The following is a 101,613-nucleotide window of genomic DNA, read 5'->3' on the forward strand; positions in this document are numbered from 1 at the left end:
TATCTCATGTATGTCACTCATGTGACCCGGGGAAATCTCATATAACAGTTATTACGAATGTAATTAGATCTTCATGCTGGTGAGGAAAATGCAAATTTAAACACTGCGTATTGTTTACTTTCGTATCAGAAATGCGCAAGATTTATATTTTGGATTAGAAATCCAACGTTTTCCTACTTCTTATCTGTTTCACTTACAGCACTGTTTCTATTCTCTAGATCAGGGGTGGGCAAAGTCGATCGCGAACGACCGGTGGACCACCAAGGCATTTTGTTTTGACCACCTTTACTAAGAGACGCATACTAAAAAAATCATACTTTTGGAGAGTTTATATTATCTTTATCTTTTGAGGAAAATGAAGCCTTTTCCCTTCAAAATGACTTTGTTTTAAAAGCACGTAGTTTAGAATCTAAGAATAACTTTTGGACTCAAATGGAGGAAGTAAAGTATCCTCATTTAAAAAATGTTGCATATCATTTAACATCGTTCTTTGGCTCTAACTATCTGTGAGAATCTGCATTTTCAATGATGAATAAAATTAAGACAACATATCATTCCCGTCCCACAGACGACCACTTAGATTGCAATGAAAGATTGGCGGACAGTATGTAAGTCTTCTACTAACTATAACTACAAGAACTTACTTCAGATGAAAATTATTTATTTTTTAATGTATTTTGAATTATTTGATATTAAATGCATTGTTTGATATTATTGTATTTGTGACTATTATTATAATGTTTGTAGTTAAGTAAGTAAGTACATATTCGTATTATTAAGTTATAATAAATATTGTAGACTTACGCCACTGGGTGGACTGCAACACCTTAAAAAAATTAGAAGTAGCTCATACCCTGGAAAAGTCTGACCATCCCTGCTCTAGGTGTCGAGTGGAATTCCTCGTATTTTTTTCCAACTCCACCTTTTTTTTTCTATAGTTCATGCATTTGTTTCATGTTTTTTTCATCTATTTTTGTATTTTATATGAGCAAATTTTTTATTTTTATTCAGTTCAGATGTTTCATTCACCTGTAATATTTTATTTATTTATTTATTCATATAGAGGAGAATTATCCAATCAGATGTTATTGTATTATCATTTTTCTAATTTACAATAATAGAGATTTAATCTTAATACAAAAATTTATTAGAGGTTTTGTCACAATTCCTTTACTTTCAAAATAATATAATAAACACATTCTGAGATAATAATAAGATACTGATAATTAAATAAAAAATGCTGTTTTCTTATATGAAAATAACACTAATTCAGAAATCTAATTTTTCAAATTAGAACATCAATTTCTTTAAACATAATTACAAAGAAAGAATTTTTTAATTTTAAAATTCGGGTAAACACACAATGTATGAACCGAAGCACACAATGTATTATCTTCTTGTTTTTATAAGTGCAATTGCTTATCGAATTAGTGCGTCTTCTTGCTTTGTTTCCTTACAAGTAATACAAACCCAGATAGCCTTTGCTGCCTCCATTTTTGAATCAAAAGTTAAAGTTTATTAATTTTTTTTCATTGAATAGTTGTATTCTGATTTGTTCCAATTCCAATTTAAAAGAGCTAATGCTTATTATTTGCTTTATATTCTCTTCCTTATAGTTCGAACTAACAGTTCTTTACTTTCAATTCAGACAACTTTTTGTGTCACAATCTGGCTAAAGTTTGAGCAATATTATGGTTAAAAAATTTCATCTAATATTATATTTAAACTATTTCAATAAATTATTGGTGTTATATTATTATATGGCTACTTCCAAACGAGGTGAAGGTTATTAGTTTTTAAAAAATCATTAATTGTGTGTAAATGCTTGTTCCCTAACTGCAACCGAGCAGAATTTTCTCCTAAAAATCATTCCATAAACCATATGTTCATCTATCAATATAATTTATTTATCGTTCACTTCATATCTCTACTAATACTAAAGCCGAATGTTTATGTGTATATGTAAGTTGATGCTCGACAAGATGGATGCTTTGTCCTAAAGCTAACACATCTGTCACATATATTCTAACAGAAGGTGGAATGTGCATCTCGAGGTGACTTTTTAAAAAATTATTAAAAGTTATAAGAAATTTTTGCGTCTTTCCATGATAACGTACAAAAATATTAATGCGAAATAACTAATTTTCCCTCTATTCTAAAATTTTTTTTAAAAATTATCTTTTTACTGATTCTAATGTAGTTGTACAAACTTTCCTTGAATCTTGGTAATTTTTAAAAAGATATTTTTTTCCCAACAAGGAACTTTCATTTTTACATTAATTCATCTACTCAAGAAATTTTTTTCCCCATTTTTGAAATTGGAGAAAGAAATTTTGAAAATTATCTGCTCAGATTACGCAAAGAATAATCAAATGCAATTTCTTTACTACAAAAGAGCATGTGCGATATAAAATGGATTATTTAGACTTTAAATAACACTAGGGTATAACCATCCAATTCCATTCTGGACCCGATTCCATTAGAAAGACTCACTCACACAATAAACAGAGCAAGTGTAAGGCGCAAGTGTAATTGTGATAGATATTAACGCAGAGCAAGTTTAATATCTATCACAATTTGATGCAAGAAAATGCTTATTTTGTGAGAATAATGCATTCTCATTTATAAGAGAATTAATTGAAATTAAATGCAATGAAAATTTCTGACGCACCAACTAATCGCTAAAGACGGCTGGTTTTTAATAGAATCGAGATTACTTTATCATTCCAATCTAGGAAATGATACAATTCAGCAAATTTTCAAATAAATACTTCTGCTTTGTTTGGTTCTTCGGAAAAAAAGGTATTTGAAATATTTTTATTTATTTCTTATATTTTTTGTATATCATTTCCATCTTTCTTACTGTTTATACAAACCGTGCTAGCCTAGAGATAATGTCTTGCCTCTGGAATAGAGGCCTCAAGGCTGAAACTCCTATTCCATTGATTTGACATTGTGTATGTGGTCATGATACATATTACATTTAAAGATTAACGCACATAAGAATTACTGTGATACAGATGTTATTAGAGAGGGAGGACTGATTAACCCTAGTTGTAGTTTTCTCATTATGGCTCAGAATGCTGAGGTCCTTCCTCAAATAGATATAAGAATTGCTACATAACAAGATGTACTATTATTTATTAATGAATTGGATGAATGGAAGTATGAATGACAATATAATCTATATACTTATAATAAAGCTCAATGTGTGTGTGTGTGTGTGTGTTGGCGTTCTACAGGCCAGACCGTTTGACATACAGCTACCAAATTTGGTACATGTATACCTTGGAGGTTGGGAATGTGCACCTGGGGTTTCTTTTTTCGAATTTTTAATTAGAATTTTAATTATTAATTAAAAACTAACTTTCCCGCCAAAAAAAATCTTCCATTTTCCTCAACGCCAACTTTTCCGCCAAAAAAATCTTCCATTATCCCCAGCGCCAAACGGGAAAGGCTTCAGTTTTTTTTTCTCCCAACAGTAATGAGGCTAGGGTTAAAATTTTTCGGCAGATTATTTCAATCGGTTCTTTTTATTTTCTTAATGTTTGATGCATTTAAAACTAAACATTGTTAATGAATCAATCTTTCAGATTCATTCTGAAGTACTTTTGAATTAAAATGAAACAGAATAAAGGAAATTAAAAATTTCTAATCCGCATAGCGTTACCCCAACTGGCGTAGAAAAAATCACGTATTTGCGTTACGTAACCGGCGAAGAAAATTCACGCATGCGCATTTTGTTCTGATTGTTGCCATGGCAACGTTATCAATGGATGATTTAAATTATTTTTGGGTTAGTTGCATGCTTTTGTAAGTAAATTGTATTTATGTTAGTTATATTTTTTGTATATGCTTATAGTTTTAAGTACATCGTTTTTTAAGTAGTTTTTTTAAAACCTGTTTTCAACCGTTTATTTTAAACGATTCGTTTTATTTTCTTAGTGTTTGATGCATTTAAATTTAAACATTGTTAATTAATCGATCTGCTCATAATGAATCTAAGAAAATTTTGTTGACCAACTCTTAAGATATTACATAAATTTAAAAAGATATTCTTTAGTGCCCATAAAGTTTAAACGCTGAGTGACTCCATTTTCAGTAATCAGATTATAAAAAAATGCTTTGTTTCAGTATAAAATATTATTATATTAATTGAAGATAAATTCTTTCCACTTTAATTTAAAGCATAAATTCTACGGGTGCTAACAGAAAATGAGAGAGAGATATATTACGTTATGACTGAAGGCATTTATAATATTATGAATGAATTATATAATAATCAAAATTTGAAGTTTTAAAATATTTTGATGAAGAAGCTATTAAAGTAGAAATTGCATAAAATATTTCATTATTAAAATTTTAACGAACATTAAGATTGGCGAACAGGCTGGTCGCCAAAGGCGGCTAGTAATAAATATAAGAAACTTTTTAAAACGAAGCTTTTATCAACGTAGAAAAATTCGGTTCAGAACAATAATAATTCTTCAGTAGACAATACCTTGAACATAATGCGCCTTGGATCATTAAGTCCCATCTTGTTTTGTGCTGCCATATTATGGCACATAATTTAACTATCTGAAGCAATATTTATATTATGGCACTATTTAACTATCTGTTTACAAATTCAGACATAATCTGTGTTAGAATTGTAAACTATCGCCTAACTGTATCATCGAGAACAAGCAAATTTTGAACCCCTAACTGATCCAAGGTACATTATATTAATTTTGTGCTCTTTTTCCAGAATGAAATACCATTTATTAATTCACCTAGAATTTTAACTAAGTCCAACGGTATCATACCCCCTCGCCCCACATCCCTGTATAGCCAATCAGATACGAATTCTGACATTCTCCATCTCACCTCCTCTTGCATCCTGTCAGTGCTATATAAGCCACTCTACCAAGGCTCAGCTCAAACTCAGCGCCCATCGGATACGACAACGGCAACATAATGACTGTCAAGCAAACTGCAACCATTATCGGGGATAAGCCCCTGCCGGGACTAGGCGCTCCATCAAACTAACTCATTATCCAGAATAAAATACCATGGCATGGAGCAGGCAATATGGAGTGCGGAATCTTCTTCAACAGTTTTATTGAAGCTTGAGAGAGTTGTATATGTTCCAATGATTTCATTTTTAAAAAAGAAGTAAAAATTTTAACAGTTAACTTTTAGTGCGTTTACATCACTTTATGAAAACAAATATATTCGCAAGTACATATCTTTCAACTGATACTTCACTCATGGAATATCAGTTGAAAACATAAATTAAAAATGAATATTTTCAAAGTACTTCTTTCATTTAAACAATGAATTTCCTTTGCCATATTCTGGAGGGGGTGTTTCAGTGTCTTTCTTGACAGCCGGAAAAGCTGGCTGGGTTGGATTGACGAAATCGTTCAGTGCAACGGTAGCATAATCAGGTGGTCTCTCTGGCACCGCATTGGCGGTCTCTGTTCTTCCCTGTGAAGAACTTGCATAAGTGGAGTTGACAAAAGAGATAGTTGTACCTGTAAAATTAACTGCACCAAGATTGCTGTCCAGTTCATTAAATAAATCACGTGGTGGTCTGTGCACTTGCACGGGCAGGTTTGCTCGTCTACCAGGTGGTCGATGCACTGTTGTGAATATATCTGCAGACTGATGGGAATAAGATTCATCAGAACAGCAGTCACTCTCCTTTAACCTTTTTATGATGTACGTAAAGGCAATAGTGAATGCTAATGTCCCGAATATGAGGCCGACAACAAGCAGTATCTGAAATGAAGTATGATTGCTTGGTTCATAATCCTCGAAATCTCCTGGATCATCTGTGGTTACCGTCCAGTCCTCCCATATGTATCGTTTTCTGGTGGTAAAGCGAAAAAAATCGTTCCGGAAGATGTTTTCATCTGCATCGTTAATGGGTTCAACATCGCCATAGATGTCTCTGTCTTCATCATCTTCCAGATTTTGGGCTAGAGTGAAGAAGAGAAAAACACATTTTAAAAATTTTAATTCCAATAGAAGTAAATTTATTAACGACATGAAACTTATTTTAACTACAATTTAATACTTTATACTTTCTCGTAGACGAAGAGAAAAAATTGTAATCATAAAAAAAATCAATTTCGATATTTTGACACATTTCTTTTTTGTTTCAAACCTCTTTGAGACCGAAAATTACATTTTAAAAACACATCTATCACTATGTCAGCATCATAACTCAAGAACGGAATGAAGAGAATGGATGAAATTTGGCACATTGTCTTCAAATCAAATTAGTAGTTTTTTATCAAATGGAATTGAATGGAATCCATTCCTTTTAAAAAATGTCTGTTTTTTCGATGCGTGTGTTAATTAATACAGCAAAACTTACATATAACTTACATACCTGGATGGATAAAATTTGGTGCACAGGTTAAATATCTAAAGTATAGATTTTGAACCAAATATTTCGAGAGATTGATCGTTTGTCGATCTATAATTTTGCGTGCTTTTAAACGGAATACAGCAAAAAAACTACGACTTAGATAAACGAAATTTCGAAAATAAAAAAAAAAAAACTTCCAGTCTTTTAGATTCAGCTGTCTAGCTGATAATCGTAAAAAAAAGGAAAATATAAATCTGTATGCGTGTAAGAGCCAATATTGTACAGGTACTATTCGTAAAGAAAATGGAAAATAAAAATCACTCCAATTAGGCAGAATAAACTGTACAGACGATATTAATTTTTAAAAAAATGGAGAGCAAGCAAGTCTCCCAATTTATCACCCGACTAAGTTCTATAAGTCATAAATGATGACATATACGGTGAAATGAGAAAAATCTATTGACCTGGATAGCATACATCTTTTCATTCATAAGTTGCATAAGTGTTCATTGGCTATATAAGGTGACCATAAAATAACTTTCCCTGTTTGGTGGCTTCTACAGCTAAAACGAATGAAGGAGATGAAACCAGATTTCATATACAGAATGCAGAAAGTTAGGGAAGAAGATTTCCGAAATACCAGAACGAAATAGGCAAGAACGAACTGTTCTTCCGAATATAGGAAGAACAGTTCGTTCTTGACTATTGGTGTGTTCTTGACAGTTCGAGATTGATTGTTGATGTGTTCTTAATATGGAATGGTAACCTCAGCGTGCTTTACTGGTAAAACTGTTCTACACTTGGCAGTATAATGCCGTGGCTGTTCATAAGCAAACCTGCATGTCATATGTACAGAACATAAAAACAGTCATGTGTACAGAACATATTATGAGCATCAAAACTGACAGTTTAGATGCAGCAGTGGAGAACGTCATACACCATTATGCAATAATGCAATAAGTTGTACCCAGGGAAGGTCTAGGATACTGAAAATCTCGTACGGCATCCAGGGGACCCTAATATTGGTGAATAAAAGATCATTTTCTGTGAGTTTCATGAATTCCTTCATAATTGTACTTCACAGCGCCTGTATTTCTCCTATCGGCAACATTTGGTACTATTTTTTTCAACGGAATTCATCTTCCTATGCATTGCTACAGTCTGTATATGAAATCTGGTTTTATTTCTTTCATTCGATTTACCTGCAGATGCCGCCAAACAAAGAAAGTTATTTTATTTCCATCCTGTATATGGAAATCATATTTCTATTTTAAGCATTTATTAAAAACATTTCTGAAACACAGAATTACAACTGATGTGAAATAAATAATATCTAACTAAATAAAATTTAATTTATCTCTCTTCATGAAATTATCTATAAAGATATTTAAACTTTTTTAAAAATTTAATTTCTTGTAATTCATGTTCTTGTTTACTAGCATTCTGAAATTTTAGGTACTTATAGGCTTTCGATTACTATAGAATATTTTAATCAATTTAGACCTTTTAACTATCTAAATTTTCATTTAATATATTTATTTTGCGGAAAATAGGTTTTACACAGTTGGCACCATCTGGAATTTAATTTAAGAATCTTTAATTTTTGGAATCTATAGTTTTTTTTAATAATCATGAGCTATAATATATATTAAAAGCAAAAAAAAAAAAAAGAAAGAAAAAGAAAAGAAAGAAAGATAGGGGGAAAAAAAAGAAAATTACAAAAATAAAACGATTTTTACAAAATAAAAAATAAATATGTTTACCTAAACTCCAGCTTAAAAAAAAAAAAAAAAACTGAAATCCTATCCAATAAATTCTAGATATTCATTAAAACTTTAAATATGTTATAAATGCAATTAAGATTTCAGTTCATTTAGAGTATTTCTATCAGAAAGTTTACTATTTTAATATGATATCCACATATTGATATCCACATATTTCATAAAAAATAATTAAACATAAGAAATTAAAAAGATTTATTACGAAGATCAGAATTAAAATATTTATTCTTAGAATAAAAAAAAATATTAATATGAGCTAGAATACTTAATTGAAAATTCAGGGCATACATTATTTACGAAACAGAATATTTATTCTTAGAATTTAAGAATATTAGACAACAGTTTCCTTTAAGATAAGATTTAGGGAATTGCTTAAAATATGGATGTAAACTTTAAAAATGTTTCCGATTTTTGTACAACGGTTCGCGCAAGTTAAATCAGGGCGCCTGGGTTCGATTCCGGGTAATGGCAGTATGCTTATAAGAGTAAATATCCGTATTCTACTGCCAAATATTCAAGAAATGAAGGTATTTTCAATGGTTATTTTATGGAGAATAAATTAAAAGAATAAAAACTAGAATATTAATAGGTATAAAAAATTTTTGAAAGAAACCGACTTTATCTGTGTATTGTGAGGAAATAATAATCTAAAATTTGGAGGTCAAAACCAAAATCGTAAAAGGCTTGAAGTACACAGACATAAAAAGAGAAAATATATACACACATATTATATATGCAATGCATATCATTAAAAAAAGAAAATATCAAACCCTTGATTATGCAAAAATTGAAATACATTATAAATATCGCTAAGATTCAAGTTTACTTGCAAAGCTTTTCTATCGGCTCATCACATGTTTGAGATTATTGCTTAGCCTCAAGATTTTCGACTATAATTTAGGTAAAAAACAACATGCATAGGAAGTTATGCAAACTATTTTTCGATTAAAATGTAAATCATATTTTAAAACTATTAATCAATTAATTGTTTAAAAATATTTAGTATCTCTGCTAATAATAAAGTTGAATATGTGTTTTGGCGCTCAACAGCTCAGATCCTTCAGTCTAAAGCTAACAGACCTGGTATTTGATTATTTCGGAGGGGGAGCTTATGCATCTCGGAATGAATTTTTGAAATTTTATTTAAAATTTTAAATAATTTAAAATTAATAAAAGGTTGCGGGGTTTTTTATAGCAAATTTCTGAAAGTATTACAACACAATAATGACTTTTATTACATCTTAAAATTCAAAAACTCATGTTTTCAAATACCATTTTTTTGGTCGTATAATTTGTTTCTATTTTTAATTATTTTTTAAAAAAATATTTTATGCATATTTTAATAACAATATATATTATATCATTGAAATGAAACTCATATCATTTTGATTGTTGCTATTGATATTTTACCCGGTAATTTTTTATTGTTAATGCGTAATATTTTAACACAATTGAACCCATATTTTTAGCACAATTGCTATGCCTGTGATGTTATTGGATTGTAAAGAAATTGACATAAATTAAGAGAAATGCAAAACAAGATGGAAATTTTCTAGAATCTTCTAAAATAATGAGTTATGTATTTATTAAAATTTTAAGCTGATTAATCTTAAATCATTAAGACCAATTTGCATAAAATATTTAATTGAAATTTTCAACGGCATTTTGTCACGGCTGAATTACTGATCGCTAAAGTCGGTTAGTGTTTAATAACTTTCACATGTCAGATTGGTAATTATTAAAAGAAGACAAAAAGTTATCTTACCTGTTTCAATTGCTGCAGAAAGCACAGAATCTAAACACAAAAAGCTTAAAAAGACGTATTTCGTCAATTTTTGAAAATTTGCAGCATGAAACATTTTTGAATCAGGAAAATTATCCAAAGAGCATCTATTCTGAAATGAAACATAAAAACAAAGAGTTATATTATCTGTGCTATTTTTTCCTTTTTAATGAATACCGATAACACAAACCATTTTATCTTTCCTTTTTCTTTTATCTTTAAATTTATTACATTCGAACTGCGTTGATTCTTGCACGGCAAAGCTGAATGAAAATTTTGACATCACACTAATTTCTATCCATTATATAATTATCAATTTTATTGTTTTGTAATTTTATCTCAGATCATCTGCCTCGCAACTACATTTATTTATAATGTTGAAAAATATTACCGTACATGGCTGTATATTAGCCTCATACTTTCTAAATATTGCAAACAAAACAGTAAAACGATATCAAAGTACTGCCATTTCAAAAGAAAATCTTTATATTAATAATAAATTAGAAGGTGTGACAGTCTGCATGGCTCTTTGTAGGACAGATTGCAAGAGCTTCAGCTGCCAAATTTGTTATTTAACCTCCGTGGGGGGCACCTCGTAATTGAGGATGAGAAGCTTCCGGTATGGTGGTTGGTGGGCACAGAATGAGGTGGGGTCTGATTCCTCCCATCGATGACGAGACGTACTTCATAAGGGAAAGGTTGTGCTGTGGCCGGTGATGGCCCTTAGGACTAAACCACGGTTCCCACCAATTTTGCTGTTACTGTGTTATGGTCATTCAAATTTTTTAGTTTCCTTTTGGAGAATCGGAGTACCTAGTTTAAAGTTACCGAATTTGTCAATGGTATATCTCGGCAGGCGGAATACGCAGTTCAGAGTCATTTATTTTTGAAATTTTAATAAATTAAAATGGAGAGATATCTTTGTATTTTTTTCTTAATAACTGACGAAAATATTATTGAACAAAATTGATTCTTACATTATTTACATATTCTAGCATTAAAAATATAAACATATATTACATATTCTTACTTTAAATCGTGTGTCTTAAATTAATCAATTTGTGAAACAATTTGTGATCCATGAAAAACTTTCCTACATTTAAGTAATTAAAAAATTTGCGCAATTTTAAAAATAAATTTAATTGATGCTATGAAATTCAAATCCTTTTCAATGTATCTTCGAATATTTATTCGCGTAATTTCTTCCATTGTTGACAGCTAAAGAAGAATTTTATTTAATATCAGAGCAAATTTTTGTGGAATAAGTTATATTTCCACAAAAGTGAAAGAAAGTGGATAATTTGTTATAATTAACACTATGATGTCATGAGCCCAATTATTAGAACTGGTGTAATTTATTAAAATTACATGGTTACAGATTTTGCCATTATTTGACGTTTAAAAATGATCCCATTCTGAGCATTTTGTATTTATTACGGCCAGTAATAAATACCAAAAGTTTCAAAACGCTTTCAATAGTTTTTAACGAAGTAGTAAATATTTTAGAATAAATTTGTAATGAAAGCCGAATAAACATCTAAAAGTGTGAGGCATTCATTCAAACACTCTAATTCGGCATTTTGATTATTAAGTTTCTAACATTTGTTTAAATATTCTTTTAAAAAATTATAGAAGCTATTTTTTTTTTCTTTGCTATGATTTTCATTCTGATTTAATTTTTTTTACCATGCTTTCAGTGCATTCAGGCGGACAAGATTTAGCTTTAATTTTCTCATTTTTTTCATAAAAGATGAGTTTGACTTCTTCGTATATGAAGGGTGTCCCAAAATTAACGCAAGATTTGAATTTGCCACCATTCGCGCAGTAAAGTATTAGCAACTCTTTTAAAAATGCCATTTGACAGCTGATAGTTTAGGGTTATTAAAAAAAAATGGAACGTTACACCATAGAACAACATGTTTTCTTTATTGAACAATATTTTAAAAATAATGAAACTTTGCCAACCAAAAATTTGAGAATTGGTCTCTTAAATCGTGTGATTTAACACCAGTGGATTTCTTTTTATGAAGTTATTTGAAGTAAAAAGTGTATGCCAAGAAGCCCACAAGCACGCGTGCATTGAAGGAGGAAATTCAACGCTGCATCAACGAAATTCAGCCACATTTAGGCAAAATGATCATGGAGCATTTCGACAAAAGAGTGCGTATCTGCCAGCAAAGCATTGGAGGCTATTTGCGGTATGTATTATTTCATACATAACCCTATCCTGTGCACTTTACGATTCAATGACAAAAATAAAAATGTAAAGAAAAAAACTGTTTTTCTTTATTTAATTCAAATTTTGCTTTAAAACGTTGTTCCATCGTACAACTCTCCCTTTTTACTAAATAACTCTAAACCAGAGGTTCCCAAACTTTTTTTTCTTGTGAACCACTTTTAAAGTTTTACTATTTTTGGTAGACCCCCTGCTGCTACATTTCTACTGTATTCCCAAAACTCCTAAAAAATATCACCCTAAATTTGGGGTGTTAAGAAGAAAAAAAAAAAGTAGCGCATTTTCTTGTGTCCTATTTATAAAAATAATATTTGTGGTTATACAAAATTATAAACATTTATTATTACAAACAATCAACAATTGACAAAGAAAAAACAATGAACTCTGAAATGTAAATCAACAATAAAAAATAGTCATACTTTTAATGAGACGCATGTACCTGACGAATTGACAGCAAATTATCAATATTTGGCTTCAGTTTTGTAAGAAGTAATCTCAAATCTCCCCGTTCTGTGATGTTCAATCTGCTCCTTTTTTTTTTTTTTTTTTTGTTAACAGGTTGGTAACGGCACTAAAACTTCTTTCGACAAGATATGACGAGAGAAACGCTATCAAAAATTTTCTCGCAATTTCCCACAGCCCAGGATATTTTTCGGGGATTTCTGCCTGCAGCCAAAATGTTTGATAGCTTTTTTTAAAATTTCACCTTATGCTCCTCGTTGGTGCTGAGCTCAAGTAGCTCCTCTTGTAATACCACATTCGCTTCTTCCATTTCATCAAATGGGGTTATGATCCATGGTGGTATTTCCATCGTCAGAATATCTTCAAATCTATTTTTGAAGTCATCATGCAGGGTATTTAAATGTTGAGCGCATGTCTGAATATCCTCATCAAGACATTCTATCTGTGACAAGTGCGGAAACTGGGAGAATTCACGCCGACTAATATTTAGCTTCATCTGCTTAAGTCTGTCCCCTTGTAACTGCAAGTTAACGTCATTGAATTTTATGAAGAAATCTGTTAAGTACGCAATGTCCTCTTTATATTTGATCAGATTTTCTTTTGAATCTGGTGCTTTAGTTTCCAGACACTATCACTGATTCGAAAAGTGAGTAAAATCTCGATAAGCAAGCACCTTTCGACAACCAGCGTACTTTCAGTATGTAAGAGCAGTCGTTGCAAATCTCATCATTTTCATCGCACAATAGTGCCAAAAGTTTTGTTCTTTATTATGAAAACCAGAAAATTTTTCGTGGACCCCCACTTATAACTTGTGAACCCCTGTTTTCTTTTCACGTCTACGTGGACCCCCGTATGGTCTCCTATGAACCCCTGGGGGTCCACCTGGACCACTTTGGGAACCTATGCTCTAAACTATCAGTTGCCAAAGGTTTTTTTTAAAGGCTTACCAACACTTTACTGCACGAATGGGGGCAAATCAAATTGCTTTTGGGACACCCTTTATACAGTATGAAAGAAGAAAGTATTGTAATCATCGAACGATTCGAATTCGAAATTTGAAGAATCACCAAGTTACAAATTTCCTCGATTGCCAAAAATACACTTAGAAATTGGTACAACCCAAAAAGTGCATTATTTGGAATTATTATTTTGGAATTATTCGTTTATCTGTTTATGAAAATGATAAAAATGCTTTGAACTGAACGGATGAAATTTAGTATGACGTTTTTACTTCAAATTTGTGGATTTTTTAATCAAATTTTGAACTTTATCCATTCACCAGAAACTTGTCCATCTATCTTTCTCCAAGTGACTGCGATTACTGAAAAACGCAAATAATCTCGAGATTAACACACATTTAAATTGTAATTTGTAGATTCGCATCAAATTTGTGAACAGATCAAATAATGTGTCAAATAATGTTTGTATTTGGACGACAAAAACATGTCCAGCATGTATGCTTTTTTTTAAAACTCATTTATTTATTTATATATTTATTATTTAATTATATATTTATATATTTAAAATAAAAAGGAAAATCAATGCGTCAGGGCTTCCAACTCGACTATTGGTTCAATTTCGGCACTTCTCTCATATGAAAGCAAGATTAAGAGATCAATTGGTGCTCTACCCTTCAACATTGTCTATTTTTTAGATATATCGTAAAATAATATTTCGGCAAAGCTTCCAGGGCCAACAAATGGATTGATTTTGCTAATTTTATTCGCCAATATATTTAAAATAACTTAGAAAAGCAAAAAAATAAATCTTCCCTCCCCAGAAACTAATACGAATTCATTAATTTTCATTTCGAATTCGATGATCCCTGGAAACATCAATAATGGCCGCCTGTCCATTCCGCCAGTCCCACTCGATTCCAATTTCGAATATGTGACAAAATTAAAAAAAAATCTAAATGAGGTAAAGAAATATATTTTATATTTCTTCAGTCAGTTTAAATTTTTATACAGATAACCTGGCCTATATGTAACTACAAACAATATATTATAAGTAACCAAAGCAATATTTTTAAAACAATAATATAAAGTAAATCTTTTTAGAGTTAGAAACTTTAAAAAGAAAGGAACATTGTGTTTAGAGCTCGGCAATGCTGTTACGTCTAAAATCTCCAATGAAATTAACCAAATTAGCGAAATATAAAGTTAAAATTTTGAAAAATGAAATAAAAGTGAATTTGGCCTGAAGACTTTATCAAGGGTCACCTTCAAGCAGATAACCTGGCCTATATGTAACTACAAACAATATATTATAAGAAACCAAAGCAATATTTCTAAAACAATAATATAAAGTAAATCTTTTTAGAGTCAGAAACTTTAAAAAGAAAGGAACATTGTGTTTAGAGCTCGGCAATGCTGTTACGTCTAAAATCTCCAATGAAATTAACCAAATTAGCGAAATATAAAGTTAAAATTTTGAAAAATGAATTAAAAGTGAATTTGGCCTGAAGACTTTATCAAGGGTCACCTTCAAGCAGATAACCTGGCCTATATGTAACTACAAACAATATATTATAAGAAACCAAAGCAATATTTCTAAAACAATAATATAAAGTAAATCTTTTTAGAGTCAGAAACTTTAAAAAGAAAGGAACATTGTGTTTAGAGTTCGGCAATGCTGTTACGTCTACAATTTCCAATGAAATTAACCAAATTAGCGAAATATAAAGTTAAAATTTTGAAAAATGAAATAAAAGTGAATTTGGCCTGAAGACTTTATTATGGGTCACCTTCAAGCAGAGATTCAAACCAGGTATATTTTTTGTGAGAGTTCAAACCAGGGAATGAGTTAAAATTTTCTTTTAGAGAATGTTTTTCGTTGTTTTATATTTGATTTTATTCCTAAAGATGATTTTTGGATTTATTGTTTGACAATCATTTTTTTGTGTTATGATTTGATTTGATTTCGCTGTGGTTTTACTTGGTTGGAATTTTGAAATAATTATGTGTTTAGTATATATTTATTGTCTAGTTATAATGTATTTGCTTTTTGTACTTTAATTCTTCAAAAAGAAAATCAGTTGCATGGAATTTTCTGGTCACAAAGGGTCAATAACTGGACAAAAGTCAGACTTATCACATAAAAAATTCCTGATTTGAATCCCTGCTTGAAGTTGATCCCTGATAAAGTCTTCAGGCCGAATTTATTTTTTAAAAATTTAAACTTTATATTTCGCTAATTAGGTCTGGCCTCTAAGTCTTATTCAATAAAATATTCTTGAGCCACTAACTTTTTAAAACAAAAATTCCATTGTCTTGTGACTAAAACTGACTAGGTTATGAAAAATTGAAAACCATTTTTTTAATAAAATCTCGCGCCATGCAATGCCCGAAGTTCCCCCAAAGCTAATTATTCTAAAATAATGAAATCGTTGATTGTCTTAAAATAACGATATTCTTTATAACTAAGTCGTAGAAGATAAAAAAGTTATTGATTAAAAAATTAGAAGGATTTAGAAGAATATTTTAAGAAATGTGATTTATAAAACAAAAGAGTATAAAATTAAGAATTTTTTTCAGAAGCATATTTATTGACTGATGCAATATAAAATATTATTATTTGCATCATTTAAATACTTTTGAAAGTGGAATTCGAAACCGAGTTTTACGATGAATCACAGAAATTTCCGTTGAATCCTTGGTTTGATTCAGTTAATTAAAGGATGTGTCTTCTTCAAACAGTATTTGTCATCTGTAACCAACACAGATGGCGACAATTAACAAATCCTTGCACTATAGGCTCAGTAAAGGAATTCAAAGAAAAATCATCATCTCCTTATCAATCGCTAGAAGATCCCTCACGTACATTCCATATTAAACGCCATTGATGACTAGATGGGACACTAGAATTCTGGGAGTGCTTAGTTTTAATTAAATATTTTATGCCTAACTTGACGATCTCTCAAAAAAATAAATTTTTCTACAATCATCAAATTGTAACAAATATAAATAGATATATATTTGCTCTGTTTATGGTTTATGCGAATTTTGCTAATGGAATCAAATCCCATGACATCACAATGCCCTTAAATGTAAATGTCTGATTGCATTGAAACCATGCACTGCCATTTTTGATAATTAACTTTCTATATTTGTGGTGATAATTATTTTTGACACCATTATTCTGAAATTGATCTCATATACTAACACGTGCTTCAGTTTTGTTGTTTATTATGCAGAAAGATAGCTGAAAGAGTCCAGTATCTTTTCAGTAAATGTTTCCAGATGGTTTTGTTTTGTATCTCTCTATGCTCCTTGACACTCTCAGGAAGAACTAGTAGTTTACTTACACATATCTATCAAAGTTCTGTCCATGATTTATTATAACTGTGAAACAGATTAGAAATAGAGAACAAATAAAAAATAATTTTAAAGAAATTTATTTAATAAAATAAGCTCACAATTAAAATAAACTCAGAAAAAGAATTATTATTACAGTTATAAAAATAATGATATTAACACCTGCAAACCTTGCAAAGATTCGTACAAGAAACATCAGGTTGAAAATATAAATAGAAATATTTTTCAAAACAGCTCAGCATTTAAACAATGGATTCTCTTTCTATATTCTGTAGCTGTTGTTTCATTGTCTTTCTTGGTAACTGCAAAAGTGGACTCAGTTGCATTGCAAACCTTGCAAAGATTCGTACATGAACATCAGGTTGGAAATATAAATAGAAATATTTTTCAAAACAGTTCAGAATTCAAACAATGGATTCTCTTTCTATATTCTGGAGGTAATGTTTCATTGTCTTTCTTGGTAACTGCAAAAGTGGACTCAGTTGCATTGCAAACCTTGCAAAGATTCGTACATGAACATCAGGTTGGAAATATAAATAGAAATATTTTTCAAAACAACTCAGCATTTAAACAATGGATTCTCTATCTATATTCTGTAGCTGTTGTTTCATTGTCTTTCTTGGTAACTGCAAAAGTGGACTCAGTTGCATTGCAAACCTTGCAAAGATTCGTACATGAACATCAGGTTGGAAATATAAATAGAAATATTTTTCAAAACAGTTCAGAATTCAAACAATGGATTCTCTTTCTATATTCTGGAGGTAATGTTTCATTGTCTTTCTTGGTAACTGCAAAAGTGGACTCAGTTGCATTGCAAACCTTGCAAAGATTCGTACATGAACATCAGGTTGGAAATATAAATAGAAATATTTTTCAAAACAGCTCAGAATTCAAACAATGGATTCTCTTTCTATATTCTGGAGGTAATGTTTCATTGTCTTTCTTGGTAACTGCAAAAGTGGACTCAGTTGCATTGCAAACCTTGCAAAGATTCGTACATGAACATCAGGTTGGAAATATAAATAGAAATATTTTTTAAAACAGCTCAGAATTCAAAATATGGATTCTCTTTCTATATTCTGGAGGTAATGTTTCATTGTCTTTCTTGGTAACTGCAAAAGTGGACTCAGTTGCATTGCAAACCTTGCAAAGATTCGTACATGAACATCAGGTTGGAAATATAAATAGAAATATTTTTCAAAACAGCTCAGAATTCAAACAATGGATTCTCTTTCTATATTCTGGAGGTAATGTTTCATTGTCTTTCTTGGTAACTGCAAAAGTGGACTCAGTTGTATTGCAAACCTTGCAAAGATTCGTACACGAACATCAGGTTGGAAATATAAATAGAAATATTTTTCAAAACAACTCAGCATTTAAACAATGGATTCTCTATCTATATTCTGGAGGTAATGTTTCATTGTCTTTCTTGGTAACTGCAAAAGTGGACTCAGTTGCATTGCAAACCTTGCAAAGATTCGTACATGAACATCAGGTTGGAAATATAAATAGAAATATTTTTCAAAACAGCTCAGAATTCAAACAATGGATTCTCTTTCTATATTCTGGAGGTAATGTTTCATTGTCTTTCTTGGTAACTGCAAAAGTGGACTCAGTTGCATTGCAAACCTTGCAAAGATTCGTACATAAACATCAGGTTGGAAATATAAATAGAAATATTTTTCAAAACAGCTCAGAATTCAAACAATGGATTCTCTTTCTATATTCTGGAGGTAATGTTTCATTGTCTTTCTTGGTAACTGCAAAAGTGGACTCAGTTGCATTGCAAACCTTGCAAAGATTCGTACATGAACATCAGGTTGGAAATATAAATAGAAATATTTTTCAAAACAGCTCAGAATTCAAACAATGGATTCTCTTTCTATATTCTTGAGGTAATGTTTCATTGTCTTTCTTGGTAACTGCAAAAGTGGACTCAGTTGCATTGCAAACCTTGCAAAGATTCGTACATGAACATCAGGTTGGAAATATAAATAGAAATATTTTTCAAAACAGCTCAGAATTCAAACAATGGATTCTCTTTCTATATTCTGGAGGTAATGTTTCATTGTCTTTCTTGGTAACTGCAAAAGTGGACTCAGTTGCATTGCAAACCTTGCAAAGATTCGTACATGAACATCAGGTTGGAAATATAAATAGAAATATTTTTCAAAACAGCTCAGAATTCAAACAATGGATTCTCTTTCTATATTCTGGAGGTAATGTTTCATTGTCTTTCTTGGTAACTGCAAAAGTGGACTCAGTTGCATTGCAAACCTTGCAAAGATTCATACATGAACATCAGGTTGGAAATATAAATAGAAATATTTTTCAAAACAGCTCAGAATTCAAACAATGGATTCTCTTTCTATATTCTGGAGGTAATGTTTCATTGTCTTTCTTGGTAACTGCAAAAGTGGACTCAGTTGCATTGCAAACCTTGCAAAGATTCGTACATGAACCTCAGGTTGGAAATATAAATAGAAATATTTTTCAAAACAGCTCAGAATTCAAACAATGGATTCTCTTTCTATATTCTGGAGGTAATGTTTCATTGTCTTTCTTGGTAACTGCAAAAGTGGACTCAGTTGCATTGCAAACCTTGCAAAGATTCGTACATGAACATCAGGTTGGAAATATAAATAGAAATATTTTTCAAAACAGCTCAGAATTTAAACAATGGATTCTCTTTCTATATTCTGGAGGTAATGTTTCATTGTCTTTCTTGATAACTGCAAAAGTGGACTTAGTTGCATTGCAAACCTTGCAAAGATTCGTACAAGAAACATCAGGTTGAAAATAGAAATAGAAATATTTTTCAAAACAGCTCAGCATTTAAACAATGGATTCTCTTTCTATATTCTGTAGCTGTTGTTTCATTGTCTTTCTTGGTAACTGCAAAAGTGGACTCAGTTGCATTGCAAACCTTGCAAAGATTCGTACATGAACATCAGGTTGGAAATATAAATAGAAATATTTTTCAAAACAGTTCAGAATTCAAACAATGGATTCTCTTTCTATATTCTGGAGGTAATGTTTCATTGTCTTTCTTGGTAACTGCAAAAGTGGACTCAGTTGCATTGCAAACCTTGCAAAGATTCGTACATGAACATCAGGTTGGAAATATAAATAGAAATATTTTTCAAAACAACTCAGCATTTAAACAATGGATTCTCTATCTATATTCTGTAGCTGTTGTTTCATTGTCTTTCTTGGTAACTGCAAAAGTGGACTCAGTTGCATTGCAAACCTTGCAAAGATTCGTACATGAACATCAGGTTGGAAATATAAATAGAAATATTTTTCAAAACAGTTCAGAATTCAAACAATGGATTCTCTTTCTATATTCTGGAGGTAATGTTTCATTGTCTTTCTTGGTAACTGCAAAAGTGGACTCAGTTGCATTGCAAACCTTGCAAAGATTCGTACATGAACATCAGGTTGGAAATATAAATAGAAATATTTTTCAAAACAGCTCAGAATTCAAACAATGGATTCTCTTTCTATATTCTGGAGGTAATGTTTCATTGTCTTTCTTGGTAACTGCAAAAGTGGACTCAGTTGCATTGCAAACCTTGCAAAGATTCGTACATGAACATCAGGTTGGAAATATAAATAGAAATATTTTTCAAAACAGCTCAGAATTCAAAATATGGATTCTCTTTCTATATTCTGGAGGTAATGTTTCATTGTCTTTCTTGGTAACTGCAAAAGTGGACTCAGTTGCATTCCAAACCTTGCAAAGATTCGTACATGAACATCAGGTTGGAAATATAAATAGAAATATTTTTCAAAACAGCTCAGAATTCAAACAATGGATTCTCTTTCTATATTCTGGAGGTAATGTTTCATTGTCTTTCTTGGTAACTGCAAAAGTGGACTCAGTTGTATTGCAAACCTTGCAAAGATTCGTACACGAACATCAGGTTGGAAATATAAATAGAAATATTTTTCAAAACAACTCAGCATTTAAACAATGGATTCTCTATCTATATTCTGGAGGTAATGTTTCATTGTCTTTCTTGGTAACTGCAAAAGTGGACTCAGTTGCATTGCAAACCTTGCAAAGATTCGTACATGAACATCAGGTTGGAAATATAAATAGAAATATTTTTCAAAACAGCTCAGAATTCAAACAATGGATTCTCTTTCTATATTCTGGAGGTAATGTTTCATTGTCTTTCTTGGTAACTGCAAAAGTGGACTCAGTTGCATTGCAAACCTTGCAAAGATTCGTACATAAACATCAGGTTGGAAATATAAATATAAATATTTTTCAAAACAGCTCAGAATTCAAACAATGGATTCTCTTTCTATATTCTGGAGGTAATGTTTCATTGTCTTTCTTGGTAACTGCAAAAGTGGACTCAGTTGCATTGCAAACCTTGCAAAGATTCGTACATGAACATCAGGTTGGAAATATAAATAGAAATATTTTTCAAAACAGCTCAGAATTCAAACAATGGATTCTCTTTCTATATTCTTGAGGTAATGTTTCATTGTCTTTCTTGGTAACTGCAAAAGTGGACTCAGTTGCATTGCAAACTTTGCAAAGATTCGTACATGAACATCAGGTTGGAAATATAAATAGAAATATTTTTCAAAACAGCTCAGAATTCAAACAATGGATTCTCTTTCTATATTCTGGAGGTAATGTTTCATTGTCTTTCTTGGTAACTGCAAAAGTGGACTCAGTTGCATTGCAAACCTTGCAAAGATTCGTACATGAACATCAGGTTGGAAATATAAATAGAAATATTTTTCAAAACAGCTCAGAATTCAAACAATGGATTCTCTTTCTATATTCTGGAGGTAATGTTTCATTGTCTTTCTTGGTAACTGCAAAAGTGGACTCAGTTGCATTGCAAACCTTGCAAAGATTCATACATGAACATCAGGTTGGAAATATAAATAGAAATATTTTTCAAAACAGCTCAGAATTCAAACAATGGATTCTCTTTCTATATTCTGGAGGTAATGTTTCATTGTCTTTCTTGGTAACTGCAAAAGTGGACTCAGTTGCATTGCAAACCTTGCAAAGATTCGTACATGAACATCAGGTTGGAAATATAAATAGAAATATTTTTCAAAACAGCTCAGAATTCAAACAATGGATTCTCTTTCTATATTCTGGAGGTAATGTTTCATTGTCTTTCTTGGTAACTGCAAAAGTGGACTCAGTTGCATTGCAAACCTTGCAAAGATTCGTACATGAACATCAGGTTGGAAATATAAATAGAAATATTTTTCAAAACAGCTCAGAATTTAAACAATGGATTCTCTTTCTATATTCTGGAGGTAATGTTTCATTGTCTTTCTTGATAACTGCAAAAGTGGACTTAGTTGCATTGCAAACCTTGCAAAGATTCGTACAAGAAACATCAGGTTGAAAATAGAAATAGAAATATTTTTCAAAACAGCTCAGCATTTAAACAATGGATTCTCTTTCTTTATTCTGGAGGTGGTGTTTCATTGCCTTTCTTGGTAACTGCAAAAGTCAGTTGCATTAAGATAGTTCAGTGTTAAGGTGGAATAATCTGGTAGTTCCTGTGGTAGCACATTGTCAGACTCTCTTCTACTCTGGAAAGGACTTGAATGGATAGAGCTGAGGAAAGAGATGTTATCTATAATGGATAGAGCTGAGGAAAGAGATGTTATCTATACAGTGCTTTCATACATGAAGATTAAGATGAAAATATAATACAAATCCAAAATATTTTTAAGGCATTCATTTAAGCAATGGATTTTATTTGCCATATTCAGCAGGTGGTGGTTCATTGTCTTTCTGGATAACTGGAAATATTGTTTATGTTGGATTTTTCAAATTATTGTGTCTGATTGTGAAATAATCAGGTGGTTTATCTGTTACTACATTTTCAAGATTTCCACTACTTGCTTGGGTAGAGAGACGTGGGATGGTTACTTCATCTGATCCACGATTGCTGTCTATTTCATTGACCACATGGATTCTTGCTGGTTCACCAGATAGTTCTCGTCTCGAATCAAGGGAATGATATCTTCTGGCCGGTGGCCTATGTATTTCTATTATTCCAGACTTCCTAGATTCTTCTACTGATGTTGATGATCGTAAATTAAGTTTACCACAAACACATATGCAAAAGAACAAAATTAAAATAAAAGCTAACAGTGTTCCAAAAATTATTATAAGTTCTGAACTGTTATCATAGTCTCCAAAGCTATCAGCTTCCAGTTTCTGGGCTAAAAAAGGAAGAGAGAATTTCTGTAAATTTCAATTCAAAAATCATGCGCAAAGTAAAAACTATTTATGAAAGAAATTATTATGTGGGAGTCATTTCCCTGAAATATTCTGGCATAAGATATATAAAAGAATGTCGAATGTGCCCTTAGGACGTCTTTTTTTTTTTCTTTTTTTTTGACCGATTGAAACTAAAATTAAACACAAAGCTATGACTTTAGTAACAAGATCACACGCCAAATTTTATCTAGCTTCAAACATTTACTTTCTACATGCATGCGGACATATAGAGCAAAGGGATGGAGAACTCCTTGATGGATTAGTCTCAAATGTGACACGAATTTATTCTTTAGATTATGAAATCGCGAATCAAAATATATCAATCAAAGTCTCAACTTTTTGTAATTATCGTGTTGACTTGTACTCCGCCCGACAACTAACCAGACTACAGATGATTGAGTTTCGTCCAAATTTCTTAGAAATATACAAATTTGGATTTAAAATTACATACCAAATTAACTCTGTCTAGCTCAATGAGTTTTGATTTACCATGATCACATCCTATCAAAAATGAGTTGTCGATTACGGGGAGATATAAAAGGTGAAGATTCATTAAATTCTCGAGATCAGGACTTCTCACAATTACGACGCTCTCTTCATTTATTAAGAGAGGATTTATAGAGACGTCGCTGCACTGTAACCAATAAATGATATCATCTTATCATATTGGATATAACACAATTAATCTGCCTTTGAAAATGGCAAATTAAAAAATAATTGATTCAATAGCAAGATTTTACATTTTACAGCAAATTTAAGGGAAATTTGAATCTTTAATTTGACACATCACAGTATAGTATGGTTTTAGGCAAGACTCTTACGTCCTTATATTAATTTTAAAAATTAACTCTTATTAGTCCATTTTCTATTGTATCCTGTGTTTTTCGCAGTTTAGTGTGTTTATTTTTATGATTACAGATTTTTATTATATACTAACAATAACATGTACCATCAGTTCACTAATATATATATATATATATATATATATCAGTTCACTTTGTTCGAAAAATATTTGTATTTATTTGCAAATATCGGGTCTAAATAGCGATTTTTAAAAATTACGTACTCAGAGAGTTAATTTTAGCAATGATAATGCGTGTGAAAAATGTACTTAATATCGCCATAAGACGTGCGCTTATAAATATGGAAATGTGATGCCCACACATTGATGATGGATGATAAAATGATGGAAAATATTGTTAAGAAATGTATGAAAATTTATTAAAATAGGTTTTTTTATGTATAATTGAAAATATAATAATTAGAAAAATATATTCATAGAAAACCCACCCGGTGAGCCAGTAATAGATAACGGCTGTATATCGCACAAAATGCATAAAACACAGACAAAAAGCATACAAAACAACTCTTCCTGGAAACAGTAAACGCACGCAAGTGATTGGTAATAAACAATTGTAATGGCACAAAGCACCTACAGAGAACTCGTAAGAGATTGATATTCCAAAGACAAAATCAATTCGAACACTCATTCCTTCGTGTGTGGACCTCTGCTTTTATAATTAATGTGATAGGATATCGAAAGCTCAAGAATAAACACTAAGTTGAAATCCTAATAGAGCTGTCGCCAAAATTCTATAACATTACTGGTCATTCATTTTTTTTCTTGAGCTTTCGAAAAAATGAATATAGAATATAGAAAAAATAAATATGAGTATAGTCCTAATAGAGATATCGTTAAAATTGGCGACCATTTGGAACCAAATGATCGCCAATTTTGGCGACAAAAACAGAGGGTTATTGGTTCGCCATCCATTAGATTTATCTGCAAAATTCGCTTCCTTACCAGGAAACCAACTGCTCAAAGAAGTAAGTAACATTATAAATTCGTAACAATATTTATCTATAGTAATCTAAATATATTCATATAATATGCTCTGAACTTACCAGAGGAAATCCTAAATAATTTTGATTAAAAATTAAATGAAAATTTTGAAAAATCTTCACCAACCAAGAAGCAGCACAAGCAACCAAGACCCAAGAAGCAACTACGTCTCAAATAGGGTAGCTCCAGATTTAATGTATTGCTACCATGTTTAATTGATTTTTTTATCATGCGGGTCGTATATACAGAATACATTGTGTTAATTATATAAATTTAAGAAATTATTTTTCTAATAAAAAGTTTAGTATTATTATAAAACGAAAATTTCTATATTTAATCTATATGAGTTGAAAGAAGAAAATTTTAACTTTTCTTAAAGATACAGGAACGTATGAGGATAATTGCTTTTTTTTTAAGTTATTTATTTACGCCTACCCGCCTTTGGGGATGAATTGGATTGCCAGGTGTACGAGCTGTGTTTTCTTTTATTTTTATCTTTTATGTATAGCTTAGTATTTATAATTCAATCAAGGAAAAAAAATTAACATTAAGCAAACATTATTAAAGCAATATTTTAAAAATAATTTGGCTGCTTATGTGTTTTACTCATATGTGGATGATACTAACGGAACCACGGAATCTAACTTTCGGGATTCTATAAATTCATTTTTTATTTTTTATTTTTCATATAAACAAATAGATATTAAGCATAATTATTTTGCCTTAGCCTTCAACAGAGAAAGAAAATCATGCGAATGAATATTTGAAGAAAAAATAAAAACAATTCAACAATAAAAAAATCTATTGCTAAAATTTAAGCTAAAATTATTTAAAAAGTTACCAGAATTATGGAAAACTTTGCACAATAATTAAATTGTCATCATTGAAAGGAAAAGTTTTTAAATATTAAAAGCCATTTTTGTGCAATAATATTTTTAGAAGGTATGATGAATAATTACTAATATTCCGCTTAATTTTTTAAATCTTATTCTTAATAAGAACAAAAGCATCCGTTGAAAGAATTTGAAAGAACAAAGAAATGAACTTAAATCTGATGAATATCTGTTAATCTGTTATTCTAACTCGAATAATAATAAAAACTTTGTAACAGATTTCGTATCAAATTAAATTTATATATGTATTAAAATCAGAGAAAAGAAAGCACAGAAATGAAATTGTTATCATTTAAAAGGTGATTATTTTAGTTTTATGATAATGTAAAAATCATTTTTATGAGGTAAAAATTAAGAATAATAATAAAAAAAATGAAATCTACTGTTTCAAATTTCAGAGAACATTATTATTTTTTAAGTTATTATTTGACATAATTACTTTAAGTCAAAACAAAACTTCTTTATCGGTCTCTACCCTCCTCCCCATCTCTCTCTCTCTATATATATATATAATGATAATTTTTTTAAACTTTCATTTTAAATTTTTCTTGCTGACAAACAAAGTTTTGGAGCTCGGCAGATTTTAAGATGAAAAAAACCCATCATTTGTTTAAATATCGACGCATATGTAATATGATAGTCTCATGATTGTTTCAAACCGGTTTAAACTAGTTAATGGCTTAAATTAATTAAGACAATTCGTAAGAATTCAGAGAATGTATAATTTGGAAATTAAGTTGTAACTTTAGTTGGCGATAAGTAGCCAAATATGACAACCCTCTGCATTATTTTCTAATAACCTTATTTTAATTATTTAGAAATTATTAAATTATCCCTGAACCAACAATCTTTATCGACTAAACAAACAATATTTTAACTTGTTTGGTTTAATTTTGGAAAACGTTGCAGACGATAGATATTTCAAACAACAGTAGACGATATTACAACAGCAGACGACAAATATTTCAAAGGCTATACAGTGAAAGCCGACTACAAAATAAAACTATATTAGCAGTCGATAGATAATGGAAAAACTATACGGTGAAAGCCGACTCCAATATAAAACTACATTAGCAGACGATAGATATTTCATAAGCTATACTGTGAAAAAAAAGGAAAAGAAAAAAACGGGATAAATCGCCAATTTGTTGCCTACGCATTTTGAGGTTTCAGCAATTTGTTGCCTTTAAATCGCTTCAAAAACCTCAAACCAAAACAATATCATTTTTTCACATGATAAAAAACAATATCATGTTCTCACATGATAAAATCATAAATGAAAAACAAATTTTTGGTTAACATTTATTTAACTGATATTTAATATAGCATTCAGAAATTAAAAGTGATCTTCATTTTGCATTGAAAAGTAACTATTCTAAATATGATCAACAGTAAATAATTACAATCATGATAATCTAAAATAAGAATACTTATTATAAAATCACATGAAAAAGTGTTTAGCCATATAATAATTTTGCTGCTTAAAAGCTTTCAGGTTGGAAAACTTAATAAATAAATATTTAAAAATTTTAATAAAATATTTCTAATATATTTGGAAATAAATATTTATAATATATTTATTTCCAAATTACAAAATAGAATAATTTAATATATAAAACAGTATAAAAAATTCTATCATTTTAACTTACCTGTTGCACTTTCTATTAAAAACGTGGGATCAAACCATAGAAAGCATGCGAGGACGTACTTCGTAATTCTCTGAGAACCTTCAGCAGAAGTCATTTTTTTTTTCTATCTTGAAAATAAAAACCACACAGAAGCAATTGTTTAAATATTTTTTCCTTCTTATCGACCTCATTGACAGAGATATTAAGGAAAAAATATTATCACTACGCCTCTTCTTCGCCCCTCCTCCTCCTTTTTATCTAAACTCATTATGTAAACCGAATGTGTTCTTGCTATTCGTAGGTTAATATTCTTACTTCACAATAATTTCAACCAATAATGTTTCTAAATTGATAATTTTTCTGTAATTTTATCTAATTTCTATTGCCACAAGATTATGCAAACTTCTATTTTTGAAAAATTTTGCCATTTATAGCGATAATTTCGAATGTAAGGTTTCCCGTGTTTGGTAAACATTGCCGCTTAATGAGGCCATTTTAAATGGTATCTACATATTATAATACCGATACGGATTATGAATCCGTGCGTGTATTTGACGCTTTAAGGGATGGGCTGTTTCACTTAGAGCAACTAAATTTAGAGTAGATATACTTTAGAAAGAGCAAATGCATACCCTGATGAAATTTTCTGATATTTTAATTAATTAAGAATGACAAATTTTTACATTTTCAGCGATAATTTCCCTAAATTCTAAGGCACAAAAGATGTTTTTACATTATTTCAAAATTAGAACATTGTCTTTTTAAAGATACTAATTTAGATATTGTGCTATTTTTTTTTCTGAATTTTCATAATTTTCGAAAAATTTGCATGATTTTCAATAGTATTCCAGGTGAATTAGCTGGCCACTAAAGACGGTTTATAATAAATAATAGTTTTTAAAAGTATCTTCTTAATAGCATTATCAAAAGTTCATTTTTTTTCTGTCTGGAATATGATGGCCAAAACCAAATTGTAAATACATGATAGAAATATTCTAACTAATTTTTAATTTGTAACGTCTCATTAGGTGTTTTCTTTCTAGTGGGCTAATTTCCTTATTATACTGTTTTCAAATCCCTCCTCTTGCCCCACTAAACACATATTTCAAGGGTTTTGTTTTGACACCGCAGTTCTCATAAAATGTTATTATATACTTTTGAGTCAACTAATAAAAGCGCATTCGTAAAAACATTTTATTTTTATTTTCCCCTCTTAGCTCTGTAATATATTTCAATATTATAAATATTACTGAGTTTCCAATTATTTTTTTTCTCAAATTCTCTACCAAATGATGCCACTAACATGGAATCAAAATTTACATTATTTTATTTCTAGAAAATTAAGCTCTGAAAATATTAAGTATGTATTACAAAGACGTTTAAAATAATTACTTCACAATTCTTACGCAAAATCTAAAGTATTGTTTTTTTTAAAAATCTTTTTGGATCTGAAGGGCAATTATTAAGCCAATGTAATCAAATATGATATCTGGACTTTAAATGTGAATCAAATAAGAAATACGAATGTAATATGTGAATCAAAAGTAATAGAGAAGTTGTAAAATAAATATTATGAAATTTCCCATCCTCCTCCATCTTAAGTTCCCTAAAAGATAGCTCCACTGATATCGAATCAAAGGTTAATTATCATTTATCGACAAACCGAAAATCCTTTCAAAAATATTAAATATGTATTAGCAAGAAACATAAACGTATTCAACCTCGAGTACAGAACTAAAATAATGTGTAAATAAATTTTTTTTAAATGATTCTGAAGATCTGCCATTAATTATAAATAAATATTATGAATTAAATATAAAGTCAGAAATTAATTCGTAATTAATCTGGAATTTCGAATTATTTTTCTAAAATTCCTTACTAGATGGCGCCACTTATATGGAACCAAAATTTAATTATCATTAAAATTAAGATCTGAAATTATATTTTTTTTATTAGAAAGAAGCCTAAAATAAGCGTGTTCATACTTCGTGAGTAAAATTAAAATTCTATGCAAAATAATAATAATAATAATTACCTTGGAGCTTAGTCATTAAGTCAATGGGAACTAGATCTGATAACAAGACATGAAATGTAAATCAAATATGAAATCAGAACTTGAAACATGTATCAAGAAGAAAGTCAAGACTTGAAATGTGACTCGAATATGAAGTCTGAATTGGAAATGTGAATTAAAGGGAAATTCAGGACTTGAAATATGAGTCGAATATGAAGTCTGAATTGGAAATGTGAATTAAAGGGAAATTCAGGACTTGAAATATGAGTCGAATATGAAATCAGAACTTCAAATGAGAATCGAACATGTAGTCAGAGCTTGAAACGTGAAATAAAAAATGTAAATCAAATATGAAATTAGAACTTAAAAGAGTGAATCAATTATGAAGAAAGAATTTGAAATGTGTATATGAACGAATAGTTGAATGAATTTCATTTTGAAAGCGACAATAGTTTGCCCATCGAAAATAAATAGTTACTGCAGCCATTTATTAGCGTTAGTGTTAATACTTTCACCTTCTTCTTATACTGACACCTGGTTATGTGTATTTTTTAATTTTTATTTCATTATTAACAGAGAATTTTTATTTCATTATTATTTATTCATTAAACCTTTCATTCTTATTTTTAGAAAGACTTAAAAGATTTCGAAAACAAAAACAAAAAATCAAATTTATAATTCAAGTCTACATACGTGCACTTTACTTGAAAAAACTCAAAGATACAATTCAAGTCAATGCTGTACACATTCACTTTTCTTGAAAAAAAACGTCATTCAAGTCAATGCTGCACACATGCATTTCATTTGAAAAATCGTCATTCAAGTCAATGCTGCACACATGCACTTCATTTGAAAAAACATCATTCAAGTCAATGCTACACTAGTGCACGCATTCACTTTTCTTGAACGTCATTCAAGTCAATGCTGCACACAAGCACTTCATTTGAAAAAAAAACATTATTCAAGTCAATGCTGCACACAAGCACTTCATTTGAAAAAAAAAACATTATTCAAGTCAATGCTGCACACAAGCACTTCATTTGAAAAAAACATTATTCAAGTCAATGCTGCACTAGTGCGCTTTAATTGAAAACATTTCAAAGATACAATTCAAGTCAATGCTGCACACATGCACTTTACTTGAAAAAAAGTAATTCAAGTCAATGCTGCACTCATTCGCCTTACTTGAAAGTCAAATGACTTTCATCATACTGCGGAGGTGGAGATTCGAGAGTTTTCCTTGCTACAGAAGGAAAAGCCGAGTTCTGATTTGTAAGAATGCTCAACGCAACAACGTCATAATCAGGCGGATTCTCGGTGGCCGAACTATCCTGTTCTGCCTGTCTGTTTTGGAGGGCACCTTCGTACCCATCATTAACAAAAACAGCTAGCGGTTCTGTACTACCAGATGGTACACCGCTTCCGCTTTGCAGATTGCTGTTCAGACCTCTGAGATCGAGCCTGAGCGATGTCCTTGCCGAAGAAAATGATATCACATCTGGAAATGCGTCTAAAGTCAGTTTGCAGATGCAGAATAGCAGACACAGGAATATAAATGAGAGGATGGGGACGATGATGTACCAGATATTTCTCATGAAGGTGCCCTCGGTATTGTCTGTGGTAGGATCCCTAGTAGTAGAGTGGAAGAAGTCATCGTCATCGACTCTCCGTTGTTGAACTGAAATGAAATGAAAGAGAAATAGAGTCAAACCTCACTTAACGATCTCTTCACAAATTAAATGTTAAAATAAATAATTGTTCGCATAACATTTTGGACAGATACCGTTGTCGAACGCGACTCTCAGAGGTTTGCAAATACCTGCGGGTTTTAATCAATGAAAGTTTGCCTCTGGATGAGATTTCGCGGCTAGAAATGATTAGCAATGACATCGATGAGCTAGTGGATTCACTAGAAGAAGATCTGGTCAAGAGAAAAAGAGATAACAATATCATTAGAGTAAAAACCTTCCAGTAAAATAAGAAGGCTGCTGAAAACACGGGAAATTATTGCATCTTATGTTGAGAAGTATCGCCCTGATTAAGCTGTAGCTATGCGCTATTCAAATTCATTTAAAGATAATGCTGAGTCACATTTTCGCCAAATTTTGAAGTGTAGCCAAGTACAGATGTCTTTAAACAAGTTTTTTGAAAACTAGCCGGAGTGGTCCCCCCAAATTTTCATACATATTTTCTATTAAGGGCATCATACCAAAGAATATCCTGTATATAAAAGTCATGAAATATTAATCTTAGGCGGGAATTTAACATTTTTACTGAAACTATAGTAAGACCATTGGCGAGTTTTTTGGCTATTAATCCCTGGCATGCTATTAAAAGTATGAGGAAATCAAATATGATTTTTAGACACGTTTTTTCCAGCCGATTTTAATAAAATTGGAAGCAAAACTTCACTTGCAGTCATAAACTCTCATACCAAATTGAGTATATTTAAGTAGTGTTTTTCGAGTTATCGCGTTTACATGTTTCTAATAGTACTGACAGACAGGCGGCCAACCTCTTGTTGGATTTGGCTGGTAGCTGTGTACACTATAGATGTTAAATCCGTGTACCAAATCTTATTCATCTGATTCTTTTTTTTTTTGTATATATCATGATAACTTATATTCGAACAGCAGAACAAACTGACTCCCTTTAAATCGGATTTTGCTCAAAATTTGATACATTTGATGTCAAAACTGTATGCAAAATTTCATTAATCTATCTAAAAGCGTTTTTATCTCTGTCAAGACGGACAGACATTTTTCAAAACAAAAATTTTTTGAATTCTAGGTGGTATGAAAAGTAGAAATTCTTCAAACTCCCGAGTTCGAATCGAGTTGATAATTACAATACTTTCTCTAGACTTTTTTTATGAGTAAGTAAAATAGCAAGCATTATAAATGATATATTATTTTAAATTTGTTCGAGTGCTTCACACTACGAATAAGAGCCTAGAAAGAATTATGCTCGCTAAGTGAGGTTCCATTGTACTTTATTTTTAGCTTGAAGTTAGGCTTATATATGGATCACCAGAATAAACATTTTAAGAAATCGGATGAATATTTTTTTCCCTTGGTTATCTAATATATTAACAAATTATAGAATATTTTGGCGCACGTCTTTTTACTTGCTCGCATGTAAAATATACCGAGGCAAAATATTGTAATTGTAAAAAAAATAAATAAAAATGAATTCGAAATTTTGACAAATTTCCACTTTTTTACATCTTTTTAAGCTAGAAAAATACATTTTTGATGTCTCCAAAAATGTGACAATTCAAAATAGGATAGTTTAAAAATACTTTCAACTAGACGGAAAAAATTAGGGTTGTGATCTTTATAAAATTAAATTAACTACTCTGATCCATCAGAAGGCACACGGAAAAACTTGATTGACCGGACCGTCCCAACAGCAACACTGATGGAGCTGCAGTTGAGTCCTAAAGACCATTACCGGCCACGGTGGAATCTTTCCCTTGAGAAGTAAGTCCCGTCATAGATAGGAGGAACCAGACATTCTCCTTCCCCCTTTTCTGTACCCGCCAGGATGGCGAGAACCAACCACCATTGTAGTCTTTATAATAAATCTAAGACGTCTATCAAATTCTGAAGGAAATCCTTCCACAAAAAGTTTGTTTGGATTACTGAGAACACAAACGAATAATACATACGAACGAATACGAATACATACGAACGAATAATACATAAACGAACGAATACATCAGATCAAAACAGCTACAAAAAAAAAATGGATAAATAGAATTTAGTGATAATTTTTTTGATTTTTTTGGTGCTTTTTTGATTTGGTATGTTAAATTTAGAACTAAATTTATTCTTCAATTGACTCTTTGCTAGTCCATATATTTATATGCATGCACACGCGATAAATTCAGGAAATCAATCAATCAAAACAATTAAATTTGATCTGTGATCTTGTTCCCTGTCATATTTTGTTTTTAATTGATAAAAGAAGCATTCAAAACGCATGATTGAATTTATTTACTTTGATACAAAGTAAACAAAATTGGATTATTTTCAATTTTGAAATTTCTAAATTTGGTTTATTTCCAATTTTGGAAAATCTGAGTATAAGTGACGTTCGTGTCCTCATCTAAGATTCGAGTGTTTAGACGGTAGGTAGAGCGAATAGCAATTTTTTCGAATAACAAGAATGCAAAATAATTTTGGATTGACCAATAAAAACAATCAATAGTCAATAGGACTTTGAACTAGAGAAATATACTATAAAACGTTTATAATCGCTAATAATCCTGATAAATTAAAAATCGAACAAGCGAAAGCAGAAAAACAAAAGATGAAATATTGGTGAAAAAAGAGGTGAAATATTAGTTTGTAAAAAAGGACAAAAATGAAGACTACTTTATTTGGTAACATACGTGAGGAAGCAAAGTAAGAAGAAAAAATTAAATTCATAAGACGACACTCTTAGGTTTAAACGTTGTGTGCTGTTGCGACTTTGAAAGCCCAAAAATAATTTTACTTCATTGAACTTAAAACGGCTAGCGATCCAATTTTGAAAACGAGGTTTTCTAGTTGGAATTTTGGATTAATGACATAAATTTACTATTCCTTTTATTTCTGCTGTTTTATCCCTTTTTCCTTTAACGAAGATTACTTCTTTATCACTTTACATTAAAAATGTTTATGTAGATTATATTCAATGAATGCGATCGAAAGAGTTTGAAACAACAGCGATATTTAACAAAAACCATATAATAGAATTATGATTCTGGGATTAAGGAAGATGATAGACTTTCAAGAGCTGTTAAGACTGAATCATATTTATTAAGATTTCTCATATTGAAATAAAATTAAAAGAATTTCGTTTTGAAATAGATCACCAATTTTATGAAATGGTTTCTTTTTGTTGTTGAACTTCTTAGCGAGATGTATTCTACAAAATTTAAAATTGAACAAGAAAACGCTTATTTTATTTTATAGAGAAGAAAAGTTTTTCCTATTCCACGTAAGTTAGGGCTTTAAATTTCAAAGTCAACCAAAGTACCAGCTCGACGTTCAGTTAATTGTAATGCTATGTTGCGGTACAATTTCAGTACTTTACAAGTCAACTATAAGTTATCCCGTGGTTAGTAGATTTGTACAGACACAAACAACGAGTTATTTCGTTGAAGAGTATCTTTATTATTATTTCGTATCATTGAATGAAATTTATTGGTGGGACCAGTAATCTGAAATTCCCTTTTGTAATCATCTTGCTAACACGAATTTTTGAAGACATCTGGATTTTAACCAGAAAATAATTGGTATCGCTATTATAAATCATTGCGAAATAATTTTGATTTAGTCGCTAATTGAGAAATAACGCCTATAAGTTATAACTTCTACTTTTTAGCTCAATAGAATGAAATTAACATATTACAAAAAATCAATTTCCTAAATAGGAAATAATTTTAAAAACCAAGGTTTTATTAGTAAATAATTAAAAATATGAAAGTTCAAATGCAATCGAAAAAGTATGAGGCACTCGTATCACTATTCTGAAAGTGAAGCTTTATAACATTTATAGAAAAAAATATAATATATATTAGTATCATATATATTTTCAGTTTTGAGAAATGTTTATGAATTAACAATATTCATTGAAGTTTAATTTCTGAATATCATTTAAATGAGATATTAAAATTGCGTTTTTTAGAAAATTGGAGAGTTTTTTTTTAATCCATATTATTTTCTATGTTTTATTTCTTAATATATTTTATAACTCATTATGATGAAAAGTAGGGAATTTTAAAATCAAATTTCCTTACTTCGTTACCAGATGGAGCAATTCATAAATAATTCGCTGATAATTAAGTTTGAAATTATTAAAAATAAATTGAATTTTAATCAGAAATATATAACTTTACAACATTTCATAGCTCTAGAGCCTCAGGAAGAGAGATAAAAAAATATATATGAAATTCCATTTTCACAAACATGAAACACATCAAATAAGAATGTGCACAGTGACATCATCATGGTAACGTTTATTATAAGCTTATAATCTATAAATTAAGTGATGGGTCAAGATTCATCTGATAATTGCCGAAACCACTCTATAAAGCATACGCCGTTATATATATTGTTATCACATATTATTCCTTGAAGAAACGTGATGATGCTGTCATTCTTTCAAAGCAAGTTTTCAAATATTTTAATTACATTTTTTAGTTAAAAATTCATCTAAATGTTAAAACCCTTTCTTAACAACTGAGGAACATATTATTGCGCATAATTTTTTTTAAATATATTTAATTTATAATTTTAATATATTTAGTAATAGAATAAAAAAAATTTAAAAAAATTACCTTTATAATGATACCAATTTTATTTTTATATAATCATTTTTCTTATTTCAATAAAAAAAATTTAAATTTTGCCTTTTTTTAGCATAATAATATTTATAAGTTGGCACAGTGTCTGTGGATGTGCTTCATATGACATGGCAGATTAAAAAAAATTGACTCTTGGTTACTTCTTAAGTAATTCACAAAGTCTTCAAAGTTATTCACAAAGAAAGAACTTTTACAGGGGATAAGTAAAGGCTTTTTTATTACAATACTTTTTTTTAAATGAGTAGAAATTTTTATGTTTTCCTCAAGAATTTCAGAGTGTATTATCATAATCAAATCATTTTGATAACATTATGATATTCAAAAAAAAAAGTTCGCAGTGATACCATTTTTGCTCCCATTCAATTTTTTTCTCTACTTTTATCAAATTTTTAAATTTATTTTAAGCAAATAGTACTTTTTATGGTTTTTAATACTGGATATAAACTCATGCTCGTCGAGTTTATATTTAATACTTTTTTTTTTGCGTGCACGTTCTGATTACAAAATAGTTAAAAGTACATATTTTTAAAAACAATGCAGAAACCGAAGAAGCTACAATATTTCGCATTATATTTCGAATATCCGTTATTTTCATAGTGATAAATACTGAAAATCTTTTAAGATATATAAATTATTTGCTTCTTTTGGGGCATTTAAAAGCTTGCGAAAATAAAATCTATACAAAGGGCATTTTACCTGTTTGCGCAACCGTGAAACTGTGACTTGATCTAAGCAATATTTCGAAGGATGTATACTTTACAATCCAACGAATATTTTTAACAGGACTCATTTTCCATTCGTCAAATTCATTAAGATTCACTTATTCCTAACTGACAACAGCAAGAAATGCGAGAGTGTCTCTTTATCTTTTCCCTCTTTTCTCACCACTGATAACACAATCAAGTTATCACCTTTTTTTCTGATTAACATTTCCTCTTTCTTGACGATTTGTTTGAACTGAGTGGGTTAATATTGCACTCAGGTATGAAAATCTTCCGCAAGATTCTAACGCTTTAAATCGATATTATTGCAAGCAAAGTGATTTGGTTTTGAAATTTTACCTGAAGTAACTTCTTATTTTTATTAGACATCTTTTTACTTTGATTTACACTTTACATATGCAATAAAATGGCTTCTTTAAATGATTGGTTATTTGAATAGCATAAAGATATGACATTTCATAAAAATAGCTGCAGCAATAAAAGCAATCAGCTGTAGACCAAAACATACTCGCATACCCTTTAATTAAGGTACTATCTACTCCCTATATATATATATATATATATATATATATATATATATATATATATATACAGAGAGAGAGAATGCCACAAGAATGTCACATTTTTTGTTAATTGGTCTGCAAAAAGGCTTCCAAAAACACGTAGATAAAATAAAAATGGTAGATAATAGTAGATTCATGCTAAAGATCTGTTTACAACTGTTTATAGATTTATAACTGTCACCAGATATGTAATTTGTAACTACTTTTTATTGCACTAATAAACTCAGTTCAAGGTATTCGCGGTCTTATGGAAGGTCCAGAGTTTTATGCGGGGAGAGGGGAACAAATTAATTGGAAGTTATGCGAGAATGTTACGGGAAGACTACGACTACTCCCGTTGGTTTTTTCATCAAGAGTGAAAGGAATTTAAAAAGAGTAATTTAAATGAGAAGGAATCTATCTTTGCTTTCCAGCTTTCCAAGAGAAACGTTTATTATTTTCAAAGGTACTTTTTGGTTAACAGGCCGTAAGCGAAAAGTACTCCAAATAATTTAGACTTGCTCCCCCCCCCCCCGAATAAAACGTCACCAAAAAAGTTGTAGAGTTGGATTTGTACGCAAGTTGGCGTAGGTATTGGCGACTTTTCGCTTGAGCTCGGATAATCGAAAAGTAAAGAGCGTCCCAAAATTAATACAAGAATTGAATTTGCCACCATTCGGGCAATAAAGTGCTAGTAACCATTTGATACTAGTTGTTTAGGATCAGTAAAAATGGTGCGTTACAGGTTAGAACAACGCGTTTTCATTGTTGAGCAATATTTTGAAAAACAATGAAAGTCTGGCGGCAGCATTTCGAACATTTGAGAATTGGCCCACTAGATCGTGTGATTAATAGACCAATAGACTTCTTTTTATGAAGTTATTTTAAGTCAAAGGCCAATGCCAAAAATTCCAGAAGTACTCGTGCATTGAAGGACGAAACTCAACGCTACATCAACGAAATTTAGCCATATTTATGCAAAATATTCATGGAGCATTTCGACAAAAGAGTGCGTATGGGCCAGCAAAGGCATGAAAGCCATTTGCCCTATGTCTTATTCCATATATAACCTTATCCTGTGTACTTTAATATTCAATAAAAATATAACAATTTAATGGATGAAAAATTGATTTTTTAAAAATTTAATTCAAATCTTGCGTTAGCACTGTGCTCTATCATATTTTCATTTTTACTAACCCTAAACTTTCAGATGTCAAATGGGTTTTTTAATAGGAACGCCAACACTTTGCAGCACCAATGGTGGCAAATTCAAATCTTGCGTTAATTTTGGAACACTCTTTACTTTTTCAAACCTGCAGTGAAATTCAAAGGATTCAACTTATCTTGGATTGATGGATGTGAAATGTCCAAAAATCATATAATAACATTCAAATGTATATAGATTCGAGTTAAATTTTTTTAAAAAATGGACTGAGTGATCTTAACCAAACTTTCTCGCATAATAAAGATTTATCCCCTTATCCTGCCTCACATAAATCTATGCACCTTCGACAACTCCTTGATGATCAGGAAGCCCAGCGTTTTTCTTTCAGTTCCACTCGTGATTATTTTGTACTTCGTAGTATAATAAAGAAGACCATGTTTCCGTTTTTGGTGTTCTTTTATCGACATATTGAAACCAATTACTAACAGAGAACCAAATAAGGAAATAATATTGAAATCAACATGGATAACATACTAAATATCATTTTTTAAGGCGTTGCGTTTTTCAATTAGGATGGATATTGACTCCTATATATACATTAGCATTTATATGCGAGCATATATATAGGGTGACAAACAGTCAAGAATTTGACGATCAAATTTTACAAGAATCTAAATTTTAAATGCTAAAATTATATATTTAATTTTATATATCGGAGTTATTGACCAATTTCATACATTCAAATCGGTGAAGACTATTTTCTTTAAGAAAGAAGTTTTCATCTGTGAAAGCAGTTTTTTTTAAATAGAAAAATAAAAGAATGGTTAGTCTTTCATGGATTTGACAATTTGCAATGTAATTACTTTGAAAATGATTATAAGAAAATTTATTTTCAATACAAAACGATAAAAGAAAAAGAAAAATTTCTTAAAGTGTTTGACAAATAACAATGAAACATTTTTTTTTTTCAAATTAAACAATTTGCAGACACAGAAATCAATATCATTTGTGTTGTGATTTATAATTCTGAACTCATACTGGGTAAGGACTTCAATTAAACTATCTTTTCATACAGATAAACATTAAGATTTCATCTATTACTTCTGCCTGGTTTGAAATCCTGGATCTGTAGTAGTTGGGATTCAGCCTAAAATTTATTTCAGCATTTTAATGGTTATGAACTGATACTAAATCTAAGTAATTCTGAAGATAGAATCAGTTGCTGACAAAACTTCTGTCTAGATCTTGAAATTACTTTACTAGCTGTCATCCGTTTTAAAGCTTACCTTCAAAATAGGATGGTTGTAGACAGATAGTAAATATAAGAAGATAATTTTGCAGAATTGGCATTGATAATGATAACTGATGCAAATATAACAGGTTGGTTTAGACTAATAAATAAAATACTGACTCGCAGGTAATGAAACAGAGAATAAAGTCATACTCTGGTACAAAAACATTCACCCGAACATTGTGCAAACTTTTTCTTATTCTGAAAAAGAATTTCATTTCTCTTCCTTTTAAACTGGGGGGGGGGGCAACAATGCATTTCTCAGATCAACCTATGCATCTATGAAATAATGAGATGGTTTATTTCTTGGATGTTATTCAATCCCACTTTTATTTCTTAAAAAAATTCTTCGAACTTCGAGCTAAAAGAACTTTTTACTTCTTAATGAACAGTCATTGTTTCATTGTTGGCCATCATTGTCACCAGTGATGGCCAACACTGGTGTTGACGAATGAGGCTGTAGTTCCAGTATTTTCAGATGTTTCAGAATTGCACCTGATTCATATGTTTCCAAATTGCAGCTGATAGATCAGTCTGACTTTTTCTCATGGAAGATCCTTCGAAATTCAAGCAGAAATTAGAATTTGTTACTTCTGAATTAACAATTATAGTTTCTTGGGAGCATTTGCCATTAACGATGTCGATGAAAGAGATTGTAGTATTATTATCTTCACATTTTATAAGAATGGTTTTCCGTTTTATGACTTATTAATTGATCAACCTCTTTTTTTCGGGGGGGGGGGGGATTGATCTTTCGAAACTGGAACTGAAAGAAGAATTTAGTTGTTCTTCTGAATTAACAATTATTGCTTCTTGGAAGAGCTTGCCATTGAGGGTGTTAATAAAAGAATTTTAATTTTAATATCTTCAGGTGTTGTCGAATTGTTTCCCATGTTATCGCTTATTGATTGATCAAACTCATTTCTTTTATTAGAAGAGCCTTCAAAACTGGAACAAAAATACGAATTTGGTTCTTCTGAATTCATAATCATTGTTTCTTGGGAACACTTACCATTAACATTTTTACTTAGAGAATTTATAGTTTGAATATCTTCAGGTGTTTTCGAATTTCTTACAAGCTTTTCCATTGTTGATTGATCAACCTCACTTTTATCCTCGGTAGATTCTTCGGAACTGGAACTAAACGAAGAACTTGTCACTTCTGAATTAGCAATCATTGTTTCTTGGGAGCATTCACCATTTACGGTAACGATGAAGGAAGATGTCTTTTCAAGATCTTTAGCTGTTTTCGAATTGTTTTCCATGTTCTCGCTTATTGCTTGATCAACCCCACTTTCTTTATTAGTAGATACTTCGAAATTGGAACTAAAAGAAGAAATTGGTTCTTCTGAATTCATGATCATTGCTTTTTGGGAACACTTGCCATTTGCAGTATTACTGAAAGAATTTATAGTTTCAATATCTTCAGGTGTTTTCGAATTTCTTACAAGGTTTTCCATTGTTGATTGATCAACCTCACTTTTATCCTCGGTTGATTCTTCGAAGCTGGAACTAAACGAAAAATTTGTTACTTCTGAATTAGCAATCATTGTTTTTTGGGAACATTTACCGTTTACGGTAACGATGAAGGAAGTTGTAGTTTCAAGATCTTCAACTGTTTTCGAATTGTTTTCCATGTTCTCGCTTATTGCTTGATCAACCCCACTTTCTTTATTAGTAGATACTTCGAAATTGGAACTAAAAGAAGAAATTGGTTCTTCTGAATTCATGATCATTGCTTTTTGGGAACACTTGCCATTTGCAGTGTTACTGAAAGAATTTATAGTTTCAATATCTTCAGGTGTTTTCGAATTTCTTACAAGGTTTTCCATTGTTGATTGATCAACCTCACTTTTATCCTCGGTTGATTCTTCGAAGCTGGAACTAAACGAAAAATTTGTTACTTCTGAATTAGCAATCATTGTTTTTTGGGAACATTTACCGTTTACGGTAACGATGAAGGAAGTTGTCGTTTCAAGATCTTCAGCTGTTTTCGAATTGTTTTCCAGGTTCTCGCTTATTGCTTGAGCAACCCCACTTTCTTTATTAGTAGATACTTCGAAATTGGAACTAAAAGAAGAAATTGGTTTTTCTGAATTCATGATCATTGCTTTTTGGGAACACCTGCCATTTGCAGTGTTACTGAAAGAATTTATAATCTCAATATCTCCAGGTGTTTTTAAATTTCTTACAAGGTTTTCTCTTGTTGATCGATCAACCACACTTTTATCCTCGGTAGATCTTTTGAACTTATCATTAACAGTAGAATTTTTTACTTCTGAGTTATAACACATTGTTTCTTGAGTGAACTTGCCTTCAATGGCGTTTACAGCAGAGGTTGTAGTTTCAATATCCCCAGACGTTTCCGATTTACTTTCAATGTCTCTTGTAGCAAGTGTCTGATGCGTTTGAAGCCAGGCGAAGCAGGATACGCAGGAAATCCTCTTTGAAACTGTATAATATAAGAAGACCAAAAAGCGCAGAACTAAAAAAACTGGTATTATAAAAATTAGTGACCAAATATTGAATATGTATTTATCGTTTTCGTCTTCAAAATATGAAGGTTCAAAAGTTGATGGCTCATAATCTGAAGATTCAAAAGTAGTGACGGCAAAGTTTTCAAACTTATTGGGCAGATATTCTGTGAGGCTGTAATCTTCATCAGCAAAAACTGTAATTCTTTGCGCTAAAATGTAAGAAAAGAAAACACAGTTACATTCTTGTTATACTAAAGTTTAAAGATTGAAGTTAATTTTCTAAATTTAATCTTAATCTTTACATTTTTAATCTGAAACAGATTTAATTTCAACTTGGAACAAAAAAAAATTTGTCTAAATGTGATCTTCAGGATATAAAATCAATCTATCTAAAACTCTTCTATGTAATATTTCCAACTTTGTTGAATTTTGGTTTTATATTCTTTAATTTATTTAAATGAGAAATTTTTATTCTGAATAAAGTACAAATTTTAAAGTTTAGTTAACCGCTTGAGATAGAAAGATGCGCCACGTCCGTCCAGATTCTTTTGTCACAAAATCGTCAACGACGAGCTACATTCGTTCAGCTGTCAATTGTCAAAAAAGTAAGAATGACGTTCACTAATCTTCGCCAGAAACTGTTTTCCGAAACCCAGTTTACATAAAAAAAAGGTCTTAAGTTGAAAATTAATTCATTTAAAAGATATAAGTCTTCTGATTTTTATAAAGTATCGGATGTTATGTGTGAACTCGCTGCTAATTGGACTATCTTTGATTTTCTTGCCGCACGTGGTAATGTTATATTAAGTTCTGTTATAATATGATTCTATACTGAGACAAAGCTATCTATCCTAATTTTGAATTGTGGACAGATGACGGTGAAGACATAGTTGAGTTTATAACATTCATTTTAAATTTTTGCATTTTATCATTGGGAGGATATTTGGCATCGATAGATTTAATGTCCACTAGACACACTCATATGATAATTGTTCGGCGGAAAAATATTTCTAACTTGGAACCCGAACCGAGCTATCACAAAGCTTCCGAGGCTTTGGTTTAATCGTCGAAGGCGCAGGAAACCAAAATATCTTGAAATCCAATTCATAATCCCCAACTGATAAAAAATCCAATCAATGCTTACATATAATTCTTTTTATCTAAATTATAAAATGTCAGGAATATCTCCCTACTGTGCATTTTTTTCCCTAACGAATTCAATAAAATATTTATAAAAATTTGGTGGTATCTAGATATTAATTTTTAAATCCAAATATTTTTTTTTTGCAACATAATTTATATACTGGGGTGTTATAATAAAAGGCTATAGAGAAAGTTCCATGATCCCTAACGAAACGTGATTCCGTACATATGTTCAATGAACCCTCCATTATTTTCAATTACACATTCCATTCTGAGGACTGTCATTTCTACATCACAGAGTAAAACTGAGCAAACATGAATCAAATCAAAGCTATCCTTCAAATCAAAGAAATCTGATATATATCTAGAAACAGAATCTTTCAAAACTCTCTGCATTCAAAAACTGTAAGGTGCGATAAGATTTCGCATGGGATGCTGTTACAAAAATATAACAAGATCTATGTCAAATCGTGTTTCAATCGAGCAGCAAAAAGACGCCTAAAATTGCTTACTCTGGCTTCTTTACAGGAGATGCGGTGGCCTGATGGTAAGGCCTCGACTTCGAAACCGGAGGAGTTCGAGACCCGATTCGACCGAAGAGCCGTCGTGTAATCGGCCTTGGTGTACGTTAACCCTTTAAAGGGCCTTTTTTTTAGTCGTATTATGTTAAAATATTTTTAGGCTTGAAATTAGAATAAGAAAAAGGATTCATTTAGCTTATTAGATAAATATAATTTGATAAATTAATTAATTAGGTTAATTAATAATTAACTAACAAATCAAGACATATCCTTTTGTGTAAGATAAAGAACTGAAGCCTCGAAGTTTCTGTCTTTCTAAAAAAAATTGTCAGAATTGATGCCAACCTGCATAAATTCATACAAAGATTGATAATTTTGGTGGGAAGCATACTTCCCACGGCCCTAGAAAGGGTTAAATCCGTTGGGGCAAAATGTCCTTCCGCTGGCGTGGTGCGGAAGTTTCGTGAGGGAGGCTGTCAGTTCAGGTGTCGTCCTCGCCTTCTGACCACGTTTCAAAATTACAAGTTTATTCCCAAAATAATACTAGTCTTGCCTTAAAACAGGGCGTTAATATAACTAAACTAACTGGTTTCTTCACTATAATTCACAGTGCAAAATGCTCATGTAGGATAAAACAATTCTGACATAAAAGCTTTCCTCGTAGTCTAAAATTTTTATACGATTTGCATAAAAATTTTAACATCGCATAATTACGCTTTGTTGGTGTGTACTTTTGCATCCTGATATAAAACCACAAAATTTGAAAAAATTTCGAGTTTCAGATTTTTGATAATTATTATACTTTTTTTTTCGTAAGGAGAAAATAAAAAGAATCGCCAAAAATTACGCCAAAAATTGCTTTTTTGTATCGATTGTTCATCATTAGCATGCTATTAATACAGAAGCCAGAGTTAATACTTCACTATATTTCGAAGCACATAATTTTTCTGTACGGGACATTAGAATTAAAAATCTGACCATTCCGTGTCGATCGTGACCTTGTCGGAGATCCACAGATTTATGCAAGGGAGGGGAGGGGCGATAACACCTTTATTAGTGAGTATGCGAGAAAGTTTAGAGAAGACCGCTCCAGTTAGTTTTATTAATGTAATTTTTTTGATTAAGTACTTGTTACAAAAACTCTATTAAAACGTTGTTTTTACTTCAGAAAGTTTGAAAAAAAATTGTAGCATTTATATATTAAAAAATGTTTATAGCAAAAAAGATAAAATTATCAAGTGACAAATTAGATATTGAAAGTTAAAATGATAAATATATATTATACGCCAGGAAGTTAAAATGTATTTAAAATTAATACTCGGCAAAATCCCAAAGCATATATTTTTTTTTCTATAAAATTTTATATTAAAAAATTTTTTAATATTGTTTCGAACATTATTTATTGATAAAAAAAATTCTAATTCACCAAAAATAAATATTTTGCAGTTTCACGAAATATCACAGATAGTCATAAACAATTTTTAAAAATAGCCCTCCCCCAAATTTTTTCCTTAAAAAATTATTAACATTTTTAAAAAAAGATACAAATTTATTTAAACATTATGAGCGCAGCTTAACTTCGTATTTATAACGTAGAATATGAAGGCGTGTATTTTCAAAAGTAAATTTTATTATCGTTAAACTTTAAAAACAAATAATCATGTTTTTTAATAATTGGACACTCCAAAATACTTTCCAAATGAAAGAACCATCTTTTAATATTAATAAGATAAAATAACTTATATTTAAAATCAATCTCTTTCATATTTAGACAAATTTGAAGTCAATTTACAGCACGAATTGTAGCAGCCACCATTTGTTAGCTTTCACAATACTACACACAATAGCAATAAAGTTTTTATTCAATATAAATTATCTGTTGAAACTATACGATACCTTCTGAATGAATATCACTTCTTAACCTTCTTAAACATCTTCCTTATTTTTCATACAATTTATGAACAAAATATATAGTCTATAGCTTGCATTTATATAGAGAGAAAGGGGGGGATCAATTCAGCTTTATTTACAAGGTTTTTATAATTAAAATTCACCTTTCCATAAAGCTTTTGAGTCGATTCAATAGTTCTCAAATAATAAGAATTTCACCAGCATGTAATATGAGAGATATCCTCTGTGAAAACCGAAAATAGTTAAAAGTTTGGTTTGTAGATGGCGCTGCGCCAATATCTAAGGTGAATTTCCCAGATAGCTTTTATGTTGTCAAGTTTGTTTGTTTGTTTTTTCCCTTCCAGAATTGTATCAACGAGGCCAATTGCAAAATGTTCTTTTTTATTTTTTTTTATTATTTTTTTTATTGTTTTATTGCAATATGTCTTCTCGTTACTTAGTTCAAGCATTGTGAAACGCTTCGTACAAGATCATATAATGAGTCTTTATTTTCTCTCAAAATAGTCACCACAGACGTCTTTTTGGCAATTAGGGTGGAAAACTTTATTTAATTTTTAAATAAAGGACTTTATTTTATGATGGAAAATATTATTTAATTTTTAATTAAATGAAATTTTAAACACATAAACATACACTTTCATCTTTATTAATGAGAAAATATGTTTAGTTTCAGCTCAAAGACCTTTGCCTTAGTTCAACTTTAATCATTTCTGTTTCATTTAATGTTCAAATTTTAAGATGACAAAAAGTTATTAAGATGCATGGCACTATAACAAGCTCCTAAAGTATAACATCTTGCTTGCTTATCAAATTTAGCAACTATTAATCCCACCGAATTAGGTGACAACCAAAGAAGACTCATAAATAATAAAATTGCAGTTGAATTGAATATATTATAGTTTCTATAAACAGAGAAGATTTAAAACACATTTTATTAGCAAAATAAATCTTAGGTTAATATTTTAAAAAGATATATTTCTTAGATGATCAATAGCTGATTAGTGTCTCTGAAAATATTATTTTGGAAAACATTATTTTAAAAGTGGATCTTTCCTAAAAAGATATGTCCTTCTCTTATCTACCGTCACAAGAAATGAGCGCGACATCAATTACTGAATTCTATTTCTACAGACATGAAACAAATTAAACATAGCATTGAAAAAGAGAAATTAAACATAAAATGTCTATACACATGACAACTGTCGTGACTATACTTCATTTCAAATTTGAAACTAACGAGTTTTAAATAAAGAATTTTTAAATGAATATAGATTATTGTTTATCAGTTTAGAATTTAAAAGAATTCAAAACTCAATCACTTACGAAAAGGTGCCATGGATTACAGCTCCAGAAGTTTCCAATTTCAATAAATTATCCAGAATTTATTAGAATTATATTATTTCCTTTCAAGAGTTTCTGTTTTGGCGAAGAGAGACGTTCTATCTTCTAATGTGACATTGATTTCTCGATATATTTAATAAGGGGTCAAATTTTTAGGAATTGGCCCACCCGTTTCTGTAGTGCCTTTACCGAGGATACTGAGGCCCACCATGTAATCTTGTAATCCACATGTAAAAATGTAATCTTCCGATAAGACAGTGTAAATAACAATCACCTATCTTGCAGGATCTTTGGTAAACTATTTTATCTGCATTATTCAAGATAAAATAAAATTCTTAGAAATTTATTCTTCTATTTATTTATTCTATCTATAAATTCCTCAACTTGCACTCAATTCAAACGTATGAACTTCTATCTGTTCTTGTAGTTTATTGTTATACTAGTCGTCTTTAACGACCAACTGGTTCATCAGGAGTATTGAACCAACTAGAGAGTTAAGTAAATTTTAGTTAAATCGTTTAGTACAATTTCATGTCTATAATTCCATCACATGTCAGGCATTGAAGAGATGTTATTTTAATTGCCTTAAATATTCTCTGTTTATTATGTACATGAACCTTTCTAACGGAGACCAGTTCCATGACATCGTAAAGACATTAAAAACATAAATGTATGGTTCATATACTTTCTGAGTTTCGCGGCATTGTTTTATATATTATTTATATCGTATTTTTTATCATTTATAATAATATATTTTATATATTATTTACATTTATTTATTATTTATCGATCTTGTAAAATACAAAATTATTAAAAGGAATCTCTTTTTTTTTTCTTTTAGTAATAGAAGAAAATCACGTGATTAAATATTTGATGAAAAAAAAGGAAAACGACTTGATTTTCAGAACAGCAATGTAATCTTTTGTTGGAAATTAAATAAAAAACCGTGTAAAATAAATTTTTGAGCAAACTTCTTTAATCTAAAATAATCACGGAAAAGTCCAAAATTGAAGTAAATTTTTATAACATTTTTTAATAAAAAAATCACTTTAAGTTGCATATTCTGTGTACTATATTTGATAGTTGTAGGTCATACCATCTAGCCTGTTGAGCAATAATACACATATACATATTGTTACAAATCTGAATAGTGTCATCGTGGAAAAAACCGGTAAAACCGTTGTAAGATCTGTTCTGTGCGTGCTGAGCTTGGCGTGCATTTGGCGGTTTGGCGATGAATTTGGCGAGTTTGGCGACTAAATGGATCATACTGGAAAGTTCGTGAAGTTTCACGATCCATCCAGTAAGAACCGAGATACACACAGATACGTCCTGATTGGTCTGAAGATTCTAGCCCCGCCTCCCGAAACTATAAAAGACGGGCACTCTGAAGCTGCGAAGAAGTCGTGTGTGAGAGAGTCGGAGTCGCAGACAGGTAAAAAGATTTGAGAAGATTAGACAGCAAGTAAGCTGCTGAATTAGCGATTAAGTGCGCTGCGTTATTACAATTGATTAACGGTATTTTGTTGTAGAAAATTTTTTGTAACAATTTTATCTTTATCATCAGTAGAAAATAGTCGTATTTACCAGCTAGCTGGTTCACCGAAAATATCGGTTATGTTTAATTTCATTGACTGGTTTGCATAAAATCCTTTCATTTTAATATTGGTAATTCTTAGTTTCAATTTGACTTTTTATGCATAACTTGATGCTCAGGATTTCCTCAAACAACTGTTATTATGATAGTTTTAGTAAAATTTTAATTATACTGACGTCTTGCTTGGAAGCAACACGGAGGTTAGTTTAGAAGATTAGAGGCTTATTTTTCAATCGCGCTCAGATGACGACATTTGAGTTAAAGGTATGAAATTACAGTTGTTGTCACAAAATAACATGCTGAATTTCGTTGATTTAGTAAATTCCGTTTATGATTTCTTACGTTTATGTATGTACGAAAGTACAGGTCTACAGAAGGTAGATTTTTGAAAGACTGGTCACAAAATTTACCAGTTACCAAAATTTACCAGGTGTACCAAATTTATTTTACCTTCCTCTTTGCGATTTGGAGCTTCCGAATTTATTTTTAATCGAACAGAAAAGCGCACTTCCTATTCATGGATTTTGTTTAAAATTTGACAGAAATCCACATATTCGATCGTAAGTCTATATATTAATTTTCATCAGTCTAGATCAAAGCAATTTTGTTCGTAGATAAATAGACATACGGATTCGTAGACAGAGAGGCAGTTATATATATAATGCCAAAAATATAATTTTCGAGTAAAAGAGCGTCAGAACGTGGAAATTCGTCAAGTTCGAATTTTTCAACGATTACAATACATTATTTATACTTCTTATACAAGAAACTAAAGAAAAAAGAAAGAAAGAAAGAAGTAAATTTTACTATACATGAAAGAATGAACGGAAAACTGTTTTTACCTTAATAATAAAAAAAAGATTTTTAATATGAAATTTTTTTTTCAAAAAATACGAAATGATAAAGAATAAAACTTTAACTAAACAACGATGCAAAAGTAACAAAACATGATACAAAAATTCCATGAACAAAAATAGGGCGTATAATATATAAATATGGATTTCTTATTACAGTCATTTGGATTTTGGTGATAAAAACTTGTCATTCATATTATTAACGTTAATACAAATTTATTTTCCGCTAAAATTATTGAAACCCTCAATCTATACTTATATAAAGCTCAATGTGTGTGTGTGTGTGTGTGTGTGTGTGTTCGCAGGCCAGACCGTTTGACCTACAGCTACCAAATTTGGTGCATGTATACCTTGGAGGTTGGGAATGTGCACCTGGGGTCCCTTTTTTGAATTTTCAATTAGAATTTTAGTTATTAATTAAAAACTAACTTTCCCATCAAAAAAAACTTTTCATTTTCCCCACCGCCAAATGAGTAAGGCTTCAATTTTTTTTCCCAACCGTAATGAGGCTAGGCTTAACATTTTTCGGCCGATTATTTCAAACGATTCTGTTTATTTTCTTAATGTTTGATGAATTTAAAATTAAACATTGTGAATTAATCCATGTTTCAGATTCATTCTGAAGTACTTTTGAATAAAAATAAAACAGAATAAAGGAAATTAAAAATTTCTAATTTGCATAGCGTTACCCCAACCGGCGTAGAAAAATTCACGCATTTGCGTTACCGTAACTGGCGTTGAAAATTCACGCATGCGCATTGTGTTCTGATTGTTGACAATATTATCAACGGATGATTCTTGATTTAAATTATTTTTAGGTTAGTTGCATGCTTTTGTAATTAAATTGTATTTATGTTAGTCATATATTTTTTTGTATATGCTTATAGTTTTAAATACATCGTTTTTTAAGTAGTTTATTTTAACCTGTTTTCGACCGATTATTTTAAACGATTCGGTTTATTTTCTTAGTGCTTGATGCATTTAAAATGAAACATTGTTAATGAATCGATCTGTTCATGATGAATCTGAGAAAAGTTTGTTGACAAATTCTTGAGATATTACATAAATTAAGATATATCTTCTTTAATTCCCATAAAGTTTAAACGCCCAATGACTATGTTTTCAATAATCATATTATTAAAAAAAATGCTTTGTTTCAGTAAAAAATATTATTATATTAATTGCAGATTCATCCTTTCCACTTTAATTTAAAGCATAAATTCTAAGGGAGCTAACAGAAAGAGAGATACATATTACGTTATGACTGAAGGCCTTTATAATATTATGAGTGAATTATATGACTATCAAAATTTGAAGTTTTAAAATATTTTGATGAAGAAGTTATTAAAGTAGGAATTGCATAAAATATTTAATTATTAAAATTTTAATGAACATTAAGATTGGCGAACAGGCTGGTCGCCAAAGTAGTAAATAAATAAAATAAAATTGATAAAGGGACTAATATAATTAATGTCCTAACGCTTAAATAATTTCTAATAGATAAACTTAAATTGCTTTAATCTCTTTTTATTATCTAAATCTACGAATTTATACGCGAAAAATATAAACCGTAGTTTCCATTAAAAAGCATTGTGATAAAAATCTGTACAGTGAAATTCAATTATATGACAAAATACAACACAAACCATGATAACAATAAAAACTGATAGTAAGATCGTTAACTACCATTAATATCTGATACTTCTAACATAGTATCAAGAAAACTTCCACTATGAAAAGTCTTTTATGAAAAAGTAAAACGTATTTTTAAAGATTATAACAAAAATAAAATAGCAACAAAAACGCAAAATAATAATAAAAATTTATAAACAAAAACTAGACATCAAACACATAATAGTGGATTTGTTTTAGCATAGAAACTCGTCTGCATTTTGACAATCAAAATTCGTCATGCATACCATTCAAGTTGATGGAATTCCATAAAATTCCATAAAATATTTTTCAACTGAAATTATTGCAAATCTAACTAGCGTTTTTTAATGACTTTGATACACTGACTTTTTTTACTGACTTTTTTTTTTCTAGAAGAATACTGTATTCCTCAGAGGATGGCATCTGAAAGCGTTTGAACTTTTCATTGATATGGTAACTTAAATCTTTGGCAATTTGGCATTCTTGGCGATGTGAATTATATATTTTTACTTTCTAAATTTGGCCCTGTATAGCTTCAGTTTTATGTTGGAAATCACTATACAACTTCCAGAATGGAAAAAAAAATTATATCACAGTACAAAGTAAAACAACATACAATTCGACTTTGATGACATGTGTAATTTGATGACATCATGTAAATTGACTATATTCAAGACATAGTACTGAAATAGTTTGGCAAAGTGTAAGAGTGTAGTAAACTCATTCACTTTCTCAAAAAGTTCATGCAGTTCAATATCTCAAAAATCTATATAGTTCATATACTTAACCAGAACATTATTACCAAAACCAGTACTATCTGTTGTTCAATTCGACTATCGACAAGAGCTTTTAATAATTGCAGCATATAATTTGCAGCATTTAAAGCAAAGTAAAGTACAATTGTCAGTAACCTAATCCCATCAAACTATTCGAAAAGAATCAGTCTTTATGGTGGGGGTCATTGTCAATTTTTTCATAAATTTACATTTTGGTGGTTCTAGAGTCAGTCCCTTCATATCCAATCATATACTCCATATGAATAGAAGTTTCATTTCATCCTTTAAAGCATTTTAGGAAAAAATAAATCATTAGGATGAACATCTCATTCCAGGATTCCTTATTTGTATAGATCATGTCCTTCACCTCGCATTCGTCGACTACTGAAATTTGATAGAATTTATTGTAAATACAAAGCAAATTCAAAGTTCAAAGAATCACACATCCAAACGACTTGGTTTTGAAATTTGGTGCCCACCCCTCTTTATAAAGAAGGTCTGATGAAATTGGAGTCAGCGAAGAATTGCTTAGCAAAAATACAGTTTTTATTTCATAGTGAACGATTATTATAAATTACACTTCAACAATGCTGAAAACGATCCCTTTGTCAATAGCATTTAAAAGCAAAGAACAAAATAGCTTTCATAAGTTATTTTCTCCTAAATGAAGAAAGGAACACTGCGTATCAAGGAAAACTACCTATCAATTTTGAGAAATTATAGGACCAGTTTACCAATACATACCGGTCAGTTATAAAAACTTCTAAACGAAATAATACATCAACTGCAACGGACGGTGCACCTGGTCAGAAATAACTTTGCCTCTTTTTTTAATCTTTTATTATATGTAAATCCATTGTGACTTTGCAGGGATATTAGTTTTTTTGCCATAATTCATAATGCATGAAGTCCAGGATTAAAAAAATGCTTTTGAAAAATTAAAATCACAAAACCATCACCCTCTTTTTTTTTTGGAAAAAGGATCATCTGCACATCGGAAAAATGTTTTTCCTAAGTATCTATTCTGTAGTACCATAAATAATTACATAGACATTTTTACATCAGGTGAAATCAGGTAAGATCAGGTGAATAAAAGCACGATTAGATTACTGATTCAATTCTTCAAGTAATATAGCTGTAAACAGGGGTTATTGTTCTCTTCCTGTAAATTTTGTGAAAATGGAGATAACTCCTTTTCCAAATAACTGATTCACTGGCAATACGAACACTCAATATACAATTCCTAAAACAGGAATTATCCCAGAAGTCAGTAAGTATCATCATTATGATGATGTACTTACTGACATTAATAATGATGTAAGTAACATCATTATTGATTTTAGTTGGTTATTTAAACATGGGATTAGTTTCGTCATATTTCGGTGGTGGCGTTTCGATACTCTTCTGCCTCAAAACTGAGGGAAACGGAGATCTAGGGCTGCTGAGGTCACCTAGTGTAACTGTTGCATAATCAGGAGGTTTTTCTGATGTTTGCCGAACAAGTCCAGGGCGTCCTGGAGTGGGATTATTGGTCGCAGATCCAGTGACAGTGATGATCACATCTGTGCCACTAACCCCAGAAGTTGGAGAATGCGCTACAGTTCTTGAAGCGGAATCGGCCCTTTCGTCTCTGGCTTTCTTGCAAAGAAAGAGCAGAACAACAAATATTACGATACCAACGCCGAGAATAACAAAAAAGACTGTTGGATCTCCCCCACCAGAGTAACCGCCGTCGCCATAACGATGCGGAGGTTCTCGTGTTGGCACTGTCCAGTCCTCCCAAATGTACCGCTTTCTGGTGGTGAATGGGAAAAAGTCGTTGTCCAAGTATTCCTTGCTTTCTTCGGATGACTCATCTGAATAGAAAGAAAATGGCCGAATGAGTGAATGTTTTAATTCGTTTCTCAATACTTGCTTAGGATAAAAATTTCAAATGAATAGGGAGATTTTCATAGTGAAATTCCATCATTAATATTCGTTTTTTAAAGATGGAATTTCAATGAATGCAATGTAAAGATAAAATTTTAATCAATGACTCATCTAATTAGAAAGAAAGAAGATAAATGAATGAATGAATGTTATAATTCGTTCGTCAATACTTGCTTAGGATATAAATTTCAACTTAATTTAGGAATTTTTCATGGTGAAATTTCATCATTGATGTGGATTTTTTTAAAAGATGGAATTTCAATGAATGCAATGTAAAGATGAAATTTTTATCGATGACTCATCTAATTAGAAAGAAAGAAGATAAATGAATGAATGAATGTTATAATTCGTTCCTCAATACTTGCTTAGGATATAAATTTCAAATTAATTTAGGAATTTTTCATAGTGAAATTTCATCATTAATGTGGATTTTTTTTTAAGGATGGAATTTCAATGAATGCACAGATGAAATTTTAATCGATGACACATCTAATTAGAAAGAAAGAAGATAAATAAATGTTATAATTCGTTCTTCAATACTTGCTTAAGATATAAATTTCAAATTAATTTAGAAATTTTTCATAGTGAAATTTCACTATTAATGTGGATTTTTTTAAAGATGAAATTTCAACGAATACAATGTAAAGATGAAATTTTAATCAATGATTCATATAATTAGAAAAAACGAAAATAAAGGAATGATACAATTTAATTCTGGATACTTGATTTTGAAAAATAATGATGCAAATTGATGATTTCCGTATATAGGTTAGGATACTCCGTAGAAATTTCTTGTCTCATTAATAGATATCGTCTCTTTTATTTAATTTGAACTTGGTTCTTCTTAAAAATGGAATTTTGGAACCGAATTTTCACTAATTCTTTAACGCAATTGTTTTGGTATATTACTTTAGGATTTCCAGAACCTAATTTTCATTTAATTAAGTAAATTAATTAAATTTTGATTTAATATAATTGGGAGTACCTGGCAGTAAATTTGACTTTCTTGTTTCAAAATTTTTTTAAAAAACGTCTGGTCTTCAGTTACAGACTTGAATAAATTAAAAAAAATTTTTAATATATTGCAAAAATGCTTTTTTTAATTTACTGTTTCTAAGAAACATTATTGAAAATCACCAAAATTTTCTGAAAAATTATTGTATTAATCAACATACACAGTCAAAGAAAAAGGCTATTTTGATATCTTGTAATATTAAACACTTATATTGAATTTGACTAGCTTCATAAAGATGGAATTAGTAATCGAATTTTCATTCTTTCTGGATATAGAGTTTTGAATGTTTATTCACTTGAGTATTCTCGATGACATTACATTATTTTTATATTTTCAGAATTTAATTGTAGTTTAATCGATTCGTTCTGTAAAATTTATGTTCCAAACCCTTTACGACGTCTGGAAATCAATTTGAAAAAGTAAGTTAGAATATTCTATAATTTTAATAATAATGAGTAATAAAATATAATGACAGAAAAGAAGAAAAAAAAATTTAAAAAAGTTAAAGTTCTCAAAAACATGCTTCTAAAAGAGTGAGATGCTTAAAATAATATTAAATAGAAACTAAGCGGTAATGTGTATTAAAAATACTTAATGCTCTCTTCTAATAATAAAGAAGAAAGTGTTTGTGTCTGTAGATCACACCGTATGATTTAGAACGTATATACATTGGAGAGTGGAAATGCACACCTCAGACTTATTTATTTTTGAAATTTTAATTAATTAAAAATTAACTTTAGTTTTGAAGTTTTCACATTATAACTATTGAAAATATTATAGAGCAAAAAATAATTTTTCACCACAATAAAGTTCAAAAAATTTCATTTTCAATAATAGTAATTTAGTTGTCGTTCATTCTTTTTTGTTGTTGTTATTTTTAATATTTTTTAAGGTCTTTTTAAGATGTTTTTAAAACAAATTACTTCAAGATTGGCATGAAACTCAAATAATTTTCATTGTTCCTACAAATATTTCATCTTGAATTTTTCTTCTGTTGCTGTTAATGTAAATGAAAATACAGTTAATAGTCAGAGTTTTCCAGTTTAAATACAGTTAATAGTTTTCCACGATGAGTAGGTTTTTTTTAAGTATATTTTTATCTGTCTCTCCGGAAATTATTAAAATATCAGAAATTTCTAAATATTCAGCAAATATAAAAAATGTTATAAATGAAATTAAAACTTAACTTAGAATATTACTGTTAGGTGAAAATGTTTACATGAATTTGTTGTAAGTCCTTATTATTTGCCTTCCTCAAATCAAAGTGTCTCTTTAAAAACTTTTTTTACTATCTTAAAAACTGTCTTATTACTTCTGGTAATAATAAAATTTTGAATTTTTAAAAGTTCATTGTATTTTTTTATTTATACAAGAGTGTTTTATTACAGAGTAAATAAATATAAAAGGAGTTTTTATACAAAAATATAAGAGAAAATTTATGGAAAAGTACTGTTTCTTTTTTTAAAAATGAGAAAAGAATCTTAAGTATTTACTTCTCTTTTTTTCATTCTGTTATTTTTAACTATGCATGTTCTTATCAAATGTGTACCGAGGCATTATCAATTGAACTTCAGTTAAAAGCTTGTTAAACAACAAAAATACACATCACCGTTTCCATAGAAATAATCTTTTTCTATAAGAAAATTTTTAGATAAACAAAAATCTGATAATTCTTTTCCTTGATTTTCGAATTTAATTTTTATTTCACATGCTCACCTTGTATGTAATCTCTTTGAATATGCAGTAAAACGGCTGATTAATAATTAATCTTTTATAATGGTTGGCTTAATTATTGAATTGTAATTATCTTTATTATATAAAAGCAAATATTTATATGATTATACAAATCTATATAATATTTTTTGACGAAATTTAACGCATGTTCTCGTCAAGGTAGAGGCTGGTCTCTGTCATCTTTTCAGAGTCAAAAGTTGATTAAATTTTGTTAATCAAAAGAAAATTTTGCATATTATTCCGGTATATGTTCTAAAAGTATTTTCCAATAAAAATGATGACCTTGCCTTAAAACTCAAAAATTATACTTTTAATGATGCGTTCATTTTCGCACAATTTTCTCTTTAATTTCAATAATTTCTAACTAATTTAATAAAACTATGTAACAGTGATTTTAATGATATAATGAACTTCAAACTACTCAATATTTAATTTTAGTTTTATCGTTTGGATAAAACTTAATTTCCATAGTTACGTGAAATAGGTAAACACTAAACCCACAAAGACAATTTAAACATTTAAGGTAATTGATTTACATCGGTTCTTCATATACAGTGGCTCAAAAAATTGAGAGTACACCTTACGTTTACTTGATAAATGCGACTTTCAATATAAATAACACATTAACTGGAAGTGCAAACTTGTTTTTATTTTTACACATAACAAATGGCTTAATTTAGAGTAAAAATAAAGAAAAATCAACAAAAAATTTCTAAATTGAAAATTTTCAGAAGCATTTTAAATAAACATACGCAGAATTTTGCCTCAAAAAATTGAGAATACACCAATGAAGTTTTTGCAATATCACGCATAGAAACAAAGTGTCACTATTAAATTGCATGTCTTTTGGCTCTTATAATGGTCTCTAAACGTCATGGTACCGATCCGACAAATTTTTGGTGGTATCTGAAGATATTTTACCCCATTCTTCTTGCACCACTTGTTTTAAATGGGTTTTGTTTCTAATTTTGTATTTTTGAACCACTCTTTCAAGTATCCTCCACGAATATTCAATGGCATTGATGTCAGGGTACTGTGGTGGTGTGTGTAACTGTTGTTTACAATGAAAAAGACATCATATTTTGACGTTACGTGTATTCTGTTTGGGGTCGTTGTCCTGCTGGAAAATGGAATTTCCATCTAAACCCAAATTTTTAACACTTTCCTTTAGATTGCTGCTACCATATGGTTCATCCAACTTGTTGCAGAAACTTTTCAAATCATAGGCAGAAGTGTAAGTGCTGAAACTGTGCTAAATGCCATTAAACAAGCTGGGATTCATTCGGGGTAGGAAATTTAATTTTTATAGATGGCATTATAAATGATACGGCTTACTTGGATATACTTCGCAGCAATCTAAAGGAAAGTGCTAAAAATTTGGGTTTAGATGGAAATTTCATTTTCCAGTAAGACAACGACCCCAAACAGAATACACGCAACTTCAAAATATGGTGTCTTTTTCATTGTAAATAGCAGTTACACACACCACCACAGTACCCCAACATCAATGCCATTGAATATTCGTGGGCCATACCCGAAAAAGGGTTCAAAAACACAAAATTAGAAACAAAACCCATTTAAAACAAGTGGTGCAAGAAGAATGGGGTAAAATATCTTCAAATACCACCAAAAACTGGTCAAATCGGTACCATGACGTTTAGAGGCCATTATAAGAGCCAAAAGACATGCAATTTAAAAGTGACACTTTGTTTCTATGCGTGATGTTGCAAAAATTTCATTGGTGTATTCTCAATTTTTTGAGGCGAAATTCTGCGTATGTTTATTTAAAATGCTTCTGGAAATTTTCAATTTAGAAATTTTTCGTTGATTTTTCTTTATTTTTAAACCATTTGTTATGTGTAAAAATAAAATCATGTTTGCACTTCCCGGTAATGTGTTATTTATATTGAAAGTCGGATTTATGAAGTAAAAGTAAGGTGTACTCTCAATTTTTTGAGCCACTGTACATCAACGGAGAGAAATTCCTGACATACTAGCACTAATGAAAGCATAAATACGCTAAAATCTTCTCTGTTCTAACTTTCGAGAAATTGTAACGTCAAATTTTTTTTATTCGTCTTCTGAACTATACAGATATTTAACATTTTTCTTTAGCTTTTAACAATGCAAAAAAATAAATAAATAAAAATCTGCAATTAAATATTTGATGAAACAATTAAAAGGGTTTGAAATTCATTGCAACAATGTAATCTATTGTTGGAAATTAAGCAAAAAAATATTTCTTAGAAAATTATCAAAATACAGGAAAAATATGCGAGAATTAAATCGATATCATTAGAAAAATAATGTTTTGAATTTTTAAATGGTGTAATATTTATTTTTGTGTAATAATAATGATTTCTAATAATAAAAAATGTCGATATGTAGTAATAATAATTTAAATTTGTGTAATAATAATGGTACTGTGAAAAATGCCATAATTCAATTTAATTTTTAAATAATAAAACTATTTAAAATTTCAAACAAATTGCTCCGAAATATCCCACTGTCTATGGCACTTATTGTGTGACTGTGTGACTTGTAGAGCACCAAAACATATACAGACTGGCAGTCTTCTTTATTATAGTAGGGATAGAAATAAAGATTCAACAGTTAGGAGAATAAATAATTCTACAGAAAAAAAAAATCGTCTTGAATGCCATTTGCCTGTACTTCGTGTGAGCATATATTATTAATACTATTGTATAATCAGTTTAGAGCAAGCATAACTAAGACAAGTGAGAAAATGTAAACTAGTTAAAAATTTGAATGAATAACTGCTATGTTCAGATTAATTGCTACGAGCTCGTTTTGTATGTGGGTGTGTTCTGAAGAGAAATTTTTTAATTATTTTAATCACTTTTATACCATTTAAAAATTGGACAAAATAAATTTGCAACAGGAGTTAATCCTTAGTTCAATGCAAATCTCCAAACAAAATATAGCAAAATTTATTTAAATAACTCAAAATATATAAAATAATTTCCAAATAATTAATGAATTAGTTGAATTAAATAAATTTTATTCAAGCATTTTTTTTAATTTAAAAAAGAAGTTTAATTTCAGATTTAATTAGGTAAAAATCAATTTATATAATAGAATTTTCTGGAATTCTTTCGAAAAAATTTTTTTAAATAAAGCCTGATTTTTGTTAATTATATTTTTATTTAAAACTTCCAAAGGGTGCATTTTTATCCGCTAAATTATATCTCTACCAAATTTTGTCAAACCCTTAATTTAATGGAAAGCTTTATCCGCTAAATTATATCTCTACCAAATTTTGTCAAACCCTTAATTCAAATTAAACACATATGCACGTTTCCTTTGTAATTAGTAGTAATTATGGCTTTAGTAGTAGTAATTATCTTTTATATCTTTCCCTGACTTCAATGTCATGATTAGCCAAATATGTGACATTATATTTCTTAACATTTAAGCATGTAGTAATTCTAATTACTTTCAAACTTTTGTAAAAAATTGAAATCAAGAAATATGAAATACATTTCATTGTTTCTTTTCAGTATTTTATGAACTCAAAAGTAAAATAAGTCAACTTACCTGAGTCATACGTTGCGAAACACTGAAGAGAAAAACCCAGTAAACTAAACAGTAAATATTTAATAATCCTTTGAGTACAACCTAGTAAAAACATCTTAGCAATCCAGCTTCATCATTGAAAAACTTTAAAAGTAAATAATCCGTTTCGCCAATGTTATCCTTTCTTATCAGTTCTAGATAACTCAGCTGATTTATCAATTTTTATTTTAATGTTTTTCTGTTGTTCTTTTTAATTGCACCATATGTGAAAAGTATGAGCATCTCACTTGCGTGGCAATGTACAAATTTCAGGCTATAAAATTTTAGATACAACATTGCTTTTATATAATGATCTGTTTTTGTATTTTTATCTCAATCAATCGTTATACAACACATTCGAAAGTTTGCTTTCAGTTAGCGATAAAAATACACCCAAACGACTTCTTTATTTCGAACATTTATTCGGAATATAGAGGAAATTACTGTCTATCCAAACATGGCTAACAATTGAGATAAAATAAAAATAAAATAGAAACAAATATCGTGAGGGCAAAAATGATTTCAGCTGTCTTTCACAAATGAAAACACGACACATAATAATTAGTAATCTTTATACCCAGACAAAAAAAAAAAATCGTGAGTAATATCGTCTGATGTTTATTGTCACCTGCAAATGAAACTATAAATTTGTTATCATTTTCAGATAATAAAACTATTAATTTAACAAATAAACTATTAATTTGTTATCGTTTTCAGATAAAAAAAAACTATTAATTTAACAAATAAACTATTAATTTGTTATCGTTTTCAGGTAATAAAACTATTAATTTAACAAATAAACTATTAATTCGTTTGTTTTTATCCATTATCATATGCAAGATATTCAACTTCTGTTTTCTATCAATTATTATAGCAAATTTCTGTTTAATATCTGCTCAGTTTATAAGACTAATGAAAAAGTGAAGTTATAATATCTCTAAATTAGAAGATAGTTGAACTGGGCAGTTTCGTTTTAATAGTTCTGCGATGTTTTGATGTGCTGATAGATTGGTCTCCAGGAGTTAGATATTTGAGAAAAATGTAACAATCTCAAAAAAACAAATCTTAAAAGCATTTCAAACGAATTTAAGAATATATTAACTAAATAAATGAATGAAGTGGCAATTAATGAATGAAATGCATATAGTAGAATGAATGAAAGTGGCAATGAATTTTATTTGCAAGTAAAATAATAATTTCAATTCAATATGTGAGTTAGTAAATCCATAAAGCTGACAAAAATAACTGATGATTTTTTTTAAAAATTTACTTACTTTTTTTTCCATTTTATTGTTCTTGATTATTTTCCTTAAAAATGTTTTATTCACTTGGATTTTGAACTCCATCAATTTTTAAAAATTAAATTCTAATATTCATTTGGGTAAATGAAAATTTAAATTCAGCAACAAAAAATTATTAGAAATGCATGAAATACAAGGAAAAACATATTCCAATGTTAAATATTTTTTAAGTAATATTTTATGATAGAAAAATTGGCTTCTTGTTTATAATTTTAAATAATTGGTTGATTTAATGGAGCAAAATCTGAGATGAAAAAAAATCATGAAATTGTTTCAAATCTACGTTAAAATACTTTCTCATGTTTTTGATACATATAATGCGCATTTTATAAAGCAAATGTATTTTGTAAAAGATTTTTTTCTTTCATTAAATCACCAGAGCAGTCCTTTAAAAACTATTCAATAGAAAAGTTTTAAATAAAATAATAATATAAATATTTTAAATCATCTATATAACTCTGTCTTGCAATGCAAGGCACTGTGATTACTTGTTGTAGAAATTTTTTTAAATCAAAAGTAACTTCGTACAGATAGTTTAACAAACAAATGAACATTCTTTCAATTTATTTGTATTTCTTCAATCATAACATCTCTGCCCAAACAATGAATTATAATTTTGAAATAAATCTATATTTGCTTATTAATTTATATTTCCAATAATAATAAAGGAAACTTTGTGTTTGAATTGATGTTCAACACACTAGCTCATTTGATCTGTAGTTACTAAATTTGGCACAAATAGACTTTTGGGAGAAAGAATGCTCATCTCAAGACCTTTTTTGGTTTTAATTAATTAAATATTAAGCTAGATTTTGGCGTTTTTCTCTGGTAACTCTCACAGCTACTACTAAACAGTACAGATTTTTTACACCGTTTTAAAACTTAAAAATTTTTTATATAATGATTTTAATTTAGTTGCCCAGTAAATTTTTTTCCTAATTTTTAAGTTTTTTTTTTATTTGCGTGGTTTTTCTCAATTTTCCCATTTTTATTTTTTTATTACATATTTAATTGGGTTATTTTTTTGTCTGTATTTTGTACAGTTTACATGAGAACCAGAAACTGAAATAACATAAGATGCTATAGATTTGTCAGACATTTCAGTTTTTTTTAATAGCACTATGACATGATGGCCTCCACTCCATTAAAAAGATTCATACGATGCATCAAAAAAGGTATAAAAGTGTTAAAATAAGATTAATTTAATGTCTCTAACTTTTAAATATACTTTGTTATGTGTATAATGAATGTCAAGTTTTGCAACAGAGATTTCATTGATATTAAACACGACCAACTGGTCGCCAAAAGCGGCTAGTTAAAAAAAAAAAATGTCAGTATTAAAGAATACTCATTTGAGGAATGGAGATAATATGTGTGATATCACAGCTATATGGCAATTTTTACTTGCACTTGTTATCTAAATTTTAATTATATATTATATTAAACTGCAGAGATTTCACGTTCCTTTATTTCCTGGGAGAGATGCAATGGATACCAGGAGTATGAGTGGACTAATGGCATAAATTATGAATATATTAATGGCATGAAAAATAGGTGGATTAATCATATGATTTGTGGATGGATTAAAGCATTAATTATGTATGGATTAATGGTACTAATTATATGTAAATTAAGCTCGAATTATTAATGACATGAAAAATGGATGAGATAACAGTATAAATTATGTAAGGATTAATTATATGGATTAATCAAATAATTTGTAATGGATTAAAATCCGTAATTTGTAAATGGATTAAGGCATTAATTATGTATGGATTAATGGCATTAATTATATATGGATTACTGGAGTAAAAAATGGATGGATTAGTGCATAAATGCAGATGTAGTGTGTGTACGAAGAATGGATATATTAATGGTATAAAGAATAGATTAAATGGAGTAGAAATCCTTGACATATGTTCTATGATACTGAATTGACTCAATGTTTTTAAGAGAAATGAATTCGTATTTAATAACAGAAATTTATTTAATACTAATTGCATTGCATTTAATACTAATTATTATTTATGCATTATTGCCCTAATTCAAAGTGGCAGGTTTTATAATACCCCAAGTATAATTGTTTGTCTAATAAATTTCTGATGCAGTTTTAAATTGAAAAAAATCACACGTTTTCCAACATTATCTTCTAAATGCATATTATTAATATTAATATAGATATTATATTATTATTTTTCATATTCATGATGAAAAAAATATATCTGTTGCATAAAATAATGTAACAACTTCTTCAAAATGAATGTACAACACATAAAACTATTTATTGTTAAGCTCATGCATGAAAAATGTCTAACATTAGTTGATAAATTATTAGATCCAAAATGACACAATGAAATAATACTATGGCTTGTTTGCAATCTTTCTTGGAAGCACGAAAAACTAAAACATTTCAATCCTTGATCTTTTTAATTTCAGCCTTACATATCCGAATTCAAAACGAAATCCAAGCTAAGCCTTTCTGGGAATACATTTTTCACCATCAATTGCAAGCAGTTTCAAGCCAATAAGAATTCGTTCAGGAATGACCGAAATTCTCAAGTTGGTTTTTATTAGTTCCCTTCCTTTTCGATATCTGACTTGGATCCTTCGGTTTTCACCTGTTTTGTCTCCGCGGAACTTTCTGCCTCCTTCAAGGAAGGCTCCTCTTTTGAATCTTCCACCGAAAGTCCATCATTATGCCTAGGATTTCTCGAAAATCCATCTCTTATTGCATAATCAAATTCTTGAGGATTGGACAAAGATCTGAGTCTTGAGCTAGGATTGGTTCGTCCGTACTGCGGATGGTCGCTATCGAAGTCATCATCTTCTTGATAACTGGAATCGTGGTAAGGCAAGCTACTGGGAACTATCCTGTTGTTTACAGGACTTCTGTCAAATCCTTCAACCATAGATAACTGGTGTTCGATCCAGGCCATGTCCTTGGCAGTTGGATAACTCAAAGTTTTCTCTTCAAAGTTGTCAGTAGCATTAGGTCGCCTGGTTCGATCTCTGCTTTCACCGGGTTGATTTCTGGCGCTTCTAAAAGGCCTACCAAGCATTGGCATGTCATAATAACCACCATCGCTGTCATTTCGTGATTCATCCTCATCATCGACATCGTCATTGTGAAGTAGAATATTTCTGTCATAAACTGGATGCTCATCCCTCAAAAACAAAGGATAAACTAGCCTCTCATAAATGTGTCCTGTGGTAGGATCCACTCTGACAGCTTGTACTCCGTTGGGAATAGGAACAGCTCGTAGCACGAAATTTGGAGATCCTGCACCATTGTTGTAAGACGGTGGGTGGAATAGAACACTAGGGGGTATACCTTGATTGGGATAAGAAGGGAACACACTTCCACTACTCGGAGGATGTGGCAAACTACTGCTTGGAAATCCAGAATTTGGTGGAAAGCGAGGTAAAGAAAAGTCTCGCTGGATTGGAACTCTGGCCACAGGAGGTAATCGTCCAGTGCTGAAATGTGGTGTTGGTGATGTCGCCGGCGCAGCTCTACCTACATTAGAATTCACAGTGATTCCAGGACGTCTCACTTCTGGCAATGGATCGTCATCGAATCCGCCATAAGGAGGAATATATGGACGTCTTGAAGTAGTACTCAAGCGGAAGTCTTTATCGTCATCTCTGTCTCGATTTAAAAAGTAACCAGGCCTTCTTATAGCAGTATGAGGATCTATTGGAGGATAGTAAACTTCTGATGATCTAACATCTGATTCTGGCCTTTGTGCTAGAACCCTTGGGGAACGCGGTATGTCCACTGGACGACTTGATTGTAGAACTGGATTGGGAGCTTGCCCAGGATAATAAGCAACGGGACTCAAAGGTCTATAATCGTCAAAATTTCTTTGTTCTCTAGTTGCCTGGTCGCTGGAGTCGCTTTCAGAGACATAAGAAACTCTAGAGGTGTCCAGGGGCTTCAGTCTCTTGCCAAACGTTTCTCTGGATTCGTCATCTGTACTCGCCGCCACGTGCAAGGGGTGGACGTGTTCATCCGTCTTGACGATGGAAGCATCCGCTGCTTCAGCGCTGACGATGCCAGGCTCATTGGACTTAACCTCAGCTCGAAATCCGTCTTTGTCAGCTACATATTCCACGACTCTGTGTGTACCGTCGATGTGCTTCAGGCCGTAGGATCCCACCACTCTTCCCAGTGCATCTGTTCCTTCACTTCGAAATTGTTCACCTTCATCATTGGCGACACTGTAGCTGAAACGATAATTTCCTAGAGCCTAGAAAGAAACATGAAGTATCAATGTTTGAAAGGAGATGTATAATTTAAATAAAAACATTATACATTATTAAACATTTTATTCAGAACTTGGAATCATAGCATAAAATTATCGAGAGTGGTCTCCTAGAGACTTTCTCGCATCTTTCCTAATAATGATGGATATTTGTGTATTAATCACAGGCCAAGGATCAATCGCCAAAGTTGTCATGTTTATTGCAACCAACGATTACTCGCCAAAAAAAAAATCGCTAAAGATGTAACGGTAGTCTCTTGCACTATGTTCGCCAATGTTATGTGATCACGCTAAATTCATCAATGTCATGTTGTTAAACGAAATATTCACCAAACGCATGCGGTCAATATACAAGTACCTAAATGTGATGTTATGTTTATATATATTTGTGTACTCCAGTATACAAATTGCAGATCTTGCTCTTATAAAATTTCACCTCTCAACGCCACGAAATATCAATTTTTTATATCCAAAGATAGCACATGAGCGTGTTGTATTTCATAATATAATGAAGAAAACTGAATATACATCTTGGGAGATTTTTTAGACCTATTGAAACCAAAATTCAACATAAAAATATAATTTTAGTACCAAGATAATGTACCAAATTTCTTTTATTTAAATTGTTGTGCCTTTGTGTTATCTCTGTTACAGGTATACAAATATAAGTCGGACAGTCTGTCAAGCCTTTGATGGTTTTACTTCAAAATTTAATAGGATCTGTACTTTAAATGCAAAAGCTGTATTCCAAATTTTATTCATCTAGATCTTTACATTTTTTAAAAAGAGTGTTTGCTTGCACTCGGAAGAAATAGGGAGACTTTCTTGCAACGAAGTTTTAGTTCAAAATTTGACAGAAATTGTAAATTTGTTGTAAAGATCATAAAAATTTCCTTCATCTAGCTCAGTGCTTTTTTTTTTTTTTTGATATCAGAACATCTTTGAAACTAATTTGCTACTCAGGCATAATATTTTCGTTTTAATTAGTCAACAGCTGCAACTTCGACTTACAAAGCAGAGAAACTTGAGAAGTTGAATGTTTAAGGTCTCACAAAGAAACTATGGAATCCTGAAGAAGAAAAAAAAAGTTATTTGCTCGCCGTTATTTGCGTCATATTCTAAAAAGTGACGCATTTGAGCAACGAGGAACACTTAACAATTCTGACAGTGTATACTGCATAAAATGGTATTGCAAATACATGTGTATGAAAGTATTGTGAGAATGCAACTTTGTATAGATGTTGAAAATGCTCATTTTGTCCATATTTGGTGAGAGCTTCAGTGAATTAATGGACTAATGGATTAATTATCATTTCTCTAAAATTTTACAAGCGATAATAAATGCCTCATATTTAACAATGCATTATATGCATTATCCTTGAAATATAATGAAAGACTCGTTCACTCATCAGTTGAAGGTATGAGAAATTAGTCAAAGTCAAGAAATTTGCCTTTTTATATCTTTCCAAATTTTGTAGACAGAAACGTGCATTTGCATAGATGGATGCAAGAAAAATATTTTACAAATAAATAAATAAATAAAACATTTGTACTCTGCAGTCTGCATTTTTTTTTTTTTTTTTTTTTTTTTGTAATTTTCAATAATCAACCTTTACAGAATTAAAAATATGTTAGCATTGATCCCTACCATATTAACTGAAACATTTTAAAGGGATTCCTAAAGAAATAGACTCTCTCTACCTTTTTGGGACAACCTACATATCCCCACTAATAATAAAAATAAATTTGTGTATATGTGTGTTGGTGCTTTACAATGCGGACTGTTGGAGTCAGATCTATCAAACTTGGCTCATCCAAACTTTAGGGTGATTTTAAGAATTTATTTAATTAAAAATCAACTTTTCAACCATAATTCTCGAAAACATTACAGCATAAAAGTGATTTCTACCTCATCTTTAAATTTAAAAAAATCATCTTTCCAATGATATTAATTGAATATTCTTTCAATTTTTTTCTGAAATTTGGCAATTTTTTTTAAAAAAATATTTTTCAGCCCAATTTTTAAGAATATATGTCTTGCTATTTTAACCACTTTCATTATTTCATAAAAATTTAATTGTTCTATTTTCTCCCATTTTTGAAAGCTAAACCAAAACGACTTTGTTTAATATCTGTGCTGTTAACAAAATAAATAACAAAGAGAAGTTATACCAAGGAAGTTAGATAAAACATACATTTACATTTTTAATAGCATTATGAAGTCATAGGACTGATTTCTATTATAAAGGTTCATGCACACAATGAAACAAATCCTATATGAATAACTTTCACTGTAAATTAAATAGATAAAAATGTAATTTTCAGCACGTGTATGTATGAAATGAAATAAATTTGAAATATGATAATTTCTAAAAAAAAATGTAAGAACAAGTTTCCTGTGATCTTTTAAAATATTTATAGCATTAATCAAATAATTCTGTTTTATTTAATGCAAATATAATTTAATATATACAGCATATCTATGCTAATCAGGATGCAACATTTAATTTTTTAACCTCCAGTAATATGTATATATGTCTAATAAGAAATAAGTAATTATATTTTATGTAGTTTGAATCATTAATTTATACATTGCATTTCGAATTTTGAATTTTTATACAGACCTTCTGCTTTGTAAGTTACATTTAACAAAATATTTTGGGTGCACTTGCATTTAAACTAAAAAATATTCACTATTTTTCGACTAAAAGTGATTGTTATGAAAACTTGCGTATCACGATTTTAGATCTCTCCATACAGATTTGGATGATGAAAAAAAAACAAAAAAACAATCATCGTCTTGAATTTCTCTAAAGCTGATTCGTTAGAATATTGTAAGACTTCTAAAACAGTATGAGTTATAAAACTATCAAAATGGGAAGCATTGAAATATTTTGCTGAAGAAGCTACACAAATTACACAAACTACTTAATTGAAAATTTAAGAGTATTAATCCAAATGGTCGCTAAAGGCGGATTAGAATTTAAATCTAGTATAGCGTACTTACATCTTGTTCTCTGGATACGCTGCTTTGACCGTCTGGATGGTCGCCACATCTTCCTGCAGTAATGCACAATGCCACCAAAACAACCAACAGGTGTCCGTACTATTTTGGAAAATAAAAGAAGATGTAACTAATTGCAGGTAACACTGAAAGTGCTGAATTATGTCAAAATTAACATTACAAGTACATATTTTTGTAAAGATTCAAATACTCGTCCAGAGAATATATTCTAAAAAATTATGCCTACACATTTATGATAGTAAAAAGAATTAAAACAGACCAGTCACTCAGCCCCCAACAGTCCGGTGTCGCCAATTATTATTTCATACAAAAGTTCATTTGCACTAGAAATATCATCAACAACCACAGTTTACCGATAGTAGACGCAACTTCAAAAATGTAATAAGATTTTATCTATAAACATTAACATTTCTCTGGAATTTCGACCCATATGTCACCATTGGTGTTTTAGGTCTTCTTGTTCCTTTCCTTTAATTATTAATTATGCTAAAACATTAAATACAGCCTTGCAGGATGTGACACCGATGAAATTCTTTGTGGAGATCCCTGGATGGGATGTCATTTCTTTCTTTCTTTACTCCTTTTTCTTTCACTTTGTTCTTATCCGACTGCTTAGATAACTCGGCTTTATAGGCACCGGGGGCGAGCGATGAAAGATGTATCTGAAATATTACGTTTATGCACATTCGTCACTGGAAAAAATAAACAACAGAATTTCCCAGGTAAACCCACTGCACCGATTTCGCTAATTTTTAATAAATAAGAAATATCTTGATCCCGATACAGGATCAGTAATCACCCACACACTAACGCCCTCAATTTTCGAAAGACATCACGAATTAAAGGGTTGGCTGAGTTCCTAACTTCAAAAATTCCACCGATTTCGCCAATTTTATTCGCCAACTGTATTTAAAATAACAAGGAAAATAAAAAAATAAAAAATCAGTTCACCAACCATAACCCCTGACCCAACTTTGCCAATTTCATATGAAAGTACATGATTCACAGATATGTTAAAGTAAATGGCGTTAATATGTTAAATCAATGGTCACCTGTGTCTCATCAACTCCTATTTCGGAAATTAATCTCAAAACCCCAATTCATAATACATTCACAATGGGAAAAAATATGACAGAGTTCTCCAACCATAACCACAGTACAGATATCATTTTTATTTCACATTAAAGTAATCATCTTAGATGCATCATTAGTAGTCGACTATCCCCACTTCTCATCGCCCTTCAATTTGAAAAGGTATTACAATATGAAACTTCAGCAGAACTTCTCAGCCTTAGTAACTGAACTGATTTCGCCAAACAAGTTCCTCTTTTTGCAACCATAGCTAATGAATCAGAACATTCAGTGTTTATTGAGCAAAGTATAATCTAAAATAATTTTTTCTTTTGCTCTAATAAGACGCATTTCATCAATGTTGGTTGATGTATTTAAATTAATATTATTAATAAAGTGGGCTAATAACTTTTCGATTAAGATTTTATAGAAGTATTAAGAAGTTTAAGTTGACGAAGTTTAAGTTTTTAATTGTAAAACACAATTTTATAAACAAAGAAGATATATCTGAAATTTATAAAGAGATTAGGAAGATCTAACTGTATTACATACATAGATATAATTACTTTTTAATTAGCTGGTATTTTATCTAGATTTTGGATTTTAAAAAGTTGCTAGTAACCTTACTCCCGTTTTGATAGGTAAGTGGGTTACATTTCAACTAAATCGGATAAAGATTGTATATTTGGGTAAAAAAATGTATAAAAATATGTAAATTTTTATATAAAGAGAGGCAAAACTAGTTATGCATAGCAGTCATTTTCAAATCCCCCCTCAAGTCATTATGAGAACTACTACTAAATAGTAGCTGTAAACATAAGCTTAATTGCACAACTTACGATACATCCACTATTGCATGGTTTGACAAGGACAAATGTCATAAACATCTCCAGATATAAAAACGAATGCTATGGTACGCATTTTTTCTTTCTTCACAACTCATTAACGCCTTTATTTCTACAAAAAGCGATTACTTTTCTATGTCTGTGTGTCTGTCTGTCTCCTTAATATGAACCGCCAATTAAAAAGGAATAATCTTTTCATTGAAGAAGACACCCTTTTTACATATTCATTCGCTACTACTCAAACAGCATGACAGTCACGGAAGTTAAAGCTTACACAAACCGATTAAATTCGAACAGAAGTCCTTTCTTTTATTTCCCGCCGGCGGGAATTAGTATTCCATAAGCGAAATCGAAATGTTCCGAAAGGAAATCCTCCTGCGCATGTCAAGGACGAATCAGATTTGAAGTTCATAGAAAATACCTTGATGAGAGCAGATCATCTGACTAGTATAAACTTATAAAACAAGTTGTTCCAGTGAAAATGAGAACTGCAGGACATTTGTAATTCTATTTGGCGAAAATCTATTATTCCTCAATGTTTTTATTTTGAGATGTTTCGGTTTGTGGATGGGGCAGATCCGTGAATTTTACAATTCTCACCTGTCAAATATTATTCCTTGCGCAAAATACAAGTTCGGATTAAAGAAAAAAATATGACAAGCAGTATTCGCGGATGTTTAGAAAAACACAAGAACTACATTATCATTATATAGTGAGCTTAATAATTTGTTCATACACCTGCATATAATACTTGTACACCTGCTCAACAATTTACAGTTCGTTTCACGGCTTGATTATGGAGGAAATATGTAGTAGTTTTAAATGTATGGCAGTAAAGATAAAAATTTCAAGGTCTTCAAAGATAAATAGAAAAGCCTTTTCTTATTACAATGTAAGTACAGTGATCGAATGATAATTTTACACTCGTAATTGGTAGTTTTCTTCATCCAGTGGAACAAATTTATGTAGATTTAAAGACATATTTTCTTATTTTGAAAAAAAAAAAGCATAGCAATTATTAAAGTGTTCTTATCTTGTTCCGATGTTAAAACGAATTTTTATTTGTTGAAAACTATATTTCATAATTTTTTAAGTATAATGAATATATACTGTTCGTTTCAATATCCTAAGATGACCAATTTACGACGTTCTTATCTGACTAAAGGGTGAAACGCGGAAAGATGTACGCATTTCCAGAATTTACTTTATTGTTAAATGTCAACATCTTTTCCTTTTATCTTTCATCTCACCCCTATTTTATCGAATCAAACCCATCTTAACGCATGCGCCAAAGAGCGGAGGGTTTTAGAATCTGTTGGCAAACAATATATAGTACACATTGTTTTTTATTTATTTATTTTACTTTCTTGCATACAAAGTATATAAGAAAGTAATAAAGTTTGTAAAGTTTTCTTATATGCGAGGAAAAATGTGCTGAAATCATTATGACTTTAAGATTTTGTCATATCTTTATGTATCATGAATATATTTTTGAAACCAATACATAATTAATTTCAGAGCCAATTTTACTATTAAACGCATTAATGCAATCGCCTTGAGGAGGCATCTCGTTAATAAATTTTTGAACTACAATGTGTATTTAACCCTTGCTGGAAATGTGTTAATCACTGGTAGAATGTATTTAACCCTATCTGAAAATGTATTATTTCTAGCTAAAATGTTTTAAACCCTAAATAGAAAGCTTTTAACCTTATCTGGAAATGCAACATTAATAATCTAAATGAATTACTAGCGCTTTAGTAATGTGTGAATTATTAAAGTTTTTTTAATTTTTAAACAATTTAAATAGATTTCTTTCATTTCAAAATAATATTTTTGCTTCATGTTGATAAGAGCATTTCCATGTTACAGTTCGATCTACTGTAATTAATTCTGTTTTCCTAAATTAGAACTATTTTACATTTAGCTCGAACTCAAACAAAATAAAGAAATAAGATCCAGGCGATCAAATTATAAATCTTTTAATTCAATGATGAAAATATTCGTTATTTGCGTATCTTTTTTTTAAGAAACTTTTTAAAGCAATATTTTAGTATTTTTTTTATTATATTTATCATAAGGGATCACGTAAGAAGGTTAGAACAAATGCAATATATTTAAAAAATGGGGAAAAAATTAATTCAAATATTTGCAAATATATAGCGCAGTTTTATTTCCATTACAAGATATCCTTTAGCACATCTCACAATACACACAAAAAAAAATATAGAACTTTTTAAAAATTATAATAAAAAATACGATGTTTTTAAAAAATATGGAAGCACAAAAGAACAAACTTGTTGTTTTATTTGGGAAAATAGGATAGCCAGCTGATGGTGATTGTTAGTTCTAATGATATTAATACAATTGAATTCCCTCTTTGAATACAATTTTTCAAACTTTTCTACTAATAGCCGCCTTTGGTGACCAGATTTGTTCATCTACATAATTGACTTTTTAGACTATTAAATGATTAATATGGAAATAATTATTTTTTTGTTTCCCCTTAGCAATGACTGAAAAACATGAATTCAGTCAAATCAATTTGCTATAAATTAAGATTATATTTGTGAAATGAAAGCCGAAGTGGAAATCCTATTATGGAATTAATGATTAGCAAAAGCACGTGAGAAAAGCACATGGATGATTTTGAATTCCATCATAACATTTCAAAATAAATTGTGTAACAAATTAAATTAAAAATATTATTAAAATTAATGGAAAAAAAACTATAATAAAATGAAACTGAAATCAATAAAAAGATAATTATTTTGAGTCTTAAGTTTATAAAAATATTATTTTTGTGATTAATGATTTTATAGAAATAATTTAATGATTTTATAGAAAATGATAATTATTTTTATTTATTTATTTATCATAAAGAATTGTTTAAAATAATAATGTACAAATTAAAGAGCATTTTTGTACACATCTTAAAAATTGTTCACCTTTCCCTGCTCATGAAATAAAACCTTATTCGTAAGTACAAGAAAATTTCAAAAATTTCAATTAAAACCATATTTTAAACAGAAACTGTTTTATACTTGCTCAGCATAGAGCAGCAAACCTCGTCAAAAATAATGGAATTAAAATCCAGGATGAAATATTTGTAACATCAACGAAAACGATTTGAATTTCATGCAACAATGATATATATGGTTATAAAATAATATTTATAATACTTTTAAACATTTATAAAAACATTAAAAAAACTATAACTACAAAAGTAGCACCACTGGAAAAACATCTTTAAAATTTTAAGATATAAATAAATATTCATCATATCCTTCTATTTTCTTTTCAAGTATAAAATTAAAGTAGGAAAATATCATAATTTTTAATTAATTAAAATTTAAAAAAATAGCTTCCAGGTGTATTCCCAACCTTCAGGGTATGCCTGTACCAAATTTGGTAGTTCTAGGTCTAACGATCAGTCCTTTAGAGTGTCAATACACACAGTTTCTCTTTTATTAGTAGTAGTGATAGAAATTTAATTTTTCACAAACATTTGGGATAACAACCACGGATAATGAGTCTTCAGGTATCCGAGAGTTTATTATGAGATATCTTTTCAAATAACGGTTTTTTTTTATGAACAAGATTTTATTATTTATCTTCGAATTGTGTAAAATTCGAGCTGTAAGACAATTACCTGACTGATATATAGCATATGATCAATTATTAAAAAATTATAAGAAACTTTTTTCATATTTTTTAGTTTAGTTTCTTATCATTAAGAAAGTTTTGCATGCCAACATAAAATATAAAACACTTGAAAGAAATATACAAAAGAATTTTAAAAATTAAATGGATATTAACTTTTGAAAAACATTTTTTAACAAAATAAAGAATAACAAATAAGAATAATTTTTAACAAAATAAAGAATACAAAATAAAGTGTTAAAATATTATTTTTCTAAAATTTTGAAACATATTAATGGGGAAATGTGATCCAAAATACCCAATAATCCAATAAAAGTAAACATTAGGCAATACTGCAATAAGAACAAAAACGAGGAACTTAATCTTGAATACTAAATATCCTTCTGTTTTCTTTTCAAATAGGAAGTTGTTCTCTCAGAACATTCCTCTTAATTTCAAGCACAAAGAAGGCCTGAAGGATAATAATATTGTTCTTTGAAACTTTTACAAACGTAAGCAAACATAGTTGGAAGCGAAACTCCAATTAGAATAATGTTATAAGAACATAAAAGCAAGAACGCAAACGAGGAAGTTTATAAAAGAATTCTAAATTCTTTACTGTTTTGTTCTTGAATGCTCAATCATTCCCATAACAAGTTTTCTAACTTTTTTACATGTTGCCAAAATTCCAAAGAATGTTTATTTGAATCACACAACTCAAAGCACAAGGTTACTACTGAGAGTTTTCACTTTCTCCAGAATTTCATTAACATCAGTATGAAGGTCAGCTTGTGATGACAAAAAGATCCGAGTTTTTGACTTGGTCCGTTTTTTTGTTCTAACCTTGATTCTTGTCGTTTTAGAATACGAACAAATAGTTTTGAAAGCGAAAGCGCAAAAGAATAGCCCGAACAAAAAAAGGCGGTAAAAAAGAAGTTAGAAGCCTCGCCTTCTTTTGAAATCAACTCGTTGGATGAGCAGGTGTTTTGAAAAGTTTCTTTTAACACATCTTTTTCAATTGTTTAGTCGTTTTGTAAATGCTTATTGAACTTGTGTCTTTACTTTGGTGGTCTATCACAGCTTTTATAAAATGTTATATAAGTCATTTTGTTTCTGTACTTAGCTTTAACAACGAGCTTCCTTTTTTTTGATTATGGAATACGTGATTGGTAATGGCAGAAGAATTAAGTAATAAAATTCTCCAAACGATTATAACATCCATTACAGATGCGATGCTACCTTTTGTTGTTTAATTTGATCTGTTCATTAACACCAAGAAAAAAGATTTTAATTCCCGTTTTTCAAACCTTTTGAAAATTGTGCTTTACAATCTTCATGAATAGTTGAATAAAGAAATGCAGATGAATTCTCTAAAACAAAGTATGTTCCTTAAAAATGGAAACATTCATTTACATATGGCTGGCTTAGTTGGAATTGGGATAGATTGAACGTTTAAGGTTTAAACAAGATTCTTCATGACTCCAAGCAATAATTACAATTAATGAACACAGCCACATAATATGATCATACTTCTTTCATTTTCATCAGAAACGTACTTCGTTAACTACTAATATTTTCTTCTTGTGGCATCTTTCTTCTTTAATACGGAATATACTTTTTCTGTTTCTTCTTTAACACTGAGATGAAAATTTCACGCTCTTCTGATATTAATTGGGCAGCTGTCTTTTAACAAGAGTTGAGTTATGTATTTTGCTAAATAAAAAATATTCTAAAACTTTTTTAGTCATATTAAAATTTTTGCTACATACATACATACATATATATATATATATATATATATATATATATATATATATATATATATATATACCTTCTTTTAAAAGAAAATCCAAAATTATCTGTCAAAATATCTTTATTACAAGAATGTAACACAATTTTCACTTTATAGATTACTTCAGAGCAAAATCTTCATTATTTTCTTTCTCTATAACTTATTTTTGAAATTCTTAATAAGATCAAAAGTATTAAAATTAGCATTCGACAACAAAGTAGTTATTGAAAATAAAGAATTGATTAACGAGTGTATAACTACTCCGCTTCAAACAAAAACGTAGACATATTTTAAATTTAATCGTCTTTAATTACTAGCTAATTCGCCGAGATCAATGGTTACAAATTTTTTTTAATTAAATAGTTTATGTAACTTGGTTTTGATGACTTTCTTAATATCTGTTAATTCATCTTCAATTATTATTAACTGATGATTAAAAATCATTAGACTTAATCTGGTGATTTTTAAACTTAAAATATGACAAATATATGGCAAATATTAGTTTAAAACCTTTACATTGCTCTGTTCATTGTGCAATGCATCTTCCTGATTTTTTAAAGATGTGAACCTTATTTTGAAGAACTGAAATGTTTAGAGTTTGACTAATATAAAACCATTCGACAAGAAACAATTAACCATTTTTATTTAAATACTAGCCGCCTTTGGTGACCAGCCGGTTCGCCAATCTTAATGTTCGTTTAAATTTTAATAATTAAATAGGTTGAACCGGAGTTTAACCTCCTTCTTCTCCAAGTTGCGATAACGCGCAGAAGCTGGCAATCTTTATTATGCACTATAATTGAACATTTGCTCCTTTGCTTTTGAACATTTCGCTAGGCCGTTGTTGGCGATTTTTAAAAATTCCGCCAAGCAGGGGGTTAAACTCCGGTCGTACCATTAAATATTTTACGCAATTCCAACTTTAATAGATTCTTCAGCAAAATATTTTAAACTTCAAATTTTGATAGTCGTATAATTCACTCATAATATTATAAAGGCCCTCAGTCATAACGTGATATGTATCTCACTCATTTTCTGTTACCCCTCGTAGAATCTATGCTTTAAATTAAAGTGTAAATGATTAATCTGCAATTTATATAATATTTTTTACTGAAACAAAGCATTTTTTTTAATAATATGATTACTGATAATAGAGTCACTGAGCGTTTAAATTTTACGGGCACTAAAGAATATCTTTCTTAATTTATGTAATATCTCAAGAATTTGTCAACAAAATTTTCTCAGATTAATCATGAATGGATCGATTCATTAACAATGTTTAATTTTAAATGCATCAAATACTAAGAAAATAAAATGAATCGTTTAAAATAATCGGTCGAAAACAGGTTTAAAAAAAACTACTTAAAAAACGATGTACTTAAAACTATAAGCATATACAAAAAAATATATAACTAACATAAATACAATTTAATTACAAAAGCATGCAATTAACCTAAAAATAATTTAAATCATTGAAAACAGGTTAAAAAAAACTACTTAAAAAACGATGTACTTAAAACTATAAGCAAATACAAAAAATATATAACTAACATAAATACAATTTACTTACAAAAGCATGCAACTAACCTAAAAATAATTTAAATCGTCCGTTGATAATGGTTGTCATGGCAACAATCGGAACACAATGAGCATGCGTGAATTTTCTTCGCCAATTACGGTAACGCAAATGCGTTAATTTTTCTACGCCAGTTGGGGTAACGCTATGCAGATTATACATTTTTAATTTCCTTTATTCTGTGTTATTTTAATTCAAAAGTACTTCAGAATGAATCTGAAACATGGATTCATTAACAATGTTTAATTTTAAATGCATAAAACATTAAGGAAACAAACAGAATCGTTTGAAATAATCCGCCGAAAAACGTTAACCCTAGCCTCATTATTGTTGGGAGAAAAAAGAAACTGAAGCCTTACCCATTTGGCGGTGGGGAAAATGGAAGAGTTTTTGGCGGGAAAGTTAGTTTTTCATTAATAATTAAAATTCTAATTAAAATTTCAAAAAAGGGAACCCCAGGTGCACATTCCCGACCTCTAAGGTATACATGTACCAAATTTGATAGCTGTATGTCAAATGACCTGGCCTGTAGAGCGCCAACACACACACACACACACACACACACACACACACACACACACACACACACACACATTGAGCTTTATTATAAGTATAGATGAGTCTAAAAAGTAGAATCGTTTCTGTATTTAAGATTAATGAGTACTACAGAATATATTTCACAAGAATAAGAATAAGCAGTAGAATCCTTTCTGCATCGAAGTTTAATAAGTACTACAGAATATATTTCATAATTTCTTAAGAATAAGAGTAAACAGTAGAATCCTTTCTGCATTGAAGTTTAATGAGTACTACTGAATATTTTTCATAATTTTTAGTAACTCAGAGGATTATTCAATTAACATTTCTTTGATTCTACAAAAATTTCAAGGCATCAAAACAAAAAGCCAATTTTCGGTGATAAAATATTTTTATAGATTAAAGAGTAGTAGTATTTAATAATGGGCACACATAAAAAATATCCTTACTTGATAAGAAATTAAATCGTAATTTAAGTACAATGAATTTCAAAAAGTATATTATAAATATATTTTAAATAAAATAATTTTAATAGAATAGGAAGAATTTTAATAGAAGAAAGAATTTTAATAGAATCCTACTCATTATGGAAAAATAAGTTGTAACCTCATACTTTTAACATCAACAATGTAAAGAAGTCAGGACGAGTATTATTAACATTATTAATAACATTATTATTAACATAATGTATTATGTTACTAATACATTAACTAATGTATTAGTACAACAATGAAAACGATTTGAGTCTCACTTTAATAATCCCTTGCTTCGTTTCAATATAATATTATAAAATATGCTTAAAATAATTTTGTAGAGGGACGAGACTCTTTATAATTTCGTTATGAGGTAAGTGAAAATAGTAGACGAGTTTCAGGAACAGTTATTTAATTATTTTCTAAGTTCCACATTTCACAAGACAAAACAAACGCGAACCCAAAAATACACGACACTGAGAATACAATCTGATAATGACCGTCAAGAAGAATCATGGGAAATTTACCTTAATGTTAATAAGGTAACGCCATCTGTTGTATCAAAAGAGAAGATAGTAAAATTGTGTAGCCGCTACAATTTTTAGATTATTTTTTAAAAAGTAAAAACTGATACAGCAAAATACTGGCCCTATTGAAAACACGTTTTTTTTATTTATTTATTTTTTTTTTATTGCGATAATGCAAAAATCACTTTTAGGAAGTATTATTTTCAGAAATTATTGCCGAAAAATGCCAAAATTTCATTAATTTTTACTTTATTAAATTACAACTAAAATTTTTAAAAAATAACTTGTAGGTGCACATTCACGCCTTCCAGTGTGTATAAGTGCCAAATTTGATTGTTCTAGGTCAAATAGTTTGGCCTATAGAGCGTCACCACACACATCACGTAAGCATCCATCTTTATTTGTAGAGAAAATAAAATTTTATTGTCAATAAAATGTCAAGTTTAATAGCGTTCTTTTTGTCTCGTTAATTTTAAGAACAAGTAGTGTTTCGTCGGTTTTAAGAACAAGTAATGTTCTATTTCACGAACGCTAAGAATTCTACTTAGTTCTAAGCATATGACGAAGCAAGCAATTAATTATTACTTGCACAAGAGGCAAAAAAAAATTATTTCAATCATTTGGCTGCATTCAATAAAATGCTGGAAATTTTAATTGAGTTGCAGTTTTACCAAACGATAATAATCAAATAGAAATATTTCCAAGAAAAAAATAACACAAGTTCAACGCATTTCTTTTGCAGGAAAACCGCCAAGGATAATATTGTAAACTCGCTTAATTCCAAAAGGAAAAAAAAGATATATTCGTTTACGACATCAATTCATTGTGTAGGAGGAAAAAAATTAACGGATTCCGGACGGACACACGGTCCTTTAGATAATAATAAGTGGAAAATGAATGAACCGAACAACTGTCTTGAATGACTCATTGATATTCGTCATGTGTTTGTCCATCGAAATGCATTGTATTAGCTCAAAACAAGCCGCTCGTATCTCTTTGTGAATTTATAATCATAAATGTTTCCGTATTTTGTGGTTTTGCGAGATTTACCGAAAGACCAATTCACGAATTTTTCATAAATCTGATCATAATGAAATTTCCTTTTTGCAAGACACCAACCTCATGTCATCCTTTTGACATTATTAATGAATGAACCATTATATGTATATATTGGTTTAACCACATCGTTGGTAATTAATGCACGAATTTGATATAAAACACATTAATCATAAAGGTTACCGTATTTTGTGGTTTTGAGAGATTTATCTAAAGGCCAATTGACAAATTTTCATAAATATGATCATAAGGAAAATTGTTTTTGCGAAATTCCAATTTCACGTCATCCTTTTGACGTTATTAATGAATGAGCCATTATGTGTACATATTAGTTTAATCATATCTTGTTAATTAATGCACGAATTTGATATAAAACAATATTAATCATAAATGCTACCGTATTTTGTTGTTTTGGCAGTTTTAACTAAAGGTAAGTTCACAAATTTTTCATAAATCTGATCATAATTTTAAAAAAATTTGCAAGACAATTTCACGTCATCTTTTTGACATTATTAATGAATGAGCCATTATATGTATATATTGTTTAACCACATCGTTGGTAATTAATGCACGAATTTGATATAAAATATTATTAATATAATTTAATAATTAATATAATAAAAAAAGTAGCAAGACAATGAGAAGCTACAAAAATTTTTGAACAGTATATCAAAATTATTAACATTCAATTGATGGCAATTTTCACTTTCTCGGATGCGAAGAATGCATAGAAAAAGTAATGTAATCGACGAAAAATTTGAACGCGTGACTTTGACAAATCTCTAAGTTTCAGACATTTGTAAGTCTGAAAAACACATTTCTCTGTCTATAAACATGACGACTCAAAAATTCTCTGATACTTTTTTACAACAAATATGTAAGTTTTGTCAAATTTTGATCGAAAACCATTCAGAGATTGTCTACCTGTATATCGGCATACAGGTGAATTTGAAAACTACAAAGCGTAAAGAGCCAGACGGATGAAATTTGGTAAACAGTCCTACAGTTTTAAAATTAAAGTGTTTATTAATATCATATTTGAATTAAATCCAACAAAGAATGAATATATTTATGTACAAAAGTTTGGTTTCACTCCTTCGATAAAAACATTCAAAATGCATATTAGGATTTTCTTTACTGTGCGACGAAGCATAAAGCTCTCATACATGGGACTTTTGTATACTCGTACCATTCACGGTATTGCTCGAGATCCATATTTTTAATGCTGAGGGGAAGGAGATAATTCTTTTTGGGGGAGTATAGGGAAAGTCTTGGAGCAGACCATTCTAGCCGTTTTATATTTTTATTTCAAAGAGAAACTAGATGAAAATATAAAATAATTTTATCTTTTTAATTGTTCCTAGTAAATAAATTTTTAATTGACTTAAAATTATAATTATTTATAAAGAAAATTAATTTTTAATATTAAATCATTTTTCTTTAGAATTACTCCTATAAAAAATAAACTTTACATATAAAATATTATTTTAATTATTTTTCTAATTAATTTATGGTAGGGATCTAATTTTTTTCCTGAAATATCAAACTGTAGTTTTAGTATGAAAACAATTTACAATTCAAAGTGGAAACAAAGATTTTGGAATTTTTAATCAAAATCGAAAATAGATTATTCGAATATTTACAGAATTTCGGATTAGAATTATTTTCAGTTCATAAATTAGTTAGAATTAGAAATAATAATACAAAAATTGGTTTTGTTGTATTTAACATATCGTACATAAGAAAATGACATTTTAAAAATACTGCGTTAGTGTTAAATTTTTTATCAAAATCGAAAATAGATTATTCGAATATTTACAGAATTTTGGATTAGAATTATTTTCAGTCCATAAATTAGTTAGAATTAGGATTAATAATACAAATATTGGTTTTGCTGTGTTTAACATATCATACATAAAAAATGACATTTAAAAAATACTATGATAGTATTAAAGCCAATATAGTGTGAAATAATAATTAAAATTCTACATTAATGAACAAATATATCTGCACAGATCTGTAAAATAGAAATTCAACGAGAGTAGTCTCTCCGAAATATTCTCGTGTGCTTTCTAATAAATTGTTATAATCTCCCCCCCCCCTTGCCCACATAAAATTATGAACCTTGAGAAAGATCGTGAATGCAACGAGTGCTCAGATTTTTATTTTCAGAGTCCCGCACATCAGTATTTTGTACTTAAAGTATAGAGAGAAAAACTGAATATGTCATTTGGATATTTTTTTCAATCGACTGAAACAAAAATTTAACCCAAAGCTACGATTTTAGTAAAAGAAAAAATTGTATATTTAATTCATTGTATTCGCGTGTTATCTTTTTTCCTTACATTTGGACATATTCGACACGTATTCAACCCTTCGAAGGATTTAATACAAAATTTGATAAGGAATTGACACTAACAGTGTAAACAAAAACTATAATGCAACCACTTTGATGAATTCGGTTCAAAATCTGACACGGGCTTTCATTTTAGATACTTGATTTTTGTACCTTATTTTCCCAGTCTTGGTCAAAGCGTTTTTGACTGCAATAATACAATTACTTGGATAAATAAAAATTTGTACTCAGTTTTAGGCTAGTTACCTACTTTATTTTAAAGTTTTGATTGAAATCTGTCGTGGCTGGTTCGTGAGTGCTTTGAAAAAAATTAGGCAAATAGAAAACTTAACAAATTTATTGCAGATTCGTTCGAGTTACTCTGCTCAGTAACTCCTTCTCCTCCAAGAGCAAACACTCGAATGACATCACTCTTTGAATTACACTCGCGCTAGTTGTCTAGCGCCATCTATGAACGTTTATTTCCTAACGCTTCAAAATCCAATCATTACAAAATCCTTCTAAAGATTGATTGTCAATCCGTCTTTGCGTTATCATACAGATAAATGAAGTAGCTCAAAAGTGCAATTAATCAGTTTGATGAAAACTGGTAAGTGATCTTTTCATTGCAATTGTAGTTTTGTATTATATTTTGGTAAAATAATAAATTAAATCATTTCAATAAAAAAACGAAGGACTAAGTAAGTAACAGACCGTGACTTCCAAATTATATATTTATTTGCAGTATTTCATTATAATACAAATACCAAACCAAACATATAATGCTTTAAATATGAAAATTCTGATCTGTTCCACTTGCAAACGAATTTCAAATTTGTTAGCTTATTCTAAAGAAGCGGAGCATAGAATATATACTTTCTGCTATACTCAGTATTAATTGATATATATAGAATGAAACTTAACTGCAGGCATACGAAATATATTTTTGACGCCGAGTGGTTACGGAAAATTCCAAACTCCCAAATGGGGATGGTGACAGCTAATGGGTTAATATAGACAGTGTTTTTCTTCAATTTGATATCTAACTGATAATCCAAGAGTTCCAAGAATTAAAAAAAAATTTTCAAGGAAATTCAGTAGTAACATTATTACTTTGTCTATTTAAACATTTAAAAAAAATTCATTTGGGAATTTTGTTCATACATATAATAATTGGTTAGTTTATAAATATTATTAATTGACCAATGGTATATAAATGTCTTTAAAATGAATGAACTATTTTTATAATTGAAATATGCGTATAAAATTAATAAATTTGTAGTACCTTTAGAATATGAATATAAAACGAATAAAAGGGTATCATTTAAATATGAGTATAAAATGAATGATCTAATAAAATTTCTGAAATATGAGTATAATTAGTCATATTATCTTAATATTTCTATGAGTTTAGGAATTATCATAAAACTTCTAGTTTCTGGATCGGAGCACAGAATTGAAAAAGAAAAAAAAAACAATATTTTAATTAAAACTTTAACATTTTCAAAATAATGATGAATTGATTTATTCTTAACTTATTTATTTATTGTTAACGGTCGAAAATGATCTCGAATTCCGAACAAGATCTTTTATTCTGTCAACTTATCACAATTTTATCTTATCTTGTGTCTTATCTTCAGTGGAAGCAAAAATATTTAAACAAGATTATTTTTTCGCCTTGAAACATCCGCCGCATGTTGAAGTCCTTCAGAGTTTGATTAATCTGATACATTTCAGAAATAAATTTTTTTTAAAAAATGAGAAAATTCTATATAGAAATGACACTTTTCTCTCTTTTCTGGAATTTGTTGCTTTTTTTAAAATATAGATGACTAATAAAAAAGCATTTTTATATCTTTTTAAAAGTCAAAATAAGTTTTATTCAATTATAAATTCGTTTCAAATTTGTTTCTGTGACCTTTTTCTAAGGTTAAAGTCGGGTTTACACTCGGCCAATTATAAGATGGCAAGTAGGCAGCGCATGCGTAGAAAGGCTGAAAAATGCTGTTCAGTCGATGGCAAGTAATTGTCCCGATGGGACAACTACATGCCGCTGTATTGTATTTTTTCTTACTGCGCATATGTTTGTAGAATTTGGCTGGTTTTTTTGGCATGAAAAAATTGATCACTTATCATAGATTAATTCCGACATTTTTTGCTCTTTCTGATGCGAGGTTGTGTTCTTTTTTCATTTTATTTGCCACTTCTTTTCTATAATTTTCCAAAATTAGATATGTTGACCTTCTTTTTATTTTACCATGTTTCTTTGAGTAAATATGCATCATTTTAATACTATACGCAGTGAAAAAGAAAAATTAAGGGACGCCGAAATGGCAATTTATAGCCAAGCATGGGATGCTTGTATCTATTTTATGAAATTGTGGCAAACATAAATCAGTCCCTTTTTACGTATGCGCTGTCTACTTGCCGTCTTATAATTGTCCGAGTATAAACTCGGCATAACATAACGTTATTTTACACTTTGATAATATTGAGAGTATTATAAAGTTGATGATAATGATGTCGTGTCCGCGTTACCACGGAAAACGGGTGCAGTAACTTCTGAGGGAAAGACCCCTGAGCACCCGAGGGCAGAAGTCTGACTTCTAGCTCATATGAAGATGGAACTCACACATTCACTTGCACACCCCCGTTTTACAGGGAGGCACATTCACGCACCTCACAGATAGGTCAACAGAAGGTCAATTTAACTCAAAATGACTGAAAATAACCGAAACGTGAAGATTCGTTAGAATTTCGAAGTTATTTTTTTATTTTTATAGTACACTCTCTTTGTACAAATTACAAGAAAGTAAAAATCTGGTGTGTGATCTTCACACCAAAATTGGAGATTTCAATAGAGTTTTAGATGAAATTCGTCAAATAAAAATATTTTTTCCTTTTAAATTTGCATGAGAACGTGCTAATGAAAAAACAGAACGAACTGAAGAGTTGAAAATTGGCATATTTTTTTCATCAACAAAATTGTAAATATATATAAAATCTTAGACCAAATTTGTTAAAGGTTTAAAGATCTGTTAATGAATCTATTCATGCATCGGCGATTGCAATAACAAAACTACCAGGAATAGTCTCCCAGAAAATTTCTCGCATATTCTTTAAGGAAAATGTTTCCCTCCCCCTTCTCCTCGTATAAAAATTATGAATTTTCAGCAAGACCATGCATGTCACGAGTGTTCGGAATTTTATTTTCAGTTTTTCAAATGAGCGGTTTGTTCTTCATAGTATAGGGAGAAAAAAAACCGAGTATGCATTTTAAAACTTTTCCTCGGTTGATTGAAATCAAAATTGGGTAAAGAGATGCAATTTTGGTACCAAAATCAGATACCAAATTTCATTTATTCATGTAGTACGTTGTTGAGTTGCATTTACTTGCGTGAAAATGTAAAAACCAACAGAAGGTCAACCAGAGAAACGATTTTGCTCTAAATTTTATAGGGATCTACTAATTGATGTTAACTCCATATTCCAAATATCAATCATCTAGCTCCAAGCATTTTTCAGTTATCCTATTCATAGAGAGACATAATTCCATAAAAGTGTTTCCCGGATGTAGGGAGATCTGAAATGTAGAAAATCTCAAGTTCAAATTTTTTTATAGTTACAATAGTTTCTCTCCGAATATTTCGTATACAAAAAAATAAAATGGTTGTGCGGCAACAAACAGATTCAACGACAGAACTTCTTTATAGGTCACAAATTTTTAAAAAAATCCAGGAGCTTTTTTAAAATTAAATATATTCTCTTATTACCAAAAGTAATTTCGGATGAATACAGAGAACGAGTTTTAAACTGATAAATATATAATTTATAAAAGAAATTTTTAGATCAATATAATGTTAAATATTTCGAAATGGAATATGTGAATGATAATGGAAATGTAATTTAGCGGGAAAAAAATTCCATTATCAAAAAGACTGATTTTACAATGATCGATAATATAACGTAAATAGTTAATCCTCCGCTTTCAAATTGTTCCGATAGCAAAATACTTAAGTAACACTGCGAAAAAAACAACAAAAGAATTCATACAATGCACTATTTTTTATGACAGCGCATTTCTCACTTAGCACGACTTAACGGAATTTAATATTTTTCGTGCAGCCCGAATTTTTACTCATCAATGTTTTAATTGTACAAAGAGTGCTCATATCGCTAATCAACAATTCTATAATTCCAATCAGAGATAAGTGTACTTGTATCCTTCAGTCAAGGATTTGATAAGTTCAAAGGTTTCGATTCATATACGTAGCAAATAGACCGTGTTATACAACCAGGTATATTAATATAAAGCACAATATTCATTAATGTTGTACGATATTGTACAATAGTATTTGGAATGATACAATATAGTACGATTCCATATTATCGTGTAAGCAAAGCGAGAATTTTACCGTCGCAAGTTTTGGCTTGTGTAAAGCGTATTGGTTTTGCTAATGACAGTTTTGGCTTGTGTAAAGCGTATTGGTTTTGCTAATGACAGTTTTGGCTTGTGTAAAGCGTATTGGTTTTGCTAATGACAGTTTTGGCTTGTGTAAAGCGTATTGGTTTTGCTAATGACAGTTTTGGCTCAACACGAAACGAATTGGCTTTGTTAAAGTAGCAAAATATTTTACTATATTCTGTAATATAATATAATACCACATTGCACAATGGTATGCGATATTATACAATAATATTCGATAATACGAATACTATAGATTGCTATATTATATTATACATGATATAATAATATATTATACGTATAGCGCGATTTTATCCGTTGCAAGTTTTGACTATGCAAAGCGTGTTGGTTGATTTCAATACAACACGAAATGGATAGAGCCAGTTATAGATCCAAGTAGATAATGTACAATATTCTACGATATTATACAATATTTTATGCAGTGCTATACGTTAATGTATACTATTATATAAAATTTCAAATATCGCGTTATATAATATTATATTTTATACAATATCTATTTGTTCCTGGAAAATGGAATTTGCTCCATATTTTCGTAGAAAACTAAAGGAAATTGGAGAAAAGACAGCAGAAATTTATTACATTTAATATATTAAATATAATAATAAATAGTTATAAATTATAAAATTATTAACATTAAATTTAGAATACTACCAGATTAATAATTACCATTCTGAATTGTCGGAAATTAAAAATTTACTCATATATAGAAAAAATATTTTTAAAAAATATCTGCATGAATACACTTATATAAAAAATATTTAAAAGTAAATCAAGAATTGAAATTAATGAAAACAATTTGTAGCTTAAAATAAAATGATTATAATGTTTTTAAATTTTTTAAAAATTTATCTCAGCATTTTCCAAGCAGCCGTACACAGCGGTAAATTTAACAAAAAAATTCATATATGAAGACAAAAGTTTAAATTAAAAATATGCCTGAATAAATTAAATTAAAGCATATATTATTTTAGTATTTATAAGAAAATCAGCCATCCTAGATCTTATTTTAATTTTCACAGCTCAGTAATTCAAATTGAGAAAATTTAAAATTTTAGCCGCTTTTCTTAATCTCCCAAAATAACTATTTTAAATAAATAAGCAAAAATTAATTCCTTCTTGCTCTTTCAGATAAAAATTTTCAGTCTAACAGTTTTTATACAATTTATAATACATCAGCTGATATTTCTAGCAATGCATTGAATGAAGATATTCACGTACCATATTTTTAGTATTAAAAGTAATATTCTACAAAAAAAAGCTCATTATATAATTATTTACATTGAATTCTGTATTATATTTATACAAAAATTATAATACAAAATACAGAACTGAAAAAATATAAACCAGAAAATGTTCTTATTATTTGCGGCGCTTTCAATAAATCGAGATAAGAATATCAGTATCGTAAAACAATTTTTTACAAAATTCATTAGCAATTTAAGAAATTATAAATAAAAAAATTATAATAATGATATTTTTTTAGTTCATAAAAGATTGGCTGTTTGACTAATAATAATGAAACCGTTTCTAAAACTTTCCTTATTAGCAGAATTTAAAGAAAATCTATTAATTAAGATTTATATTATGTATTAACAATATATGTTCACTTTTTTTATAGAGATAAATACCAGTTATGAAAACGTACGAGCCTGAAGTTTTCTTTGACTAATATTTAACTTAAAATTAACTCAATCTTAAAATTTGAAAAAGTATTGCATTTAAAAATACAAAGGAGGAGAAGTCTTTTAAAATACATAAAGCTTATATAAATAAAGATAATTAGATAATATATATAAAACAGAAAAAAATTAAAATCATCTGCATTTTTAACAAATATAATTTTGCATAAAATAATGAATCTTCATCAAAAAATAAAATGGGAAAAAAAACTTTCAAATATATTAAAAATGTTGCAAAAAAATTCAAAATTCTACCCTTACCCCTTTCATCCCCATATCTTCAGATTAGCAGAGAAAAGGCGACCGCACGAGTTAAAGATTGTGGAAAATATGCGAAAGCCCTTGGAGACAGAAAATTAAGAAAAGAAGGTAAATAGGATCTTTGGAAGAAAAAGGGAAAGTTGCTCAACTCTGATGCTATCGTCCAGCGCGAATCGCCATCGGTCACGCTGGGTTGGTCACGGGTCAGTTTTTGAAACCTTCGGCGTGGTGGACCCCATCCTCTCGGCGACCTTGGCGGCGAAGAGGGTGCGCCAAGACTATTTTCCAGAAAGAAAGGATGCCAACCAAGGACGAGTCTACGAGAATGGGCATTTGTAAACAAAGGTGTCCATTCAAGGGCTATTTACTCCTAGCCCATTATGAAATCGAAACAGGATGCGGATTTTTAGCAAAGAAATTTCATTTAGGGATGCCAGACTTTTCAAAAAGATAGACCTTTTTAATGCAGGAAATGAGTGTAATCATATCCGAAATGGGATCCTGGATCGAAATATCCTTTTGTGGAATTCCATGCTTTTATACTTATTTTCAATACTAGAAATTTCAGCGCTCCTCACCTCCCACCCCAAACCATTTTACTAGCATGATTAAATTTGTCCAAAGTTTTTGAAAAAAAATTACATTTAATGAGAAGAGATTTTAAAAATACACTTTCACTGATGTTTTTAAAATTTTTTTTAAAATTACTTTTTTGTATATGAAATACACAAGGAAAAAGTTTATAATGGTAAAAAAAAATAATAAAATAATCAAATTCCAGATTTTGATTAATCACTTCGTTTCGTCCACCCTGTCTGAAAAAAACACTTTGTATATATATACGCAATGATATTTTTAAATCTAATTTAAATATTAATTCATTTCAAAAAACATTTTCTTAATTTAATTCATATTAACTTCATTCTAAAATGGTATCTTATTTCCTGAACCAATGCTTACTCTTTTTATTTAATTAATCCAACATGTGTGTTGTAAAACTGATGAAATCAGCGGATTCTCACGAGTGAGGGGATAAGTGAAAGGATAAAGTAAAGAAGAAAAGGGAGTGAAGGGATAAAAATTCTTAATGCTTGTACATCCTTGTTTAGCAGATTCCTTTAAAGATACCTAAATTTCCTTTACCTAAATTAACACGTGTCAGAGAAATCCCTATCAGAATCTCATAGTATAAAATCACCGAGGAAAAAAATTCGGTATCTCTTTTGCTGTTGTGTCGCACTGTAGACTAGCGTATTTCTGACCACCTATTCTTGTGCATAAATTATGCCTCCCGGGATGGAATAAATCGAGTTTAAAAATTCAAAAGTGTCTTCTCTTCGGCCCCGCACCTGCTAAAAAATATGTTTCACGCGCGCGCGCGCGTGTGTGTGTTAGAAAGAGAGATGATAAAATTTGCACTTCATCTATCCAGCTCTTTGCCTTTTTGTCGAATTATTTAGTAGACATTTTTTACTTCGTTATGAACGTGCCATTTAGAATTCTTCGAACAGGCAAATTAAAATATTTAGCAAGTGATTCTTTCGTACAAAATGCAATTGCAAGACAGGCCGCGGTGGCCTGGTGGTAAGGTCTCGGCTTGTGAGCCGTAGGGTTTCAGGTTCAAGACCCGATTCCACCGAAGAATCGTCGTGTAAGGGGGGGTCTGTTGCAAGTTAAATCCGTCAGACCAAACGTCCTGTCACTGGTGTGGTGTGGCGAGGGGGCTGCCAGCTCAGGTGTCGTCCTCGTCATCTGACCGCGGTTCAAAATTATGAGGTCCATCCCAAACTAGCCCTAGTGTTGCTTTACAGCGAGACGTTAATATAACTAAACTAAACTAATTGCAAGACTGATCCAGGATTTCTTGCTGCCCAAGTGAAAGATCCCTCTCAGTATTAATATTCTTGTAGCAATTAACATAAATATTTTTTAATATTATCTCTGCTAATAATTATTTGACATAAAATTGCCACATTTAGCACAAATACACATTGGAAGGTGAAAACGTACACATCGAAACGAATATTTTGAAATTTTTATTTAAAATTTCATTAATTAAAAGTCGATGAAAGTATGCTCTGCCGCTATATCTCCTTCAAATACCATTGCGCAAAACAGATTTTTATGTCATTGCCATTCTTCAAAGTAATTATCTTCTAAAGGATACCCATTTATTTGAGTATTATTATTATTGAATTATCAAGTGTCTAATCCCATGAATATCTGTCATTAATCAAAATCAATGAAGATTTCTATAAATTATCAGCAAGTTTACATGAGAAATTATTGAATTCAAAAGACATTGCAAAATTAGAAGATAAACATTAAAGATACTTTCCTTTTTAACAGCTCTAGAAATTCATGGGACTTGACTTCATTAGAAGGAGTTGTATACAAAATAAAAAAATAAAAAACTGAGATTTAAATGTGTGGCTTTAATATACTATAATTTCATGCTTAAAAATGCATTGTTAAAATCATGAAGTTATGTACAAGAGATTTGTTTGAAATTAAACATTGCTAGCAGCCTACTCAAACTACACAATCGTCAAGATTAAATTAGATGAATAACCATTTCTCTATTAATTTAATTTAAATCAAGAAACCCTTCAGATAAGATTGCTCCAAAAGCTAGCCAATAATAATGGAAATTTGTGGCCCCAGTGCAGTGTGAACCTTATGAGCTCCGTTTTGAATAATTGGCCAATTTTGTTTCACATTTCAATGCATTTTCAGCTTTATCAATCTGTCGATACATCAAAGATTTATTTTAGCTTTTTTTTTTCATTCTAGTTATTATGTAAAAAAATATATTTTTAATGTTATGGGAAAAAATAACTGAAGCAATAAAACTCTTGAAAAATTAACCATAATTATTAATTAATAATTTTCTTATTCACAAATAAAAGCATTTAATTATTATGGCATAAAGAAATAAGGAATCTCAAACAAATACAACATTAAAATTTTTATTTTACAAGGCTTGTCATGTGGTAGATATAACAGCTAATTTAAAGATGCTTTAATTCAAATTAATTAATGTTCTAAGGTAAATATAAGTATCGAATTATATTCGAATTTTTTTAATAATTGCGTCATTTAATAATGGATATATTGATAACATTTAATTTATAATTCAAAAAAATCACCGTAGTTATAATCTATACTTATAATAAAGCTCAATGTGTGTGTGTGTGTGTGTGTGTTGGCGCTCTACAGGCCAGACCGTTTGACATACAGCTACCAAATTTGGTACATGTATACCTTGGAGGTTGGGAATGTGCACCTGGGGTTTCTTTTTTCGAATTTTTAATTAGAATTTTAATTATTAATTAAAAACTAACTTTCCCGCCAAAAAAATCTTCCATTTTCCCCACCGCCAACTTTCCCGCCAAAAAAATCTTCCATTTTGCCCACCGCCAAACGAGAAAGGCTTCAGTATTTTTTTCTCCCAACAGTAATGAGGCTAGGGTTAAAATTTTTCGGCGGATTATTTCAATCGATTCTGTTTATTTTCTTAATGCTTGATGCATTTAAAATTAAACATTGTTAATGAATCGATCTTTCAGATTCATTCTGAAGTACTTTTGAATTAAAATAAAATAGAATAAAGGAAATTAAAAATTTCTAATCCGCATAGCGTTACCCCAACTGGCGTAGAAAAAATCACGTATTTGCGTTACGTAACCGGCGAAGAAAATTCACGCATGCGCATTCTGTTCTGACTGTTGCCATGACAACCGTTATCAATGGATGATTTAAATTATTTTTGGGTTAGTTGCATGCTTTTGTTAGTAAATTGTATTTATGTTAGTTATATATTTTTTGTATATGCTTATAGTTTTAAGTCCATCGTTTTTTAAGTAGTTTTTTTAAAACCTGTTTTCAACCGTTTATTTTAAACGATTCGTTTTATTTTCTTAGTGTTTGATGCATTTAAATTTAAACATTGTTAATGAATCGATCTGCTCATAATGAATCTAAGAAAATTTTGTTGACCAACTCTTGAGATATTACATAAATTAAAAAAGATATTCTTCAGTGCCCATAAAGTTTAAACGCTGAGTGACTCTATTTTCAGTAATCAGATTATAAAAAAAAATGATTTGTTTCAGTAAAAAATATTATTATATTAATTGAAGATTAATTCTTTCCACTTTAATTTAAAGCATAAATTCTACGGGTGCTAACAGAAAATGAGAGAGATACATATTACGTTATGACTGAAGGCCTTTATAATATTATGAATGAATTATATGATAATCAAAATTTGAAGTTTTAAAATATTTTGATGAAGTAGCTATTAAAGTAGAAATTGCATAAAATATTTAATTATTAAAATTTTAACGAACATTAAGATTGGCGAACCGGCTGGTCGCCAAAGGCGGCTAGTACTTATAATAAAGCTCAATGTGTGTGTGTGTGTGTTGGCGCTCTACAGGCCAGGTCATTTGACATACAGCTACCAAATTTGGTACATGTATACCTTAGAGGTCGGGAATGTGCACCTGGAATCCCTTTTTTTGAAATTTTAATTAGAATTTTAATTATTAATTAAAAACTAACTTTCCCGCCAAAAAAATCTTCCATTTTCCCCACCGCCAACTTTTCCGCCAAAATAATCTTCTGTTTTCCCCAACGCCAAATGATTTAGGCTTTAGTTCTTTTTTTCTCCCAACAGTCATGAGGCTAGGGTTAAGATTTTTCGGCGGATTATTTCAAACGATTCTGTTTATTTTCTTAATGTTTTATGCATTTAAAATGAAACATTGTTAATTAATCCATGTTTCAGATTCAATCTGAAGTACTTTTGAATTAAAATAACACAGAATAAAGGAAATTAAAAATGTATAATCTGCATAGCGTTACCCCAACTGGCGTAGAAAAATTCACGCATTTGCGTTACCGTAAAAGGCGAAGAAAATTCACGCATGCGCACTGTGTTCTGATTGTTGGCATGGCAACCATTAACAACGGACGATTTAATTTACTTTTAGGTTAGTTGTATGCTTTTGTAAGTAAATTGTATTTATGTTAGTTATATATTTTTTTGTATATGCTTATAGTTTTAAGTACATCGTTTTTTAAGTAGTTTTTTTAAACCTGTTTTCGACCGATTATTTTAAACGATTCATTTTATTTTCTTAGTGTTTGGTGCATTTAAAATGAAACATTGTTAATGAATCGATCCGTTCATGATGAATCTGAGAAAATTTTGTTGACAAATTCTTGAGATATTATATAAATTAAGAAAGATATTCTTTAGTGCCCATAAAGTTTAAACGCTCAGTGACTGTATTATCAGTAATCATATTATTAAAAAAATGCTTTGTTTCAGTAAAAAATATTATTATATTAATTGCATATTAATCCTTTACACTTTAATTTAAAGCATAAATTCTACGAGGGGTAACAGAAAATTAGAGAGCTACATATCACGTTATGACTGAAGGCCTTTATAATATTATGAGTGAATTATATGACTATCAAAATTTGAAGTTTTAAAATATTTTGCTGAAGAATCTATTAAAGTTGGAATTGCATAAAATATTTAATTATTAAAATTTTAATGAACATTAAGATTGGCGAACCGGCTGGTCGCCAAAGGCGGCTAGTACCTTATAAATTAAAGAAATTGTTTTTTTATGAATTTATTTATTTTGCAACTAGGCTAATAACATTTTTTAATCGACCAGCCAGTGGCCTCCATCAGCCATGGTTATATTCTATGGTAAATATAAGTAGTGAATTATATTTTAATTTTTTTAATAATGACGTTATTTAATAATGAATATATTTTGTAACATTTAATTTATAACTAAAAAAATGCATGGTAGTTATAATATTTTATAAACTACAGAAATTGTATTTATTTTTGAATTTATTTATTTGGATTCGATTTGGCAATTGGACAAATAACATTTTTTAATCGACCAGCCAGCGGCTTCCACTAGCCATACAACCCTCGGTAGTTCCCTAGTCAGAAAAGTGCCACTGGCACTTGGAACACATGAAAAATTATGAACGCACCTTCTTTTCCTCTTCCGTTCATTGAAAGGAACACTTTCTTCCAGAAGGTGTTTCAAACTGATCCGTTATCTCGCTTGGACATTCTATTCTAAATGGAAATCTATTGTTGTCAGAACAATGTAAAGCATGCCAATTGATTAGCAAGTGGTTTGAATTTGGAGCGGAAAAAAATGGAAATGGAATTTTGTTACAAAGCACAGTAAATCTTCGATTTACCAGATTTACTGAGGAGAAAGATTGTCTTTAAAATGTGCGTGAAATTGTGAATTGTTTTATATTTAAAAATTAACCATTATACTTGTATTGCATAATTTAACTGCTGCACATCTCTACTAATAATAAAGAAAAATAAGTGTGTGTGTTGAAGTTTTACAGATCACAAAGTTTGAAATAGAGCTATCATATTTGGCATAGACATACTTTAAAGTTTAAAAATGTACACTCAAAGATTTTTTTTAATTTTAATTAATTAAAAATAAAGTGAGAATTTTATGTTTACCCGTGATAACTTCCGAAGACAGGATAAAACAAACAAATAAGTAATACGCCATTTTAAAATTTAATAAATTTTAATTTTAAAGATATTAATTTATCAGTGATTCTTTTTTCCCCGATTTTTTGCAATTTTTTTAAACATTCTTTGCGTAATTTTCAGTAATATTTCTCATTGTTGCAACGAAATTCAAATCGCATGTATCGTCTTATCAGAATTTTTAATATCTTTATTTTTTCTACTTTTGAAAGGCTAGAAAAGAAAGATTATTTTAACTGCTTGCGCAATTTGCAAGAGGAACCTTAAATTGAAGTTGAATTATAACTAAAGACAAAGTGGAAATTTAAAAGTCTAAAAAGACTTTTAAGTTTTTTATGCCTCAATGATGTCATGGAACTCTAATACGTTTCTTAGTTAAGTTCATGCAAACAATAAAGAGATATAAAACTATCAAAATAATATGGTTTTAATATTTATCACAATTTGATGTCTAAAATATTTTGTTGTGGAGAAATTAAAGAGCATCAAATTATATATAAAAGTTTTAATTTTCTTTTCGCCACAAAATACCATCGAGCTTAGAATCTTTTGGATTCCCTCTCAGTTGAATGGGTATACATGAGAAGTTTTATTGAAGAAAAAAATACGTTGAAGTTTACATAAATACACAAATATCACTGCAACAACTATGCAAAAAACACAAAACAATTATGAGAAAAGGGAGTATTTGATGGGGAAAATAAGTTTTGGATTTTTATGCTTCGAAAAGGCTTGTATTAGAAAATCGGCGAAACAAATTATTTTGAATTTGGAACTGAGTAAACCAGATCTTCATTATCCTGGTGAAACTGCACGAAGTTTCTGGTTTTGATTTTGGACATTTAGTTTATCATCACAATGCTCCATTTGATTCTTTCGAGATCATAATTGCGTTTATAATGGTGAAGAGATGCTGTGAAAAGGCAGTTAGTGGCATAATGGAGTGATCATGCACTTCCTCGCTTCCATAGTGGTCCGAATCTTTGACATGGAATCGCTTGAAGTATGAAGGGAATGGGCCATGATCGGTTACAAAGATTATATCTTGCCCGCTTTATGGTGCTAAGCAAGACTTTGGGACTGATTTGGTACAAATTTCTTCCAATTCTGCCATTGTACCATTCTTCTTGCCATCGCTGTATGCTCGATTTATTTAGTGTATTTTTAAAGAAGCTTCTTAGAGCTGAATATGGACCGAAGAGCCTGTAGAAATGGCTTGCTTGACTGAGGAATTTGCTTCCTCTTTGCCCTTGTGGTCCACACTTTAATCCTCCCTAAATATGTAGAGGACTGACTATATTTCTTGTGGTATTAGGTCGAGGATGAAGATTAGCGGACAGTCTTTAAGCTCGACTTGCTCATGTATTTACAAGCTTCCTTAATGGCTAGCAGCTCAGCTGAAAAACAAAATTCTTTTCGTTCAGTTTCCGAGCCACTGTTGGATTAGTTAATTTTGAAAGACGCAGAAAGCTGCCAGTTTATTCCTCAATTTTGGAATCATCTGTATAAATATCGGTATGGTTTGAAGGTTGGAATTCTTATTTGATGGGAACTCTGTCTACAAGAAGGAAATATGGACTTTTGTATGGGGGCATTCAGTTTCAAATTTCTCAGGGTGGAATGTTAAATTCTAGAAACACACGAGGTTTAACTGAAATTTCAATATATGTATATTTATTAGCATTAATTTCAACTTCGAGCGTAAACTGTATTTTATAAAAATCTAGTCACTTTAGTTGACCAGCTGATCGTTTAAAATTAATGCTCGATAAAAAAAAAAAAAAAAAAAAAAAAAAAAAAAAAAAAACTTTATTTAAGTATTTTATGTGTATTGATGGTTTCTTCGACAGAATATTTTTAAATTAATAATTTTGATAAACATAGCACGTTCACTGTTTAATCCCATGCTATTCATTGAACTAAAAAGGAATAAAGTATTATTTCTAATTTTCCCATATCTCCCCTGAAATTTGAGCTTTTATTTAGAATTGAACTACTTCTGAAATTAAACTTTATTTCTAAATACAAGAAAAGTTCTAAAATTTATCAGAAACGAACTTTAAACAGAAACTTACTTAATATTGGGAAAATAAACCGTATCATTATATCTTTATTAACAATAAAAAATTTCTGGATAAATTTAAGTAACAACGATGAAAACCACTTGAGTTTCATGTCCATAATGAAATAAAATAAATTTTAATAAAATAAAAGTTGTAAAATAAAATTAAAATTAGTTTTAAAAATTTATTAAAAAATAAACCAAAATTGTATCTTAACAAAATGTATCTTTAAAGAAGAAAAGTGATTATTAAAAAAAAGTGATTTTAAAGTGAAGTAAAAATCATTTTGTTCACTTAAAGTGAAGTAATAATCATTTTGTTCTTTTTGTTCACTTTTAATCACTTAATTTTCAATTATTTTAAATTCTAATTAAAAGCTGTCAATAAATCGCTCCGAAGTGCCCACCTTTCAAAATATATCTATACTAAATTTGGCTGTTCTAGATTAAACGGTCTGGTCTGTACAACGCCAATACACACGCACACACAGTCACACATTTATCTTTATTATTATTAGATGGTGATGCAAAAATCAAACGCATAATTGAATGGAGTATTACGTTAATAGCAATGAATACCAGTAGGTGGAATAAACGACTCCCGAATGAGCAACATTAGCGACACCAATGCAATATGCCACTGAACAAAACACCCACTTCTTATTACAAGCCTTATTAATATCTGTTTGTTGTGAATATCCTTTGCGCAAGATCTGTTTGTTTTCCTACTAGCGGAGGCATCAAACCATGAACACACACACGCCAAATGTTTCCCAATGCTTTTCACCTGTAGCGATGACGGCGGTCATCGGATACCTCGTTACAAAATGCAACCTTCTCCCCCCACCCTAAACAATGCAGAGAAGCCCTTGACACCTCTGTTCCTACTGAACCCTGCCTTCTTGCGGTATGGATTGCCGGAAACAAATGATAAATAAATATTTTTAACCTCATAGAACTTATATCTCCGGGTAATGGCAATTCTGTGTAAACTTAATATAAACCAGCGGGAGTGATCTTTTCAAAATTTGATCGCATACTCTCTAATAAACTCGTCATGCCAAAGAATGTATGAACTTATATGCCACTGGCATGCAATAAATATAAAATTTTAATTTTTGGCATGAATTATCATTTTTACTGAACATATCGTATCACCCTTGGCGTGTTATTTGGCAATTAATCATCCCTGGCATACATTAATAGTATTCGAAAGTCGAATTTTTGTTTCAAATACGATTTTTTAGCCTATTGAAACAAACTGCGTTTTTGATTTATCACTTTTACTTATTTCTGAAAGTATAGACAGAGAGACAGTGAACCCATGGTTAGATTTATCAGAAAATTCGTCAGATTTCAATATTGCAGATGTTAAATCTGTGCATCGAATTTTATCTATATAACTCTCTTCGTTTTTGTAATTACGGCGTTAACATATATTCGAATAGCTGGACAGACTGGTCTTCCTCAGAATAGATTTTTCTCAAAAGTTGATAAAAATCTGCAAATTACTTGCAAAGCCCATATATCAAATTTCAACCGTCTAGCTCAAAGCGTTTTTGAGTTATCTTTGTCCCAGACAGATAGACGAACATTTTCCAAAAATGTGTGTTTCGAACCAAGATAGCTCTATAACGAGGAAATTCATTTAAATCTTGAGATTAAAATCCCATTTTTTGACTATTACTATACTGTATATGACTGTATTGCTATACTGTATGTATATGTATTACTATACTGTATTTTTATTTGAAATAGCGTAAAAGGTTTTTTTCTGAGACAATATATATTTTTAAGATGGTCATTATTTTCCATAGAGAAATCATAGCGATTACACATCTCGTGATAGTTAAGCCTGTTTTTGAGCTCGATTAAACTTTAAAATGCTTTCTTTGAAGTCCATTTCTTAATTTCTTTTACATCGTGTTTCTTTTAACAGAATGAAGTTTAAGGGGATGTGACGAACACTCGCCAGAGCATTTCTAATAATATTTTGAAGCTCCATTAATTCGCGAATCATTGAATTAAGCGCAGCTGTAAAAAGTCCAGTGAAGCGGTTCGGTTTTTTAAAGAAGTTTTTTGAGATTAATGCCCTCTTTAGAATGGAGCAGTCTGAAACGGTCCGGCAACAATTTGTTTTCCGGCAACAATTTGTTTATATATATATATATATATATATATATATATATATATATATATATATATATATATATATATATATATATATATATATATATATATATATATATATATATATATATATATATATATATATATGTATGTGTGTGTGTGTTAGCAGCGAGCACTTGTAATACAGTTACTATCTTCTTAAAAAGAAATCAATTAAAAAATATTTTATTACTTTTTTAATTCCTAAATTCTGCTTTACTTCAAATATAATAGAACGCTTTTGTAATACTTCACCGAACCATATTAAATAAGAAAAGGGCTTCATTCAGCTCATTCAACTTTTCAGAGAAATCACTCCTCATTCCCCTCCCCTGACTATAAAAGAGCTAGACAGCAGAAAAAAATACCGACGATTTGGAGGAAAGTGGGGACACGCCACCTGCTCGTTTTCGATTACGACACCCATGGAGGAATCGGTTGTTCTTCGCAGACGATTCCCTTTCACCACCTCCCCAGCTCCACCTTCACCACTCCTTTGCGGTGACTAAAGAGGAAAGTTAGTTTCCATTGTTCTTCGCCCACGCCGCGATTAAAATGTTTAAAAAATAGAATGGTTGGTTCCAAGGGGTCACGTGACAGTGGGAGATCGCAAAATGATGAAGCTTCTGCATCGGATTTTCAAGCCAGAAATGAAATTTCTTGGAAAATCCGTTCCCGTATCCCCTTTTTGGGCTATTATTGTTTCCATGTTTCCATTTATTCATTCACAGGAGCATTGGTTCTACTTATCGATAGCTTTTAAAAAGTAACCGAATTCCAAGGAATTTGAAGGGGTCAGTGAGTTTTATGTTTTAAGTCTATTAATTCAAAATAAGTTTACTATTTTTATTTTCTCGTATATGAAGGATTCAAATAGAAAATATTGTAACCATCAAAAAATTTCGACGGAAAATTTATGTTAATCTTCCGGAATACAGAGTTTTGTTTATCTGTCTATACGTACAATATCTAAAAAGGCTTTAAGCTAGACAGATGAAATTTGATATGTGGTTTAAACACCAAATTTTCTATCTGTCTTTTTTCAAATTCTGAGCAAAATCCATTCCAAAAATTCTGTCTGCTCGAATGCAAATGAACTGGATAACAACAAAGCATAATGAACTATATAGATGAAATTTGGTACAGATTTTTAGTATATAAAGTATAGATATGTATCAAATTTCGAATCAAGTCTGTCAAGGTGCTGACCGTCTGTCGGTCTGCTCATTCGCATGCATGTAAAAACAATAACCGAAAACATAGTGACTTAGATAATTGAAAATTGGTATGTAATCTGGTTACTAAAATTGTAATTCTGCGTCTAATTGCGTCTTTAGATCTAAATAGGCCATCAAAAGTATATTCAAAATGACTACAGTTTTCTTCATTGCATTATGAAACATGAAAATCTTCATAGTCAAATTTATTTAATTTCCTCAAAAATTAAGACACCCGGATTATTTCAAAAATATTTAAATATAATTATTAGAACATAATTTTGAGAAAGTCATTAAAATGCACTTATCGTTCCTCTATGCTCTTCAGATATTTATTTGATTGAACAATATATTTTATAACGCTACTTTAGTTGAATATAAACATATATTTTGGTTATAAAAAGTAACTTTCACAAAGAAACAATAAAAAGATATTTTCATATTTTCGCCCATTTTTATTTATTTCAATGTCCACTGTCTACGTAAGAAAAAAATTATATTTTTTGCTACACTGCATGGTTATCCTTATAACAAAG

At 29.9% G+C, this 101,613-nt stretch overlaps 6 protein-coding genes across 6 annotated transcripts; all 6 read right to left on the reverse strand.

The window, feature by feature from the left end:
- Nucleotides 1-4,475: 4,475 nt before the first annotated feature.
- Nucleotides 4,476-10,040, reverse strand: LOC129961664 (uncharacterized). Its single transcript, XM_056075191.1, has 2 exons — nucleotides 9,905-10,040; nucleotides 4,476-5,963 (listed from the first exon to the last, which is right to left on the reverse strand). The coding sequence occupies exons 1-2, from the start codon at nucleotides 9,996-9,998 to the stop codon at nucleotides 5,305-5,307; spliced, it is 753 nt and encodes a 250-aa protein (XP_055931166.1). The 5' UTR covers nucleotides 9,999-10,040; the 3' UTR covers nucleotides 4,476-5,304.
- A 12,132-nt stretch (nucleotides 10,041-22,172) lies between these two features.
- Nucleotides 22,173-27,693, reverse strand: LOC129962046 (uncharacterized). The gene is made up of 2 exons (XM_056075738.1): nucleotides 27,599-27,693; nucleotides 22,173-23,155 (listed from the first exon to the last, which is right to left on the reverse strand). The coding sequence occupies exons 1-2, from the start codon at nucleotides 27,690-27,692 to the stop codon at nucleotides 22,743-22,745; spliced, it is 507 nt and encodes a 168-aa protein (XP_055931713.1). The 5' UTR covers nucleotide 27,693; the 3' UTR covers nucleotides 22,173-22,742.
- Nucleotides 27,694-30,568: 2,875 nt separating this feature from the next.
- LOC129961957 (uncharacterized) lies at nucleotides 30,569-36,805 on the reverse strand. Its single transcript, XM_056075607.1, has 2 exons — nucleotides 36,643-36,805; nucleotides 30,569-31,269 (listed from the first exon to the last, which is right to left on the reverse strand). Exons 1-2 carry the CDS (start codon nucleotides 36,734-36,736, stop codon nucleotides 30,773-30,775), a joined length of 591 nt encoding a protein of 196 aa, XP_055931582.1. The 5' UTR covers nucleotides 36,737-36,805; the 3' UTR covers nucleotides 30,569-30,772.
- A 3,596-nt stretch (nucleotides 36,806-40,401) lies between these two features.
- On the reverse strand, nucleotides 40,402-47,249 carry LOC129961862 (E3 ubiquitin-protein ligase RBBP6-like). The gene is made up of 2 exons (XM_056075460.1): nucleotides 47,042-47,249; nucleotides 40,402-42,352 (listed from the first exon to the last, which is right to left on the reverse strand). Exons 1-2 carry the CDS (start codon nucleotides 47,052-47,054, stop codon nucleotides 40,470-40,472), a joined length of 1,896 nt encoding a protein of 631 aa, XP_055931435.1. The 5' UTR covers nucleotides 47,055-47,249; the 3' UTR covers nucleotides 40,402-40,469.
- A 4,071-nt stretch (nucleotides 47,250-51,320) lies between these two features.
- On the reverse strand, nucleotides 51,321-60,299 carry LOC129961863 (uncharacterized). Its single transcript, XM_056075462.1, has 2 exons — nucleotides 60,176-60,299; nucleotides 51,321-53,795 (listed from the first exon to the last, which is right to left on the reverse strand). The coding sequence occupies exons 1-2, from the start codon at nucleotides 60,267-60,269 to the stop codon at nucleotides 53,287-53,289; spliced, it is 603 nt and encodes a 200-aa protein (XP_055931437.1). The 5' UTR covers nucleotides 60,270-60,299; the 3' UTR covers nucleotides 51,321-53,286.
- Nucleotides 60,300-63,751: 3,452 nt separating this feature from the next.
- Nucleotides 63,752-89,287, reverse strand: LOC129962420 (uncharacterized). The gene is made up of 3 exons (XM_056076181.1): nucleotides 89,068-89,287; nucleotides 68,767-68,865; nucleotides 63,752-65,744 (listed from the first exon to the last, which is right to left on the reverse strand). Exons 1-3 carry the CDS (start codon nucleotides 89,080-89,082, stop codon nucleotides 64,065-64,067), a joined length of 1,794 nt encoding a protein of 597 aa, XP_055932156.1. The 5' UTR covers nucleotides 89,083-89,287; the 3' UTR covers nucleotides 63,752-64,064.
- Between the last annotated feature and the right edge of the window lie 12,326 nt (nucleotides 89,288-101,613).

This window comes from Argiope bruennichi, chromosome 2 (genome assembly GCF_947563725.1).
Source record: "Argiope bruennichi chromosome 2, qqArgBrue1.1, whole genome shotgun sequence".
In the NCBI taxonomy this organism is placed as follows: Eukaryota; Metazoa; Arthropoda; class Arachnida; order Araneae; family Araneidae; genus Argiope; species Argiope bruennichi.

Coding starts and splice junctions, on each gene's coding strand:
- LOC129961957 (XM_056075607.1), bottom strand. CDS start 36,736: ATGAGTCCTGTTAAAAATATTCGTTGGATTGTAAAGTATACATCCTTC. Junction 31,270..36,642: donor TTTCACGGTTGCGCAAACAG/GTAAAATGCCCT, acceptor ATTTCATTTCAG/TTCAACAACGGAGAGTCGAT.
- LOC129962420 (XM_056076181.1), bottom strand. Junction 65,745..68,766: donor GCGTATCCAGAGAACAAGAT/GTAAGTACGCTA, acceptor GTTTCTTTCTAG/GCTCTAGGAAATTATCGTTT.
- LOC129962046 (XM_056075738.1), bottom strand. CDS start 27,692: ATGACTTCTGCTGAAGGTTCTCAGAGAATTACGAAGTACGTCCTCGCA. Junction 23,156..27,598: donor TTTAATAGAAAGTGCAACAG/GTAAGTTAAAAT, acceptor TTCCTTTTTTAG/CCCAGAAACTGGAAGCTGAT.
- LOC129961664 (XM_056075191.1), bottom strand. CDS start 9,998: ATGTTTCATGCTGCAAATTTTCAAAAATTGACGAAATACGTCTTTTTA. Junction 5,964..9,904: donor TTCTGCAGCAATTGAAACAG/GTAAGATAACTT, acceptor TCTTCACTCTAG/CCCAAAATCTGGAAGATGAT.
- LOC129961863 (XM_056075462.1), bottom strand. CDS start 60,269: ATGTTTTTACTAGGTTGTACTCAAAGGATTATTAAATATTTACTGTTT. Junction 53,796..60,175: donor TTTCGCAACGTATGACTCAG/GTAAGTTGACTT, acceptor CTTTCTATTCAG/ATGAGTCATCCGAAGAAAGC.